The sequence below is a fragment of the Chenopodium album genome, chromosome 7 (assembly GCF_948465745.1).
Source record: "Chenopodium album chromosome 7, dcCheAlbu1.1, whole genome shotgun sequence".
In the NCBI taxonomy this organism is placed as follows: domain Eukaryota; kingdom Viridiplantae; phylum Streptophyta; class Magnoliopsida; order Caryophyllales; family Amaranthaceae; genus Chenopodium; species Chenopodium album.
In genome coordinates, this window is record NC_137840.1 from 15141800 (window position 1) to 15285978 (window position 144179).

Genomic DNA, 144179 nt, shown 5'->3' on the forward strand with positions numbered 1-144179 from the left:
CTACCAATTGATTTAGGAATTTCAATTATCGATTGGTTTGGATTGTGATTCTCCTAGTTTGTTATTCGTAGAGACCACTAGCTTAACGATTAGGAGATAGATCTTTCATTCCAATTGATAGCTCTTATCATTACTCTTCACAACCTTTGATTGGCATGTTCTTCCCAAGTTGTTGCAATTGTCATGATTACTTGTTGACCCTCATTCCGTAGTGCTTTATTTTTTTTGGCTGTTTGTTTTGTTAGTTGTTAGTGTTATCTCTTCACCTGCGACTTCGACCTAGCTTAGGCTCACAATTGAGAGCGCTTGAACATAACCATTCCTTTAGGTTCGACCCTTGACTTACCTCTATACTTGTATTTAGGTTTGCTAAGTGTTTATAAATTTTGTTTGGCTTAGGGAGGATTAGTCAACGACCTAGTTTTTCCCTCGTCAAACAATAAGTCATTGACTTTTATTGACCAGTCATGATTTGATAGAAGAAAATACCCCCAAAAGTTAGGGTTATTCAATAATAATGGAAAGTTGGATTAATGAAAGTAAATGAACCAAAGTTGGGACTAATAATAACAAATTTTCCTAAGATTGTATTCCTTACAAATTACTATACTTATTTGGTAAAGAGGTTTTTGGAATACTTTTAGCTTATTGAGCCCTATTGGATGTTTAACTAACTAGAGATGCTAATTCGGATATTTATGTGCAACGATTAGAAATTTTCCTTTCCTACTTTATGTCAAATCCTTGAACATAACATGTAACGGAGGTAGTAATAAAATCCGTTATATCAACCAACTGTCAACTAAGTATCAAACAGGGTCTATTTTATTTTAATGAAGAAATAAATGAAGGATGATACATTTCATTGATATGATCAAATCAAATATAACTCAAATTCTCAAAAAGAATGTAATACTAGGACCCGTAATAAGTAACTTCCTTATTGCTACGTCCCTTCCTTATCGAATTCTCAAGTTGATAGGGTGAGCTAAAACTTAAAAGGTTTGTACACACCATTTTTAAGTATGTATGTTAGTCCCTTCCTTATTACTACGTCAACAATGATAGTAGTGATGACACCCTTACTTTATTTCTTTCTCTTTCTCTCATTACTTGTAATTTGACCCACAAATCAAATCAAAGTGATAGGTTTTGATAGACTCCCACCATCTACTTCATATGATTAGACCTTAATTGGGTCCCTACAATTTCCTCTCTCTCCTTCTCGAGAAACAGTGTTCATCCGGTCTCCAACACTAGGCTTCTCTTGGCCCCACTTCTCACATGCTTCTATAGGACCTCTTGCCGGTTATACTCTCTCCATTTTTCCATATTTCCACATGAGTTATTGAGTTAATCAATATTTACAACTACTTCGGAGGGTCATTAGGATATTATGAGTATTATTCCGTACGGTTGTAAGTACTCTCTTCCTCAATAAAACTTCGACTTGCTTAATGTAGACATGAAAAAAGTACTTGATATGAAGTATTAAAAAAAAAAGGGTGGGTAGAGATCGCTTTAAGATAAAGAGTTTTAAAAAGTGTACCTAGGATAGGAGGTGTAAAATACTCCCTCCATTTTTAAATACTTACTTTACTTTTCTTTTTCGGCCGTTGATAAATATTTGCTCTATTTTCTTATTTGGAAAGCTTTTATAATATTTAACTCATTTCTCTCATTTAATGAACCCAACAAATATCATATTTTATTTTATATTCTCCCTCCTCTTATTTCTCCATTACTTTTTCTTTTTACAATTTTTTATTCTTCAACCAATCCCACTTATTCCATATTTTATTATTTTCTCTAATTTCTCCTAAAACTCCGTACATGGAGAACTATAGTAAGTATCTAAAAACGGAGGGAGTAGTATATAGTATAAGGTGTTTTTCAAACCAGGAATACACTACAAGTAGACCTCGCAATTTTCGACCCAACCCGCAAACCCGACCCGAACCCAACCCAACCCATTTTCTGGATCTTGAACAAAGTTTTTTACCCATAACCCGATATGACTCAAACCGGTGTAACTCGTAAATTTGTGGGTTAAACCCGACCCGAACCCAACCCCCAGCCGACGATCCGAATGGGTTTTTTTTTAATAAATAAATTTATTTAAAAATTAATATTAGTTATTGATAAAGTTTGATTGTTTGTATAGCATAGGACATTCATTTCATCTCTTTCCCATTTATCTATCTCATATACTACCTCCGGTCCATTTTAATTGCAACTTTGGGGGTCATTGCGGAGGCCGAGGCAAAACTTTTAAGGGGTTGATTAGAAAAAGTAAGAGTAAGTAATTAGGGGAGTAATATAGAGGGAATATTTGTGGTCCCATTATTTGACTTTTTTGGACCACTTAAACTTTTTTATTTTTAGAGGGAATTTCCCACCAAGAGATTCTGGCAGCATACACACATGTGGGAAAATTGTTTCCCACTTTGTTTCCCTCCCAAATTTTCACCCCAAATTCAAAAAATTTCCAACTTCCCCTAAAATTTGAATTTTTCATAGTCATTCAAACAAAATGCTCCTTATAAAAGGAGGGCATCCTTTCCAAAACCCCTTATCAAAAGAACAGTATTAGGGGAATTGGGGAGGGGTTGGGGGTAGGATAGTTAAGTTAGATTACAGCACAAACAATGTTTAGTTCATTCAAAATACAGGCAGCCCTATGAAATTACATTCATCTAAATCTAGATTAGCATTTTCCTAATTCCTAAAGTTGTGTTAGTAGATGCAGCTTCTTTAATTACAGGAATAGGCTCTGTTGAAGACCGACAAAAAAAAAACCAGCCGCCACTTCATCACCAAAAAGCCACCCTGAAAAATAAAAATTGGAGGGACTCATGGCAGAGTTCATAGATGAACTTATGAATGAGTACATTCAACATCAACAAGCATTGGATGATGAATTCATAGAAGATGCACAAATTGAAAAAGAATATGCTTGGTTGTATGATTCAGATGATGAACAAGATCGAAAACAGGAAGCCAATGATGATGGATATGATGCAGATGATGATGCAAACAATGAAGAAGCACGACACCATGTCAGAGCAAGCAGAGAAATGAATGTAGATGAGAAATGAGCACTTGTTGATGAGATTATGTTGCACATGGAGGGGGACTCACTGCCAATAGATTATGTTGATGAGATTATGTTGCATTTACAGTTGGGGGGACTCAATGCATTTTAGGGACTCAAATGCTAAGGAAGGCCATCTAGTACATGCATATATGATCAACCAGGGGACTCAGAAGGGTTGTGTTAAGCATTAAACATTTCACATGGTCCAACTAACACAAGTACAACCAATAGCAACCTAATGCACAACCATAGGACAATCATAGCACCACAAGACAAAGCACAACCTTAGCAGCACATCAGCCAAAGAACTGAGCAGAAGCCTACCACCACACAACACAGACCACAACCAACAAAAAAACAGAGCACAACCATGCCAGCACACAAGACAGAGCAGAAACAAGACAACACAGAGCACAACCATACCGGCACACAAGACAGAGCATAACCAATACAACACACAGCCCAACCCTATCAGCTTTAAAGATACAGCAGAGCCAACACATGCCACCAACAACTCACAACCAACATATTCCATAGAATATTATTGATAAGTGACTTTTATGTCACTTTTAGGGTGTTTATTGAGTCGTATTCCGGCTTACTTTCCAATAATTTCACCCTTTTTATCCTTTATTTCTATTATTTTATTATTCTTGTCTTTTATTCTTTATTTTGAGTATTTTTGTAATTTTCTATAGTTTTTAGTTTATTTTCGTGTTTTATTTTATTTTTCTTTCTTTTAATGTTTGTAGTTTAAGTCGTTAGTTTATATTTTTAATAATTTCTCTTTTTATCTCGTTTTCTTATTTATTTTAGTTTCGTATTTTATTTTATTTTATTTTATTTCATTTAATTTTATTATTTCTTTAGTTTTAGCATCTTATTTTATTTTACTTTATTTTACTTTATTTTATTTATTTTATTTTATTTTCCAATTCACCCTCGTGTTGTTTTTGGTTGTAGGCGTTCCGGGTTTCAAAGTCAAGTTTGTGTTCGGGGTCCAAGGTTCGAGCAAACTTCACAATGCCCCTAACCGACCTAGCTGCTGCCCACCTCTTAACCTACACCACACAATCCCTTAACCTCCACCACACCATCCCTTAACCTCCACCACACCATCTCAACAACACCACCACAGCACTACACCAGCCACCTCCCTCAACCTCCATCTCACACCCATCAGCCCCGCAATTCCCCTGCTTCACCTCGCAATACCACCACACACCTTCAATCACACCAACACATCAGCCGCAACCAATTCACCAATTACTCCAATCCATAGCCACGCAAAACCACCAAAATCACCACCCACAGCGCCCCTGCTCACCTCACACCAAGAACCACCAAAACGCCTCCAATCAGCTTCGCAACTCACCCCACACAACACCAATTTCCAGCCACCGCAACCAATTCACCCAAGCAAACACCAGCCACCACAAAACCGCCTCCAATCGCACCTCCCCTGCTCCCTCAGCTCACAATCAACCACCACGCGATTCTCACCAACAAACCCAATTACAGCAGCCACGATTGGTCCCAACTCATCCCCGCATCACCAAACCGCAATCAATTGGCCCGAATTCGAAATTGCAGCAACCCATACATCGCGGCCGCGCAGCCCTGTCAGAAAGCGCACACAATTGGAGTCCAAATTCAGAGTCGAGGCAGTAAGTTTGTGCGACCTCTTTGCGGGCGCGCATTCGTGGGTCAATCACGAGCTTTTCACGTGATTTTAATGAGAATTGGATGGCCACGATTTGGAGATGCTAAATGATTGTGGTTGATGAGCGGTGGTGATTGTGTGATAATTGATGCGTGGTGATGGTGATGCAAATCAGAGCAGCGAAGATCGAAAGAGAAAAGGAATTGGGAAGCCGATTTGTTTCGTGGGTTTGTATGGAATTTGTTGGGTTTTGGTTTTTGTTTTCTTTTTCCTTTTTTTCTTTTCATTTTCTTTTATTTTATTTTATTTTTAGTTTAGTTTTATTTTTGGTTTTTAAGTTTAGTTATTTTAATTATTTTAGTTTAGTTTTTATTTCTTTTTAGTTTTCTCTTTTACTTTATTTTATTTAGCCTTGTATTATAAATACCCCTTTGGGGGTTATTTTTCCATAACTTTCATTTTTAACATTAGTTTAGCCTAGATTAGATTAGTTTAGCCTTTATTTTCTCTCTCTTAGGGTTAGGAGTAGTTTAGAGAGAGAAAGATTGGATTTTTCATGGAGTTTTTGGGATTTTGAAGAAGCAAATTTGTGGATTTTTCCTCTCATAAATTCAATGAGTTTTCCTAACTTTCTCTCACCTTTATTGCTTTCATTTATTATTGTTTTTGCTTATTTATTTGTTTATTTGAGTAGATTAATTAGTTTAGTTGTTGATTCTTGCTTTTATTATTATTTTACCTTGTTTTCCATATTTTTGTTCATTATGTTAGTTTAGGTTTTGTTCTAGGGAAATGGATGAAGGTTATGTTAATTAATTTGATGATTGATTGTGGTTAGTATGAAATTGTTTCTTGATTATTGTGTATGGATGATGCTTTTATGGATTAGAATCTTTCTAGCTAATTGATTCTATGCTTTTAATTGTGTTTTCAATCAATTGTGCGAAAGTGAGTTGTTTGAGAACCCTAAATTCCTCCATATCTTTGCTAGGCTAGTTGCACGAGAGTGAATTAGTCTAGTAGGATTATTAACATGTTTAATTGCGCGAGAGTGAGTTAAATGTGTAAATCGTCCTAATTGAGGTCATTTTCATCTAATTGTTTGATGTTGTTGAATGCATTGATGTAATTGGATTCCACTTTCCCTAGTTTTAGTTATTTGCTCTTAGTAGTGTTTAATTAAACCTCTCTTACCTCACAAGCTTTCCTAGTAGTCTAATTAGCATAGATTGATACACTTAGTCCTTTTGGGTTCGACCCTTTACTTACCCCTATACTCGTATTAGGGTAGTTTAGGTATTATAAATTGTTAATTTGATTAGGGTTAGTAGACTAACGACACTATCTAACCTCGATCAATTATACAGTGCATAACCCAAGTAACCAAACAGCAAGTTATAAATATAGAAAATACACAACAAAATACAACAATAATTTGTAGAACATGTAGCACACAGAAAAAATGATCCAAGATAAAAGCAAGACAATCACCATCATAACAAACCAAATATAATCGAAATCAAATCCAAAATAAACTAGGGTTGATAGAGTATACGCTGAGCATTCAGTTAGGAGGAGGGTTGAACTGAGGGTAGTAGATCTACAGGTACGCCTCAATCACCTCTTCCCTCGACATCCTTCCAGGTGGACTAGATTTGATCCTCTTAGCTCCGTTAGATGGCCCTTCATCGGCGTCGTGGGACTCAGGGGGCTTAGCCACCTCAGAAACCTCCAGATCTACTGGGTTTGACTCCCCAGTAGCAGATCCAGTAGCGGAGACCTCACCCTCAACATCTACAGCAACGGTAACAGGATGAACCTCAGCAATTGGAACCACCTCAAGTGGTGGTTCAACAGCGGCCATAGCCACAGGGACCAATTCCTGAGGCTTCTCCTCCTCATCGCTCAACTCAGCAAGTTTTGCACCACGGATCTTCCTCCTCGCAATCACTGAAGCACGTCAAACGGGTTTTATGTTTCCCGTTCATCGCTGCGGCTTATAGGTAACACGCCCAGATCGGCGCTTAGATGCATTTGATTCAAGGGTCTCATGGCAAAGAAGATCGAGTTCTTTGTACTTTGAACTAGACATAGTAGGACTCAAGAAGTAGAAGAACAAAACAGAAGAAGGAAGGAGAAAACCCAGATCGCAACAACAGTGACAGAGTTAGAGAGAGAGAGAGAGAGAGAGAGAGAGAGAGAGAGAGAGAGGAGATCCAAAACGGCGAAGAGTGAGGAGTGAGAAAAAAATGAACTAGGGTTTTGGGGGGGTAATATAATCTGGAGAAATCTCCAGAATAAATGCAACCAACCATATTCATCTGATGAATTGAATGTTGTAGCATTCAATTGAGTTGGTTGGGATGATGTAGAATTTAAAGAGTTGGGGTTTTTTTTTTGTGGGAATGATTAATCTAATTGCTGAGTTAGGTAGTGTAATTATATTAGGTTAGTAGTATAATAACATAGGTTTACAAAATAAGTAAGGGTAAGATTGTAATTTTACCTAAAAAAACTTACTAAATAAGGAAAAAAATGGAAAAGTTGCAAGTAATGTGGACCGGCCCAAAAAGGAAATAGTTGCAACAAATTTGGACCGGAGGTAGTCTATAACTCTCGTTTAAATCCACATCAATCACCTCCTACACCAATTATCGATAGAGCTGTCAATTCGGGTAAATAGGTCGGGTTTGAGTCGGGTTAGTGTGGGTCAGGTCATCTCGGGTCGGGTCAGTACGGGTTAATGTCGGGACTTATGCGGGACGGGTTTGGGTTGGGTCATGCTTGAGTCGGGTCACGTCGGGTCATACATCTTATCGGGTTTGGGTCAGGTCAATAAAAGGTCGGGTTACATTCGGGTCAGGTGAAAAACAGGTCGGGTTACATTCGGGTTTTTACGGGTTTAAACGAGTTAGGGTCCTGTTCGGGTTCGAGTCGGGTTCGGTTCAAGTCAATTATTTGCAGGTTATAATCAAGTCGGGTCATTATCGGGTTCGAGTCGGGTTTGGTTCAAGTCAATAATTTGCGGGTTATAATCAAGTTGGGTCATTTTCAAGTCGGGTCATTCTCGGGTTCGGTTCAAGTCAATAAAATTTTTAATTTTTTTTTTTAAAGCTCCAAATCAAATTGCATAATTTAAAACATTTAAAAATATATAAAAATAAACAAGTGAATACTAAAATTTGAAAAAAAAAAATATAAGTAGTTATATGGAAGTTTATTTACGGGTTATAATTTTATTTTTTTTTTTGAAAGAATTACGGGTTATAATCTTATGTATTTGTTAACGTCGAATCTCTATTGTAGATGTCGTATGACTTTTAATTAATGAAATGTTTCCTATTCAAAAAAAAAGTTTATTTATAAAATAAATTTAGAAAAAAAAAAATACATTTGGCTGATTTAATTAGACAAAATCACTATCTTTCAAAAAAAAAAAAAAAAGCCAAAATCACTATCACCGATTCACCTCACTCACCTCATATTGCCTCAAATACGTTTAAAAAACATTGACAGCTCAGAGAGTCACAGCTCTACTCTAATACTCTATCACATCATGTCCTCATATACCTCATTGCTCATATAGGAAGTTGAAGATAATTAGGAAAAACAAAATCAATCACAATAGAGATTTCATGGTGGAAAATTTCGTCAATCTCGCCATTAGACTGCAACATTCCTTAATATACTAAGATTCAGTCAATTTTTTTTTTTTTTTGGCTATTGTCCAGTTCAATTTTTCTTTGACGAGTATTTTGTAAGAGATAAGTCAAGTAAGATAAGAAAGGGCCACTTTTGTTTCATAATTGGAATCCATGTCAATAAATTGAAAAAAAAGCCTGAAACTCAATAGTCAATACGGAGTACTCTTTTTATCCTAAAAACTCCTAAATCCTAAAATTCGGGTTAGTAATAGGTCGAGTTTAAATTTGGGTCAGGTCAATAAGAAGTCGGGTTGAATTTGGGGCGGGTCAATAACAAGTCAGGTTGCTTTCGGGTCGGGTTTAAATTCGAGTCGGATTAGGAACGGGTCGGGTTGGCCTCGGGTCGGGTTAGTAACAGGTCGGGTTGGATTCGGATTTTGACGGGTTAAATCGAGTTTGGGTCATTCTCGGGTTCGAGTCAGGTTCGGTTCAGGTCAATAATTTACGGGTCACATTCGGGTCGGGTCCTCTCTAGGTCGGGTCATGGTCGGGTTCGGGTCTCAAATACTCGGTCAACTCGGGTCTAGGGTTGGTTTCAGGTCGGGTTAGGTCGGGTTCGGGTCACCATTTTTTTCGGGTTCAGACGGGTTAGGGTTAGGGTCGGGTTAGGGTCGATATTTCGGGTCGGGTCAGCTTTTGTCAGCTCTAATTATCGACATACACTAATTGCATCTGTATAATTACGTCATACCACTAAACGACAGGTCTACTGATATTATATATATCAAGAGATATATACTCCCCACATATAGTATGTTGATCTCTTCCTAAATTTTTAGATTTTATTAAAAGTTTTATTTTTAATTTTATTATCATTTTTTATTAGTTAGGAATTGATGAGCTTGGTGAATTTGTGAAGTTTAAATTATGTAGTATGTAATGGTCAAAAATAATATGGTGAAAATGTTTGATTACAAAAATGGGAAAAAAAAATAGCAAAGTGAGATTGAGAAATCAGAAATTTTTAAAAACAAGGCAAAAATAAATAAATAAATAAATAATTGTTTTAAACTCGTTAGATTGACCCGAACCCAAAACTTTGGGTTAGAATTGAGCATTTCTCGTCTCAACCTGTGACCCGACCCGAACCCGACCGACCGGATTTACAGGTCTAACTACAAGTGAGTCATTGAGTAGTAATTGGCAACTTGTTGTAGTTGGTAGATGTTTTTCCTAATGACATCAAGGTTATGGATTTGACTCCTACTAGCTACATTAAGTAAAGGTATGGATTCCCTTATCCTTCACACCCCTCCCCCCTAATTCCTCAGGATTCTAACATGATTAATTTAGGTTGTTTAATTTTGAAAGGTTTTGGCCTAGTAGTTTGTTCTCCTTAACCTTAAAAAAAAATACAAATGAGTAAACCTTTAAAACCACTCAAAATAAAAAAAATAAAAAACAAAATTATTTGAAATTTCGGCAATAGATGGAGTATATCTCTAATTTTATAAGAAAATGAAATTGGCTTGGATTTTTTTTTTATTTTAATATTTGCAACGCTTTCCTTTTGCAAATGTTATGTTTTTATTGCATTAATTTCTTTTTTGGGCATCTTTGATCATTTAGTTTTTATTTTATCTCTCTCCATATATAGTTTCTACTCCTACTTCTTATTAATAATTCTCTTCTCTCACATCCTTTACTATTTAATAAATCATTCAACAACTATCTATATGTGATAGGTTGTCGTACACTTGGCAAAAAAAAATCTAGCAAAAACTCAATGAATACAGGTTGATAAGAAGGATTGAAACCACAAGAAAAAAACAATTTAATCTAGCTTTTAAAGTATGGGGAAACTAAATTATACATGTTACAAAATTGGGATAGAAATGTAGTATAAAATAATATAAATAGAGAAATTAAATAAAAGGTCTAGAGTTGTGGTTCAATATATTTATAGCTAAAAATCAATCAAAACATCATCAACATATATATCAATTAGTCAATTATATCGAGCAATTGCTAATCCTATGATAGGATCTTAACACTCTACATTCAACATATGATGCACACAGTCACTAATTTTAATTCCAACTCTAATTAACAAAATAATAAAAATTAATCAAACAAATGATTAGGTCATTGCAAAAGTATTTGAGAGAGTCCAGATTTATAACGTCGATAAATGACACCGTCATAATTAAGTTGCCTAAATTTCGTGGGCGCTTCATTTAAAATTATATTAGTGTATGACTCGGGCTTCGCTCCGGGTGATACTTTGAATAATTTTATTTTTATATTAGCCGCTTTAAAAGTCTTATTAACTTTGATTTTGTGGGTAAATTAGAATACAATGAACAAAAATAACTTATTTAAGATTTAATAGTTTTTATTCTACATTCTAGTATTTATAATTATATATAAATGTGAGTCAATAGGACATGATTTATTTCTAGCTAATATGGTAATATATGTAGTTTTAATTCAATGAAGTTTTTGCTTCGAATCTCTTAATTATATATAAATGTGGCATGATGTTAAAGGTCGTTGAATGATGATGTGCCGTAGTACTAGTGTAAGAAAGGATACACGTGGCACATACACAAATTTAGAAACTATATAGTATAGATAGATATTCATTGTTTAGCTAGTTGTGTTTGACAAAGTCCCATTAACGTGTGTTTCTTCTACTGCTCATTGTTTTCATCCTCTCACCCACCATCATCTTCTTCATCCTCCTTCTACCCACCCACCTTCATCTTATTTTTCCTCAAATCCCTGATAGGTTGTCGTACACCTGTTAAAAATAAATTCCAAACAAGTAACAATGTATAGTAGTAGGTATGTAGCCAATGTAGGGTTGAATCCATAGAGAGATGGTTATTCAATCTAGCTTTCAAGGTATGGAGAAACTAAACTACTGATCACGAGTTAGGATAGAAAAGTAGTCTAAATTAAAATAGGAATAAAATCATTAATAAAAAAAGACCTAGAGTTATGGTTCACCATGTTTATACTCCCTCTTTCCCTTATTGATAGTCCCTTATGACCAATTTTAAGTCCCAAAATGATAATCCCATTTGCTCCTTTAAGTACCATTAATATTAATTTTTTACAAATAAAAAGTCCCTCCAAATTGCAACACTATTTGTACAAATGTAACTATCCCATGTAAATTTTGCTTTTCCATGTACTTTTATTACTTTATCTATCTACTTTTTTGCATACTCAATGTAAGTTTATCTTTTCAATGTATTTTTACTAATTCTTATTTACCGAGTGTAAGTTTAATTCTCGTGAAAATTGCCCATAAAGGACTATCATTAAGAGACGGAGGGAGTAGTTCTAAATCTATCAAATATCAATAAAAATTCAATTTATGAGAAACTACTAGTGAGTGACCCTGGGTGCTGCCCTAGGTTGCTATTGTTGTAGACGTACACTCGGTAAGTTTTTTAAAACACTTTTTTAAACAGCAATTGTCACTATCAAACCAAAATTGAATTATTCTTTTAATGTAGTTTTTTTATTATTTAATTATACCTTGTGGTTTGTAGGTATATGAATTTTTTTTCCATACAAATAACATAGTTGATATTGGCTTAGTTAAATAGTCATATGTGTTATTAGAGCTTGAGGGTTTGAACCTCCTTATCCTTATTTTTTATATGGACTAATGCTAGTTGCTTGGGTGATGTGGCATTGTTTGAGTGATGATGTGGCATCATGAGATGATGGAAAGATGACGTGGCATAACAAAAATAAACTAAGTGGCACGTCGACGTTTTTAGAAACGTCTTTTAATAGATTAGTATACATTGTCATAGACAGCTTCCATAAATTTTGGTTTCTCATAGACAGCTTCGTCGCAATTTTGGTAAAGGAAAAGTTTGTAACTATTGTCATGTGAAGGGTCATATCAAAGCCGAGTGTTAGAAATTAAAGAAGAAGAATGAGGATAACTCCAATGAGGAAAAATCTGTAAATATTGCTAACACTGGCGATGATTATGTTTATGCACTTTAGGATTACGAATTTTGGGGTTGTAGTTTCTACAATCTCTTCCTGATAAGTGCCCCTTTGAGATCTCTTTGTGAAACAAGAAACCGTGTGGATTTTGGTATGGAGTCTATGATAGATTGCTTTTGATGTTTTGTTTGTAATAAAGTAGCAATTTTGGTTATGCATTAGATTTTTGATCTAGTTATGCTATTTCTTATCTCAATTTTGGTACTTTTATGTTTTGTTAAGTACAATTGCAATTTAGATATTCTTTATGTAATTTTTATTTTCTAGAATTGCTTGAGTTTTTAGTTTGGTTTTGAGATGAAGAAGTGTTTGAAAAGAGTTTGGTCAATTTTTACAAGCATGCTACACGTCGAGACATTATACTCTCAATCTAGACCATGTGATGGTTTAGTGTACGAAATTTTGTGTTTGAAGACGCACCAATTCACAAGTTATGGAAGATGTTTGTTTGTTAATTGCTTAATGTGAGTAGGATTATGGAATTTTGTTTAAGGTGGAGGTTCTATATTTTATTACGAGCATTACTTCTTGGTTTTTTATTCAAGGTGGAGTTACCTTGTTTGGTCGATTTCAAGTCAAGGTGGAGATTTGTTAAATTGTGACTTGAAATCTAGTACGGATGACTTTGAATGCATATATCTCTCAAATTACAAGTGATTTTGAGGTGATTCAAGTTAGAGGTGATATTTTGGTTCAAGAGCTTTCCAACGAAAGGTTATATTCCCAATTCCGATAAGAAATGGAAAAGTTATGGCCGTTTTACAAAAACTTGACGAAGTTGGAAATTGCGATGAGCGGGCGAGCTATAGCTCGGCCCTATGAGGACTTAAGCCCCGCATAGCTAGCTGTCGAGCTATAGCTCGGTAATTCGGTTCATCTAGGATAATTTATGGAATATTCCTAAAATTATATATTTTCTGTGATGGCTATTTGAGTATACTTGGGGAACAATTTATGTTGTTTATTAGGGTTTTCTTATATTATAAAAGGACCCTTTAGTTGATCAATTAGATCATACCTTTTGAGCCATTAGATTTAGGACTCCTTATATTATTCTCGAGCCACACCCCATTGATATCCACTATCAACAAAAATATGTTGATATAATGGCATTGTTGTAATATTTGGGAACTTTTTGCTGAATTCCACATGCTCAATGTTGGGATGATGATGTGGACCCCGTATATCGAATTTTTTAATTAAATCTTGTAACGGGACATTGTTGACGGAGAGATTAACGCCATCACCTCCACTTTTTGTTGAGATCCCAGATGGATGAGGAGAGAGATTAACGCCATCACCTCCACTCGTGCTCACTCTTGCTCTGTATCATCGTCACAGCTCTTACAGAAAGTCCTTAATAAACATCAAACATGTCAAGTATTTGCTGAGTTAGAGTTGGGCAATAACAATTTCCTGTAGTGTATTGATTAATATATTAGAAAACCATTGTAGAATTGTTTACTCATGTAATCAATATTATACCCTCTAGTTGATACGAATGGCCAAATCATCATTTTACCAACACCATAGGAATTACAGTTGATTTTACCCACACCACCAACATAGGAGTATTTACCTGGAACCAAAATGTCTACTTCATCCAATTCGCGCAAATCTTCCGCAATTCGTACCGTAATTAAGCCTTTTTCCAATGTCCAGGATGAGTAACTAATCTGACCAAATGCAAATTAACAGATGAGCTAATTAAATACCATCCATTAAACAGTTTTAGAACCCAATTAACACAAAAAATCATTTTTAGTCCGAAATTGGGTCGCCTTCAATACTTCGATTAATACGTGAACTATATGATTAAAAAAAAGACATTACCTTGATTTTGCAATCGAATTCCATACCCACCAATTGAAATTGTTGCAATTCATATTAAAGCAATCTTGCAATCGAATTCCACAACCACCAACTGATCCAAAATCGGCCCTTGGTTTCGATTTTGTTAATTAGTGAACTGGAGAGCAACTTCAAAGTTATCGCCACTAGAATCGAATTTGAAAATTAGTGAACTGGAGAGCAAGAGAGTAAAACGCAGTGTTTGTCAAAAGGTCAACCACGATATTGACCGAAAGTTAACGTCTGCAATTGGTTTGCAACGGATGGCTTGCAACGGGGTGTTACTCACTTTCCAGTTTTGTCCTCACTTTAATGAGTGATAAGTCAGAAATGCCCTTATATCAACGCTGTTGGTTGATATAGGATATCAATATGTATTTACTCATTATTCTCTCATTCTTTTTCCATTATAGTGAAGAAGCTCTCGACTCCCCCACCCACGTAAATGTTTGTGTTATTTGTTTATCTTCTTTATTGCTTTTCTCATTCTTATTTTTCATTGTGTTGTTCCGCATTAATCAAACACAATCGCTTCCTTATTTCCTAACACCTTTCATATTACATGGAATTTAAGGTTCAATTTTAAATGAACTTAGTATCATTTTACTATTTTGTCGTGATTTTTTGCATGAATTTTAGAATTCCGGATGAATTTTTTTAATTTTTGGGTTTCTCTAGATTCTGATTATATTGATTTTTCTCTAATCAGACTTTTTTTTAAATTTTTTTATATGTTGTGCGGCTAATTTTACTGTGTTTTTTTTTTTTTTTGTAAAGGGTCAAATTTCACTTCTAGTGAACATTGAATATATAATATGGTCATGTATGCATTTTTTGTAGCTTTTTGTTTCCTTGCTACTTACTAAGAGAAGCTCTTTCCCATATTTCTTGTAGGTCGAAAATGTTCCACGATATACTCAGCTATGAATAGACAAATTATGATATAGCGTTTGTATTCAAATAATTTTACAGGTCGTTCTGTTAAAAATAAATGTATGAATTTTTGCATGTTTTTGTATTGATTTATTTGCCAAGCTAGAGTTTTAATAAACAAAATACAGTCCTAGTTAATGATTGACAATCCAGATCAACGAATTGACGATCTTAGTACATTCACAATAACAACACTTGACGATCTTTGACACAGTTTTAAGCTGCAATCGATTTGACATACTATTTGGCATCATTATTCCTTGGCTATTTGTTACTTTAAAAAAGGAAATTTTCACTTTTGGTACCACTCAAACACCCCTAATTCACTTTTGCTGCCCATCTAATAGAAACAGTAACCAATTCTGTTAAGTGATAGCAAAACATATGTTTTTAGCTTTTTAATGGTAGTAAAATAAAACAAAATTTTAGATGGGTAGCAAAAGTGAACTAGGGGTGTTTGAGTGGTAGCTAAAGTGAAAATTTCCTTTCTAATATACTTAATAAGGGAGTGGACTTCCATTATGGACTATTTTATTTGATTTCAATTGTTGGTTACTTTAAAAGGTGATGTAGTTGTTTAAATAATTATAGAATTTTGTTTTGCTTTTTTTAATGCTTAATTCTCATCTCTGGTTGTCATGAAACTAAAGTTATGAACCCAAACGATCATCAATGGTAGAATCAAGACGATTTCACCATTGAAGCTCGGCGAAAAATCAGAGAGAAAATGTAGAGATAGAAAGAAGTTTTGAGGAAGGAAAATTATGTAATTATATTACAGAGAAATAATAATTACAGGTGAGTATGTAACACCCCGAAATCTCCCTCTACGAAAATACTAGTATAATACGTATAACTATACGGTAGATATAGAGTTAGGCGTATTACCGCCACGTGATTATGCAAAGCTACTCAAATTACTAACCAAAACCAATATTTTGCAGCGGAAATTCAAACTCTTTCTTTATTATCGATAAGGAAATTTTGTGAAAAACTACCTATTATAGTCCAGAATTTGCGAGAAACTATCTATTAAAAAAAATATAATTGACTACCTAATTTTTTAAAAATGTTGTAATTTACTACCTTACGCAGGATTATGAAGGAGTTTGACCAAATTTCTCCGGCGTTGACTTGGTCACCTGACCATCATGTGACACTTAATGACCCTTTTCTTTACCAAATTTTCTCACAATTTTCCTACGTGATGGTAACCAAGTGTCACGTGACCAAGTCAATGCCGGAAAATTTTGGTCAAACTTTGTTTTTCAAAAGTTAGGTAGTCAATTACAACATTTTTTTTAATAGGTAGTTTTTCACAAATTCTGGACTATAATAGGTAGTTTTTCACAAAATTTTCTATTGATAACTATGAATAGAAACTATTGTCATGAGTACTCATAAATAAACAAGGACCAACATTCCTAATCTAGGTGAAGAACATCTAGAGACTCTCATATGTTCAATTATTGACTCCGCCTGAAAATAGTCAACACTGCTTACAATTAAGGTACAAATTGAAAATCAAAACAAATAGAAAATACGGATTAACAAAATATGCTAAGTACGATAAGTGTAAGATAAAGAAACTCAATTTATTTGTAAACATGCTTTTAAAAACCTATTTCCAATGATTAATCCAATAATTCCAAAACTCATGATTCATAACCAATTCTCAAATATAATTCCAATAACTCAATAGTTCAATGATAATGATTATTAAAAGCAATTCTTTTCAAAAACTCAATTTCCTCTCTATGTGTGTACACCCCCCAATCTAATGTATTACTATTTCAAGGTTATTCTTGAAGAAAAACTAGGTCATAAAAAGTCTATAGTCTTTAATGAATCTTCATAGTGGGATTAATATAATAATCATGCTTGTAAAGCTTTTGAATAAATAATTAAATAAACCTCTTTAATTCAATAATTCCAATAAATAACTCAAACTCCTTTTTATTTAAATTAACAATGCTTTCAAATCAATCCTTTAAAACATGATAAATAATTTTAATCATTCAAATTACAATATTAAAATCAATCCTCAAATTTAATTTATCAAAACCAATTAAACATGCTTTTATTTCATAAATTATAACTTAATTCAATTAAATTCAATTACCAATAAAATCATATAAAAACATTCTATTCAAACAATCACTTTCAAAAGTATCTAGGCACCTAAACGTACCTTTGATCCTTGATTATCACACACAAAAGAAATTTAAGAACTTTGATCAAACACACCCTACAATTAAACATAACCTTAATTAGTATAAGGTTAACATATAATCACAATAATTAAATTCAAAACCCCCAACTATATGTACATGAACTTTATAAATTATTTTTCATTAACTTGAATAAAAATTTGATTTAATTTAATTAAAACTACTCATAATAATTTTTATAAATCCCCCATAATAATAATAATAATAATAATAATAATAATAATAATAATAATAATAATAATAATAATAATAATAATAGAAGAGAAGAAGAAAAGGTGAAAAACCAAGGAAAAGAGGAAAAAGAAGGTGGCGGCAAGGTAGGGCAGCCTTTCAGAAGGAGGTTGGAGGTGGCAGCTTGTAGCCGGTGGTGGAAATGGTGATTTGTGGTGGTGGTGTCACAAGGAAACAAGAAGAATAGGAGAAGAGAATCAGAGAATTTGGGGTGAGCGTTTCGCTATAAATCAATGGATAATTATAGGCTAGCTCATGCAAGAACTATGGTAGGAGAATGTAGGAAGAATTATGGTATAAATAATTAAGGAAATTACTTAGAGAAGAGAGCTTAAGAAATTTGGAAAGTTTGAAATTAAGGTGACTAAGAATAATTAATTTAAGGAAAGTGTGTTTTCATGAATAATAATATGGCAATAAAGGTTTACTTAGGAAATAATCAAGGATGAAATAAGTTAGGGAAATAAGATGATCAAATATTTAGGAAATGGGACATAAGAATTAAGGGAAAAAATTATGGATTTGAGGAAAATAATTAAAAGGTTTTTTTAGAAAATAACACCACAAAACAACCCAAATTTTGATTATAACACCACAAAAAAAACAAAATAAAAAAAAAAACATTTATTATAACACTACTATAGACACCCAAATGTGTCTCCCCAAAATCAAACCTAGTGTGAAAAGTCTAGTGATGAGGATATTTTTATTAAAATCTCTTCTTTCTGTTTTTGAAAATATTTCTTTTCTTACCCTATTTTTAAAAAAAACATGCATTCCAGTTTAGTTTGGTCCATAATATGGGTCCAATAATATTATAGTTGGATGGGGCTTGAAAAAACTTTTCCAACGATATATTATAAGCCCAATCCCGATGAATAATGAGGAAGTTATGGCCAAAATACTAAATTGGGCTCAAACCGGATTTTACCTACGGCCCAATGATCATGTGGAGGGTCCAAAGAATTAATACTATTCCAAAACTAGTTAGGATTTATTAGAATCTTCTATGAGTTGCTAAAAGATCTTAATTATCCTTTTGAAAAGATAAAATCAAAGAGTTTGAAATTGAATAAAACTTTCCTTTTTTTTAAATCCTAATTCTATTCAAATTTAAAGATGTTCAAAGACAGTCATATATTATTTTTTGAACCTCGAAATATTTATCTAAATCTTATATGGTTGGATAGATCTTGAAATTATCTTTCCAATGATATATTATAATATTAATTCCGAGCAATAACTATGGATTTGAATACGAAACTCTATCCAAAACTGACACCCTTCCACTATTTTAGACATATTTTTTTATCTACAAAATATTTTAATCTGATTCTAATTGGGTTGAAAATAAGATTTCAATAGCTTTCCAACGACATATTATATTACTTATTTGGACTTATGGATCAAAAGATATGATAAAAACAAAATTCGTAAAAAACTGTCTTAGCACCAAGTTCGTCACCTGGCGATGCACCTCGTCGCCTGGCGACGAACTCTGTCGTTGGCGATAGGATGATTTTTATTCCGATTCGAATTCTAACTCTTTTCTATTGGTTTCTGGACTATTTTCTTATAAATAGGGTCCCTGTACCTCCGTTTTTATTCATCAACTCTAATCAAGAATTTTTTTATTCTCTCTCTCTCTTTCTAAACCAACCCTTTTGCAAACACAATTCCGCATACACAAGATCTAGGCACACCTAGCCAAATTCGAAGTTGTCTTCGCCCTAGACGTGAAAGGTTGATAATTTTTTAGGGTTTGGTCCCAAATACAGTTTAAACTTTTTAACTCTTTCTTTCAATTCTTTAGGGTGTGTTTAGCATCATTGCTATTTTTGGTTTTTTTGTTTTTTACCCCCAAAATAAAACAAAACAGTGTTCGGTAAAATAGCTTAAAAAAACAACTTTTCAGCTATTTTGTAAAAATTACAACGATAAACCTAAAACACCTCAAAGCCGTTTTAGAGGTTTTGTTTTTTTTTTTTCCCCTATCAAAGCGTCGTAGTACTCCGTATCTCCTTCACATAGTATCTCATCTTTCTTCCTCAAGCCTTAATTCTCAAGATTTAAGGAGCAAGCAATTACAGGTATAGAGCGTTCTCCTCTCTCTTTTCTTTTAATTTCTGTATAATCACCACGCTTTCCCCTGTTTTTCTTTCTCAATTTACAAATTTATTGATGCTTTTGTTGCTTAAAAATTTGGTTGTATTCAATTTCTCTGATCAAAATTGGTGATCTTTGTTCGTTGTTTTTCTTAATTTTAATCGTTCTTTGTCTAATTTGTATATAATTTATTTTAGGTTTTCATATTTGGGGATTTTTTTTCTGAAAAATACGAGTGCAGTGTTGATTAATTGAAAAATTGTTATAATCAATACTCGTATTGATTGAATTTTCTTAGTTTCCCTTATCATGATGTTAATACTACGTATGTTTTAGTTAATTCAAGGAAGGAAGTCTAAGCTAATTATCTCATAATATGTGTTCAATATATTTAATATTTTGGGAATTTGTTGTTCAGGAAGTAGGAAGTATGAATTATGCTTGTAATGTAATCAATTTTGAAAATTTTGGGAATTCTACCCTTTGGGTGGTCTGGGATGGATAGCATGTTAGATCATTTTTTTATCAAACATTTTTCTACTCTATGCTCTTAATACCTTGTGGCAAGTCTTGGCTCCCAGAAACTTACTTTATACTTGGACAATATGTATGAATTTGAATAAGAATGTGAGCTATGTAACAACTAATAACCTGAGTTTACGTGATATGTCAATTTGCTGTAATATGTAGTGGCAATCTCAGCCTAGTTGAATTGGAAGTATTATGAGTCTATCACCATGTCTTCTATCTGCATGTCTTTTTTTATTGTTCCTTCTTTTTGGCTTAGAAATCAGAAACCTGCAATTTAGAGCATAACTGTTCTAAATCTTAAAATAAACTGGTCGTTGAGTCATTTTTTTTCTAGAATTAACGCTTTGGCAGGGTATTATGTATTTGTGCTTATGAAATTAGGTTAATTGGTATTAGCAAGCTATTACAATTTTGGAGCTTCAGTAATTTGTAGACACGGAAGTTTAGTGTGTTTTTTCTTAGAGTACTAGTGTGGATTGTTGTATTTTACACCCCTTTCTTATTTAGTGGAGGAGTTTCATTTGTGGTATAGTTTATCAGAGTTATATGCCAAGGTAGCTTATATAGAATCAATTATTTATGAAGTTTGTATGTTTAACATAATGGTAATGGGAGACAAATGGATATGTTGTGCTCTTGTTTTTCTAGTTGCTGCACATTGGTTGTTTAGTTGAATTAGACGATGATTATGTCTAATAGTGAATTACTTTATAGATGTCAAATTTGAAAAATGATGAGTGCGAAGATGAAGTTGTTGTTGATATTGAATCTACTGGGGTAGTTGGAGTATGGAATGAAAATATTAAATCTTACCTTATAAGCTTGATAGAGGAGGAGGTAAAAAAAAGGAAATATACCAACAACCACTCTAACCAAGCAAGCTTGGAGGCTTATCAAGCAAAACTAAAGGAGAAGACAAAAAAGAATTATAGTCAAGAGCAACTTCAGAACAAATATAATCAACTAAGACAAAGATGGAAGGAATTTAGTAAACTAGTACAAGAAACTGGGATGGGATACAATGCTATGACTTTTTAACTTTCTGCTGAGGATGCTGTATGGAAAAAGTTGTATGAGGTAATTATCAATAAGTTTATTTTGATTCTATTCTTTTATGGATAAAGTAGGGACATTTTTAAACTAATAAGATTTTATTTTTGTGATATTTGATGTGAATGTATGGTTGTTATAGAAACATAAGTCTGCCAAAACTTTTAGAAAGAAGGGATGTAAGCATTATGATAAATTATGCACAGTTTATGGGGATATAACCGCTACTGGTGCTAGTTCACATCCTTCTACTAAAAGCCCTTCTGAGAGTGAGGATGAAGATGACACAAATGGAGAAGGGGGTGACTCAAGAAAACAATGTGAAGAGGGTCCTAAAAACAAAAAAATCAAGCCTAATGTCAATCGTAAGAAACTTAGGGAAAGTGTTAATGTAGCAATGGCGGATGTCTTGGTTACAATGAGTGAAAATTCCAAGAAAAAACTTGAACTTATCGCGAGAAAATTTAATGGCAATGATGAAGGTGGGCATCAGTCCAAGGAGGATCATGATTTGCTCATGGAATGTGTAGATGCACTAAGTGCACTTGAGGGAATTGATGGAGCTTCATTTGCAAAGGCAACTAAACTAATACATGATTATCCATTGTGGAGGAAAATGTTTCTTAGATTTCCAAATGATAGGAAGATAAATTTTGTGCTCAACCTTTAAGCATTATCTCATTAGTACAAATTATTTTTCCCTTCAATAATGCATGTTTAAGTGTTTAAACTCAATTTAGATCTTGTAGTAAGTATTTTTTTTTTTTTTTTGGATTTTGTATTTGGGTTTGATTTAATAAGAGTAATAATGGTGAACTTATTCTATATGCTTGCTTATAACATTTATATATACTAATAGTATTCTGCTTGCTCATAACATTTATATGTAAAAAATGCATTTCGACATTGAAGAAATTTTATCGGATTCTGATGAGGAATATTTTCAACAAATATTGACAATTTATATTAACTTACAAAATAATGCTTAAAAAGAAACCCCGTTTGCAAAGAATTTTAAAGTTAACAGGTCACCAATATGTCCTTGAACTGCTTAACGGTCATCCAATAACATGTTATGATATGCTTTGAATGACTCCTGAGATCTTTATTAGCTTGTGTGAAGAATTGAAAAAAAGGGAAAAGTTGAAAGATTCCAAATTTATATCAATTCAAGAACAGGTTGCAATGTTTCTTCTTATTATTTCTCATAATTCGAGGCACAGACTTATGGCGGATAGATTTCAACATTCCTTATAATCTACTCACCGCCATTTTCGAAAGGTTTTGTATGTCATTGCATCATTATCAAAGCATTGGATTGTTCTTTCGGCATTTGACGAAACACCTCCAGAAATTAAAAAATAACCCAAGATACTATCCGATTTTCAAGGTAATTTTTTATCACTAATTTTTAATTTTTACATATTATCTATTTATTAATTCATTAAGTATGTAGTTTGAATTTAACGATTTATTATAGAATTGCATAGGAGCTATTGATGGAACTCATGTATTAGCACATGTGCCACAAGATGATCAAATTCCCTATCGTGGAAAAGAAAAAAAGCCTACGATGAATGTAATGTGTGCTTGTTCATTTGACATGAAATTTACATTTGTGATGGCTGGGTGGGAAGGTTCGGCAAATGATTCAAGAATTTTTTGGGAAACAATTACAAATGTAGAAGAGACCAAGTTTCCTATGCCTCCTACTAGAAAGTATTATCTTGTAGACTCAGGCTATACAAATATGCCAGGATTTCTTTCACCGTATCGTGGAGAACGATATCATTTGCGTGATTATAGAGGAGGAACAAGCCCACAAGGTCCTGAGGAAATATTTAATTATACACATTCTTCATTGCAAAATGTTATTGACAGATGTTTTGGGGTATTAAAAGCTAGATTTCCTATTCTCAGAGATATGCCTTCATATGACTTAAAACGACAAAAATATATAATTTTGTCGTGCTGTGTTATCCACAATTTCATAAAAATATGCAAGGACAGAGAACCTTTGTTCATACAGTATGCGGATGAAAATGTCGAACTAGAAGATGATGTAATCAACAACAATGGATCCGAGTACCTAGTGACTCCTTCTGTAAGTCAACAAGAAATTCAAAGAATGGCTCAATTTCGCGATCGTTTGGCAAAAAGATTGTGGGAAAGACAAAATTCATAATGAAAGTCTTCAACGAGAAATAAATATTACATTGCATTTGACTATTTTACTGTTACTTTTTTTTCGTAGTTGCTCCTTTAAATTTTGTTACAATCTTATTCAATCAATAAATTTATTATTGGAATATATATATATATAGTGAAAATAAATAAGCAGCTATATAAAAAAATTAATATTAATAAATAATTATTGGTAGTATAATAGTTGATTAAAGCTATAAATGATTTGGTAGTGTTTTGAAGTTGATTGTAAACTCAAAACTAAAAAATGAAAACAATTTTTTATAAAAAAAAAGAATCAAAAACTGAAATCAGTTTTCAGTTTTGAAAAAACAAAAAACTGAAAACTGAAAACAATGCCAAATGAACCCTTAGTAATTTATTTAATTTTATTATTTTCCTTGAAGTTACTAACGTGTGTATTTTGTTATTAGAAAGAGGTACGAGGCATCAAAGTATGTAATCTTATTGCTCTATTCTTGTAGAAATCATGTTTATTATTTATTGATTCTTAATATCATGTTAAGATGTTTTATTGTTTTCTAGTATCATGTTTAAGGTGCTTCTACCTATTTCTAATATCATATTAGTACCATGTTAGGGTTAAAGCTTTGATATTTTATGTTTAGTGACATGCTAGGGTTTGTTATTAATCTTGTTAGTATCATGCCTAGGATCTTGCTATTATTATTATGCTTTAACATGATTGTTTTAATTATGATTATAATTATGATGATTATAATTATGTTGCTTGATTATTATTATTGTTATTGCTTGATCACACCTTTTATGCATATTTAAAGGGAATTTGTACTTGTAATAACGCTTAATAAGATAATTAATAATCTTGTTTAGGGTTAATTTGATTATAATTCAAATGATCTCCAATAATAGATTTATTTGTGCATTAATATTCAACCAACATAGATTAAACAGGTTTAGAGTAAATCTATTGATTGCATGTTAGTCAGAAAGTGCACATGAATAGGAGAAGAATAAAGTAGAGGCCTATTTTTAGGGCAGGTTTAATCTCTTTTAGGTTGGATTTGTACCTTCATCCCCGAACTTCCAGTCATGGCTCCAGACCTATTGGAGTTAACGATCTCCTGAATCATTAAGGGGTGTAACCTTCACCCTGTGAACGGTTTACAAGTTCCTAAAACTTGTTGGCGACTCTTTTGCTCTAGCTTCCTTCCCTTTGGACGCCATCATGAGTGTATGATCACAGTGGGGTTCAAGTTTGGGATAATGCTTGAAATATTCCCTACAACCACAAAAAAAAAAAAAAAAAAAAAAAAAAAAAAAAAAAAACCAAAAAAAAAAACCAAAAAAAAAAAAACAAAACAAAAAACAAAAACAAAACAAAAAATTGGATTTCACCACCTCCTAATAGATTTTTGGATGAAATCCGTTAGAGGGACCATTATGGAAATGTGTCAATAAGACATTGGCTTATATTAAAAAAAATATAAAAAACCCCAAAACTGTAACCAAACCCCACAACCACCACCGGTAGTCGTACGCCTCACCAGTGGCAACCGTAAACCTTACCTCCGGCAGTTTTGGGTTTTGATGAGTCTAACTCACTGCGGAAATAAAACCCGAGCCCAAGGAAAAACTCACAATTAATATAACCAAAATACATAAATAACAATATTAGAGAAAAGACAAAATTACCCTTGAAGCGTGCTTCGCTCAACCACCGGAGCTCTTACTTGAGAAAGCTAAGCCTCGCAAACGCAACAGCCTCCGATAATATCCACCTACAACACAATCGCGACGGGTCTCTTATTTGGAGGTTAGCCAAGTCGGACCGAAACACTACTCGAGTAATTAATCAGCTTATAGGTTTTCTCTCAAGTGTAGATGCCTAATTGAACTCTTACTCAAGTAAGTTTTCCCAATTCCCAAGTGGGATATTTATAGGGAAACTCAAGTGAGAAATCCACTCTCCCATCAATGTGGGAGTGTTGGTAAAATCAATTTTCTCCTTTTATTTTTAAATAAAAAACAAAAGAAAATAGTCAATAACTAATTAATCAACCAGTGGCATTTTAAGAGGAGGGGTTATGTAGGGATTGTAGGAGTTTATAGGTACGAATTGCGGAAAACATGAATCATATTCATATAGCACCTAATCCCGAGATCATGCATAACACATAAAGATTAGAATTAATACCTTTATAGCATGATTACATTCCACGTATGATCGAGCAAGAACAATAAGGAGAGTAGGAACCCCACGTGTGATTCCTCTACTAAGTCCACGAGCACGGATCAAACCTCCACTAATACTAGTTAGTTGTGATTGAACACTTCAATCAACCTTCAACGGAGATGTGAGTCATAAGCACACCATGAACCACCCAAACAACCACCACACGCGCCACCTGTGAGGGGCGGCCGTACAGACAAGGGAGGAAAGAGAGAGGGCCGAGTGGAAAGAAAGAGAGAGTTAGGATTTTGGAGTTTGTTGCTTGGTTCACAATTAACAGTTAATTGTTATGTCATGCAACCCTAGGCATGGATTATATTTATAGATCACATCTCTAAATAAATCCATGTCAAGCCCAAAACATTATAAGCTCATCAAACTATCCTAGCCCAACAATCAATGTGGCATGTCATAAACTCATGAGGCCCAATAATGGGTCTCTAACTTGTTTGACCCAATACTCTTGTGTGTGACCTTATAGGATCCATTCTATAAGGCTTTGGACTATTTAACTAGCCAGAATATCAATTGTCATGTCTAGCACCAAACATTGACGACTCTATAGAATGAACTAATTATCTCCATGATCATGATCCTTGATATATCTAGTAATTGCACTTATCAAAAACATAACTCCTTTAGGGACCACAAGGGAAAAGGGAGGAGGACCAATACTTGATTCCCAAGGCTCCCAAAACCGGCTCCCCTATTGCCAAATGCACTAATGGACTACTGCCATGTGGCAGGCCAAGCCTTGCCACCCAAGCTGCCTAGCTGACGCTTAGTGTGTGTGAATGGATTACTGCTATGCGTGACTGTACGGCTGGCCGAAGCCCCATGCGCGAGCGCGCTGCTAGCTAGCTAGCACTACTAGCTCATTGCTACGGCTGCCCCCGCACATGCTAGCATGGCTTGCTAGCCATGTGCTGGTAGCCTTGCTAGCTGTGGTGCGCTAGCATGCTGTAGCACTAGCCAGCCATCCTAGGCTCGGCTTGGTGCGCATGATAGCCACCTTGCTATACCAAATGCCCCTATCACTCGGTTTGCTCGGGGCATTTCGATGCTAGGGGTATTTGATTAATTATTGATTTTATGTCTCTTCTTTTATTTATTCTACTCGACTTGCGACGCTCGGTTTTGACGCTCCTAGCTCGATTTTCGACGTCTAAATATTTAATACTCGAGGGACTCATTAATTTCTTCTGAATTAATTCGTCGTGTCGGATCGTTAGTTGCTTTGGTGTGACTCGAAGGGTTCAGTCAAGATTAAGCTATAATATTAATTATGCATCAATATTACTGATCGGAAGTGGCCATTGAAATAATCGACCAATCATGGCTGTTATGGTCAATTTTGGCCGTTTTGAGGGTGAAAGGTAAGGGAGGGTGATTTTCGGAGTTTGGCGACGATGATGTATTGATGTTGTTGTTGCGGTGGGTAAGCGGTGTTTGCGGAGGTTAGGCAGGGTTGGGGTTGTTTTCGGGGAGGAAGAAGAGGGGAATGGAGGGTTGGTGTCGATGCTTAGGCTGGGCTGGGTTGGTTGTTTAGGTATTTTTTTATTTTTTTTTTAATTTTTAAATTTTTTTTAAAACCAATAAGAGTGACACGTGTCTGTTGTGAGCCCCGCTACCGGATTTTGATTCCATTCAAAAATCCGTTAAGTGGTGGTAAAACCAATTTTTTGGTGTTTTTTGTGGTGTTATAATAAAAGTTTCTTTTTATGTGGTGTTATAATCAAATTTTAGGATTTTTTTTGTGGTGTTATTTTCTAAAAAATCCTAATTAAAAATACAATTTACCAAAATAAATCACCCAAAATCCAACCATGGTGGCCGAAATTTTAGAGCCTCCATAGCTTAAAATTTTAGACACCTTATGTAGTATTTAGGGAAATATTTTTCTAGATTTATGGGATTAAATATAATTTTGTAAATAATATATATATATTGTATAAAATGATTAATTAAGAGAATACCAATTATTCACTAAATAAATTAACCAAAGAAATCAGATTTTCCATATTAGGAAAATCCAAAATCCTTAGAATTATAATCAAAATACGTGTTTAATTTGAAGAAAACTTATACTTTTCATATTAAAAAAAAAAAAAAAAAAAAAAAAAAAAAAAAAAAAAAAACACTCTATAATTATAATCACATAAATGACTTTCTAATTTAACGAAGAACTATCATAAGTAATAAGCATGTAAGTGTAGGGAATATTTCAAGCATCCCTCACTTGAGCCCCACTGTGATCATACACTTAAGTATGGTAGCGTCCAAAAGGAAGGAAGCTAGAGTAAAAGAGTCGCCAACAAGTTTTAGGAACTTGTAAACCGTTCACAGGGTGAAGGTTACACCCCTTCACGATCCATGAGATCGCTAACTCCATAGTGGTCCTGAACCATGACTGGACATTCGGGGATGAAGGTACAAATTCAACCTAAAAGAGATTAAACCTGCCCTAAAAATAGGCCTCTATATTATTCTTCTCATATTCATGTGCGATTTCAGACTAACATACAATCAATATATTAATCCTAAATTTGTTTAATCTATGTTGGTTGAATATTAATGCACAAACAAATCTATTATTGGCAATCACTTGAATTATAATCATATTAACCTAAACAAGATTATTAATTATCTTATTAAGCATAATTTCAAGTACAAATTACCTTTAATCCAGCAAGAGAGGGCGTGATCAAGCAATAACGATAACAATACCAAGCAACATATTGAATAACAATCATCATCATAACAATCTCAATCTCATCAAAGCATAATATTATTAGCAAGATCGTAGGCATGATACTAACAAGATTAAAAACAAATCCTATCATTTCACTAAACATTAAAGATCAAACCTTATCCCTAACATGATACTAACATATAGAAGAAATAGGAAAAAAAAACCTAAGCAAGAAAGCGATAAAAGACATCCTAACATGACACTAGGAATTAAAATAATCTAAACATGCTTTCTATATCAAAAGAATAATTAAGTAATTAAATTACTAGCTTCGATGCCTCGTATCTCTTTCTAATAACAAAATACACGCGTTAGTAACTTCAAGGAAACTATTAAATAATTAATTCAATAAATTGAAATATAGATATGGGACCAAACCCTCAGAAATTATCAACCTTTCACGTCTAAGGCGAAGCCAACTTTGAATTTTCCTAGGTGTGTCTAGAACTCGTGAATGCGGTATTTTTATTTCTAAAAGGGAAAGGTTTAGAAAAAGAGAGAAGAATAAGCTATTGTTTAAGAGAATTAATGATGATTGTTGATTGTTGATGAATAAAAACAAGGAAATACGACCCTATTTATAGAGAAAATAGTCCAAAAATGATAGAAAAGAATTAGAATTTCAATCGGAATAAAACTGGCTCATGTGGTGAACGATTGGATCCAGCGCGAAACGACAGGGATCACGCATGGCGACAGGCTCTGTCGTTTGGTGCTGGTCTAAAAGATAAAAAGCGCTTTTGTATAGAATACTTTTCCTAATATAATTAGGCAATTAAACTCCGCGTTTATCAATTTTAAATCAGATTTTATCATAATAAAACACTTGTTTTATTTCAAATCAAATTCATTATTCTCAAAAGATAATTACCAGTCCTAAGTTCATTAAAATTTAAAATAACCTTCTAAACTATTCTAGAAGGTTAGAATCAATCCTAATAATTTTAGGAATAAATAATTAATGGTCCCTCTACTAGACCATTGGGCCGTAAAACCATTTTAGACTCAATTTAGTATTTTGGTCATAACTTTCTCATTATTTATCGGAATTGGGCTTATAATATATCATTGGAAAGCTCTTTGCGAGCCCGACCCAACTACATTGTTACTGGAACCTTGTCATGGACCAAATTAAATTGGACGGACTATTTTCATAAATAAAGTACATTTTTAAAAAAAATTAAAAGAATGACTTTTATTATAACAACCGCATCACAAGACTTTTCACACTTTCACTTCGTTTGATAATCAAGTGACGTGAAAAGTATTCATCACTGGGTTTGGTTTTTGGAGATACACATTTGGGTGCCTACAGTAAGGAACATCATCTCTCATCTTAATTTGCTTAACTCATATAGATTAGTAACTTGATCATAAGGTAAATTCCAAATATTTTACAATTTTCCTAACAATTTCATGATTCTTGGTAATACAACCTTAAAATCGTAATCAATAACTTCACCATTAAAAATTTCAATAACTTCATTATCTTTTCTTATAACTTGATCAAATTCCTCAATTTGATTGTTGTAATCCATAACTTATAATATGATTCAATTGAACAAAATGTAATCATTGGTTCTTGCAACATCATTAGTATAAGTTCTCTACATCAACTGACTTTGTTGTCAATCCCTTGGAGTAAAATCCTTGAAGTAGCACAACCAATTCCTAGCTAACTTCATTAATCCCTTATCAAGATATAACTTCAATTTCAAACAAATTTCTTTATCTCCATTCTAGAATAACTTATTATTATTGTTATTATTATTGTTATTATTATTATTATTATTATTATTATAAAATATCAAAAAACTTACAAAGTCAATCAATTTACAAAAAATTTGTGGTGAGCCAAGATACAATCTGGGCCCCCACCCCTCTAGCTATAGCGAACTCGATCCTGCTGAAGATGTAAGCAGCTGCACGAGCACCAATATCCTGAGTCTTAGCAAACGCCTGAACCCGCATATATTATTATTATTATTATTATTATTATTATTATTATTATTCAAAAACAGATAAAGTTATACAACCTACGTAGTACAAAAATTAGTGGGAAGCCAAGATACAATCTGGGCCCCCACTCCTCTTGAATTAAAGAATCCTATCCTAGTAAATATATGAGCAGTAGCACATGCCCCACTGTCTTGCGTCGTCGAGAACTTATGAACCCGCTTCAGCAATGCAACCACCTTCTTCTCTAATTCCCTAAGCAAAGGAATTGAGAAGTGAATGAAACCATATTCAATCGCCTGACAACTAGATTTGTACTTGACTTGCTTTCGATGAGTCACATCAGTCACAACCCATTCAGGAACAGATAGCCTCGACCGTGTCAAAGGAAAAGGTCCTAACAAGTCAACATATATATTGTGACCTCAATCCCACGAATATAGTAACACATGTGTAGGTCTGAGGGCCCTGTCATTCCCTCCAAACAACCCAATGTCAACCTACAAAAACCTACAAAGTCAACTATATTATTATTATTATTATTATTATCTAAAAAATTACAAAAACCTACAAAGTCAACTAAACTTCAAGAAATTAGTGGGAAGTCGAGACATAATTTGGCCCCCCACCCCTCTAGTTATTGCAAATTTGATTCTGCTGAAGATTTGAGCAGCTGCACAAGCACCAATATCATGTGTCCTAGCAAATGTCTCTCAGCAACACAACAATATCCTTCTAATTCCCTCAATGAAGAAAAGGAGAAAGAAAGAAAACCATAGATAATAAATTTACAACGCGCTCCATACTTGTCCCGCTTCCGCTGAGAGCAACCGACACAACTCGAGCGATAACGAAGTCAGACGACCCATATTGTTGTTGTTGTTGTTGTTGTTGTTATTAGTAATTATTCATAATTTTATTATGTATTAATTTTACTTATTTATGAATTTTAATTTATATTAAATTATATTAAATTTTAAATTACATTAAATAATTTTACAAAGTAGAGAAGATTTCAACTAGGCTCAACAGAGCAAAACAGATTTCACAAGCTCTAAAGAACATGGCATTAATTATTTAATAAGTTAATGTTGGTCAAATAAGTTAATTTTGCTCAAATAAGCTATTTACCAAACCTAACCAATATATTACTCATTTCGTCTCTAAAAGTTCGACCCTTTTAACCTAATTTTAGTCACAAAATGATCGACCCATTTGTATCAAAATACCCACTAATTTACAATATGTGCAAAATTAGCTTTTTCATAAATTTTTGTTTTTCATGTACTTTTATTACCTTATCTCTCTTTTGTTTTTTTACAAAACTCGTGTAAAGTTATCTTTTCGATATACTTTTACTTCTTTTTATTTAACTTTCTTAATACTCGCGAAATCAGCCCAAAAGGGTCATTCTTTCGAAGACAAAGGGGTAATATATAGTTATAAAAAAAAAGTTTAATATATAGTTATTTTTCAAACGAATGGATTATCTTTTATTATTTTTATGACAGTCTTACATCCAATTTATAATATTTAATTTACTCTTTGACTACCATATTTAATACTTCCTCTATTTCTTTATTCACGTTTGTCAACGCATAACTTCAATAATTCATATCTTTAATTACCCGATAAGAAAAAAAATATGAAATTTTGATATTTTGAAAATATATATCATGACGAATCTATAAAGATTTCATATAACTATATTTTTCATTATATATAAATCACAAAACACGATTAAAGGAGAGTATATGAATAGTGCTATAAGCAAAACGTATCAACTAAAAAAACACGTAGTACTCCGTAGTTTGCAAAAACAATCGACACTCAAATAATTGAGAAAATCTTTTTAATTATTTAAATTTTAAAAATACGAATGGTTTAACTTCCATTGTTACAATTCTTCTCCATCCTTTCTAATCTATAATCATTCTTTGGAAATAATTTCGTGAGGGAGAGAGAGATGGATGTCAACATCAAAAGAGTTAACATTTGAAATGATATGAAGTGGGACCAAATATCCTTTTCTTTCTAAAAAGGAATTTTTGATTTTTCAGGATGTGAGTATCTGACAAACCAAAGAAAAAAATTAATTTTATTTTCCAATCAATTAAATTATTTACATACATTAATAATAACAATAATAATAATACTCGTAAGAAAACATAGGGGGCATGATGGTAGGACACTGCATTTACAGAAGAGGTGCATTGGGAAACAGCTCCCGCGCTGTTTTCGCGCGCTATTTCTGAAAGATGTCTCAGGACTTAAAAGTAGCTACGACAAAACCCTTATTGCTTAAAAGGGCCCCACTTTTCTATCAGACCATCTTGTAATTACTTGTGTCACGTTTACTGTTTTTATGTGAATCTTTCTTTTTTTTTTTTTTTTTTAGTATAAAGTTTTTGTGCATTATTTGATTTATTGCTCATCTGCAGTCTTTTGCTGCACATCGTTATTTCTTCTCAATTCATGTCAGTTGGACTTTGTATTATATTGTTCCATAGTTTACTGTTACTAATAATACTACTTTATGTACATGTATAGCTCGTTGGATGGCTGTATGTGGGTCGAAATACAAGGAAATTACAATTGAATAGCTATGGAACTATGGATTTGAGATTTTGTGGATCAATTAACTAAATAATTAGGGACGTGGATTCTTTTATCCTTTTTTCTACTCGTTAAGGAGTCTTGATCATATTATTCCGATTAGGTTGATGCATGAAAGATTTCATTATGAGAAGGTGCTTTTTCTGTTACTTCGAATAATAAAATATACTATACATGTATATATTTACGATTGTTTTAATTTTGAAGTTTTTGAAAAAAAAAAAAAAAAAAAAAAAAAAAAAAAAAAAAAAACCTTGATTTTTTTACTCTTTGGTAAATCAATCTTAGTGCTAAATTTAAGGATTTTATATGTAGTAATATCTAACTTCCATTCTCTATCAAGATAATTTGCTTCATCATCTCAAGTACTCCTTGAATCCTTGTTTAGTTAGCAAAGCTAGATTAGATTAGTGATAAAGGTTTGGTCTTATTAATGAAGTTTTTTTGTTCCCGTGTTTATGGCTAAACAAATGCAGGGACATCTAGCATGATGTTTCCCAAACCGCCAATTACCTCCAATACATAACAATGCATGGTAGTTTATTATGGTTCCAAAAGGAGAATGCTGAATCCCACTAAGGGTTTGTTCTCTTCAGCCTATTTTCAATGCAATTCAATTCAGTTCAACTCAACTCTAATCATTTCATTTCAGTTCCTAATTTCCTTCTCTCATAAATATTCACTTCAATTCAGCTCAATTCAATATATCAGTACAAGCCCTAAATTAAATTTAACTTTTGTTGCAATATAAGGTGAATGTGGTGTGTAGATTTACAGGTTGGAAATAGGATTATATATTTCATATATTTTATAAACCAATGTCTGTTTGGTAGAAATTAGTTAGAGGGTGGGAATGATTTACAAAATACTCCTTCTATTTTAAAATACTTGTTAGAAAAAAAAAATATATAAAGGTAGTGGGGTAGGTGGAGGAATAAAAAATTATAAAAAGTAAAAATAGTGGAAATGATTGGAAGAGAGAGAATATGAAATTAATAAAATATGATCATGATGAGTCACAAAGTGAGAGAAATTAATTAAATATTGTAAAAGTTTTATATATAAAAAAATAAAGCAAGTATTTAAAAACACCGAAAAGAAAAGTGAAATAAGTATTTAAAAACAGCCGAAAAAGAAAAGTGAAACAAGTATTTAAAAACAGAGGAAATATGGATTACAGAGTATTACCTAGGGGGAAAAACGATAGGTAATAACACTAATAAGAATATAAGATAGTGGGAATTCTCGGATCTAATAAAAATGTAATATTTCCCTCAATGAGTAATAAGTGATATACTTGTATAGTTGTATATGTTGTGATAAAAAGGTAAACTAGTAAAGTTCTAATTTAATTTTAAGTTATTCCCACATGACAAACATGAAATTTAAAATTCTTCAATCTTGTATCCATTAAATGAGGAATTAAGAATCATTAATGAAATTTTCACCCACAAAATCTCATTTTCACTCCACGCCCTTTATTCTTTAAATTCTACTTCTTAATTCCCACATGCTAAACTGATAAATTAGAGATAATTAGAAAATATTAGAATGGAATTGCTTGCCTTTCATTCATTTTCCTTGGGAAATATATAGAAATATAATACCAAACCTAGTCCTAGTATCATAAGATATCTTAGGATCTTTGGAAAACAACTAAATTAAAAAAGATAAATATATGGTAAATATTCTACCAAATCACACAAAGATATGATATGATCTCAATACCCCCCTCAAGATGGAGCGCTTGGATCGTAAGTGCCCAACTTGGAAAGAAGATAAACAAACTGTGCTTTCCCAAGAGCTTTTGTAAAAATATCCGCAAGCTGTGAAGATGTCGGAACATGAGATGTAGAAATCCACCCCTCTGTAATCGCATCACGAACAAAGTGACAATCAATCTCAATGTGCTTTGTCCGTTCATGAAAAATCGGATTCTTTGCAATGTGCAGAGCTGCTTCATTATCATAAAATAACTTAATTGCCTTTGCATGTTGTACTCCAAGACTCAACAACAAAGCCTTCACCCATTTTAGCTCTTTAGAACACGAAGACATGGACCTATACTCGGCCTCTGAAGAAGAGAAAAAACAGTAGGTTGCTTCTTAGTTTTCCAAGAAATAGGAGATTTTCCAAGAAAAACAAGCAAACCAGATAAAGAACGACGAGTCAGAGGGCAAGCAGCCCAATCTGAATCACACCAACCCTGCAGATTTAAATCACAATCAGAGCTCAATAAAATACCTTGTCCGGGAGTCCCTTTCAAATATCGAACCACCCTCATTGCAGCATCCCAATGTTCACTACGAGGTTGCTGCATAAACTGAGACAAAATATGAACCGAATACGCCAAGTCAGGGCGTGTGACAGTAAGATAAATCAGATGACCAACAAGCCGTCTATAAGGCTCTGGATAAGAAAGAAAATCGCCTGATGCTAATCCCAATTTGTGATTTTGCTTCATGGGAAAACCACTAGGCTTCGCTCCTAATAAACCTGTCTCAGAAATAATATCCAGAGTATATTTTTGCTGACATAAGAATAAACTTGCAGAGCTACAAGCCACTTCAATCCCCAAATAATATTTCAAAGGACCTAGATCCTTCATCTTAAAACAGTCACACAAATAGGCCTTAAAAACAGCCAATGCAGCGGAATTGTTCCCAGAAATAATCAAATCATCAACATACACTAAAACTGTTATCTGAGCATCACGAGTAGTATGAGTGAATAAAGAATAATCAGAGTAAGATTGTTTGAAACCATACTGTTTTAAGGCTGTGGTAAGTTTAGCAAACCAACATCTAGGAGCTTGCTTCAAACCATAGAGTGACTTCCTTAATCTGCAAACCAATGAAGGATCCGAACTCTGAAAACCAGGCGGAAGTTTCATATAGACTTCTTCATCTAAGTCACCGTGAACAAAAGCATTGTGAACATCCATTTGGTGAATTTCTCAATTCTTTGCGGCCGCAATAGCAAGAACTGTGCGAGCCGTTGTCATCTTAGCAACCGGAGCAAATGTCTCATCATAATCTACACCTGCTTTCTGATGGTTCCCATATACCACTAAACGAGATTTGAGACGCTCAACTTCACCATTAGAAAGAAACTTGCTCTTATAGACCCATTGACTTCCTAGAGCCTTTTTACCCGGGGGAAGAGGCTCCAAAGTCCAAGTACCATTGTTCTCTAAAGCTCGAATTTCTTCATTCATGGACTTACGCCAACCTTCATATTTCATAGCTTCTTTGAAAGTTGTCGGATCTTTAGTGTGAACAACAGCTGAAATAAACTTCCGATAATTCACAGAAAATTTATCACAATGTATATAATGTGCTAAAGGATACGGGGTACCTGAAGACTGATGGGAAGACGGAGATGGACTTTTAGCAAAAACCAAGTGAGTAACGTAATCACAGAGCTTGGCAGAAGGGAATTTTTCCCTAAATCCGCGGCCCATATCTGAAGGTTGAGCGTCGAAATCTGTGGTGTCAAGGTGCTGTGGTGTCGAAGGCTGCTGCGTCGGGGAGGCAGCAGGGCTGCTGTGAGTGCCTGGCTGCTGCGTTAGGGAGGCAGCAATGCTGTTGGGCGTGAATGTCGAGCCAGACCCATCCCCCGAAGCATATCCAGCGGGCAGAACAGGGCTGGAATGCTGGGGAGTAGGGTTAGTACCTGCGGCAGCAAGTTGGGAGGAATCTAAAAACCCCCCTACCGTGGGTATTACCTCACCCTCAACAATATTATCAGAATTTTCATCACCCAATGCATAACCCGCAAAATCATCATGTGTTTCAGTCGATAAATCATGCACACCCAAATCAATGTTAACATCATCCGAACACCCAAACGGAAAAATATCTTCCACAAATTTGACATCACGCGACACAAAAAATTCCTTAATCTCAAGATCATATAACCGCCAACCCTTCTTCCCAAAAGGATACCCCAAGAAAACACACTTGCGACTTTGACTAGCAAATTTATCCCCCCGACTCTTTTGGTTATGGGCAAAACACAAGCAACCAAAAGTACGAATAGCATCAAAATTAGGGGATTTATTGAAAAGAATTTCGAAAGGGGTTTTATTTTGTAGAAGAGGTGTTGGAGTTCTATTAATTAAGTGAGCAGCAGCTAAAATACACTCACCCAAAAAAAAAAAAGGCAATTTGGCTTGGAATCTCAAGGCCCTGCCAACATTAAGAATATGTTTATGTTTTTGTTCTACTCTTCCATTTTGTTGAGGGGTTCCCACACATGATGTCTGAAATATAATGCCAGTAGCAAGGAAAAAATCTTTCAAACAATTAAATTCGGTTCCATTATCACTTTGAACAATTTTAATTATTTGATTAAATTGCCTTTCAACCATAGCGACAAAAGCCATAAACATCTGAAAAACTTCGGTTTTATCAATCAACAAATAAATCCACACAGCTCTTGAATAATCATCAACAATTGTTAAAAAATAACGAGCCCCACACGATGAAACATGTCGATATGGACCCCATAAATTACAATGTATTTTCTCAAAAATTCTAGATGTTTTATTTTCACTCAATGGAAATTTATCTCTAGGATGCTTAGCACGAAAACATACTTCACAACCTTTATTTAAACTACTTTTATTGCTAATGTGCGGAAGTAACTTAACTATTTTCTCCGAAGGATGCCCCATTCTTCTATGCCAAAGCTCCAAATCTGACGTTGCTTCAACCACAGACACCCGTTGCACCATATCCGACTTGCCAAAGAAATAATATAGTCCATCTCGCCTAATGTCCGTTCCAATCAGCTGCTTCATTCGGTCCTGTATAGCACACATATATGAGTTAAATTGGACAACAACATTTAATTGATCACTGAGTTGTGTAACTGAAAGTAAATTGCAATTAATATGTGGAACAAAAAGAACTCTGGAGATAGTTATTTGATCGGATAATTTGACCGATCCTTCCAAAGTAGCAAAAACACTGTCACCATTCGGCAATCCAACGGGGCATTCAATATATCGAGTGTCAAATAACCAAGATTTATTGTCGGTAACATGATGAGTAGCTCCGGTATTTATAATCCAACAAGTATCATCAAATTGACGATATAGATTATTTTCATGAATTTTTGCATTACCCACAATTATAGGTAAAAGGGACGAAGATGGTGTCTCACCACCGGCCATGTTTGTGAATTTTGAAGGAAAAAAAATTTTAACCTATTGATGAATAATAATTAAGCAACAAACCAACTAAACAAGGCTTTCAAACCCTCCTTTAATCCTCGCCATCCAATTTTTACTCTTTCTTTTTTTTTTTTTTTTTTTTTTTTTTTTTTAATTTTGAAATAATCGTCATCCAAGTTACGAGAGTCCAAAACTTCATTATTACATTAAATTTCGTATTAAATTATGTAGTTTATCGTCAAAAAAAAAATGTAGTTGATGAAAACAAATGCACGTACAAATGGTTTATGGTTTTGCCGTTATCAGGTAACTTTATCATGAGAAGCAAAGTAATTCTCTAAATTATGTCTCTCAACAAGTAATAAATAATATTGTGAATTTATAGATCGAGAAGTTATAACAAGATTCTATACGGAGTACGATTATTTTTGCCTGACATGTAATTCAATAAAGGTGATCAATGCAAGAATATGATTATATATAAATTGTAGAACAAATTTTCAAACGTTGCAACTAAACGTAAATGGAGAGAAGGATATTTTATTTTTTAAAGATTAGTGTACGAATTAGGTCAAAATTTTATCAAATCTAAAAGTCAAACTAGGCTAGGGGAAATTCATAATAGGCTAGTGTCATTAGGAGTAGCATATATCTATAGTTTTGAACTTGTTATTTATTTTATTTTTTATTTTTTTCTTACGTATGGTAATTCTTCTTGTCATAGTTCTTTCTTTTGACGTATGGTAATTCTTCTTGTCAAAATAACAACAACGAATAATTAATTGTCACATTTGGCAACAAATCAAAGGACAAAATTATCCTAGTTAAGTACATGACAATTTGAATCAACCTCCTAATCCATGAAAGGGATACGTGAATCTGTTCTAATCTTAAGAACACTGCTACATGCATAAATTTGTGAGTAATCTTCCAATAATCTTTTTATTAAAGGTCCCGCTTGATTGACAAAGGTACTTAATTATGATATGAAATAGTTCTAATTTGGTCATTAAGAGACATAAATGTAAAAAGGCTACATACAACTCACCTAACAAAGCATTTTGACAGTTGTTTTACTGTTGAAATATGATTAAAACGCTAAAGCATTTTGGATAAACTAGTTGATAAATTAGTTAATTGTGTGAATGAAATTGTTCCACGATATTTTCTATTTCATCAAAGAGTAATTTATACTCCATTAATCTGGAATCTACCAAAGCAAGCGGGGCATCACTCAACTAAATGAAATTATTTGATCCAATGCCCACAACGAATTTAAACAGAATATTATCGCCGTTAGGGTTGTTCATTGGACCGAAAGCCAAATTTAAAATTCAAGAGCCAAAGACTAACCCGATTTTGCTTAGACTAGACTTGGCCTGGACCGATTAAACTAGATTAAAACCTAAACCGGACAAGTACATATCTATTTAAAAAAAAGTATATTTTAATATCACAATGGAAAAAGTGAGAATATATGGATGGAAATTTTGCGCTATATTATACCGATTATGGTCTCTGTGTGCAAAATAATTCGATTTATGGTTTTGCTTTTAATTTAGCATTACCACCTATTCAAGTATTTGCACAAAATAGTACGCCACCGAATAAATTGAGAATCTTAGGAAATTTGTATTATGTTCAAATCTATTGAAAATCTATTAATTTGGGTGCAAGGACATGCTGTGTTTTGAGTGTTTAAATCCAAGCTGCTAAAATTGATTTTTTTTTTTTTTTTTTGGGATCGAAATTGGCAAAAAAGACCTAAAATCTCTTGAATTGTGTAGGTGTTTTAAAGTTGCAATATTGCTCAATTTAGGTTTTAGGGGTCATTTCAGCCTTTAAAAACCAAATTTAATTAAGGCTGAAGCCAAATTAGTTTGTATAGAAGTAATAGGGTTAAGGTGGTATCGGATTGGAACTTGATACTTAATACCATGTATTTGGTTTAATTCTGGAACGAAATATCATCCTCTTAATTTCATATATTTGATACATAAGGAAATGAAATGAGCTAAACCCACATTTCCCCCAAGATTTCTAAACCCCATACCTCATGGGTTTGAGTATGGGTTTAAAAATCATATTTTTGGCAACCAAACATATGGTATGGGTTTTGGTCATTCTAAACCTATACCTAATACCTATAATCCGCGACCCAAACGCCCCCTAAATGGTTTGGTTTATGTGCATCATTTTCAAATTTAAAATTGTCGATTAAGATTTTAAGGATTATTTTGGTCCTAAAGAAATAGATTTTAGGCCCGAAATTGGCTATAACGGCCAAAAACACATTGGTTTGTAAGATACAACAACAAATTTGACCCTTAATAACCAAAATGATCCTCAAAACCTTAGAGCTTGTTTGGCATCGTTTTTTGTTTTTAGTTTTCTGTTTTTACAAAAAACCAAAAACAAGAAACAATAAAAAGGTGTTCCACTATTTTGCTGTCAGTTTTCAAAATTATCATGAGTTTAATAAATTTGACTAATTTTTTATTTATAATATGACATACTCCGCATATCACATGACTTTGAAAAATAAAAATTAAAAAGATAGAAAATTACAATGATGTCAAACGAATTCTTAGTTGAAACACTCAAACTAAGGAAATTCCTTGCACGCAAATTCAGTTTTTTTTTTTTATCAATTCTGACAACAAACTTTGCTCTAGACCGCCAATCAAATCTTAATCAACCAAGCAATTTTGCAACTTGAAAATGAAGCACATAAACGAGGTATGAATTGTATTTTATTTTGAATTTTTTTTAATACAGATCATAAAATTTTTAAAAGATAGATTATTTGAACTAATTAATAAAAATTTCCTAAGGTTTCATTTCTTGTGACTAGTGTATGTACTACTATATTTGCACAAAAACTTGAATAGATGCTATTGTTGAGAGCAAATATCTTATGTCTGTATTATTATTTTGCGCAAGCGATAAAAGTTGAGATTATTTAATTTAATTTAACAATTTTTTTAAATATAAAAAAATGTTATTTAATTTCTATTTTGTTCATATATTATAAAATTGATCAATCATGATGTAAAAATATTTCTATCACGTTAAAGGTAGATATAGAAGTTTCATTCGATTTTTAAATAAATAAAAATAAAATCAATTTAATTCTAGACTGATATTTAAATGGATATGAACAGAACTATACAAAAAGACCAAAAATCAAATTTTGCTCAACCTAGAGACCGAATTGATGACGGTCATGTTCTCTAGTTCATTTTTTAGGCCCGGACCTGTTTTTAAAAATATCCTAATTATTATAACAGTCTCAACAAAATTTTGTTTTGCTCCTTTACATGTAACAACCTTAGATTATTCTACACATATTTTTAGTATCGTTTCAATGTATGATCAACCTACACGATTTTAAAAGTTTTATCCATGCGCTGAGTTATTATCCAAGTCTTTTTGACACTGGATATTGCAATCTACTCTTGCCCATCATTCAAAGGGTAACCTATGAGGAGAGAGAGAGCGAGAGAGCTGAGCGATCAATTAGAGTATTCGTGTTATTGTGTATTAAGGGTCTGTTCTTATTAACTGAACTCAGATGAACTGAACTGAACTGACTGAAATGAAATGAACTGAACTGAACTGAATAATTTATAAGAGAAGGAAATTAAGAGCTGAACTGAACTGAACTGAGCTGAAATGAACTGAAAATAAACGTATGAGAACAGACCCTTAGTAAACTTATTATGATTTGAGAAAGGGGCATCTTTGCCTACTAGAGTTAAGAGAGAGAGAAAACGATCAATTAAGATATTTGTGTTATTGTATATATACAACAATCACAAGCGAGCGAGGTCGATGAGGAGAAAATAACATTTATTTAGACTTTGTGGTTGTGATGCTTTAAACAAGTGGCAAAACTATATCTATATTGGTATAACAAGAAAACACAAGTATTAAAGTAAGACAACATTATGTAGGAAACTAAGATTTGATTCTCTCACCTCTTAAAAAAGTTTTATCTAAAAAAAAAAAAGGAAAAAACAAATGTATCTAAGATCGAGACTTAATTGTTAATATTTTTGTTCAAGCTGATCATTTGCCTTCTTAGTGAATGAGCTATTGACAAGTTTTTACCAAGCTTTTTCAGGAGTATTGTATAGACTCTTTCACAGTTTCACGTATCTATAAATATATTTCTTGAACCCAATCATGTTTAATGAAATACTTTTAAAGGGGAGTACTGTATGTCTGTATGTCAAGGGCAACATGCCAATTTATTTTTATTTTACTAAAATTTATTTTTGGCATCGATTACATACCTAATAGTCTAATGATGGTCAATGGACGATGTTCATGCCGTAATGTTGTACAGTTTAATTTTGATTAATTTTATTGTCCATTGCAAAAATCATTTGAATGATGACTAAATAGTAAATAGTTTATAGTACAAGTGTACAATTATGAGTAGTGTGTACATAGTGAATTAACAATAAATTGTACTCGTATTGAAAATGATTAACTACTCTTCAATATTCTATGTGCTGTACATTATAATACGTTATACGTATCATTTGTTTAGCCAACCTCAACAATTGTACGAACATGTCTATAATCAATTCTATCTATAAAATTAGTGAATAACTTATTTTATGATTTTGAGATCACGAGTTCTTTGTTTGGGAGTAGGGGGATTCCCTTATCTCCCCCTCTAATCTCAAGCGTTGGGGTCCTTCATCTTACTTTCCAAAAAAAACCTATCTAGACGTACTTTCTAGCAGATTTTGCCATATGATGCTCTTACAATAATTGGCTATATTAGGGTCCGTTTTCTTTTCTTGATTGCCATTTGCTTTATGAAAATCATAAGATTATTACTAGAGTTTAACTCTGAGTATCCTTGATCAATAGTCATTGATCAATACAATGTCTCAGCTAATTCTATGTGAAATTAAATGAGATTAAGTTCTTACTTAGCATGATTGTTAAATATATCTAGAAACAAAATGGCCGGTATGATGGAAAGTAAAAGTATAATTGATGTTAGGTTGTAAAGGTAATTAAATAGGTAATGGTGAAAATAATTACTATGTATGTTCATGCTAATCAATTTTTTTTTTTTTTTTTTTTTTTTTGAGAGTAAAAAAGTTCACTTATCTTGTAAATATGATATTATAGGTAGTATGTGATGAAACCAACTACTAACTTCGGAGTACATAATTATATACTTCGTATCTTGGTTGGTAAATACATTTTTAATACACATATGCCATATAATTATAAGTCTTGGGTAAGTCAGGTGTACATTAATTTTATTATAAAACGGTTCGTTTGAGGATAACTTTAACTATTTTACTGGTAACTTTAACCACTTAAAAGGTAAATTTTAATTTGTCGTTGGTTTGAATTTTATTTTAATTTGTAATTTCGTATAGATTCATGATTACATAATATAAAGGTTAATATGATTAATTTAATACATAATAAATTTTTTGTAAGATAATATTAAAAAGGAAAACGATAAATTTTTTGTAAGATAATATCAGTGCGTTTCTTGTGCGGCTGGCCGCACCATGCGACAGAGTGCCAAATCAACAAATGACAAAGTAACCTCACCAACCTAGTAACTCCTCCAACCAAGACCTAGTAACTCCTCCAACCAAGACCTAGTAACCCCTGACCAGACCAAGTAACCCCTAACCAGACCTAGTAATTAACCCCTAATCTGAGCGGACCAAATAACCCCTGATCGGACCTAGTAATCCCTCAAGTAACTCATCTAGTAACCCCTCTATTAACCCCTTAAGTAACCCTTCCGGCTTAGTAACCCCTAATCGGACCAAGTAACCCCTCCAATTTAGTAACCCCTCCGACTTAGTGACCCCTTAAATAACCCCTCCAGTAACCCCTCAAGTAACCCCTCAAGTAACCTCACTTAAATAACCTCCCAAGTAACCCCTAGTAACCCCTTTAAGTAACCCCACTTAAGTAACCTATCTAGTAACCCCTTAAGTAATTTCCGACCTACCCATCTAGTAACCCCTTAAGTAACTCCCGACCTAGTAACCCTTGACCCATCACCACCCCCAAAACGCCACTAGCCCCACCCCTAATACGCCATGCCACCACCACCACCACCACCATACACCAAACCCACAAGCAAACATAGATCCAATCGAACCCACAACCAAATGTTAAAAAGAAAATCAAATCGAATAAATACCTTTAAAATTGACAATGGTAGCAGCGTGGAACTTGGAGGAGTGTTGGCAGTCTGACATTGCAGAGGCTATGGCTGTGTTGCTGGGTTTGTAGACTATGATTGAGCTCGGTTACAGGAAGGTGATAGTTGAGAGCGATTGTCTTAAGTTGGTTAACGCAATTAAGTCACAAGAGAGGGGGTCTAGCTCGGTGTGTATTATCCTTGATGATATTTATCATGTAAGCAATTCTCTTGAGTGTGTGTCGTGGTCGTTTGTTCATAGGGAGGGTAATAAAGTAGCCCATGAGTTTGCTCATCTTGCTTCTTGGGTTCTAGGTAGGCGCATTTGGATGTCGGAGTTCCCGACTTGTCTTGTTCCTGGTGAATGTTGATTCCCCTATGAATGAATGAGTTCTTCGTTGGGGTTTTTTATCAAAAAAAAAAAAAAAATTGACAATCATTACAAGAAAAATCACTTTTCGTAGCGATTATTTTGTAGCGATTGTTCATTCGCTACAATATGCAAGTATGTTAAAATGTCGTATCATTTTTACAATTGCCATGATTTTCCCATATAAAATCGATACGGAAAGCATAATAATACATATCCACACTATTTTTACACATTTATATAATTTTGAGAAATCGTATCATTTACAATCGCCACTAAATCCTAAAAATCGATACGAAAAGCCTTTTCAACACTAGATATATAAATATTGTTTGACAAAGAATACATAAAATATGTCATAGCTTATTGGTGAAACATTTAATATAAGAGTTTGAGGTTGCATGTTCGAATCTTGTAAAGATCATACGCATGTTTTTTTTTTTTTTTTTTTTTTTTTTTTTTTTTTGTGAAGAAAATGAGTTAAACATTTATAGCGATTGTAATCGCTACAATAATCACCACGATTGGATGTAGTTTTTTGCATCGATTATTGAGGCCAACCCCAACGATATTGAAAACCACTACTAAAGGCTAAGGCAACGGGGGATATTGTATCGAATGACCATTCGTTGGGAAAGTTTTTTGTTGCAATTACAATCGATACTAAAGGTTAAAATAATCGCTACGAAAAGGTTATTTTTTTGTAGCGATATGGCTTCGAATTTCACTTCAAATATGGCTAAAAAGGCCAAATTCGACCATAAAAACTCTAGATCTAGAGTATTTATGGCCAAATTTGGCATTAAAAACCTTTAAGTTGTTTTCCGACGACGGAGTATGAGGAGCTCACAGAGTATGACGACAGGTTGGTGGAGGACATGCGTTCTTACTTTGTAATTGCAGGTGGTTTATTTTGCAAGTATGCTGCCCTTTTTTGGAGAAAGAAGGAGATAGAAAGAGGAGAGAAATAGAAGATAGTTTGGTGAAGGGGTTAATAAGGGTGGCTAACTAGAGGAGAGAGAAAAGAGGAGATAAAGAAGAGAGAGAAGAAGAATTAAAAAATAATAATAAAAAAAGAGAAATTCTCATTGGTAGCAACAAACTATTGCACATTCTCATTGGTAGCAAATTTTTTTTAAAAGTCTCTTAAATAGCATTAGTAATCTAATTATTCTCTAATGTAGCATTATTTTACTAAAACTAACATAATTAAGTTAATTAGACTAACCATGGTTACATAATTTCCCTCCAACACAATTAAAACAATTCTATACCTGTGGACAATAGAACGATTCTATACTCTCCATTTAAGTTGTAGAGGAGAAAAATTAAATTCAATCAAACATATAAACAGGCACAAACAGCTTCATCGGGATATTTAGTTTACAAGATTTTTGATGTGCAATTATATCGCATTCTAGCCTCATTAATAAGATACAAGCAAAGGAAAACTGGACTTTTAGCAATGTAAAAGGCAGCTTAAGTATCACAATTGAATGAATTGGAGTAATTTTAGGCACTGTCAATTCACCCTACAACCTGGAAAGCCATGCAAAAGCTCCATTGTCACCATCTCATATTCTCATCAATCGATTTCCCAACAGTAATTGAAAAATATGGCTGTGTTGTGTTATAAAGTACATTACTGGGTTATTAGGCCTACAAATAAGCATAAGCCCCAGGTCAGTAATATGTAGCATCAGAAAATTATTATCTGCAGTAATATTGCTACACCTTCTAGGAGTTTAAGCTACACAATAAACTACTTTTCTTATGCATCATTTTTATTTTATTTTTTTGAAAGTTTCTTATGCATCATTTTAACACCAAGAGGTTCATATAAAAACAGGTTGAGTTAGTTTCATTCCATTTTCTGCAAAATGATTTCTGACCTTATCAATAAGACATAACTTACACTTCAGTGTTAAAAGACAATCTATGGAGTAAAATAGGCTTATTTTTGTTTCTACAAATCACCCTCACCAATAAAATAAATGCTCCCCCCCTGCACAAGGGAAAGCAACTATCAGAACTCAATTTAGAGTAACAATTGACTGAATATGAGTAGCATATCCAATCTCAGGATTTTATACTCTATTCTGAACTTATCAGAAATTGCTCTGAGATTGGACCGAATAAACCAATCACTGGAAGTGTTTATTCACTGCTTGCTTTTGTTTTTCGGTGATATACCCGTATTTAGTAGGTCTATAGGATTGGCTTTCAGATGCATACACTTGATGTCAAAGAGAATCTGGTGACTACCCTGCCACATATGAACTGTTAATGCCAATGCATGCCTTCCATGAGCCAGGACAACTACTTTACGAAGCAAATAACCTAGTATCCACAAATGTCCATGATCTGTTAACATCATGGCTATTACAACCACCTCTTGAATTAGTCATCGACTCGTTGGCCATCAATCTGCAAATACATTCAGATGCTTTATGCTGCAAAATAATAAAGAAGTGACCCAAAACAAGGGTAGTGTGGACATGGTGAGATGACATCAAAAATTGACAAGAATTGACATTCATATATAATCAACAAACTGCCATTTTCAATCCCAAAAATGATAGAATATACAAATGATCCCAAAAACAGGTGTTGACATTCATCCATAACAAAGTTCAAATTGAAATAAACCACTTGTTCAAGCAAAAAACATATTGCTCAAAAAACAGAATATCCACCATGTTTACTCATCTAATAAGTTATTGCACTTTTCTTGGTTGTGATGCAAAGTTACAAATAGCTCCTGATCTAGCGACTATAGATGGTTGTGGTTGAGATGCAGCCAACCTTGCACTTTGTCTGGTGTTTCTAGGTGGAGAAGGATTAAGCTGAACATTAGTAGCCAGAGAAGATGCATCCTTTTTTGTGTTCTTTTTCTTTCCACCCCATTTTTGCTTTGCAGTAGCTCCTCCCTTACAAGTCTGAACATTATGGCCATAATCTTGACACTTGCTGCACCTAACAGTCTTAGCTCTCTTTCCCTTCCTTTCCTCTGTATCATCCCTCTTTTTGTTTCTACAAGGTCTCCCAATTCCTCTTTTTAACTCAGGTGGCATTATCTTTGGCACATTGAACTCAGGCCACTGTTGAGCATCAGGTATGGACTTAATCCCATTTGCATAGGCTGCCTTGTACCTTTTGACAGAAAACCACTCATCCACAAATGCATGAGGGTCAAGCTTTGAATCTAATATAGCCCTCATTCCATGTCTGCATGGAATTCCAGAAATTTGCCATTGACCACAAGCACATGTTTGCTTATTCAAGCTTACAACAAGATATGACTTACCCTCAAAGACCTCAAACTCACCGGCAGAAGACAAGTAAGAGTGGCAAGTTTTTGAGTTCTGACATAGCTTATGAACCCTTTGCACTATGTTTGGACAGATGTAAGTCCTGCTCCACTCCTCACACTTTTGCCTTCTTGTTGCCAATCTAACCATGGTATTTCTTCTAATACCTACCAAAAGTAAGTAAATTATGAAACAAAAGTAGCCATATTAATGCAACTAAGGACAGGTCTAACAAGTAATGCAAGTAATACCCAGAACTAAATTGTACCTTCTAAAAGTGTAAGGACTGGTCTACATCTGTCAATGCCAAGAGTGGCATTAAAACTCTCAACAAAGTTTGACTTATTAGAGTCACACTTTGTTATAGTGTTGAACTTATGCTTTGTCCACCTAGATTGTTCTCCAAGCTTTGCAAGCCACAATCTACCTCCTTTTCCAACCTTGTCCATTTGCTCCATTGCTTTCTTAAAGGTAAATTCTGAATAGGCACCACATGCTTTCCAAAACAGAGAGAGCATTAGTGGACCTGGAAATGCTTTCTTCCAATTGGCAGCCAAATGTTTGGTGCAGTATCTCCTATCAACATCTGGCCAGACCTTGTCAAGTGCAGCTTCAATACCCTGTTAATTTGGCAATCAATATCAGTCTAGATAATGCAAAAAAAAAAAAAAAATGCAATTTAACATAGATTTATAGCTACAGAAGTATACCTTTTTCCTATCTGAGATGATGCACCAGTTATCTCCTCTTCCAGTTGCTCTTAGTAGATCTCTCAAATGATGAACAAAAAAGCTCCATGTATCTGAATCTTCAGTAGACACAATTCCCCATGCAAATGGAAACAACTCATTGTTCCCATCTAATGCAATAGCAGACAGTAGAACCCCCCCATAATTCCCTTTCAAGTGAGTTCCATCAACTCCCACAAAACCCCTAACTCCATCCCTTAGCCCATCCAAACAAGGCTTAAAAGAAATGAAGATTGTGACAAAAGCCAATGGTCTGTCAACATGAGTTGCTGGATTCCATACACAAGTAGCATCTGAACCAGGGTTAGTTCTCCTAATCATCTCACAATAACCAGGCAAAAATGCATAAGATTCATCAAAGCCACCATGTATCTCTATTAAAGCCCTTGCTCTGACGCGATACAATGTACTAGTAGCCATTTGCACATTGTATCTATTCCATAACAAAGCATTCAAAACCTTACCAGATATATCATTATTAGCTCTAATGTCTTCTAAAAGAACTCTGCTTGCCCACTTTGCAGTTACCATAGGGTTTTTTTTATCTCCAAACCCAAGCATGTGTGATCGGGATTTTTAATAGACTTGATAGCCCAAGTGAACCCATATGTCAGTTTGGAAGCATGGAGCCTCCACTCACAACCTTCTGCAGAACAATACACTGTGTAGATGGAATTATTTGCCCTATCAACAACAACAGAAAACCCACATTGTATGCAGTAATCTCTAACAACATCTCTTAAATGTTGTTTGTCACAAAAAAGTTGCCATGGTCTTAGTTCTATTCTCCCATCTTCTTCTCTATCAAACATTTCTCCATTTTTATAAAGATTTGCAAAGTAATTCCCATCCCCATCATCTTCTATATCATCATCTACCCAAACATCATCTTCATAGGGGTTATAGTTATCACATACCACCATATCATCAACATCACTTAGTTGCATATCCTCTTCATCATCTAAAGTTTCAGCATCACTAGAAGAGTTATTGACTTGTCAAAAATGGGTGAATGGTGGATCTTCTTCTTGGTCAGAGTCCATATCCAAATCTTCAAGTAAAACTATGTCATGTGTTCCACCATTAGATTTAGACATTGAACTACTAGCAGCTAACAACCCTTTTCTCCTAGCTGTTGTATTTGACACTTTCTTTCTTAACACTAGTGTTTTAGAGGATAAGGATGAAACAGGTTCAAGTTGCAATGGTAGTGGAGGGTAATCAGATTGTTTATGTTTCCTTGGACTTCTTCTAACCACTCTAACACCTATGTCTGCTTCAATCTCAGGCCCATTTTCAAGTTCACTAGCACCTATGTCAGTTGCAACCCCTGATTCAACTCCTTCTGTGTCCCCGGTTTCAAGCCCCAACCAGTACTCAAATTCCCTTCCCCTCCCTCCAGTACCCCTTCATCTCCCACCCCCTCTCCCTCTACCCCTTCCCCTCCCTATATCTTGGCCCCTTCCTCTCCCTGTACCTCTCCCAACCCCTCTCCCTCTATTACCAACTAACTGAACATCTGCATTCAAATTATCCTCATCCTCAATTGGTTGATCCCCTAACTCCACCACACCTCTATATTCACCCCTACCCTTACACCTCCCACCTCTAGTTTTGACAGTATCTCTTTTTTGAGTCAAATTACCCATTTCATCCAAGTTAACAGAGAGTGAAATACCAGCAGATTCTACAACACCTTTCATTTGTTCCTTAATCCGTCTTGCATTTCTAGTTGTCCTTAAAGCCTTAGCATCTTTAAAAATTTGGCTTGGACTATTAGCATCATACACCCATATGTGTATCTCATTCTTTCCAGCAAAGTCATAGAACATTTTCATTAAGTCCTGATCACTATTAAGATAGTGGTAATTTTTGTTATGCACATATCTAAATGTAGGGAATTTGGGCATTTCAATACGTCGTTCAACGGCATAATCCCAATAATTTATGATCACATCGATAAGGTTTGTCTTATCGATGTCCTGGACAACAACATCTACATCAACACTTTTAAACTTGAATTTCAACACAATAGCATCACCCATTCTGCATTTATTAAACCAAATACACATCTCAATTCAACATGCAACATTAACGCAATAAATTCGTAACATTCAACTTATTTTGGACATAACTAACAACCCTAAAAATACACAAGAATTTCTCCATTACAACCACACGAATTGACATATAAAAACCCAAAACAAACCACACACCAATTAACAATAAAACATACCCTAAATTACCAGAAAGATTCAAAATTTCAGCACATAAAAACCCAGATTTCTCAAATAATCATCCGTGAAAAAAACAGAGCAATTATAACAACAATACATTTCAATTCGAAAAAACAGAAAATTTAGGGTTCAGATAGGATGACATACCTTCCCAAAGTCGAAATTCAGCACCTTGGAGAGATTAGGATTGAAATTGGTAGATTGATGATTGTTGTTTAGCGCTCGAAAATCATCAACGCAGCAGCAAGTAATACGTTCGAAAGTGTTCAACGGCAAAGTCTTCAATGAATGGGCCTTTATTAATTGATCAGTGGGATGCATTTACAAAATTAAAAGGGGGTATTTTAGTCCATTCCATATTATGTAACCATGGTTAGTCTAATTAACTTAATTATGTTAGTTTTAGTAAAATAATGCTACATTAGAGAATAATTAGATTACTAATGCTATTTAAGAGACTTTTAAAAAAAATTTGCTACCAATGAGAATGTGCAATAGTTTGTTGCTACCAATGAGAATTTCCCATAAAAAATTATATTGAGGCTGGCCGTACGGTGTGACCAGTCACATATGAAACTTTGTGAAATAATATTATATAAACGATAAATAAGATATTATATGTATAATTTAATACATTATAAAACGATAGTATTAGGGTTGCATATAAGAAGCTAAAAAATGAAAGAAAAGACAATAAATTACACCGATTTGCTCGTGAATTGTCAATAAATTTCCAACTTAATACTAAAAAAAAAAGTATATTAAATGATTATATGCAGGGCTGCATATAACATTACCCTATTAAATAACTTTTGTAATATAAAAGATAACATTAAATACTTTTATGGTAGCTTTAACCTGTCTTACGATAAATTAAAGTGCACCCACATATTTTTTTTTTTTTTTTTTTGGAGAATTTGTGTTCATATAAATTAAGGAAATCATTTAATTGAACGAAAGTTCCATTGGTAATGAAGTTGTCATTTGGTTGATATGAAAAGTTGTACAGTCTTGTTTTTCCCATTTAGTTTTTATATCGTATTGAAATTGCAAAAATTATTAATTGAGTATAAAAAGATTCAATTTCCACGGGAAATAGTTTAGGCAAGTAATTTCATTGCTCAATTTTGTTGGATGAAGGATTCTTAATATATACAGGAGATACAACAACTTTGTGTTTGTTAACGAAACAACTCAACATACTTCTGATTATACCAATTTTCACTTCTCATAATATTTTCAAGTAAAGCAAACCTTTTGTTGCAAAAAAAAAAAAAAAAAAAAAAAAAAAAATGTAAAGCAAACCTTAACCTTTATATACACAACAACAAAAAAAAAAGAAATAAATGAGCGTGTTCATATCTACTTGAGAAATATTAAAATCATTGACAGACTCTTTATGATATTTGATATAGGGTTTGTCATTGGACAGTATCGTACAATTTTATAAATTGCTCCACAAGTGCTTTGATCACTGGACGCTTAAAAAAGAATTATGATCAAAGAAGTTAGAAAGCACTGCTAAAATGCTAACTGCACAATCTCCGTATAGAAAAATAGTTTAAGCCCTAACTTTAAGAGACAAGGTACTATTTTATTTCATTAATTTACTACCAATAAACTTTAAAACAAAACGTAGTAAACGTGACCAAAATATACTATGTTCTACACTAGCTTTTGGAAAAATGATCAAGGTAAAAATCAAGTGTGGAATATATTTCCAGTTATTTTCTATTTTATAATAAGTAGAATATAAAACATTTTACTAAAGTGTCTAAGTAGATTTGGTTCGAGTTTTTTATTCACATTTAAATGTTTTTATGCATAGTACAAAAAATTAATTTTTGAACCGTGTTGATTATGATCGGTAATGTTTTAAACAAGACTAGACAAATAACAATCTATATTGAGAATTTTAGAAACCTAGCCTTAGTAATTCAAAATGGTGTAATTATAAAAAAAACAGATGAAATATTAGATAGACTATATGAATACTTATTATGGTTTACATTTTTTACATTGAATATATTGACATGAGTATAAAATGTTGGAATTTACAAGTTTATTTTAAAGGTCAAATCAGTTTTGTGAGGCTAATCCCTTCTACCATACAACAGGTACTAACACTGTCTAACACTTCATAATGGTGAATACCCCACAAAAAGATTAACCAAATTCCACAAAATTAATCAATATTTAATGTGTCATTATCTCTTTTAATAACCAATGGGGCCTAATCTACCTGACTAATTATCAACCATACTTCTTTTTTTGGTTAAAATAACAAAAGAATCATCTTTTTATCAATTATCAATCTCCTCTTCTCTCCAAACTCCAGAAAATAAAGCCATCACTATTATATTTTGTGTAAACTAATCAACACACCTTCTTATCATATCTTCTTCCTTCATTATATTATTTCTTCCTTCTATTCTATTATCCGTACACTTCGTTAGCATTTCTCTTCTTTCTCTAGTGCAACTCCTTATCTTTGTTTATTTTAACCCTATCTTCGTATTTCTCTTCCATCTAATTTGTATAGTTCTACGATCCCGATTCCTTGTTCGAAGTTTCGAGTATCCATCGCTTGTTACCTGCTACGAATGGCGGGATCTTCTCAAAGGATCATACGAAATATTTAGGGTTTTATTAGAAAAAAAATAATTTAAGCCTAATTTTTTATTTTTTAAAATGGAAGATTATAGTCGTGAATTGAGTGAGAATAGTGGAGCTCGGAATTTTACATATGTAACATCATCAATTTTGGGACCGAACAATTCTTCTTCAACTTCACCCTCGTCGTCATACGTTGGGAGAACAACCACGACATCATTATTTCATCCTCAATCTTGTTTTCAGCAACAACAGCCTCCGGTTGTGAAGACGGAGGCTGGTACAAATAATCATCATCAACAACACCACCATCACCCTCAGCAACATTTTTCTAGATTTCATTACCCTTTACTTACGAGTTGTGGCCGAGGTGTCGAGGATTCGACACCGCCTTCGCTTCATCCTCATATGCAGCAGCACCACCACCAAGATCAAGACGATGTAGGTGGTGGTGAGCAAAATAATCATTTGAATACCACAAGTAGTTGTGGTAGTCATGAAGTTGATGCTATTAAAGCTAAGATCATTTCTCATCCTCAATATTCGAGCCTCTTGGAAGCTTACCTTGCTTGCCAAAAGGTATCCTCTCACCCTCTTATACTTTGCTAAATTAATTTTTTTTGGCATGAATCTTATGTGAGATCTCATTGGTTTGACAACACATATAGAACACCATTTTTTTTTTTTCCTTTTTGTTATTTTTTTCTTTTATAATTTTAGGTAAACCAACCAATGACCACTATCTGAATCCTCTTCTGACTAATTCTTGATTTGAGCCAAATTAAGACCAAAATGATTGGACAACTCTCTTATCAATTGATCCGAATATGTATTGGACAGAGTAAAATAAAAACTCTTTGTGGACTTATATAGTGTTTTAATGTATGGTAGGTGGGAGCGCCGCCGGAGGTGGCTGCACGGCTAGCAGCGGCGCAGCAAGAGTTTGAAGCAAGGCAAAGGGCTTCCTTCTCAACTTGTAGAGACCCCTCTAAGGATCCGGAATTGGACCAATTTATGGTGAATCACCTTAATCTAATCTCTAATTTATTTTTGTACAAACTTTATCTTACTCTTCTTAATAAAATATGTGAAATTGATTTTGGCACTCCTATTAATACCGAAACCCATGTTTAAGTTACAACAGTACTTATAAACTTGTAAGATTTTACTGTATTAATTAATTATTTAATTGTTGACAATAATAATTATTTTTGGGCAGGAAGCATATTATGATATGCTAGTAAAGTATAGGGAGGAATTAACAAGGCCAGTCCAAGAAGCTATGGATTTTATGAGGAGGATCGAAGCTCAGCTCAATGTCCTTGGCAATGGTCGTGTCAGTGTCTTTTCTACAGGTACAGTTTGAACAGTTACGCAGCCTACTTTCATTGATTAATGCATTATTAATAATTAGACCTGTTAAACGAGTCGGTTTAGTCTAGTTCAAGTTCGAGAATGTCGGGTTTGGATCCTACTTAAACGAAATAAAGGTAAAACAACAAAAATCATCAGATAATACAAAGATTAGTTTCCAGTTAAACCTGGCAACCATCTAGATTTTGAGTGTACGGCTTTCTCACCTCACATTCTATGGCTGCAGCTTTCTCGTCGTGATGATATATACATACGACGTATGAGCATTAAATATATTTTCTAAAATAATACAGAGTATTTCGTACACAAATTTGAAAATTTATGACAAAATTAAGAGTTCATCAATGTTATTAATGCGTAATGCTTAATACTTTATATTTTGTAGCTTTCTTTAATCTTTTTAAATGCGGCCTATATAATTATTGGGTAAGGTTAACCCTAAACTATAATCACTCAATTCACGAGTTGAATAGAGGAAGCATCCATTCTAAGTTATAACGGTTTGTGAATAATTAAATTATTCTTTGCTTGTTTTATCTTCTTCTTGCCTTTCTGTATACTTCTTCTTTTTGTTTTGGCATGGATTGTTCTAGATATTCAAGCCAATCCTTAAGACTGTTTCCGTGGTAAGTGTCGAGTTGAAATAAGTAACCAAGTCATTATGAATGTCATTTAGCTTAGTTGATATGAGTAAGATTCTATCGGGAGATGATAGGTACTATTGTATGATAGTATCAAAATTTTGCCTAAGTTAATGCATTTTGTGGCTTTATTATACAAATCATAAACATCTTTTATATTAATCTATAAAAAATGTTATACTAGCATGCATATAAAGTGTGTTTAACTTGTGAAAATTTCCTTTTGTTTTCTTTGTTTTTTTCACTTTACAAGATGACCCCGTAGGCCTTTAGTGATAGGTTGCCTAAACCACGAATAGAGATCAAGCGCCTTGTATAATCTTCACATATTTATGATATGCTATGTTGGACGTTTACTTTTTTAAAAAATTTGGTAACATATAGTCATATCAGAGTGAATTAAAATAAGTTTCAAATTATTTTGAGTAAACAAGTTAAGATCAATTTCAATCCACAATTTTATTAAGCAATAAATTAAAATAAGTTTCAAACTATGTATAAATTAAAAAAAAATTCAATTAAGTTTGAATAACACACTCTACATTAAATAGATATGTGAAGGGTTGGTCCATATTGATATATACGAAGTATATATATATATATATATATATATATATATATATATATATATATATATATATATATGTGATCCAGACGAGTTTCTCATAATAATAGGTTGTGTTCTTGTTCAATTTGGTTTGAATTACGAAAACTAATTTGAAATTCTCTAATATTATCTGAACTTGTATAAACAAAACAATAAGACATAGTATTATTAGATATATTCTAATGCTTTGCACTATTCCTATCTAATATTGGCCATAAAATTCTTACGATTGATTATCTCTCCTGCATTCTAAAATATTCCTAATAAAAGTCCACAATAGTTTGGTAATTGGAAAATTTTCGACTTAATGAAATACTTGTGGCTTTTAGACATTTTGAGGCCAAATCTTTTCAAAAAGGTCGGAGAAATGAACACGTACATTTGGTGGCACAAATTTTCTTCCCTATCTCTCCTTTATTTTCGATTAGATGTTTATGGTTTTTTGATGTTTTACTTGAGAAGATTATTCTCACTCCAATTGTATTGGCTAAACATTTGATGATTTAATTCAGATAGATATCCATTTTGCTTTAGTTTCACACATCTCATGCAAACTCCAAAAGTTTTGTTTTCTACTTTATTTCCTTTATTAAATTACCAACAACATTTTCCTCTTTGTATTTTATCTTTGCCAATAATGTCCTCCACATAAACTGTTTTAGAGATACGGAGTAAAAGTTAACCTATTTGATCAATAAAAGTACTCCTGTTTACAAGATACTCTTATCTGTTTTCATACTCATTTGTTTTCTATTGTTCCTCAATTCCTATTTTGATTGTGTATATTTGTCACTATCCATTTTTTTTTACTATTTATTATGTATCTATATGTATGATTAAAATTTATATATATTTTCCATAATGTTTGTTTGGTTTAATATATAGAGTAGATGTTTTGTCATAGTTTTATTTCCTCTTTCTAAATAAGCGTTACATATGCATAACAGACATGTTAACATACTACTTTAAGCATAATTATTATTTAAATACGTATTGAAAATTATAAAAATTAAAGTTGGTATTTAAAAAATTCACATTGACATGATAAATCACTCAATTATATATATATATACTACATCCGGTCCAAATTACTCGCAACTTTGAGGTATTATTTGTGAGATATAAAATATTCCAAAGTTGCGAGTAATTTGGACCGGAGGTAGTATTTTTTTTAAACTAATTATATATCGTATGTATTGATGGTCAACATCATAAATTTTGATCTTGAAAATGATAAAATGATTTATGGCTTCATTTTTAGTACGGGGTAATTTATTTATACGTTCTTATTTTAAAACCAAAACATAGCTCTTTGTTTAACACAAATACAGATATTACGGAGTATGTGGGAGTCAAACTGATTATTTTTATTTTGTGATCAAAATTTTCTACAGCCTTTTCGAGTATATTTGTAGATTATTAATCTAATTTGATTTGTAAGCTATGAAGTACGGAGGTAACGGAGTTATCTTTTGTATAGGGAAAGAGAATTTTTGTTGGTCATATGTGGACGTAGCTAAGGGTCTGTTCTCATTGACTATACTGAAATGAACTGAACTAAACTGAATATTTTATAAGAGAAGGAAATTAGGAGCGGAGCTGAGCTGAACTGAACTGATCTGAAAATAAACGTATGAGAACAGACCTAACTCAACGTTGATAACTCTGCCAAATATAAACTGGTATTTATGTGTTTTTTGCAATCTATCAGACTCCAAATTGCCTTAAGCCCCTAACTTGACATATTATTCTAAAGTCAATCAGTTAGTAAAATTATTACTATGAGGTAAAATGAAAATTAGAAACAAACACTTTTTTTAATACTGTAGTTTATCTGTACTCCGTAATTCTTTACTTTTTCTTTGATAATGAATTACGGAGTACGGAGTAATAATTTGCCCCCCCCCCCCCCCAAAAAAATGTTTTTGCAGTTTATAAGACTATCTAATACGAGTATTCAATACGCGGGGATAAAGCTTCTGCGTTTTGTTGTATGGGCGTCAAAACTTAATTATTAAAGTACATCATGATAACCATCTTTCTCATATTTTTTACGAGTAGTTTAATAAAGATGAATAAATAACAGCAAGTGTATAATTTAAAGCAGTAATAATTAAGAAGAAATTCACAGGTTATCATTTTCTTTTATACTCTATAATAATTTAAATTTAATTGTTAGAAAAAATAATTTCATTAGGATAATACTCAAATCCAATAGAAGACTTATACTCCCTTTGTCTCATAATACAAGACACAATCAACATTGCACATATTTTAATAGACTAGTTTGATTTTATTTTTATATAATTAAATATAAACAAAATTTATTTTATAAATTATATTATACAACTTTAACTACATATTTAACATGTTTTATGATAAAATATGTGTTTACTTTGTTAATTAAAAATTATGATTTAAACTAATACATAAATAGTGAAAAAAGTTCAACTTCTTATGTATTATGGGATGGAGGAAGTATTTTTTACGGAATAACCAAATTTCATTTAAGGTCCTTTTGCTACTTTTTTTTCTATGCACTTTTACTATGTATAACAAATCACAAATTATTAAAGACGTGAGTAGCATAGGAAATACTTTTAAAACAAAGGGAGCACTCAGTAAAAAAAAATAATAATCCTAACTAGGCATGGAAATTGTCGGCATAATAGAAAAATAATTAAAGAATCTTGGGGAAAATAAAATAAAAATGACAAGAATAGTAATTAGAAAAAAAAAATTAATGAAATGAACTTAGGATGCTTATGCTATAATGGTCGAAACAATGAGTGGGATAGAGTTCCTGTAGGTATAGCCTGTACGCTTTGTCAGAACATCTTTTCATATTAATGGCACTACTACTCTTCTACCACTCTAACTTCCTGTCAATCCATCTTTCATTTTTATTTTTTTTTTCATTAATTTAGACTACTCCCTCTCTAATTTTTATTGTGCATGTGTGGTGTGTCTATAACTCTATATATATGAGCCTTGTTTGTACTACTTCTCTGTGGTAAAAATTGTCTGTTTCCTAATGGAGAAATTTGAGACCACTGTCACTTCAACACTTTTTTTAAACAAGTGTATCACAGTTAGTACTATCTCTTTATTTATTTATTTATTTATATATTTATTTGTTCATTAATTTGATTTAATATGGAGCGAAGAAAGTACTCCGTATTAGTTTAAAAGAAAGAAAAAATACTGAGTATAATACTTACAAAAATTTGAGAGAGGGTTATATACTCCGTACACCCAGATACGTGTACGGTACACCCAAGCGTATTTGTTTTCTCATTGGACGATAAAATAAGCAATAATCTTCGAAATGAGCAAACGATAGCCTTGGGTGCACCGTGCACCTAGTGTACATAACAATTTCTAAAAAAATTGATTGCATTTAAAAATTTTAACACTTAAAAAAAAGGGATGTAGGTATTATATGATTAGAGTAAAAGTCAAAACGATACATTTAGTAAAACAACAATGTAATTTTTAATCATTTTAAATATTTGCTAAAATACATTTACCATCTCTATTCCACTAATATTGCAGCATGTTGACCTATGCACTTGTCAACACAATTTTAATTGTTAATTAGTTATTGGCCCGAGCAGGTAATTATAAATTTGTTACTTTGATAAAAATTATTAAAAGTATACTTTAGCCATGTTTGTCAATGTGAGCTTAAGTAAACTATTTGTATAAGCTGGTTTGGTTATAAGAATAATTTTTGCAATATTATATATTGGATAAGTGATAAATCAAATCCTTATAATTTTAATGTCAATGTCTACCAGTAAATATTACACTATAACTACAATTTTATGAATTAATGCACAAGAATAAAAGAGTAATGATTAATTTCTTACAAATTATATTATTGTGCAATTACTAAGGAGTTATATTCCAAGATAAATTTAAATAACTATTCAAAAAAAAAAAAAATTTAAATAAGATGGTTATATATATATATATATATATGAAGAGTTTTTCAATCAAACTAAACAATTACTATATGAAGTTTAAACCAATGACGAGGTTTTTTTAAGGAGACTAAGAGTCTGTTCTCTTTAGATTATTTTTGGTTCAGTTTTTAATTTCCTTCTCTCATAAAATATTCAATTCACTTTAGTTAAGTTTAGCTCCGATAAATTCAGTTCAGCTCAGTTCAGTCAATCAGAATGGACCTTAAACATTATTAAAATGTAATGATGGAAGAGTGATGACACATAGGAAGACAAATAACACTCATGTAACACCAAAACATATTAAGGGAAGAATGACATGTGACGATATCATATTATCTCTTTGAGTTTTAATATATATATATATATATATATATATATATATATATATATATATATATATATATATATATATATATATATATATATATGTTTAACTCTTATTATATATACTTCCTCCGTTTTAGTAACATTGCAACTAAAATTTTACACAATTCATTACGCTTGTTTTACCATATATCTATAATCAATCAATAATAATATTATTAAAACTCAAAGGGATAATATGTTAACGACATGTGTCACTCGTATGTCATCATCACGAGATTTTTAACATAGCGCCACATGGATAATAACATGTCAAAAGCATATAATTATTTGGACCACATTAAAACCACACACCCCTTAAAATTTCCATCTTTTATTACCATTATTGTCCATTTAGTGAACAATTATTTCACATTAATTCACCATGAATAAAATTTCCATTTTATCTATTGTATTTGTTGTTTATTCCACAACAGTGTCATTGTATTACTAAAAAAAACATTCATTCAAAAAAATTATACAAACTTAAGGTCATTTTTAAAAATTTGTAGTTAAATGAAATCCGAGACAATGCTCGAGCCACAAACTAATCAAGATTTATACATTAAGTAAAGCATATTCATGTTGAGTCTTGTTAGGTTTGTTTCATATAATATTTTCACTGTATTAACTTGTAGAAAATAAAAGTATAGCTGACCTTAATCTGCTTCAATATACATGCATCAATTTTACATTTAGCAACCATCTACAATTTTAAGTTCTCTCTCTACTTTACCATGATCCCCACTCATTACATTTTATTGGTTTCGTTCTCCCTCTTTTATCATAAACCTCCCTTTAAAATAATTAATAATAATGGTTTTCTTAAACCACATTTATAATATAGATTATTATTCAAAAGTTGCACTAAAATGAATAAAACACTCTTATTGTTATAGTGTCTTTTGCAATTTTAATTAAATTAAATTACCACTTGTTACTAATTACTTTACCCCTTACACCACACTTTTTCTTACCTTTTTTCCTTTACAATTTTCTTACATTCGGGTTGTATTAGTTACTTATTATTAATTATTATTATCCATTTTTTTATTATTGATTATTATTATTATCTGATAGAGTATTTAGTTATTTAATTTATGATTTGATCATAATTTCCAATCTAGGATCTATTGCCTCTATACATCATAATTAGTACTCTCTTCACATCTTTTGTTTCTCCCATATAAAGCTATCTATTTAAAGAGAGAAAATTAAGTTTTATGAATAGCCATTTATGAATGTATGGAAAGGCAAATTCACGTGAGATCTTGATTGATGCATCTTGTATGTTTTTAGGATATCAACTTCTTCTTCTTCTTTTTATTTTTTTTTAATTATTTTATTTTTTATTTAAATAAAGTGTAATTAAAGACATTTTTTAAAAAATTTATGCATTATAAAATCGTGCGAAAAGAAAATGTGAGAAATAAAATGAAATGAAGAAAAGAGTCAATGATTAATCATATAAGTATCAATATTAAGGGTTTGTTCTCATTTCAGCTGAGCTGAACTGAACTGAACTGAATTGAATATTTTATAAGAGAAGGAAATTAGGAGCTGAATTGAACTGAGTTGAGTTGAGCTGAACTGAACTGAACTTCAATGTAAGAGAACAGGCCTTAAGTAGATAATAATTATCAATTTTACATTTATGGTAATGAATTATTGTTAAATAATATATAAATAATTATATGTAATCATTACGGAGTACTAAATTAATTAAACAGTAATACTGTCATTTTATCCGAGTTTTATTTTTCTAGTAATGGAAACTAAGGTAAACTCAAAAGGGGGCTATATTATTAAATATAATTAGATCGTAAAAAGTGGGGTTGAAGATGATAAATAATACTCCTCGTATGAGTAAAAGATTGACATAAATGGAATGAAGTAAAATTTAATAGAAATTAGGAAAACGAATATAATAAATGAAAAGTGAGTAGAAATTAAGAAAAAAAAGAGAGTAAAAAATAAGCGATTGTATGTCCATAGAGAATAGATTATGTTGCATAGTTATAGCCGAAGACTACCTGTTGATTTCACCAATCGAACATTAATATATTACATATCAAAATGATAACATGATGTTTACAAGCATAACGTGTATCATGCTCCTAAATAAAAGAACATTCTTGTAATATCAATGTACTTTGACAACTTTGTTAAATAATACTTCATATACGTGATATACCATATTCATTAGTAAATGAAGATGCTTCCTTTGCTCTTCTGTATATGACATTTTAGACATTTATATTATTCATAATCAATGTCAATCTTTGATCATAATTTGTGATTTTTAAATTGGGACAAATGTAGTAAAATGAGACATTATAACTAAAATGTTATAATTCTTACACATTGACAATTAAAGATATTATGATTTCCAAATAATATAATTAATATTGCATTATAACAATAACATGGATGTCATGTACTATATACTAAGCACTTATATCCTTTTTCTTTTCTACCTCCCTACATGGACAATACAAAATCTTCCATCATTCGTCTCTTTCTCACACACACTCACTCATTGTGGTAAATCATTTTATCTCCCTTTCCCTCTATTATGCATCATCCCCAGCTTCTTGGTACATTTCGTAACCTTTAAGCTTCTAACTAAAAACTTAACCTTGCTTCATTTAGTAATTGCATTACAATGTAATAGGGTGAATTGAACATGCCTCAAGTGAAATTAAGCAAAATATGTGGAGAATATGTAGTAAATTGTAATTCTATACTCCTACATTGTAATCCTATGTACCCTTAAAAAAAAAAAAAAAAAAAAAAAAAAAAAAAAAAAAAAAAAACACAAATTGATTACTGTCACATGATTTAAAACCCTAATTCCAAAAATTACGGTTCATTTGGTTTAAAAAGGTATTTTCAAGGTTTCCGTTTTTTGTTTTTCGAAATCACAATATATATGTCGTAAAATGATTTAAAAACTAGTTTAGCTTATAAAAATTATGATATTTTTGACAACTAACAACCTTGAAAATACATTTTTCTTATTTTTGGTTTTTGGTTAATTCAAGAAAATAAAACTAAAAACGATACCAAACAAGCCTTAAATATTCTGATATTGAATATTGTGTACAAATTCAACTTATATAAACCCAACATTATATCGGATAAATTAATTTAAAATTAAAGAATTATATAAAGCTCTTGTTATGATCACCAAATCTAATATATATATATAAAGGGGAGTTTTTCCCCGAGTTTTTAGAGAGCCACGTAGGATTTAATTTTCTTATCGCGCCATGTAAGATTATAAATTTAAGTTGTAGCCAATTAAATAAGAGATTATTAATTTCTATTACAATTAAATAATTAAAATGCCACATAAGCAAAATTGACGAATAAGATACTGAAGTTTAAATTTATTAAATACAAAATATTATCTTTTGAGATTAGGAATTTTATCTAATATTTTAAAGCTAATATAATAACAAAAATCACATAATATGAAAAATATTTTTTTATAAAAATACTAACAAACCGTGCATCGCACGGGTTTCATCTAGTCTTTTCTAATTGCGTGCTTAGATGAAGAATTCTTATGATCACTGACTACCTTCTCATTAGCGCTGCGGAAAACTATATACGAAGTAAGTTATAATACTCCAAACCCTAGAACCCACAATATACTAGGAAGATACAAATTGACTACAATATACAAGATAAAATATCCTGAAAGATAATCCCTAAACTTAGATATGATATTATATTATTACCCCCTTCAAATTGGAGCATGTGGTGAAAAAATGCCCAACTTCAAAAGCAAGTAGTCGGACTATGACTTTCCGAGAGCCTTTTTAAAAATATCCGCAAGCTAAGACGAAGTCGAAACATGAAAAGGAGAAATTAAGCCTTCATTAATTGTATCACGGAAAAAGTGACAATCAACCTCAACTTACTTTGGTCGTTCATGAAAATCTGTATTTCTTGCAATGTGCAGTGCACACTCAGTATCACAAAATAACTTGATCGCTTTCTGATGTTGCACACTCAAACTTAATAATAAAGCCTTAAGCCACTTCAATTCACAATTTCTGAAGCCATAGACCTGTATTCAGCCTTTGCTAAAGACCTTGACACTAAATGTTGCTTCTTCGTTTTCCACGAGACATAGGTGACTTATCAAAAAATATGAGCCAATCGGACAAAATCTACGAGTGAGAGGACAAGCCGCCTAATCTGAGTCACACCAACCCTGCAAAGTGTCAGGTCTTGCACTCAACTGAATTTTCGGACTCGTAGTACCTTTCAAATAACGTACCACTCGCAAAGCTATATCCAAATTCTCCAATGTTGATTGAATGGTAGTAATTTTATGTTTTGGGTACATAAGCAAGGGTAAATGTATTTTTTAACAAAAAGAAAAATGAAATTTTTTAATTTGGGCCTGAGATGAAAAAGTGGATGTAAATTAAGGGCGTGTTCACATCTACTCAATTTCAGTTCAATTCAACTCCAATCAGTTCAGTTCAGCTCCTAATTTTCCTCTCTCATAAAATATTCATTTCAACTCAGCTCCAATCAGTTCATCTCAGTTCAGTAAATGTGACAGACCCTAAGTGACAGTGTTACTTAATTCCCTTCCTTGTAGCTCTCTAAACATCAAAAAGAAAAAAGTGCCACTTAATTTATTAATTTAATTTTTTAAAAATTTTGTGTCATAATTTTTTTTTAGAAAAATTTACTTATTGTGCATCACTAAATCTATGAAATTTCTTATTGTTACTGACTAAATCTATCAATAAGATTATTTGAAGATTGATTGAATTATATATATATATATATATATATATATATATATATATATATATATATATATATATATATATATATATATATATATATATATATATATACTTTCTCCGTTTTTTTTAATATTGCACCACTTACCTTTTAAGGAAGTTTCACATTTATTGCACCATATCCATTTTAGGAAAAGAAATTTATGTGTTCACACTATAAATACCTAATATACCCTTGCTTTTCAACCCTTACTTTTATTTTGAGCATACAATTACATGGGGAACTTGGTATTTCTACCTTTCTCTCTCATCCTTTTTTCCACTACCAAAAAACTTGTGTCAAACTCTTATGGTGCAATAATAAAAGAACGGAGGAAGTATATATATATGGGAAAGTAAAATGGGATGACTACTTTGATTTAAAAATGAGAGATAGAAATAAGAGATTTATTTCACATAATTGGTTTCCATAATGTAGGATTGTAGTAAAAGGTAGTCAAAGAGGAGCGAAGTTGAGTGGAATTGAGAAAAACGATCTTGCTAACTAGTCTTCCGCGGCATTAGATAAGTAATTTATAGTCTAAAATAGTATTAATTTTAAAATGTATGTCAAAGTCTCATGTTGATCAGTGTGACTATATTTATTATATCTTTATATTTTTACTTTTAGTTCTCTTATTTGACATCCCGTGGACGCTTATTAGGTTTTGCCTAGAAATTTAGATAAAAACGAAAAGTGTGAATATTTAGAAAAATTGGAGGAAATTGACAGTTTAAGACAATAAATCGTACTCTTTGTCCACAAATAAACATCTAGCATTCTTTAATAGGATGTACATAAAAAATACAAGAAGAAACTAGAAAATTAACTTATCCTATGTGAAGTGGATTTCTTCATTTAGGGCATGTTCTATTTAACATAATTTCAATTAAATTTAATTCAGCTCCAATTAGTTCTGTTTAATTTAGTTCTGTTTAATTCAGTTTTTAATTTTCTTCTCACATAAACAATTTATTTCAGCTCCATTTAGTTCAGTTTATCTTCAATCAATTCAACTAAGCTCAATTCAGCAAATCAGAAGAAGCCCTTAGGGCATGTTCTTATACGTTGAAATTCAATTCAGTTCAGCTCATTTCAGTTCAGCTCCTAATTTCCTTCTCTTATAAAATATTCATTTCAGTTCAGTTCAGCTGAGTTCAGTCAATGAGAACAGACCTTTACTCTTTTTCTTTAGGAAATATACACTTTATTAATCCTAACTATTGCCGATTTACTTCTAACAATCCCAACTAAGGTTTATTTTTTAACAATCCTAACTATGCCCTTAGTTTTCCTCTAACAGTCCCAACCGGTCAACAAAAAGTCAACAACCTATTGTAACAGGTACCATGACACGTGTCAACATGTGATTGGTCCAAATTTTTAAAAAATTAAAAAAATAAAAATTAAAACAAAAAAATTAAAAAAAAAAACAAAAAAACCCCAAAAATTCCCAACCACCTTCTCCACCGCAAAACCCTAGCTGACTGCCTAACATCGCCGGCGGAAAATCAACGGCCACCACCCTTACTCACCGGACATCGCCGACCTAATCTCAACAATCCTAGATGGCCCAATCCCGACCCCCGAGACCACCTACCCAGCCTGTTGGACTATCGTTGGACCTGTTGGTGGTTTTGGGAATCGGGGTGACTGGGAAGGTGGTTTCGAGGGTCGAGGATAGGTCACCTAGGGTCGTAAAAAGGTGAAATCGATTGGTTTCGGTGGTTAGTGGGGACGCGTGGCTATTTTCCGGCGAGTTTATGTGGGTTTCGCGGTGTGGGGTTAGGGTGTTGCGGTGGTTAGTAGAGAAGGTGGCTGGGTGGTTTTGGGGGTTGGGAGAACCTGTCGGCCATTTTCGGGGTGGGGGAAGGTGGCTGGGTGGTTTTGGGGGTTGGCCGGCCGGTTTCCCGGTTGGCTGGCGTTTGGTTGGCGGTTTCCGTTGGGCTGGGGGTGGCTGGAATGAGTTTTGTTTATTTATTTATTTATTTTTAACATTAGGCCAATCATGTGCTAACATGTGGCATTTTAAAAAAAAAAATTATTTTTTTTACCTTTTTAGCAGGTAACCGGTTTTTGGGACTGTTGTAGGAAAACTAAGGACATAGTTAGGATTGTTAAAAAATAAACCTTAGTTGGGATTGTTAGAAGTAAATCGGCAATAGTTGGGATTAATAAAGTGTATTTTTCCTTTTCTTTATACTCTCGCGGTCTCGCCTCATCTAATGTGTTGTGGATTGTGAAAATTTGTACAGGGGAATTGAAGTATGTCTAATATGATACACTAGATGAGATTTAATCAAAATGTTGAGTACCACACCAACTTTAGAGAATTCTAGGTTTCATGCAGAAGTCTTTAAGTTTCTGCATTTCGGAATTAAAAACGGAAACGTTTACCCCAAACAGAGTTTTCATGCATTATAGGGAGGATTTACAATAGCTAGCATTGACAAACAATATATAAGGGCTGTTTGTAGTTAGAAATTAACAAGAATCATTCATCCTTATCATTAAACAAACCTGCACATCTGATGGTCATGTTCTAGGAAATTGTAGCCGCAGAGTTACTGGCAAGCTAGCTAAGCTTAGACCACCAGACATGACATTTGATTGACGAGTTCTTTTGGTTTTACTTATTTTATTATTCAATGAAATATTTTTTTATTTTGATTAAAGATATTTATTTATTCTGAAATTTGGTTTGTTTTCATGTTTGAAAGTTTTGGAATTAATTGGTCAATTCTGAGACGAAGTAACTGAGTGCAAGTGGTGTCATTTCCTGACCGGCGAAGTGGGCAAATGCATGTTTTCCTCTGACATATGGGCCTTTGAACTGAGAGTTTTATACCACTTTTCTCTTAATTTTGTTGGACAACTTATTTTTTTGATTATGTGTTATTCTTGGTAAAATTCTATTTTTCAAATAAAATTAAGACAAATTTGTCAAAAAAAAAAAAAAAAAAAAAAACCTTTTAAATGCATCATTTTACAAAAAAAAAAAAACCTTTTAAAAGTTTTTTTGTAAAAAAAAACCACAAGTTAAGAAATTTTTGTTCAAAGAAACCTAGGGCCTGTTCTGTTCCGTTGAAATTCAATTCAATTCAATTCAATTCAGTTCAGCTCAACTCAGTTCAGTTCAGTTCAGCTCAGTTCAGCTCAGCTCCTAATTTCCTTCTCTTATAAAATATTCATTTCAGTTCAGTTCAGTTCAGTTCAGTTCAGCTGAGTTCAGTTCAGTTCAGTTGAGTTGAGTTGAGTTCAGTTCAGCTGAGTTCAGTCAATCGGAACAGGCCCCTAGTACTACTAATTCACTTGATTAACTTTTCATCTCTTCTAATTACACTCTAACTCTCACTTAACAATTTAATAATTAAATTAATTTTATAAATTAAAAAAAAAAAAGACACCACCCCCACCAACCCAGCCATCCTCCTCCCTTTCCCCCTCTCCTGGCAGCAGCTCCCACCACAGGCGACCCAACTCCACCGCCACCCTCACCGCCCTTCCCTAAATCCTGACAACTCACCTACCCTACTCCTCCTCCGTTCCGCCATTGATAGATCTCGAATCTCCATCAATGTCGTCATCTTCATTAACATCACAACTCCATTATTCCCCTTGTCAATTATCCCCTTTCTCCTCCAATTTCCATTCTTCTCCCAATTCCTTTTCTTACCCTCTCAATCAATCCCCTTATCTTCGATTATCCCTCTTCCTCTGATAATCTCCCTCACCTCTGCGTCGCCTCCAATGGCGGAGACGACAGCGTGCGTGCGATTCGTCGGCGATAATGGCAAAGGAAGAGGAGTAAATTGGAACTCTAGTGAAAGCGAAACGAAGGAAGAGGTGAATAGGGAGTTGTAGGGGTTTATGAAAGAGGGGGGGGGGGGAGGTTTGTGGTGGTGGGAGTTGCGGGAGGGGAGAGAGAGGAGGGTGGCTGGGTTGGTGGTTAGAGTGGTGGTGGTGGTTTTTTTTTTTTTTTTTAAATTTATAAATTAATTTAATTATTGAATAGTTAAGTGAGAGTTAGAAGTAATTAGAAGATATTAGAGGTTAATCAAGTGAATTAGTGACTCTAGGTTTCTCTGAACAAAAAAAATCTTAACTTCGGTTTTTTTTTTTTTTTTTTTTTTTTTTTTTTTTTTAGACAAATTTGCCTAAATTTTACTGAAGATTATATTAGTAATAGTCTACAAGATGAGTTGGTTAAAAGCATTTTAGGTTTTTAGCATTTAATTTTTTTAAGAATACTAGTTAAATTGGGGTAATTATTTGAAATGATGTTGATGATTATAAAATTATATACTCAGGACATAATAAAGTGTGTATATGAACAAGAAAAGGTCACAAGAGATCTACATCAAACACTCATTTCATAGTAATTTTAAATTTAGTTTATGACGTAGTAAATGTAACGATTTTATTTTTGTTTTTGCAAAGAAAGTCTCTTGTCAATGTCCATAGCAATGTTAGTTTTTATATGACATTGTGTAGGTCTGACACGAATAAGGGCTCGTTCATATTTACTTATTTTCAGTTCAGTTCAGCTCCAATCAGTTCATTTCAGTTCAATTCAGCTCTAATCAGTTCAGCTCAGGGCTTGTTTGGCATTGTTTTTTGTTTTGAGTTTTCAGTTTTTTTAAAAACAAAAAACCAAAAACAGGAAACAAGAAAAAGGTGTTTTCACTTTTCTGTTGCCAGTTTTCAAAATTAGCATGATTTTAATAAGTTTGACTAATTTTTTTATTCATTTCATTACATTTATCATACACTTTTAAAATACAAAAAACCAAAAAACTGAAAACCGCAACAACGCCAAACGAACCTTCAGTTATTTTTTTTGTTTTAGATGTTTTAGCATATTACAACAACGACAATAATAATAATAATAATAACAATAATAATAATAATAACAATAATAATAATAATAATAATAATAATAATAATAAAAAAAATAATAATAATAATAAAAATAAAAATAATAATAATAATAATAATTATTATTTTAAATTATATTCGTCGTTCAAAATGGTCACATGTTTTTTTATAGTTGAACTCATTGACAAAATGAGAGTACTACACAACAGTTACTAGCTTTCATAATCGGTTAGTTGTTCGTCTTCTTCTTCTTCTACATTAAGTTACTCCATTACCTCGGCATTCCTCTGAATTGACTCCCATATCTGATCAGTTATTTGGTTTCGTACAATATCCATAGCTGCTTTTCTGTTATCATCGTACATAATATGATGTTCTGTTGGTCCCATGACTTCAACTTGGTGTGTGAATGGAATCCCTAGTTCATGTAAACGAACAAAATTGTGTAGAGTACAACAAGCAACGATTATTTGCAACTGATAGCAAAAGTCCATTTGCGGCATCGAAATAGGTTGTAGAACCTTCCACCTATTTTTCAGAATCGCAAAATATTGAAGAATACTTTTTATTTATATATATATATTTAAAATATAATACACAAAAATTTAATAATTTAAAATATAATAATTTAAAATACAGAGTTATTTTTAAAACACTTATATATTTTTCACAATCCACTATATTTATTATCATTAATTTTCATAAACATTTTCATATATTTTTATGCATTTTAATTTTTCAATTCAGTTCAGTTCAGTTTAGCTCAGCTCCAATCAGTTCAGCTCAGTTCAGTAAATATGAACAGGCCCTAACTCATTTGATAGAAAGAGAACAATAACAGTTTAATATCGTTTACTAAACCATAAATTATAGACCCAAACATAATTAAATTGTGTTAGTTAATTATGGGGATGAAATGCTAATTGTTTGCCCCAAACTATAAATGTACTTTATTAAGGCTTTGGGCAAAAATTGGTGCACATGGGTTGACACAAATATCAATGAGGAGAGAGATAGAGAGAGTGCAAGTGGGAAAACATGCCAAAAGTAATATGGGGCAATCTTTTGGGGACACCTTAAAAAGGAAAGTGGAGCAAACAATTAGGGACACAGGGAGTAACTAAGTTCCTAAATTTTGTGATAAATGAAACTTGGGCCTGTTCTGTTCATATTAAGTTCAGTTCAATTCAGCTCTAATAAATTCACTTCAGTTTCTAATTTTCTTTTGTTATAAACAATTCATTTCAATATTATTCAGATCCAGTTAAATTCTTTTCAGTTCTTAGAAATTTTTATTTTCCATTAATTTGTCAACCAAATACCATAGGAAATAAATTTTATATCCTAGAAGTTTCAACTTTCTATACTTTTTTTTTTGGTCTATCAAATGACACTGTAGTGTTTTGTGGGCTATGATTTCTTGTGTATGGGCCTATTTTGTAATTTTATTACCTCCAAAGTAAATAGAAATCCCCTTTCTTCTATCCACAAACGTAGTTAACTTATCATGAGTGAACCACATAAAATAAATAAATTTGTTTGTTGATTTTGTTAATATTTTTCAAGTTTGCTAAATTATAACACCATGGATTGGAACCCTGATATTCATTTGCAAAAAAAATACTCCCTCCGTCCCTAAATTACATTCCTCTTTCTCTCTATTATGTGAGAAATAAATGCTAGAAAGAGGAATGTAATTTAGGGACGGAGGGAGTACTAATTTGGATGTTAAAATTGTGTATATTGTTTTTTGGAGCAAACACGAGAAAAGTAAATTTATTCATAAAGGTAACATAAATCTGGGAAAAGTGGTGTATTGAGTGTTTTAGTGTGTCAAGCGTCTAAAGCATGTAAAAATAGGCTCGACATATACTTTTGAATAGCTGATTCCAAAGTAGTACATTAAACATTTTTGATGGTATATAAAAAATAATCCATGCTGGTAAAATTCGAATGGCGCTAAGAAGGATATGAACTATATAGATTTGCTTGAGAATGAGACATTTGATTGTTAGGGATGAAGGTGGAAGATTTTTATGGATGATTATACAGAATAATTAGTTTTAGTTCATGTGGCCGACCCCAATTATGACATTAAGGCTTTGATTGATTGGTAAACTTGATAATAATATGGATTTATTTAGTTGTTTCTAGGCATTCTTGAAACTTTAGAAGGTAATTATTAAGCACATTATGTTACATTATCATTAATCAAAAAACTTGTGTGCTGATTAAGCATGAGACCTATATTACATACCGATACTATATTTGGCTGTTTTACATACTGGTTTTTCCTAAACACAATCCTTCAGAATATGGTAAAATGGTGCTCAGTATCATGTAATATTTGTGTCAATTTTTTACATACTGGTTTTCCTTAACACAATCCATGTAATATTTGTGTGAATTTTCTTACATACTGGTGTTCCGACTTCTTACAATCTTACTTGCATGTATGGAGCAGATGATAAATCTGAAGGGGTTGGTTCATCAGAAGAGGATCAAGAAAACAGCGGAGGTGAAACAGAACTTCCAGAGATAGATCCTCGTGCTGAAGACCGAGAATTGAAAAATCATCTTCTGAAGAAATACAGCGGCTACTTAAGTAGTCTCAAGCAGGAGCTCTCTAAGAAAAAGAAGAAAGGGAAGCTCCCCAAAGAGGCCCGTCAAAAGCTGCTAAGTTGGTGGGAATTGCACTACAAATGGCCTTATCCTTCTGTAAGTTTTCGATTTCCTTAATTTCTTTTAGGTTGTTTTTTCCATATGCATTGTATAATTAAAGATATTATTAGTCAAAGTTTCGTGTTGACATATGTGTCTACTCAGACCATAATAATTAGGTGTCTGAGGGGCCGTCTACATATTACGCAAAGAGTACAACCTTTCTCTAGTCTCAAGTCCATCAAACATACTTGAGAAGTATGCATGATAGCAAAATACGGTAGATTATACCTACTCCAACCCCTTGATGCCGATTTACCATCACTTGATTTCAAGCATGCCATTCATTACAAGGGTCCATATAGTATATGCCATTGTTGTTTGATGATCTTGCTATTGATTATTAAACTACCTTTTTCCCTTCCATCAATTTCTTGATGCTACTTAATTCTATTCCAGCTGTTAGTTACATCCTGTAAGAAGTAACATGATTTATGGGATTGTAACACCATATATGCACCAATCATTATTTTGGATAACGGACCCATTTCAGCCATAAATTATCAGCTTGGCAATTCACTTGCTAGGCATACTTTTCGATGACAGCTTTGTTCCAGAGCTCACAATCTTAATTGCCATTACAAACTAGGTCCCAGGCCACTGCCCACACGTAAATCTAGTTCACAAGCCGTAAGCAAGTTTGAGCCAAATAGGTCTAGTAATGGCCACCCAAAACAATATCAACCAAGAATTGTACCTTTAGAAACCAATGTTTATTTCATTCAAGTCGAGTGAATCAGTCAAAAATATCACAAATCATGTTATGTTGCATTATAATCCTTCTAGTAGCAAAGGAACCTTTAATGTAAAAAATATCGTATTTTGTACGTGTGACTAAACTTTGTACTAAACAATTGATTTATGGTATGCTATAATGTTACGAATGACCATCTTAATCGGTACATGTGGTAATAATCATTTTCAACCCAAATACAGTTATTTTAAAATTACATCTAGCATTGAATTAAAATATCTAGACAAGAAGAAAGAAAGGAGGTCAAGCTTGCAAAGCATGTCTGTAACGTACTAACCATTTTGTAGGGTTTGATTATATTCGTGCGTACTAGTGTCTATGGTAATGAAACTTTATCCCCAAGCATATGTTGCAAATATTGATTGTTGTTAATGTAATAAAACCAGGAATCGGAGAAGGTGGCGTTGGCTGAAGCCACAGGATTAGACCAAAAACAGATCAACAACTGGTTCATAAACCAGAGGAAACGACACTGGAAACCATCTGAAGACATGCAGTTCATGGTCATGGACGGCATTCATCCTCACAATCCTGCCCTTTACATGGATGGTCACTACATGGGAGATGGCCCTTATCGATTTGGAACATGACAAGTCTCACACCCTTGGCCTTATCTTGCCTTGTCACTCGAAAGCTCCTACGTCCTATGTAAAGGTTTCGTTCATGCTAGTATAAGTTTGTACGGATGGAATGAACATGATTCGATTACCCTAGCAACTGTTGGCATAATTTTGTTTTACTTTGCGCTTGCTATGAACTGCTTCTGTTAGCTCATAGCATGTATGTATGGTTATGGAATGTGTAGTAATTAAATTGGTGTATTATCATATTGTGTGTATTCAAGTGTATAAGAAATTAGTTATGTGGCAATTGTAAGCACTTGACGTGTTATTTTTGCTAATAATTAGCCTTCATATGACATTATGTAATGATGTAATTCAAATTAAACACCTCAAAGATTCATACGTTTGATAATCTGCGTTTTAATTTTCTTGCAAGTGTGATGCTAAGGTCGTAAATATATACAAAGTTCTCAATGTTATTTGGTTCTTATTCTTTGAATAACATACTGTTATACTTGAGTACTTGTGACCCATCACTTGGTTTTTTTTTTTCTTGAAAATCTAAGTTTTTTCTGCAACAATAGACTAATAATTGGAATAACTAAAGAAATCAATTGTGAATTATAAAAATAATATAGATGTGCAACCATCTTTTTGCGTTGGTTAAAGTATAATGTGAATTATTATTTTTTTTGACAAATACGGGGAATCAATTTATAAAATCAAGGTCCGCCAAAGTTTGAACGCTTTGGGGGTATAGAATCCGTACAAATGCATTCAATACTAGCACCAGTATCCCTTCTAGCAACTAAGTGAGCTACGGTATTCCTCGCCCGTCTAACATGAACACAACTAAATTCAACAAACTCAGCACTCATTCTATAGATACTCATAGAAATGAAAAATCGAAGCTGCACCCTCTTGCTTATCTCTAACAGCACGCACCACATTCATGGAATCACCTTCAAGTATCACATTTGTAAAGCCGAACCTACGCGCGAGCTGGGTACCATAGCAGGAAGCCGCGGCTTTTGCCATTTCAGAGGGCCATCTGCAAGATGTTCTCTTCGTTGCTAACAACAGAATTTTCCCCCATTCATCCCTTATAACCGCACCTAGGCACACACCACCATTGCTAGGAACATATGCATCAATATTAACCTTGACAAAATGGGATTGTGGCGGAACCCAGCTAGCTCGTGAGAAGGAAATAGGAGCAAGCACACATGCTCCAACTCTGGCATTGTACACACAATAATCCTCGCACATTATGACGAAACTTGCAGCAATCGTCACACCATTGATCTCGTTAGTGTTGCCAAAAATAGCCTTATTTCTGCAGCACCACCCCGCCCACGCAAGGCACAAGAAAGTCCGTAGCTGTGCTTTATCAAGCTTGCTCAATGCCAGCAGAACAAGTCTTGAAAAGAAGACATTGGGGCGTCATTTAATAAATCCAGAAATTCGCTCTGCTACCATATACTCACAGTGTGCTTGCAGTAAAATAAGGCATGGATTATAGACTCACTAGCCGCATCACAGATCGAGCATCTACTTGAAGGTTGTATGTGGAGAAAATGTAGTAATTCCATTACTCCAAGAGACCCTTTACAAGCCCTCCAAACGAAGTGACGTAGCTTTGGAGGGGCATTCAAATTCCATACCTCACGCCAGAGTTGATGTTCATTGTCACCATGAAGCAATTCCCATGAGTGTATCTTGCCTAATCTGCCAAGCCAATAAGCAGATTTAATAGAGAATAGGCCAGACTTGGTGGGCCACCAGAACCTCATGTCCTCCACCCAAACAGACGACAGAGGGGTGTCAAGGACTCTCAAGCATTCCTCTTCGCAAAAGGTGGCAGCCACCCTCTCTGAATCCCAGCACATATTATCAAAATCAATTAATTCACTCACCCGCAAATCAATGTCACAATGCAATTGAAGAGTCGGGGTAGAAATTGAACCATCAACACCCATCCAATCCTCTTCCTAGGCCTAAATCAAAGAGCCGTTTCCCACTCTCCATTTCAATCCCTCAATGAGCAAGGATTTTGCCCCCCAAATACTTCTCCACAAATAGCTCGGATCGAAGCCTTTAGAAGCACCACAAAAATCAGAATATTTATAGTACTTAGCTTTGAGAATTTTTTGCAACATTGAATTATTATCAACACATAACCTCCATCCTTGCTTAGCGAGAAGTGACAGATTAAAAATTTAAGGTCTCTAAACCCCATTCCACCCTTTGCTTTGGGAAGACAAAGATCTTCCCATATATGCCAATGAATCCTCCTGTTCGAATTATCAGAACCCCATCAGAAACGGGCTAAAGTTGAGTAAATTTCATCAATAAGACAATCCGGAATTTTGAAGATACTCATCATATAAGTTGGAATTGCTTGTGCTACCGCCTTAATTAAAATCTCTTTGCCCGGACAGATAATAATTTCTCCTTCCATCCTTGAAGTTTCTTCCAAATACGCTCCTTTATGCACGTGAACACTGCTTTCTTTGATCTACCAATTAGAGTTGGCAACCCCAAATACTTCTCATGTCTATCCACTTCTCTAACACCAAGAGTTTCAATAATTTCCTTCCTTATATCCACTGTCACACATTTACTAAAAGTGTAGACACCCATTTGTGTCTCCCCAAAACCAAACCCGGTGATGAGTACCTTTCACGTCGAATCATAATCGAATGAAGCGAAAGTGTGGAAAGTTTAGTGTTGCGGATAGTTTTAATTTCTTTTCTTTTCTCTCTATTTTTGAAAACTTATTTTAAGAAAACAGCCAATCCAGTTTGGTTGGTCCATGATATGGGTCCAATAGTAGTGTAGTTGGATGGGGCTTGACAAAAGCTTTCCAACGATATATTATAAGCCCAATTCCGATGAATATTGAGGAAGTTATGGCCAATTTACTAAACTGGGCCCGTTTTGAGCCTTATATGCGACCCAATGATCTAGGGGAGGGCGTAATATAGATTTATCATTCCTAATGCAATTAGGAGTGGTTTTAGTCTTCTAGATTATTCTAGAAGGTTCTTTTCATTCCTAATTCAATTAGCATTGATAAATTGAATTTTTGTTGACTTTTCAGAGTTTTAATTAAAATCAAAGAGCATTTTTGAGGAAAATACGATTTCATCCTCCTGTACGGCAATTTTTATCTGATTTAAAGAAAACGCGTGAATTTCCAGGTCAGCGCCAAACGCCAGCCGTAGCGCCTGGCGCCAGGGTCAGCGTCTGGCGCCAATAGCCAGCGTTGGCGCTAACCTTGTTTCATGTGCGCCAGACTCTGTTTTGATATTTTATCTTTTTGGCTGATTTTCTTTATAAATAACGTCGTAAAAACTCTGTTTTCATTCACCTACAACCAGTTTTAACGAATTCACAATCATCAATTATCTCTCATTCTCTTCTATTTTTATCAATTCTCATCAAGATTCTCTTGATTACTCTCTCCCTTTCTTTCTCTTTTTAAACTAGCTTCTCTCAAATATAAAAATTTCGCATTCATTAGATCTAGATACACCTAGCCATATTCGAACTTGCCTTCGCCCTAGACGTGAAAGGTTTTAATTTCTGAGGGTTTGGTCCCAAATCTCTATTTCCATTATTTAATTTAATTGTTTTAATTATTATTTTCCTTGAAGTTACTAACGTGTGTATTTTGTTATTAGAAAGAGGTACGAGGCATCAAAGTAAGTATTTTAATGGTTTTTATTGATGTTATGATGTAGAAATCATGTTTAGATTGTTATTATGATTCCTAGTATCATGTCTAGGGTAACTTTAATATCAAGTATGATTAAAAATATGACGCTTCCTATGTTATTCCTAATATTTATGATTGTTAGTGTCATGTTAGGGTTAAAGCTTTGATCTTGATGTTTAGTGACATGCTAGGGTTTGTTATTAATCTTATTAGTATCATGCCTAGGATCTTGCTATTATTATGCTTTTACATGAATATTATAATTTTATAATTATGATTATTATTATGTTGCTTGATACATTATTTATTGTTATTGCTTGATCATGCCTTTATGCATGTTTAAAGGGAATTGGTACTTGTAATCACGCTTAATAAGATATTAATAATCTTGTTAGGGTTAATATGATTATAATTCAAGTGATCGCCAATAATAGTTTTATTTGTGCATTATATTTAACCAACATAGATAAACAGGTTTAGGGTAATCCTATTGATTGCATGTTAGTCAGAAAGCGCACATGAATACGATCAGAATAAAGTAGAGGCCTATTATTAGGCCAGGTTCAATCTCTTTTAGGTTGGATTTGTATCTTCATCCCCGAACCCTTATTTGGTTCAAGACCTTATGGAGTTGACGATCTCTTGGATTGTTAAGGGGTGTAACATTCACCCTGTGAACGGTTTACAAGTTCCTAAAACTTGTTGGCGACTCTTTTGCTCTATCTTCTTTCTCTTTGGACGCCACCGTACTTTAGTGTATGACTATAGTGGTGTTCAAGCTAGTGGTTAACGCTTGAAATTATTCCCTACAAAAAGCTACTTCAGTTTTGCATAAATTGACTTTTTGACCGGAAGCTCTTTCATATGTACTGATTATATCAGCAATTTTAGAGCATTCTTGCAAATTGGCTCTCACAAATAATATGCTGTCATCCGCAAAGAAAAGATGAGACACCCTAGGTGCCCCCATATAAACACTTACTCCATGAATTAACTTATCTGATGTCGCTTTAGAAATCAGAGAAGAGAATGCCCTCGCACATATCAGAAATAAATACAGTGAAATTGGATCCCCCTGTCGGAGACCTCGAGATGGAGTTAGAGCACAAAAAATAGCTCCATTGTATTTGAAGGAGAACGAAACACTCGATAGACATTGCATAATTCTGTTAATCCAAGCTACTCTGAAGCCCATCTGCAACATTACCTTCTCGATGAAAACCCATTCTACTCTATCGTAAGCTTTACTCATGTCAAGCTTTAGGGCAACATTACCATCTCTACCTTCCCCCTTTCTTTTCATGGAATGAAAAATTTCGAAGGCAATCAGTGCATTATCTGTGATAAGACTTTTAGGAACAAAAGCACTCTGATTTTCCGAAATAAGAGAACCTAGCATAGGTTTCAATTTATTTGCAAGTGTTTTCGAGATGATTTTATACAACACATTGCATAAACTAATAGGCCTAAACTCAGTCATTTGCTTAGGCTCGTCACAATTCGGAATTAAAACAATGCAAGTACGGTTTACCTCCGATAAATCAATTTCACCCCTCCACCAAGATTGCACGAAACTGACCACATCACTGCCAATAATGGGGCATGCATTCCATCTGGGCCCGAAGCTTTGTTTGGGTGCATCTGAAACAAGGCTGCCTTAATTTCCTCTGCCGTCGGCTCTGTATCAAGAATGTCATTCATCACTGCAGTTACATTTTTATCAATTCCAGACAATGCCTCATCAAAATCCTCCGGCCTACTCGATGCAAATAAATCGCCAAAATAGCTAGTAATAATACGATCCATCTCATTCTTCGACGACTTCCATACCCCATTCTCATCATAAAGGCCAACAATTGTATTTTTCTTTTTTCTTTGACTTGCTTTATGGTGAAAATATTTTGTGTTTTTGTCACCATCCTGCAACTCATTCGCCCTTGAACGTGCATGCCAATATGACTCTACAAGTCTTCAAAGTTTCCCAAGCTCTTGAGCGATCTCAATACACAAGCCCAATCGACGAGCATCTAATTGTTGCCCCTGCACCTCTTGAAGCCGAGTCTCACCCTTACTTATCTTCTTTTTAATAACCCCCAAGGTAGTAGCAGCCCAAGAAGACAAACCTTTCGCAACTCGAGCAATCCTCTCATGAATCGAATCATTCACCCCTACAAGCCACGCATCAGATACCACCTTCCTACACTCCTCTTTAGACAGCCAAAGTGATTCAAATCTGAATATTTTTTTCTTTTTTTGTTCCACCTCCCCTTCACCAAATTTCAACAAAATCAGAGCATGATCAGAGTGACAAATTGGGATATGAATTACCTCAAAAGATGGAAATAAAGAACACCAACCACTACTAGCCACATAACGATCAAGTCGTTCGCGAACAAAAGTGTCCATCGAATTCCCTCTCTGCCACGTGTAAACATTCCCTTTATATCTCAAATAACGACAGTCACAATCATCAATAGCCTCCCTGAATGCGTCAATTTTTCTCTCTCCATGGATAGCACCACCATCTTTTTCATGCATGCCAAAAATCTCGTTAAAATCTCCAAACATCACAATCGGGAGAGGTGAAGAAGTATAAATGGATCTCATCAAGTCCCATGTCAAGCACTTATTAGCAGCTTCCGGCCACCCATAAATACCCATTAACCTCCAAATCAGCACATTGTCATTATTGCAAACCTCACCATAAATATGGTGATCAGAAAAGCTACAAATATTCACTTTAAATTATTCCACCATAAACCAATACCTCCCGATCGACCAACACTACTAATACACAAACCATTAGTAAACCCGCATCTGTTTCTTATTAACTCTAACCTTTGTGAATCAATTTTAGTTTTCGAGACGAAAACTACATTTGGCCTCCTCTCCAACACCAATCCTGGAGAGCCTTAATTGTTGATGGGTTGCCAAGCCCATAACAGTTCCATGCTAATATTTTCATTGTTGTTCGCGGAGTTGGTCATCGCCAACATTCGCTACTTTAAAAACAAGGTTAGCATTAGATAAGTCACCCACACACTTCAGTCTCTTCACATCTTCCACCCTATCCTCCTGTCCCCCCTCCATACTCACTCCCAACCTTTTCTTTTCTGTCCCCCACTATCATCAATGAGCATTGCATTCCCTTTGGCAGAAGCATTAGAAGAAACTCTCAATTTCGTTTTTGTTTTTTTCAATGAATAAGAGGAGTTATGTCCCACACCAATGTTAAATGTAGGCACAAAGCTATTATTAATTAACTTCATAGCTCCCAATCTCCACACTCCCCTTATCCCCCCGCATAACTAAATCACCTTCGGTCCCCACATCAGTCCCACTTTGCCTACCATCAGTAGTAATAGACAAAGTCCCCTTAACATCCCTCACCACCAATTGATTTGAGACAACCCCTTGTCTCAAAACCCCAGCTTCCTGCTCCTCCCCTATAATATTCGTACCACTCCCCTTATTTCCCTCAATCAGCACACTCACACCATCAACCTCCCCCTTATTCTTCCCAGCAAGTACTTTCCCCACCACCAAACCTTTCTCACCATTCACATCCTCCTTACTCCCCATATTATGCTCTTCATCAGCTTGCTTTGTTACAAATAAGAGCTTCTTTGCAGACTGCAATTCCCGAACCTCATCAACACTCTGCTTTTTACCCTTCATTGGGGATGCCTTAAGCCACATTCCCCAACCCAATCCCTGGTTACGATCGTCATCCGGAGTGTTAACGCAATCTCGTTCACTATGCCCCATAATCCCACACGAAAAGCAAAAAAACGGGAGTCGTTCATATTTCAGCAGAATTTTGACAACAATTCCTTCCCTGTTTTTAACGTTCTGGTGTCTCCGAAGAGGTTTATTAACATCCAACAACAATTTAACTCTGCGGTTTTTTCCAATACCTAGAATATCATCTTCAATCTCAACTAGTTCCCCCAAATTCGAAGCAATAGCCTTAACATGAGCATTAGAGCGGCAATTAAACGACAAATTTTCAAGACGAATCCAAAAGGGGGCATGTGTAAGACTAACCTCATTTGGCTGTTCATCTCCTTTGATCGAGTTAAGGATTAATAAGTTTTGTTCAAAACACCATGGGCACCCCGCAAGGACCTTCTCTTTGTCACGCTAATGGAAGAATTGGAAAACAAACAAATTTGTTCCAATACTCCTAATCAGAATCTTCCCCTTCATCGACCATGATTGGGTAATTGTCCTCTTAAAAGCCTCAACGTTCACACCACGGTCTGTCAAGAGTCTCCCAACAAGCATAAGAGAAACCCTAGTATCCTGTTCTGTCGAATCAACATCACCAAAGTCAACAATTTCGTTCTCCTCCTCATGAAGTTTTAGGTTAGAGCACTTTTCACTCAATTCGTCGGCCATGCTGCCGGAGAAAAACCACGATTAAATTTGTAGAACACCCTCTCTCGCAAGGAAGTTTGCCCTCTCTCTCAAGGGAGTTTTTTTTTCTTGTATGAACATGTGAATTATTATTATTATTTATTATTTTTTTTATTATTTTTTTTTAATTTTTTTTTCAATACCTCAAAGATTCATGATTGTAAGCACTTGGCATGTTATTTTTGCTAATTGGCCTTCATATGACATTATGTAATGATGCAATTTAGATTAAACACCTCAAAGATTCATAAGTTTGATAATCTGAATAATCTGCGTTGTAAACTTTTTATTTTCTTGCAAGTGTGATGCTAAAAAGGGGGACTTATCACCGGGGTCATTTGGGGCCCGATCCTTTGTAAATTATCATAATTAATCAATTACATACTATTAAAAGTGAATCTAAGGGGACACTTGACAATATATATTAAAAAATTCCTGCTAAATTACTTTCTAAAAAAACATTATTGTATAAATATGTTAGTTGAAACGAACACTACAAGAGGGGGGTGAATTGTAGGTGAGTTCCTAGTGACTACTTTTGCAAATTATAAACAGAATATAAAAGGAACTCAACAAAGCAAACAGGATTTTACGAGGAAACCTTCCAGGGCCCAACTAGAAGTAAAACCTCGACCCTTCTAAGGGGTTTCAACACAAAAACCAATCCACTATAATAGGGCAAACACCAAGTTACAAACCTATTATAATACTGACCTTTGCTCACAAGTTCCAACTAGAACTTGCGACACAGTAGGACTCTATCCTACCCAATTCAAGTCCCCTGACTTAAATTCACTCGTACTCTCACAGTACAATCTCAGCCTCTGTACACAAAGCTGTCTCATTTGTATGCAATATAGATTTCATACACTCACACCCAATAACCCAACTAATTACAGAAAATATAACACCTAGAATATGTTAGGCAAGCAATGCACAAAATCCGAAACTAATATGACAAGATAAAGCTTGGCAAACTTACATGAATTAAGCTCAAAGATTTCTTCACTCAAAAACTCATGAAAACCTAATGAGATCATTTCTCTACTATTTATACAAGTGTAACTCGTATAGAAAGTAGGGTTTTCAAAACGATAAAAATTAACTTTCCTTATCTCAAGAACACGGTTTAAGTAAAACATATTTTGTGAAAATCGTTTTTCGAAAAATGAAGAAAGATATAATAAAAAAGAATAATATCTTTTTAACAAAACTGATTTTAAGAAACAAATTTAAATAAAATATTTTTCTAAAATCTATCTTTTTATCTTTTCCAATTTTATCATATTTGCCAATTTATCTTATCACGCTTCTAATAGATTTCGTGCATATCTACTCAACATATTTAACAAAAAATCTAGAAGATAAAATCTTAACTAAATTACTATTGCTGTGTCGCGTTTCTGTAAACCTGAATTACTTGGGCTTCACGCAGACCAGGAACAAGTTCTGGCTGTCACTCAATCTTCAGTCCTTAACTGGAACTTCGCAGACTAAGTTCCTTCTGGAACTTACTGTCTTCGGCTTACATCTTCCAAGTTCCTGTTAGGAACATTCCTGTTAAGGAACTCAGATCTTGTTAGAGAACTCTTCTTCTGTATTGTTTGTCTTTTCATTAAAGGTCTCTTCATGTCTTCATAGTCCAACTTACTCTTCCACCTCCAAGTTCAACTTTACCTGTACTAGTTAAACACTGAAAAACCTTTATTAGTTGAGTTTGCTTTAGTTTAAGTTTATCATCATCAAAACCTTTAAGCTTCAACAAAATATAAGGCTTACATCTAGATTAATTGACTTTTATTTTATATAATTATATAAGATCTCCCCTCAAAAAAAAAATAAATTATATAAGATCTTAAGTAAAATTCCTAAATTATCAACTTGTACTCTATAACTATTACATATTTAAATATTTTTTATCACATGTTTGGAGAGTTTTAATACGAAATATATATTGGACCTGTTCACTTCAGCTTATTTCAGTTCAGTTCATCTTCAATTTGTTCAGTTCAGTTTTAGTTTAGCTCCAATAAGTTTAGCTCTGTTGAGTTCAGCTCCTAATTTCCTTCTCTCATAAAAGATTCATTTCAGCTCAATTCATTTCAGTTCAGTTAAGTTTAGCTCCAATCAGTTTATTTCAGTTCAGTTCTGCTCCAATCAGTTCAATTCAGTTCAGTTCAGCTTAGTAAATGAGAACAAACCCTTAATGTGTTTTAATACCTGGTCAATTGATTCGCTATTTTTTATATAATTATTACTCAATATATTATAATTTTTATTAGAATTATTTAACATCCGTGTATTTGCACGAGGTTTCACCTTGTTAGTTAATAAACTTAAATAACCTATATTTACTTATAAAATATTGGGACATATTAACTAATTTTGAGCAAGAGGGTAAATATTTAAATCCCGACCCCTCTAAATTTTAGGCCAAGATCCGCCACTAGCTTAAGTTCGTAAATATATACAAAGTTCAACATCCTGTTATACTTGACCCATCACTTGGTTTTTTACTTAATTAAGTGTTTTTGCAGACTATAATAATTGGAATAAGGAAATCAAATGTGAATTATAAAATAAAATAGATGTGTAACCCTTTTTATGCGTTGGTTAAAGTTTAATGCGAAGTATAAAAATAAAATAGATGTGCAAAATTTTGAAAATGGTATCATATATGATGCTCAATATACTCTAAAAAATTTCCCTTTACATATTTTTCGCTCAATTTATAAAAGCTTGACTCACATCAGATGAGGATGAAGGAGCTTCAAGAACTACTGAAAGTGGAAGGATTTATCTTGACACAATTTATGATCAAGTTCCAAGTTATGAATCAGTTGTGATCTTTTTGACACATTGGGCTAAGAATTGGGGTCTCTTCAAAAACAAGCTTTTATTTTATGTATTTCATGGATCAAGGCTTAGAGAGGAAACATGGGCTACTGCTTACATGTTCACACGTATATGTAGACTTTCATTAATTTGTAATTGTTATGGGTAAATTTTGATGAGACAAAGTCAACGAAAGTCTGCTACTGTCAACGACGAAGAGTAAGCCTTGACGAAGAGAAGCTAGCTTCGATGGATGAAATACAAAGAAACGACTTCCCTATTTTCTAGGACACGATAAGCATGGAGGACATAGTCTTTTGCCAGCCAAATACAGTCGTTAGTGGGCTGAGTTGAGGGCGAGCATTTGAAAAGATAGCTCCAAATATTGGGGGAGGTAGCTTATCACTTCATAACGGCTACACTTTGCCCTAATCATCATCTATAAAATAAACGAGCTCCACCGAAGAAGGACACATTGAAACCTAGCTACAAAAAATACATCGAGCTTACATTGTAATCCTCTTGATTAATATTTTCATAGTGAAATTTTGGTAGATCCTCATTCTACCGACACTCTTTACCTTTTATGGGTTTTCTGCGTCACCAATTCCTCGTGTCATCCTTTTATTTTCGTATTTGTTTTCTATTTAGATTTTATTTAGTTGATTTGTAACCTAGATCTTGTTATTCAATCCCACTCGACGAAATTTAGCATAAACAGTATTAATGGAGTATATAGCTGTAAACATTGAAATTTAGCATAAACAGTATTAATGGAGTATATAGCTGTAAACATCTACTTTTGGCATCCTGTCCCGACAGGAAGTGTAATGACGATAAATCACTACTAGAAAAAACGTAATGGCAAGCTGTTAAACCCCCTAATGGCAAGCGGTTTAAAAGCGCATGGGCTTAGGGGGCTTGCCAATAGCCATTTAAATGGAAAGTGGTTAAGAACCGCTAGCCATTTGCACTTGACATAATATTATTATGTCAAGTGCAAATGTCAAGCAATTTTGGCGCCAAACCGCTTGCCATTTGAATATTTTTTTTTTATTTTCTTTTCCAAAATTAGTATTAATTAATAATAATAGTATTAGTGACCTGTTTTAATATATATATCAATATGTCATTATGAAAATTATTATTAATATTAATATTATTATTAATAATATTAATTAATATTAATAATAATTAAAATATTATAAATTTAAGAATAATAATACAATAACAACATGAAATAAATATACATATGAAAAGTAACATTAATAATATTTTTAATTAACTATAATATGTAAGTACACCAAAATACGTAATAATAACACTCACAATTAATATATACTCACAAATAATAATATATACTACATACGTATTAATTATATATAATTAATGTACATATAAAAAAAAAGATAACTAAATATTGTTCATAATAACAAAACTCAAGCTCACTAATTAACTCGGTGTGTGTGCACCCACTCCGAAAATACTAGATGCCATCAAATGTCACAAAAAAAGCCCACATGTTGCGAATTTCATCAATTTCTTTGCTTGTTGACGGACCTTCCCTTTAAATCTTGCAAACCTTTGGAAAAGAAAAAGAAAAAAAAAACATTATACATCATTCATAATACATAAAATTCAAACCAAATGTACGTAAAATATTTCAAAGGCAACATATATAGGTTTGTTTCTTTCACAAAATGGCCCAAATAAGGCTGACATGACTTCTACTTTGCCCAATTTCTACATTGTCTATCAAATGAACAATTTTTTTCTCATATCATGCCCATATTACCTACTCTTAGGTGTCTAAGGTTTGAAATCACATCAAAAGAGGGTTTTACTGAGTTTTAGGACGGTTTTTATCCAAATTCGCCCAAATAAGGCCGACATGACTTCTACTTTGCCCAGTTTCTACATTGTCTATCAAATGAATAATTTCTTTCTCATATCATGCCCATATTACCTATTCTTAGGTGTCTAAGGTTTGAAATCACATCAAAAGAGGGTTTTACTAAGTTTTAGGACGGTTTTTGTCCAAAATCGGCTATTTGACTTTTACTTTGCCCATTTTCTACATTTCTTATATAATAAACTATTTCTTTATCATAACATGTCAATATTACCTAGTCTTACGTGTTTAATGTTTGAAATCACATCAAAATAGCATTTTACTAAGTTTTAGGACGACTTTTATCCAAATTTGGCTATTCCACTTATACTTTGCCCATTTTCTACATTTCTTTTCTAATGAACTATTTCTTTATCATAACATGTCAATTTTACCTAGTCTTAGGTATCTAATATTTGAAATCATATCAAAAGAGTATTTTACTAAGTTTTAGGACGGTTTTTATCCAAAATTGGACAAATAAGGGCTATTCCACTTCTACTTTGCCCATTTTATACATTTCTTATATAATGAACTATTTCTATATCATAAATGTCAATATTACCTAATATTAGGTATTTAATGTTTGAAATCATATCAAAATAGCATTTTACTAAATTTTAGGACGACTTTTATTCAAAATCGGCTATTTGACTTCTACTTTGCCCATTTTCTACATTTCTTATGTAATGAACTATTTCTTTATCATAACATGTCAATATTACCTAGTCTTACGTGTTTAATGTTTGAAATCATATCAAAATAGCATTTTACTAAGTTTTAGGACGATTTTTATCCAAATTCGGCTATTCCATTTCTACTTTGCCCATTTTTTACATTTCTTATGTAATGAACTATTTCTTTATCATAACATGTCAATATTACCTAGTCTTAAGTGTCTAATTTTTGAAATCACATCAATAGAGCATTTTACTAAGTTTTAGAACGGTTTTTATCCAAAATCGGACAAATGAGGGCTATTCCACGTCTACTTTGCCCATTTTCTACATTTGTTATCTAATAAACTATTTTTATATCATAACATGTGAATGTTACCTAGTCTTAGGTATTTAATGTTTTGAAATCATATTAAACTAGCATTTTACTAAGTTTTAGGACGGCTTTTATCCAAAATCGGCTATTCCACTTCTACTTTGCTCATTTTTTACATTTTTTTCATATGAACTTTTTGTTTCTCATACCATGCCCATATTACCTAGTCTTAGGCGTGTAAGTTTTGATATCACATCAAAAGAGTACCCAACTAAATTTTAGTACGCTTTTTTTTATCCAAATCGGCGTAAATGACTTATTTACCAAATTCACTAACAATTACGCACCAAGTTCACAAAATTGCATGAGGTACGACTAAAAATCACTTAAAATACATCCACGGGCTACTGTCATGGTTGTTGAATTTGCTCGGGATGCTTCTATGGCTGCTGCTGTAGCTTCTTGGGCAGTAACCTGGTGGCTGCTGCAACTGCCTAGGCATGCCTGGGCTGCTGCTGCAGCTGCTTGGCAGATTCCGAGGCAGCTGCCTCGGGTGCTGCAGTTGCCTTGGGTTCTCACTTTCCCATTTATAAGTACGGTGCAATAAATTATATGTACCAGTGACATAATGTTAATGGTACTTGGTGCTTAACCAACCGGTCATTCTAAATGAATCATCATTAAACTATGTGGCTTTTCACCAAATTCCATTTTTCCAAGTTGAAAAATCTAAAACATTCAAAATTTTCAACTTGGAATAAGGAATCTGGCAACAAACAACATATATGTAGGAAATAAAAACTATATCCTACATAATGAATCATCATCAAACAGCATAGATGTAGTCTATTCACCTCGGGTTCTCACTTTCCCATTTGTATGTTCGTTGCAGTAATGGAAGCAAGTATTGATCGAACGAAAACAAAAAAACCATACCTCCTCAATGTGTTGAGCTTCCGTGCACCTATTGACTATGTCAAACATAAACCTCATCACGTATAGGGCAAAATCAACGCAGTTGTCTTGTTGCGCACACTGAAATGACACAAATCTAATCTAGTCATGCATAGCCATAGAAGGCAAGTTTATTAAACAAATCACTATATCAATGCATTACCTTCGAATATTTCCACGTAGGACCCACAACCGAACGACTTAGCTTCTTCATAACACTTCAAGACAATAAGTTCAAAATTAGAAACATAACTGCTGAATGACTTAGGCGAGGATATAAAACAATAGGAAGCGGTATGTACCTATTCAATAGGTTATTCACTAGCAACTTCCTTGGTGGCTAGATACGAGCCGATTCAAAGTAGTAGATTGTGTTATTGGAAACACAAATCACCATAAGGCTCCAATGAAGACTACATATATATATTCAGCAAATAACAATCCATCAGTTGTTAGACGTTAAAATCTATACTTAACAAACAACTTAGGAGTGACATATTTAAACTTACTCCTTAAAGCAGGGGGCTAATATGAACTTGTTTCCCACACGCATTGATTCTCTAATACCCCGCTCAAGGTAATCTACCACATCACGAGGGTTATGTAAGCATTTGGTTACGGAGGTCTGCTTGGGGCATAACCACCCAACTACTGCCTCACCATCGGGTTTATTACTTGGGTGCTCCTGTAGTGACCTTCAAGAAAGTAATGTGGGAAAATAATTACTATTTGCATTGTTTATGTACAAAAATATCAAATATACAATATGATAAGGAATAGTTGCATTGAATTACCTCATGAAAGTCTGAATGATGGACATGTTATGCATGGAACTAGTTAGAAATTCCGTCACACCCTCTCTGGAAATGTATGCAATCGCATTCTCATCGTAGTGGAACAATGCCTTAGGCAAATTGACTTGTATATGTCTATCCGTAGGCAACTCACTAACACGGTTGTGAAGAAAAGTACATGCTTTCGAAAGCGACTTAAGGACATCGGCTTCTACCAGTGGAGTACAAGAAGCTCTCGAACTTTTCTTCGACACTTGTCCTTGTTCCATGTTTGGAGGAATTTATTCCTTGGATTTTGACTTCTCCACCTTCTTCCTTTTAGCGGACTGCTATTCTACTCTCACCTGAACCTTTATTAGTCCAAGAGTCAAAACAATTTTCCTTTGTAATCTAGTTACATAAAAGAACATGGTCATTGCACAAAGCACATGGTAATCTAGTTACATACAAGTAGTTACATACAAATAGTGTATACTTACCCCTCCTACCAACCTCAGCCGATCACGTGGCCATTGCACAAAGCTACCTGTCGCATCACGCAGCTTAAATAAATCATATTTCTCTCTAGGAACCGGTAGTGGTAAGTCCTCAAACCCAGCAACTATAGAATCGATCCTGACCGAGATATAGTGGGTGCTACTATTAGACTTGAAATGGACCTTGTCAAAAGGTTATGCACTACAATACCCCACCAACTGCAACTGTCCAACCTTTTTTTCCCCGGGGTGAAGAAGCTCACAAGGCGTCTTTTCCTACATATTTGATTAGGACATAAGTTATGAAATAACAAATGAAAGCCTAACAGAAGCAAATTTGATTAGGTACTGAAGTTTACCTTAACATATGGGAAAGGTTCAGGTGTCGGATTTGCAATCTTCATTGACTCTATATCCATGAGACTAGGAACCTGCAAAAGTAAAATTAATCATGCAAAAGATCTCGTTTGACCAACTTCATATGACGTAATTTGAATGTATTGAAATTACCTCTCTCTTAACTACTGGATCGTCCTCGGCCCCCCATGGGTGACTACATGAGTCCACTGGGGAAATCGAGGGTAATTGCAAAATCGGCAAGTTCATGTGCTTCAGAATGGCATTGAATGGACCTTGCATCTGTTCTTGCAGCTCTGCGCGTATCTCCGCCTTGATTGATTCCTTTTCCTTCTCATCCATATGATGTGGCGAATTAACACTTGATCTACTTTTTCGTGATCTAGTGCATTATGAACCCATCACCTTCTCCCACCCTAGTTGTTTCCCGCCAGAACCAATAACTCGCCTAGGGTGGTATGGTTTATCCAAAGCTAAGTTGAAAGGATCGTTTTCAATGCTCGGAGTGAGCTTGACTTCAATCACTTCCGATGTATGCTCGATGATATGTTCAATTTATATAATGTTTTACCCCTGTCCCTTGGTCATAACTAGTAGTGTTTTTGGCTCTTTAGAGCCACTTTTATTACTAATTAGTGTTTTCTAGTGTTTTTGTAGTTTTGCTTGAGTTTTGTAGGAAATTGCACATTTGGAGCATTTTCCGGGTTTTTCATGGAGCAACTACGAGCATTAGGAGGACACGACCATCTTTGAAGCCCAGGACCGGTTAGAGCCGGTGATTAAGGGCTCGGTGTGTGATACCGGGGCATTTGGATCGAGTATTCAAGACCCAAAGAGGAAATCCGGATGGAGCCAAAGAATCGAGCCCAATCAAAGTCCAAGCCTCGAAGAAGAGACCGGGCCCGATCGGGCAAGCTTGCGCTCGATCGGGCGGGCGCGCACAAGAATGCACCAGCAAGAAGGCACGCCCGATCGGGTGAGCATAAGCTTGATCGGGCGCGGCTGCCCAAGAAAGCTTTGAAGAAAAAGTCGGGCTCGATCGGGCGACCCTTTGCAAATTTAGAGTTTAGTTTCCTTTAATTATAATAAATTGGTTACTTGATAATTTAGATTACTTTAATTAATTAGGAATAAAAAGACTTGTTTCCCTGTGGATTCGACCTTACTTCCCTTTCTATTATTAGTTAGTGGGTTTAGGAATTACTTTTGATTAGGTGATACGACTTTAGCCAGCCAAAATTTGGCGCCGTTACCGGGGAGGGGGGGGGGGAGGGTTTGGTGACCCATATAGCTATGAAACACCTAGGATGGAACCCGAACGGGCATAGGAAAGTGGAGGGTTATACCCTCATGAACCTAGCATACTTAGGGGGCCTTAGCTGGGTACAACTTATGGGCGGTGAGACATGGTGGATAGTCCACCGAGAATCGGGTAGGAGAGACCAAGCATTTACACTACCCAACCCCGCCTTGACCAAACTTGAGAAGGGGAAGCCTTCCTACACTTTTGAGATAAACGGTCAAGGCGAGGTTCAAGAGCCTCACCTTTCACCAGAACCCCAACATTCACCCCAATACCAATCACCACCCCAACCCTACACCTATGGCATACCCACCTCCTCCGTCGATTATAACATCGACCCCCATGCCCTTATGACTTTTCGGCTTTTAGGAGCCAACTTGACCGTATAGAGAGAGGGCAAGGGAGAGTGGAGGGCATGGTGCAAAACCTAGACTCTAGGTTAGGCACTCTAGATAGGAGGGTAGGCCATGTTGAGAGGAACCTCGGGAGGGGTTTATACCCTATGTACGACGACTGTGCACGCCGAGGGGCTATTCCCCCCAAGGCATTAGTTCCCAATTGGTTCCAATACCCCCAAGGAGGGTATTCTACCCCCGGAGCTTTTGGTACTTATGTGGACTACTCTTCGGTCCATGGTTATGGGGGGGATGCTCCTTTCAGGGGAATGAGGGGAAATGTAAACTCTAGCTACTTTGCAGGTGGTTCGGGCTTTGGTGGTGTTGGTACGAGCCAGGGTGGTGCCGGTTCGAGCTATGGAGGAGGCTAACAGAGGATGGACGAGGTTGATGACGAGGAGTAGCTTCTCCTAGCTACACTCCCAAGTCAATGAGGGCATTGCTTGATTTGGCTTGGGGGGAGATTTCTTGTACATATGGTAACTCTTTCTCTCTTTTCTTTATTTATTGCTTTTCTAGTATAGATTTTAGTGCTTTCTAGTGTAGTTTTTATTGCTTTCCTTTATGAAAAAAAAATACAAAAAATTGAAAAATAAAAAAAATTTCAAAAAAAATACGTTCCAATGAATTGTAAATCATGCTTCCCTGTGTCCCATACTTGAAAAATATTGTTTTGATTCTTGGTATATGATAATGAGCTTTTTTGAATTTGTTGATCATGATTTGAAGTTTAATTGTTTGGATGCCTAAACATGCGTCAATTTTGCCAACTATTTGTGAATATAGTGCTTGACTAGTTGATTTGGTTAAGAATTGTGTGATAGTTCCTGGTATGTCAAGAAATTTTAGTATTGTTTTGCAACTATTAGTAATGTTTGTATGGCCCAATATTATGCACATTGAGGAGGACGAAGGCATTTGTTCTCTTAGGTATCCTTCAGATGATATTAGATACATTTGTTCCCTTCTTGCTACCCATGTTGTTGCTTGTACCCTTTTTATTGTTTAGTTAGCCATATTACAAGCTTATATGAGCCCCATTGGTTACTAGTCCCAAGCTTGGCTTGGGGGAGCTATTAGTTGGTGAGGTGAGGGAGTTGTGGTGTGCACTCTATTTGCACAATGTGGGAATAAAAGAAGAGTGATTGTTCTTTTGATATTATGGTTGGAAAATATTGATGTTTTGTGTTTCAAAGTTGAAAATTTCCAATGTGAGATAAAAAGAAAAAAAGAGCAAATAAAAAAAATTGTTTCAAATGTTCAAATGTTCTATTTGAAGGTTGCTCAAGAAAAAGAAAAAAATTCAAAAAAAAAATTCAAGTTTGAAAAAAAACAGAAAGAAAAGAAAAAAATAAGTAGTTCAAATTTTGTTTTAGTTCACTCTATTTCCTACTATCATACTTTGCGAGTGAATATGTAAGTGTTGGGATTGTTGTTATGTATGGGATTGCTTGGTGAATTTTTGTGGAGTTAAGTTGTGATTGAAGATGTTTTGGTGATCACTTGTTTTTGACCTTGGGTTTTATTAGGATATGACTCCCTTAAGCATGGCTTTTCTCTCACATTTTCCTAAATTTATCCTACCCTTTACCCTAGCCTTACATTATAAGCTTTAAAGACCTTCCGACCTTTGTGCATAGAGTGGTATGAATGTGAAAGTAGTTGTTTATCAATGCAATGAATGATTTGACATATTCCGAGTCGACTACTAGGTTGAGTGTATGTCTTTTTAAACACACGGGAGTGTGAATTGGGGGTTGCAATGGAGATCGACTGAGTACATCTTTTACTCGCCACATAAATGAGAGTTGAGTGTGTGAGCACTAGTCTTGAATTCTATATGCTCATGTGGTTTGCTCTACTTGAGAATTGTTGGGGAGGAAGAATGATTAGATTAATGAGATTGATTGAGATTGAAGCATGTTCATTAGATTTGCCTTAAATCATTTGTGCTTGATTTTATTTACTTGGGATAAAGCATGTTTTATATGTTCATGGATGAGCTCTTTGCTTAGGGACAAGCAAAGGTTTGGCTTGGGGGAGTTTGATATGTCCAATTTATATAGTGTTTTACCCCTGTCCCTTGGTCATAATTAGTAGTGTTTTTAGCTCTTTAGAGCCACTTTTATTACTAATTAGTGTTTTCTAGTGTTTTTGTAGTTTTGCTTGAGTTTTGTAGGAAATTGCACATTTGGAGCGTTTTCCGGGTTTTTCATTGAGCAACTACGAGCATTAGGAGGACACGACCATCTTTGAAGCCCAGGACCGGGTTATAGCCGGTGATTAAGGGCTCAGTGTGTGATACCGGGGCATTTGGACCGAGTATTCAAAACCTGAAGAGGAAATCCGAATTGGGCCGAAGAATTGAGCCCAATCGAAGTCCAAGCCTCGAAGAAGAGACCAGGCCCGATCGAGCAAGCTTGCGCCCGATCGGGCGGGCGCGCACAAGAATGCACCAGGAAGAAGGCGCCCGATCGGATGAGCATAAGATCGATCGGGCACGGCTGCCTAGGAAAACTTTAAAGAAAAAGGCGGGTCCGATCAGGCAGCCCTTCGCCCGATCGGGCGCGTGTTTTTGGAGCTGAAGTTTTAGTTTTCAATTAGGATTTGTTTTAGGGATGTTTAAGTACGATTTTAGTACGTAATTTTGATTACCTTCTCTTTTAGACTTTCTCTCTCTACTTAGAATATTTTCTCTCTCTTAAATTCTCTCAACTTTGTTCTTAACTCTATTCTTAATTCCAGATTTCTTTGGTAACGATTTCTCTTGTCTTAATCTTAGTTATTTATTTTATTCCTTTGATAATGTCTTGTTTATTACTTTTATTAGTTTAGATTTAATTATGTGTGAGTAGTTCTATTTCTTGGGTTTGTGGGGATCCATAAATAATATGAAGGGGTAATTTATTGTTGTTAATTGTCAATGCTAGATTAAATTCCTATTGATTGATTTAATGCTCTATGACTAGATTTGCGCAGATCTTTTATGCATGAGTTTGACAATATTGATTCGAGATTTGAGAGATGAGAATTGATGTTTAGGTCTAGTTTCAATAGGCAGGTTAATTTATAAATGGTTAAGTCGAGATTCGAGAGATGAGATTTAATACCGGTAAATTAATTGTGTGATTGTAATACGTAGGGAAAGCCCTTTATGATCTGATTAATGTATGCATTGATGATTGATTATTATATTTTACCCTGGAATATTATTTATTGGTGAACCTATGCCCTAGATCTTTTATTTATTGTTTTCTCTTTACTCTTAATCTTCGTAGTTTAGTTTCCTTTAATTATAATAAATTGGTTACTTGATAATTTAGATTACTTTAATTAATTAGGAATAAAAATACTTGTTTCTCTGTGTATTCGACCCTATTTCCCTATATATTATTAGTTAGTGGTTTTAGGAATTACTTTTGATTAGGTGATACGACTTTAGCCTGTCACTCGAGCTGTAACAACACAAAAAGTTATCAGTTCTAAGTAAGATGTACTTTACATGAAAATATAATTAATAAGTAGCATAGTTTGCTTACAAGTGCATCTACTACTATTTTTGTATTCGGCTGCATGACATACTTGCTGGTTTTCTTGTCGATCCCATGCATAGCACACCACTAGTCAATTGCACGATTTACCAAAGTTGTGACCGTGGAAGAAAGCGATTTCTCAGATGATGACATTATGGATTTGGGGTATAGACCCTCTTTGATCCACTTTGGTCTTCATTTCGCAAATGTCTTACAACCTATATGATGGATATATAACTTCTTCCCAACATTGATTCTAGCTTGTTTAGTTTTTTCCTACACATTTAGAAATGTTAGCATCATTCTTTGTAGTAAACCAAAATTCAATAGCCTACTCCAGTGAAAAATAAAAACATACAAGTGCGGTTATAGTTACTAATTTTTGCACAAACTTCTCCCAGTCTTTCACCGATATTTATGGATATATATCCCACGGTTTCTTATCAGGTTCCTCCTCTCCTTCAGCAGCACATTTTTCTTTGGTCTTATCCTTCTTTTCTTATGGATCCATCTCGTTCTTAAGTAACTTTTGAAGTTTTTGAATCTCTCTTGTCCAAAAGCTTCAAAGCACTTTCTCTTGGCTGGCTCATCAGGAATACGGAACACACACTGTATTTATGGCAAACGTCCACGTTAGGCAAGGCAAAAATAACACAGAGTAAGGCATCTGCAGCACCCAGGCTTCTGCCCAGGCAGCTGCACCAACCCAGGCAGTTGCACCACCCATGCTGCTTCCTAGGAAGCTGGACCAACCTAGGCAGCTGCAGCAGCCTAGGGTGAAAGGCATGGTGTCCTTCGAACAAGTGTATTATTCCAATAGGGGGTTCGAAATTATTAGAAAGCTAATTTTTCAGTGAGGTCAAGTGATCGAAATGCCTGGGTGGAGGCCGCTTCTAATTAGTAATATTAATGCATAATTAATATTACAACTTGTAGGGAATAATTTCAAGCGTTAACCCCTATCCTGAACCCCACTGTGATCATACACTAAAGTACGGTGGCGTCTAAAAGGGAAGAAGATAGAGCAAAAGAGTCGCCAATAAGTTTTATGAACTTGTAAACCGTTCACAGTGTGAAGGTTACTCCCCTAAACGATCCAAGAGATCGTCAACTCCATAAGGTCTTGAACCAAATAAGGGTTCGGGGATGAAGGTACAAATCCAACCTAAAAGAGATTGAACCTGCCCTAATAATTGGCCTCTACTTTATTCTGATCGTATTCATGTGCGCTTTCTTACTAACATGCAATCAATAGGATTGTCCCTAAACCTGTTTATCTATGTTGGTTGAACTTAATGCACAAATAAATCTATTATTGGCGATCACTTGAATTATAATCATATTAACCCTAAAAAAGATTATTAATTATCTTATTAAGCGTGATTACAAGTACAAATTCCCTTTAACCATGCATAAAAGGCGTGATCAAGCAATAACAATAAATATAATATCAAGCAACATAATAATCAAAATAATAATAACAATAACAATCATAATTAAAAATAATCATCATCATAATAATTATAACAATTATAATCATAAATCATAAAGAATAATCATAATAATAATCATCATAATAAAAATCATAATTAATAATAATAATAATCATGTTAAGGCATAGCAAGATCCTAGGCATGATACTAACAAGATTAATAACAAACCCTAGCATCACTAAACAATAAAAATCAAATCTTTAACCCTAACATGATACTAACAATCATAAATATTAAGAAGAACATAGGAAGCATCGTAACAATCATATTTGATATTAAATTTACCCTAGACATGATACTAGGAATCATAATATCAACCTAAACATGATTTCTACATCATAACATCAATAAAATCCAATTAAACACTTACTTTGATGCCTCGTACCTCTTTCTAATAACAAAATACACAGGTTAGTAACTTCAAGGAAAATAATAAACAAAACAATTAAATCAAATAATTGAAAGAGAGATTTGGAACCAAATCCTCAGAAATTAAACCTTTCACGTTTAGGGCGAAGGCAACTTCGAATATGGCTAGGTGTTTCTAGATCTAATGATGCGGAATTTTGTATGTAAAAAGCTAGTTTAGAAAAAGAGAGAGAAATGGTGAATGATAAGAGAATGAGAGAGAATTGATGAATGAAAACTTGTTGTAGGTGAATGAAAACGGAGTTTTTACGACGTTATTTATAGAGAAAATCAGACAAAAAGATAAAAATATCAAAACAGAGTCTGGCGCACGTGAAACAAGGTTGGCGCCAACGCTGGCCATTGGCGCCAGACGCTAACCCTGGGGCCAGGCGCCAAGGCTAGCGCCAGGCGCTACTGCTAGCGTTTGGCGCTGACCTGGAAATTCACACGTTTTCTTAAAATCAGATAAAAATTGCTGTATAGGAGGATAAAATCGTATTTCCCTAAAAAATGCTCTTTGATTTTAATTAAAACTCTGAAAAGTCAATTTATCAATGCTAGTTGAATTAGGAATGAAAAGAACCTTCTAGAAGAATCTAGAAGACTAAAACCATTCCTAATTGCATTAGGAATAATAAATATATATTTGGCCCTCCTCTAGATCATTGGGCCGCATATAAGGCTCAAACCGGGCCCAGTTTAGTAAATTGGCCATAACTTCCTCAATTATCATCGGAATTGGGCTTATAATATATCGTTGGAAAGCTCTTTTCAAGCCCCATCCAACTACATTATTATTGGACCCATATAATGGACCAACCAAAATGTATTAGCTGTTTTCCTAAAATAGGTTTTTAAAAAACACAGAGAAGAGAAAAGAAATTAAAACTATCCGCAACACTAAACTTTCCACACTTTCACTTCATTCAATTATGGTTCGACGTGAAAGGTACTCATCACTGGGTTTGGTTTTTGGGGAGACACAAATGGGTGTCTACAGAAGCCCCCACTTTGACTGAGTTTGGAGAAACGCAAGTTTCGAAAACAAAAGTCAAAGTATCGATAGGGATGGAGAATGATTCAGAACGTTCTATAATCCTAAATCATCCTTGTAACGCCGATACCTGTAAACTAGCGTTAGTTAAACAAATAAAAGAGTTAAGAAACGCGTATCTTGCACCGTCGAGCACACGTCTTTGAAAGTAACCGATTTGCTGCTGCTTTACTGTTGTTTTGATGAACTCCTGCCAAGAGAATGCTATCCCGCTTGAAAACTGCTACGCTTGTAACTGCTTCCAATATAGAAGACTGCTTCACCTGAAACGATCCTCTTCCGCTTTGATAATACTCCACGTCCAAGGGAATACTATCGAAGACAACTTCGCCTGAGATCACCTTCAGTTGCTTTTTGACAATTTTTCACAATCTATGGAACGCCATCTCGTTGCTTGTTTTGACGATCTTCCGCAATCTAGGGAACGCCGTCGATCAATGTTGCTACATCTCGAGCCTTTTCTTGAATCATAGTGACAACCTTTCCAATCATAGCAAAAGTAATCGAAGACCGCCCATCATGAATCGCTCTTCTCATATCTTGGTGACAACCTCCACAATCTTAGCGACCGCCGTCGAAGACCGCCTATCTCGTGCTATCTTCTTAAATCTTAGGTGACAACCTCCACAATCTTAGCAAATGCCGTCGAAGACCGCCCATCTTGTGCCATCTTCTCAAATCTTAGTGACAACCTCCACAATCTTAGCGAACGCTTTCAAAGACCGCCCATCTCGTGCTATCTTCTCAAATCTTTTCTCAAATCTTAGTGACAACCTCCACAATCTTAGCGAACGCTGTCGAAGACCGCCTATCTCGTGCTATCTTCTTAAATCTTTGGTGACAACTTCCACAATATTAGCGAACGCTGTCGATCATAACTTTACTTGAAGTCATCCTCAGTTGTTGCGGTAATATTCCGAAGAAAACTACCGAAGACCAACGCTTGTCGATCTCTAAAGCTCGCTTGAACTTTGCTTCCGTTAAAACCAGTACATTGGCTATTTGTTGCTTGTGAACCATTATGTCCGTGATAAGCCAACGTTTAGGCACTTTAAGTTACGTGAGACGATCTTTCGTCAGGTCGAGTACTTATTTGCGGTTGTAATCAAATCGACTACTCAATCATGTCAAATTGCTTATAGGGGCTAATTGGCATACCAAGGAACCCAAAATTGTTGTTCTGAGAGGCTTCAAGCTCTGTCGCCATTGAAATATCTTTGGCGCCAAGACTTGACTTTGTCGCCAGACGCTGTGCTCTAGCGCCAAGCGCTGAAATCTATTGCCAGACGCTAGATGTTTCCGTCTGGCGCTGGAGTAGGGTCTTCCCTGTTCTGCTGCACCTGTATTTATTTTTTACTATAGAACTTTGTTAATCTCTTTAATCATCTTAGGGTTGACCTAAGGTTTAACGTCGCTTGACTCATTAATTTGACACGACTCAAGGTATAAACTTGACTCGCTGTGATTGACTCAAGGCTAACTCGACTCGAAGTGAAATGACACGTGTGACTCATGACCCGTGTGTGCATTGTATTATGATCGTGCAACTCAAAAATGCTTAAAAGCAAAAAAATTTCCATCATTTTTGTGGAGGGTACCGACTTTCTCCCGAAAAAGAAAGACGCGAAAAAAAGAATCGAAGTTTTGAAGGTGCATGTTGAATGAGCTTAGTCAAATGCTGTTTTATACTATCTCTAAAGGTGCAAGGATTAACCCATCCTAGGCTATCTTAATTGTTGACTCAATGATGAAAGTATTTGGGTAACTTAGGCACGGAGGCTAAGCACTTCATACTTCGTAATGCAATGACAATTATGATTAATGATTATGAGTGATGTTGATATGGCAAGGCATACTTCAGCGTTGTGTTAAGATTTCATGACAAAGGGTTCCTAAAGGGAAAGTATATTTGGTCATGTATCTGTGCAGTGTGTGAAAGTGACACTAAAGCTAGGCCGCAAGAGCTAAGTGTGTGGAAAGATATTATTTGTTAAAAGAGTCAAATGGTGGTGACTCTTAGGCTAGGTAAGCTAATGATGTAGGGATCAAGCCCCCCAAGTCTAGCTCTACATGAATAGGGATGAGCATTGGAGATTCCTTGATATGATCATGGTGTGAGAATGCAAATATGAATGCATGTTTATTACGGCCGCACCTCGATGTGAGGTTGCCTACGTATCCACTAGGAATCAGGCCGAACGTAGCTCTAGCCGAACCTCGCACAAGTATGTATACCTCAAAAAGGTCTTTTTAAGGATTGTAACGTGGTTAGGCTAAAGGTTTGAAGAAGAAGGGGATAAAGGCTCAAGACCCTAGATAAGTCCCCAAGGTGTGCAACCTCGCTTTTGAATCTTTATATTTTTATGCTTGAGTTCCTACTCTTTTTTAGCTCCTTCTTTTGCTTTATTTATTTTGTTTTAATAAGTGTGTGCAATCTCGATCATTCAGTCTATCACTCACTTGGCATTCATGTTTCTCAGGCACGGTACCGAGCACTCGACAGAGACGCATTCTGAGACGTGTTCATATCGAAGACATTTTCATATCAAAGACATTGGAACATTTGTCCTTTTGTACACTTTTATTTTTTTCTTTTGCTTATTTTTTCTATTTTAATTTTTTTGAATTCACTCAAGCCCTTTTGAAATTTCAAAAGTTACACACCATCCCATCCCAAGGTTAGGTAGATGTAGGTTGAAGAAAGAAAGATCTATCTTTAGACGAGGCTCAAAGTGGTTTATGAAGAAAGGATTGTAAATTTGAAAGGTGAAAGGAGATATGATGTGGTTACAAGGGGTGCCTCAAATCATTGGTATACCTTGTGCTTAGTTCAACATGGATATTTTTTTTTAATGCAATATAATGAAATGATCATATATAAGGTAATAAATGCTCATTTTATTTAAAGGGGAAAAAATAAAGAATCTACAAAAGTAATCTAAGGGAAAACAAAGGTGCCTATGCTAGACTGATTGGGGAAAGGAAAAAATGAAAAAGAAATAGAAAAAGAGGTCACGAAATCTTGTCGTTGAAGCTCGCCCCTTGTCTTGTGTTGTTTCCTTTATCATCACTCGCTCTTCTTGTTAACTGGAGGCATGGGAGGCTTGTTATTATCAATCAAATGTTGGATAGCCTCCTTTAGCTTCCAACAGCTCTCAGTAGCATGACCCCTACCTTTATGGTACTTGCAGTGTTCGTCTGGATTCCAACTAGGCAATCTCTTTTCAGGTGCGGGATCTTGAATAGGTCCAATGGGAGTAATGAGTCCTTTGGCATGGAGTCGATCGAAGGCAGTATCGTAGCTCATCCCAATGGGGGTGAAGTGTTTCCTTAGTTGCTTCTTAGATCCTTGGTTATCCATGGCTAAAACTTCACTGAGATCGAAGGTACTAACATTGTTACTAGAGTTGGCGTTTCAGAAGAAGAAGGATTGTCGTTCTTCTTTCCTTTCCAGCCACCGTGGTTACTATTGTTAGTAGCTTTTTTCTTTGCGAGGTCATCTTCGGTTTAAATTCCGATGTCATAAACGGCCTTGAAAGTATTCAGATTGTGTTGATATTTTAAATGCTTCGAATACTTCTCTTGGAGATTCTTGATAAACATCCTCACAGATTCTTTTTCAGTGGGCGCCTCAATCATCTTAGCGGAAGTTTCCCTCCCTTTATTAAAGAAAGAAGTAAAGCCTTCATTCTCTTTTTGTCTTAGCATATCAAGTTGTCTATATTCGGTTTCAACTTGAATATTGCACTTGTACCTATCAACGAAAGAGTTTACTATCGATTCCCAGGTAGAGGTTTTCTCTTTGTCAAGGGAGAAGAACCATTGTTGGCAAACGGTTTCAAGAGATAGTGAGAACTGAGAGGGGAAAACCTTCTTATCAATAGCCTTAATGTTCATTATAGTTTAAAAAGATCTTAGATGGAAGTAAGGGTTATCTGTTGCCTTGAATTTAGGGATGTCAGTGGCGTTGAACTTATGCGGAAGAAGTTCCTTGTCCAGCGAGACCCCTTGTGAACTCATGCCCTGAAATTTATAGTCACTAGATAGCTTCCTCAAACTTTCTTGCATGAGGGTCATTTGTTGTTGCTTCACAGGGTCATCAATTTTGAGGGTTAAAGCCTTTAACACTTCAGTCACATTATTCAATTGATTCCTAAGTTCATTGACCTCTTCTTGACTTGCCATTATCTTTTTAGCCTTCCTCTTTTGACGAATTAGTTTATCAAAAAGTGAGACTTGAATAAAGAGGTTGTCCTTGATTAATCACCCTTCTCTCCTCGACCAAGTACTGTGGAAAAGGAATTTAGGGATATTCATTGTTAATTATTTGACTCAAGCTTTATTCAACATGCAATGGATGGAGGAAGTGAAGAAAGATGGTATAGAATGTGAAGAAAGAAAAAATGATGGAGGTGGAGGGATATGAAGAATTAGGAACAGAATGTACCCCCAACTCAAATGACGGAAAACACCGACTCATGCATGATCCTAAGACATGGTCATGGTGACATATACTCAAAGTGTGTGCTAAGACTAGTGAGTGTAGGTGGTACGTTAAGACTCATGTCATGACCATGTGGCTAGACTATGTGACTAGACTCAATTAATGACTTAACCAAGTACTATTGACAGCGAAAATTAACCGAATTAATTAGGAAACTGGTTAATTAGACACTAGGTGATGACTCAACCAATAATCCAAATTGTCGGCAAAACGACAAGACTGGCGTCGCACTGTGTAGTGTAGCGCCAAACGACATAGCTGTCGCCAGGCGCCACCTTCCACAGAGTGGTGCTACAGCTCATATTTTGGCGCCAATGCTGGAACTTCAATCTGAGACTGTTTTCGGTGTTATTGATCAACAGGGGAATGCCCTCGTACTAGGTAAATTCTGATTAAAATATTAGACTTTATTTATTCAAATTAATTAATTAATTAATTAATTAGGCAAAGTTCTTTAAGTCATTAATTTAATTAATCTCAACACAAGTAAAACAAACGGTTAAGAAAACATAAAATATATGCACAACAAATAATGCACAATTAGTCAAGTAGGCACAATATGATGCAATGAGTTTGCAACCTAACCAGGGCTCTAGTTCTCTACAGTTCGGGATATGGTTTAGTCAATAGAGGGTCCATGGTTAATTGTCCGGATGCACCGCGCGGAAGCCTTTCCGTGAAGGGTTGGTGCGAGTGGATGGGACACCGCGAGTTTTAGAAAAACTCGTTTCCATGGTTTGGTGAATTCAACATTCTCGGATGTACCCTTTGTTGCTTAGAGAGTTCAATAAGGTAGATGGAGCATGAATTCCCAGAGGGTTATGTCTTTATGTAGAACACATATGAGTTTCAGAAAAGTGAGAAAAAATTCAATCAGGAAGTAGGATCGAGCAAACAATACGAAAAACAGGTCGAAATTAGAACGCATATTTCTGGCTCGGTATTGGAGGAATTTGGTGCCAGCAAACAGAGACTGGCGCCAGGTTTTAGCTGTAGCGCCTGGCGCCAATGCTGGCGTATGACGTTACAGTTAAAATTCTAGCGCCAATGCTCTGGCCCCTGGCGCTAATTTCTACATGCCTTAGCAGCTTTCTGTGCTCGATAAAATTTTCCAGTTTCGCGTAGTGTTATTTCGGTCCTAGTTGTGAAAGATATTTCCCAAATTTCCTACGTGTAAAATTCTATGTTTTTAACTCATTACGGATGGTCTTTCCAATGAGATCTTTTTTATGCATATGACAATAATGTTAATCAAAATTACGCACATGAAATACTTAGAACGTTTCGATTCTCATCCATTCATTCTAAATCATTGCCGAAACAAATTCAGGAATTAAAATAGAAATCCTCCGTAAGTCCCCAGTGGAGTCGCCAAAAAACTGTAGGGAATAATTTCAAGCGTTAACCCCTAGCTTGAACCCCACTGTGATCTTACACTAAAGTACGGTGGCGTTCAAAAGGGAAGAAGATAGAGCAAAAGAGTCGCCAACAAGTTTTAGGAACTTGTAAACCGTTCACAGTGTAAAGGTTACACCCCTAAACGATCCAAGAGATCGTCAACTCCATAAGGTCTTGAACCAAATAAGGGTTCGGGGATGAAGGTACAAATATAACCTAAAAGAGATTGAACCTGCCCTAATAATAGACCTCTACTTTATTCTGATCGTATTCTGGTGCGCTTTCTGACTAACATGCAAGCAATAGGATTGTCCCTAAACCTGTTTATCTATGTTGGTTGAACTTAATGCACAAATAAATCTATTATTGGCGATCACTTGAATTTTAATCATATTAATCCTAAACAAGATTATTAATTATCTTATTAAGCGTGATTACAAGTACAAATTCCCTTTAAACATGCATAAAAGGCGTGATCAAGCAATAACAATAAATATAATATCAAGCAACATAATAATAAAAATAATAATAACAATAACAATCATAATTAAAAATAATCATCATCACAATAATTATAACAATTATAATCATAAATCATAAAGAATAATCATAATAATAATCATCATAATAACAATAATAATTAATAATAATAATAATCATGTTAAGGCATAGCAAGATCCTAGGCATGATACTAACAAGATTAATAACAAACCCTAGCATGTCACTAAACAATAAAAATCAAATCTTTAAGTCTAACATGATACTAACAATCATAAATATTAGGAAGAACATAGGAAGCATCGTAACAATCATATTTGATATTAAATTTACCCTAGACATGATACAAGGAATCATAATATCAACCTAAACATGATTTCTATATCATAACATCAATAAAAACCAATTAAACAGTTACTTTGATGCCTCGTACCTCTTTCTAATAACAAAGTACACAGGTTAGTAACTTCAAGGAAAATAATAAACAAAACAATTAAATCGAATAATTGAAAGATAGATTTGGGACCAAACCCTCATAAATTAAACCTTTCACGTCTAGGGTGAAGGCAACTTCGAATATGGCTAGGTGTTTCTAGATCTAATGAATGCGGAATTTTGTATGTAAAAAGCTAGTTTAGAAAAAGAGAGAGAAATGGTGAATGATAAAAGAATGGGAGAGAATTGATGAATGAAAACTCGTTGCAGGTGAATGAAAACGGAGTTATTACGACGTTATTTATAGAGAAAATTAGCCAAAAAGATAAAAATATCAAAACAGAGTCTGGCGCACGTGAAACAAAGTTGGCGCCAAACACTAACCCTGGCGCCAGGCGCTGCAGCTAGCGTTTGGCGCTGACCTGGAAATTCACGCGTTTTTTTAAAATCAGATAAAAATTGCCGTACAGGAGGATAAAATCGCATTTCCCTCAAAAATGCTCTTTGATTTTAATTAAAACTCTGAAAAGTCAACAAAAGTCAATTTATCAATGTTAATTGAATTAGTAATGAAAAGAATCTTCTAGAAGAATCTAGAAGACTAAAACCATTCCTAATTGCATTAGGAATGATAAATCTATATTAGGCCCTCCTCTAGATCATTGGGCCGCATATAAGGCTCAAACCGGGCCTAGTTTAGTAAATTGGCCATAACTTCCTCAATATTTATTGGAATTGAGCTTATAATATATCGTTGGAAAGCTCTTGTCAAGCCCCATCCAAATACACTATTATTGGACCCATATAATGGACCAACCAAACTGGATTGGCAGTTTTCCTAAAATAGGTTTTCAAAAACAAAGAGAAGAGAAAAGAAATTAAAACTATCCGCAATACTAAACTTTCCACACTTTCACTTCATTCGATTATGGTTTGACGTGAAAGGTACTCATCATAGGTTTTGGTTATTGGGGAGACACAAATGGGTGTCTACACAACTGAATCTTGACTGAACCCTTCGGGTCACACCCAAGCAACTAACGAGCCGAAGCGACAAATTAATTAGGAATTAATTAATAAGTCGACCGAGTAATTAATATTTAGAGGTCAAAAATTTGAGCTTGGAGCATAGAAACCGAGCGTTGGAAGTCGAGTTGAAAATAGTAAAAGACGAGACGTGAAAAATAATAATAAATCAACAATGACCGAAATACCCTTAGCATCATTAAAATAGAGTGCTAGGGGCGCGGCAAAAAAATATCAACCCGCACCAAATGTGCGTGTCTACGCTAGCATACGACATCTAGCAGCCCGTACACTTGGTGCGTGGCTTGCTAGGCTGTGGCAGCTAGCATCCCACGGTTTTGGGTGCAAGTGAGATGGGCCGAGGCCTCACAACTGCACCATGGCAGCCCACAAGGCAACCATGGGTGACCAAGTGAGATGCCATGCGGCCGAACTCAATTGGAGGAGAAGAAAGGGAGGTGGCCGATTATGGGAGCAAGAGTGGGGGGCAAGTTTGGTCCCCCCCTCCTCCAAATGGTCCTCACCTACTCCTCCTTGTATGCTTGCCACTTGTTGATTTATTACTAGTTTGATTATTAATTTTATTTTAGGTTTTAAAATAAAGTGGGAAAATCAAATTCTCCCACATTGATGGGAGAGCTTTTCACACTCATGCATTTCCCTATAAATACCCAGGTTGGGTTATTGGGAAAAGCACTTGAGTAAGAGTTGGAAAAGGCATCACTAGTAGTGAAAACCTTTGAACTCAAGAGTTGAAAAAGGCATCACCTTTGTGAAAACCTTTGAACTCAATTACTCAGGTTTCGGTCGAGCCTTGATAACTCCAAGGCATTGGACCTAGTTGGTGTTCGAGTTGTGGGTGGACTTCCGTTGGAGGTCGTTGTAATTTCGAGGCTAGCTTTCGAAGTAAGAGCTTCTCAAGGTCGAGCGAAACACGTGTCAAAGGTTTATTTATTATCTTAATCTTGTCATTAAGTTAATTATGTTTATGGTTTTATTTATTGCGAGTGCGGTCTTGTTTTTGGGTTTGTTTCTGCGGTGATTCGGACTCACCAAACCCCAACAGCGGTATCGAAGCCTCGCTCATTTATTTTTAAAATCATATTATTTTTCAAGGTGTTTTTATGGCTAAATTTTTCTAGTTTTAATTTGCTAATTAGATTAGTAGCTCGATTTATTTATTCTAACCTCGTAATAGAGTTGACTTCAACTCCCGAACCCAGATTTCGACCCAAAAATAATGAATTTTGGGTGGAAAAGGCGTTCTGGAAATGGTTTTATTCTTTTAGGGATCGGTTTTTAACCAAAAAACGACCAAAAATGCGCTTTTCTAGGGATTTTTCGTTTTGACGAAAAATTTTAAGTCTTTCTAACCTTGAAAATTAATTGCATATTTATGGTGGTTATGTAATTGGTTCAATCCTTATTTTATATGCAATTTTAAACCAATTTAGGCATGATTACTTGGTAGTAATTTGTGTTTGAAAGCTTGGTTTTATTTTTAACATAAATGCAAATTAATTGCATTAAGTGTGAAATTGTTGTTCTTCACTAGTAGAAAAATACAAAAAGGCAACCCCCAAATGCCACCGGTTCAGGCCAAATCGGTGGAAAAACCCTGCCTAAAAATGGGCGGGTTTTTAGACAAAGAGAAATGGCACCGGTTCATCTCAAATCGGTCCCAAAAATAAAAAGGGCACCGGTTTGAACCAGTGCCACTGAACCGGTGCTTAAAAAAAAACGCGCTCTTGACTTTCTTCTTCCTTCTCTCTTTCATTTTCACTGTTGCATTCGACTTATGAAACCCTCACTGCACTCTCTCCATTTTCCCACCATTAGAGCCGCCACCGTCGCCGGCCACCAGCCCCGCCCTTCTCTTTCTCCCCTGCCCTGCTCTTTATCCCCTGTCCTTCTCTTTCTTTGTTCAATTTCAAGTGGGTTTCCCTCTTAATTAGAGAATTGTGAAGGTCTTGAAGCCACGCCACCACCTTAAGCTCGCCGCGCCACAGCCCTAAGGTTGCCGCGCCACCATGCTTCTATTGCCTTAAGGTCGCTGCGCCACCTGCTGCTACTACCCTCCTCCACCACCGAGCTGCTGCTGCCCTCCATCTTCCCTTCAAGGTTTTTCCTTTTTTTTTTATTTCACAATTATTTTCTAATTATGTACTTATATTAATGTGTTTTGCATGTTAAATCATTGTTTGCAAATTATAATTTAGGTTTGAATATAATTATACTCCAATTTTTCTCAATTTTAGGTTGTTTTATTGGGAATTTGTGAAAATATTAGTGATTTTTCTCAATTAGTTGGATTTTATTATGTTTTAATGGTTAATTTAATTTGTTTTGGTGGATAAATTTGAATTAATTATAAAATATATATTAACCTTGGTACTTAAATAGTTGAAATTTGGTATGTTACTTTTAATGGTTAATTTGAAGTTGTTTTGATGGGTTATTTTGAATAAGTTAGAGATTAGAAACCTTGTTATTAAATTAGTTTAATTTTGGAATGTTTAAATGGTTAATATTAAGTTGTTTTGATGGGTATATTTGAATAAATTAGAGATTAGTAACCTTGTTACTAAAGTAGATGAATTTTGGAATGTTTTAATGGTTACTTTTAAGTTGTTTTGATGGGTAATTTTGATTAAATTAGAGATTAGTAACCTTGTTAGTTTAGCAATTTTGAATAAATTAGATGAATTAAAGTATTGAATACATAGTTTAGCAATTGTTAGTTCGATGAATGATGTGTTTTAGCTTATAAATAAATTAGTGAATTGACATGTTATGAGAAATAAATAGTACATACATAAAATTTAACCTAATTTTTGTTTATTGTTTTTTTAATAGATTTGTGAATTGAAGCACGAGTTTAGCTTGAGGACTACATATTGAGCTCAAGTGGGTAGTTGCTATATTTGTATGACTTGTAAACTTTACTAAGCTATATTTCTTTCTATTTATCCATTTAATAAAAGTTTATTCATGAAATTGCAACTTGTGTATTGTTTAATTGCAAATAAATACAACAATATATAGAATACTTGCATCATCATATGCCTAGATACCCGTTCAAGGCTTTCTCATTAGGAGAAAGTCTTGAATAGTCCCCGGTTGGGACTCTTCTTGAATGTGTACTCTCACTTAGATGGTGAATGTATGTTTTCTTTTTGATTTTAAGGAACATCTTGGCTTACCATTTCCTCACTATGTTCTCTGGGTACATATGTGAGTAATTAATTATCTACATCGTTTACTTGGAGAACTAGGGGGAAATGCTGCCGAATTTTCCTTAAAATTGGAAAGTTGACATACATTCACTAGTGAGAGTAGACATTCAAGGATGGGTTAGGTTTGAATGATAAGGACCCTTTGGAAACATGCATTTTTTTCACTATATGAATGGTATATTCACGTTTTGTACTTGAATTTGATTTACATAAAATATGTAGCAATTACACATTATACATTATATGTTGCAAACAAATGTTTAGAGACAATTTACTAAATGGAGAAGGATTGTGGTTGGATGTATGGTAGACGTGATACATTGGAATTTTGGAATGGGGTTCAAGAGTTTTGCGAGAGGGCTTTAGCTTATCAACGCAAACTGGGTGGCAAAGGCCTTTTTTGTCCTTGTGTTGATTGTAATAATGTGAATGTGGTCGATAGTGTTGAAATCATTAGAGATCATGTATTATGTTTTGGGTTTAGGCATTTATACCATGTGTAGATTTGGTACGGAGAAAGTGGAGAGTACAGTGGGGATCTTGATCGAAATGATGTGCCTGTTAGAAGCAATGAGATTCATGTGGACGAGGAATACGAGAATGATGACTATATTGTTGATAATGATGAGGATGGAGCCGATGATGATCAGGCAGATAAGGTCGAGGATGAAAAAGTGGATGAGATGTTGCATGGTGTTGAAGGTGGAGTGTTTGAGTTATTATCGGAGGCTTCCAAAAAGCCTTTGTATCCTGGGTGTAAAAATTACTCCAAACTATCGGTCGTGCTAACACTTCTCAACATTAAGTCGAAGCATGGGTGGACGGACATTAGTTTTACTTCTTTGTTGACAGCATTAAGTGATATGTTGCCTGATGGGAATGAAATTCCTAAGTCTTACTATTACGCAAAGAAGCTCATGTGTCCCTTTGGTTTGGAGTATAAGAAGATACATGCATGTCCTAATGACTGTATTATGTATTGAAATGAGTATGAACAATTGTAGGAGTGTCCACGATGCAAGCGGTCGCGCTACAAGCCCATGAGTTGCAATCCAGGTACGGAGGGACCTCCTGCTCAGGTGTTGTGGTATATTCCCACTATTCCAAGGTTTAAGCGTCTGTTCTCAAAACCAAAAGACGCTAAAAACTTGCGGTGGCATGCAGAGGGAAGAAAGAAAAACAGAATGATGAAGCATCCAGCTGACTGTCCACAGTGAAGAGCATTGATTTGAAGTTTGATAAATTTGGTGATGAAGTCAGAAATTTAAGGCTTGGGTTGTGCACGGACGGGATGAATCCATTTGGCACTCTTAGTACCCAACACAGCACATGACCAATACTATTAGTGATTTATAATTTGCCTCCTTGGCTGTGCATGAAACGTAAGTATGTAATGCTTTCATTGTGTATAACGGGGCCTAGGCAACCTGGAAACGACATAGATGTTTACCTTGCGCAGCTTATTGATGACTTGAAAAAGATGTGGGACGAAGGGGTTTCCGTTTCGATGCTCATCAGAACGAGATGTTCACATTCCGTGCAGCCCTTATGTGGACCATGAATGAATTCCCTGCATATGGCAACTTGTGTGGGTACAAGGTCAAAGGGAAAAAAAGCATGCCCCATATGTATTGATGACACATCAAGCGTATACCTTACTCATTATCGCAAAGATGTCTACTTGCGGACTCGAAGGTTCCTTAGGCATGATCACCCGTACCGTAGGCAGAAAAAGGCTTTTGATGGAAAAGTGGAAGAGGATACTGCGCCTAGACAATTGACTGGTGCTAAGATTTTCACTCGGGTGAAAGGGATACGAACGGTGTTTGGAAAATCAGAAAAATATGTGGTGTCAGCTGCTCTGTTTACGAAAGAATCAATTTTTTGGAAGTTTCCGTACTGGAGAGAACATGACGTTAGGCATTGTCTTGATGTGATGCATAAAGAGAAGAATGTGTGATGCTCTTTTGGGAACGCTTATGAATATCCAAGGCAAAAAAAAGGACGGAAATGGTGCACGGTTAGATTTGAAAGAGATGGGGATTCGTCCAGAATTGTGGCCTCAAGAAAAGGTTAGAAAGGGAAAGAACCAAGAAAATAAAATGAAAATGTTTCGAAAAAAGGGAAGTAGAAGAGCAAGGGAAAGGGAAAGGCCAAAGATGTGTCAAAGAAGAAAGTTGAGGGTAAAGGGAAGGATGAAAAGAATTATTTACCCCCGGCTTGCTATACATTGTCAAGGGTAGAGAAACGTATGTTTTGTGCATGTCTGTACGACATTAAAGTTCCATCAGGGTACTCATCTAACATGAAAAGATTTGTAACCTTGAATTGAGAATTGAAGCTGACAAGTATGAAATCCCATGATTGTCACATTATGATGCAAGTATTCCTACCGATTGCAATCCGTGGTATTCTACCGAAGCACGTGAGGGAAGCGATTATAAGCCTTTGTTCGTTTTTCAATACAATTTGTAGCAAAGTGCTTGATCCTTGTACACTAGATGCTTTGCAAGCAGATGTGGTTGTGACTTTGTGCAAATTTGAGATGTATTTCCCACCCTCATTTTTTGACATAATGGTTCATCTGGTTCTTCATTTGGTGCGTGAGATTAAGGTTGTGCGGTCCAGTGTTCATGAGGTGGTGCTACCCTTTTGAAAGACACATGGGTACATTACAAGATAAAGTACGGAACCGGGCTCACCCTGAAGGAATTATGATGCAAGGGACCGTGGGTGAGGAGATAGGTAACTTTGTGGCGGACTACATAGCCCTTTCTCAACCTATAGGTCTTCCTACTTCTCGACATGAAGGTAGACTTGATGGTCATGGCACAATTGGGTCGAAACGAATGTCACCTGACCGAGATCAGTTCTTACAAGCACACCTTTATGTGTTGCACCATGTTTCAAATGTGCACCCATATTTAGACGAGCACATGGCTAGTTTGCGTGACAAATTTCCATCGAAAGGTGAAAGGGCACTTATGCAGTTGCATAATAAGAGGTTTGTTAATTGGTTTCGTGATCGAGTAATGAGTCGATTGGATGATACTAATGTGACCGATACAGTACGGTGGCTTGCGTACGGTCCTAGGGATGATGTTCGATCATTTGAGGGATATGACATCAATGGGTACACTTTTTGGACCGAGGGTCGTGATTTGAAATCTTCCTTCACCCAAAACAGTGGTGTAACGCTTGTGTCATCGTTAAGGGAGTTTGCAAGTGCTAAGGATAAATCACCTGTCGATGTAGAGTTGTCATATTATGGTCGAATTCAAGAAATATGGGAGCTTGATTATTATAACTTGACGGTTGCTTTTTTCAAGTGTAAGTGGGTTAATAATATCAGGCGTAACGTCAAATATGAGGACTTTACTCTTGTAGATCTTGGCCACTTGAATGATAGTGCAGAACCATTTATCCTTGCATCTCAAGCTAAGTAAGTGTTTTACGTAACTGACCTAGCCGATTCAAAATAGTCTATAGTGCTAGCTGGCAAAAGAAGAATCCTAGGCATTGGAGATGTTGAGGATGAGGAAGAATATGATGCGTTTGATGATTCGACACCTTTCACTGTTCCTAGACATATTGTACTAAATGACATAGACAACGAAGCAGGTTATATGTAATTAGACCACAACGAAGGAATTTCAGATTGAGGTAGTATGATTAAAAGTTAGTAATGGTTTCATTGCAAATATAGTTTAGTTATCATGTATATAGGAGCATAAGTAGGCGAAAATGACCATAAATGACATAAATGAGATTGTATTTGACCCAAATCCTTTGTTTTGTATATAAACTAACATGTTTGTAGTTTGAAATTGCCTAAGTGTACTCATTATCATGCATATACAAGGTAATAGGACCATAAGTAGGTGAAAATGGTTTAAATGACCTTCTACTTAACCCAATTCCTTTGTTTTGTGTATGAACTAACATTTAATCATTATATCAACACATATTCATTATATTTAACATGTTTTTAGTTTGAAATTGCCTAAGTGTACTCATTATCATGCATATACAAGGTTATAGGACCATAAGTAGGTGAAAATGGCTTAAATGAGCTTCTGTTTAACCCAATTCCTTTGTTTTGTGTATGAACTAAAATTTAATCATTCTAACAACCCATAATCATTATGTTTAACATGTTTGTAGTTTGAAATTGCCTAAGTGTACTCATTATCATGCATATACCAGGTTATAGGACCATAAGTAGGTGAAAATGGCTTGAATGAGCTTCTACTTAACCCTAGTCCTTTGTTTTGTGTATGAACTAATATTTAATAATTTTAATAACTCATATTCATTATATTTAACATGTTTGTAGTTTAAAATTGCCTAAGTGTACTCATTTTCCCTCATAATTTACTATACACTAATATTGTTTTATGATTGCTTTGACAGGTGCTTATATCTCATGGAGGACGATCATGACCCTCATTGTGTAGAGGACATTGACGATGATGAGTATGAGGAAGAGTACGAGGATGAGGATGAGGATGAGCCTTATGATGTGAACAAGGAGGATGACTTGGCTGAGCCAGAGGATCAGGCTCAAGATGAGTTTAAGCGTAGGCTTGAAGAATTTGAAATTTCAGCTGAACGTGCACTTCCTATTGAAAATACAGTATGTGAGATTGTTGGTGAGAACCCGACTCCTGAAACTTATGGCCAAGGACAAGATCAAAACAATACAAGTGGTGGAGGAGGGGTAAAGGCACTGGCTCAAAGAAAGTGAAGGGGTCCGACGAGAAGTTTTAAGAAACCGCACGGTCCCATGGTCATGGAGTATGACAACAACGGCCAACCCGAGGGCAAATGGCGTCGAAAATATGCAAAGCAGGTTGGCATGTGTGCGCGGAAAATCCCCATTACACTTGTAATGCAACAAGTACCTCCGGGATTGATTAAAACCTTTTGGGATGATACAAGGGTAAGTGTGTTTTTGGCACATTTAGACAATTTAAGAAACCTTAACCTTATGGTTGTTAGTAAACATAAGCTAATAATCGTTTTTTTTTGTGCTTGAAGAGGCTGTTTTCTATTCTTAATGATGCCGAGAAGAGAAGGGTGTTTGAATCTTTATTAGCGGAAAGATTCAGAGGCTTTAAGACCAACTTGACTAATGGATGGATCTACAAGAAGAAGAAGAAAGCTAATGAGGATAACCTTCTCCCTTGGAAAAAATGGCCGACCGTGTTAAAAGAAGACTAGGAAGAGTTCGTTAGAATGAAGACTCAAAAGAAAGCCATTGTAAGTTTGTGTAAATCTGATCTCAATTGAATAATAGCCTGACTCTATTTGTAGCAATGATACTAACATTTGTTTTTATGTAGGAACTTCGAGAGCAAAATTAAAAAAATGCAGAGAAGAAGGAGTACATCCATCGTATGGGGGCTAAGACATTTGCTGAAAAGAAACATGAGTGGATCGAAAAGGGTTTATAGCTTAAATCGCTTCTAGTGGCATCGAAAAAACCCTCTAGTTCCACGATCACTACTTTGGTGAGTCGTGCTGGTGATTTCTTTTGTTCTCTCCATACGTTTGATAAGGAAACCGGAAAATGGGTCATCAAGGGTCCGGAAACCAAAAAAATGGTTGATAAACTAGTAAGTTACCTATGAACTGTTGAATTTTAAGTCGCTTTTGCATCAAAATCACTATACAAACCATTAATTGTATTACTGACATCCTTTTTCCTTTTGCTACAACTTGAGCACACTCAAGAGCTGGTGGAGGGCAAGTTGGTCCCAAGTGTGGAGAATGACCCTTTCACCATGGCTTTGGGAAGACCATACCATCTAGGACGAGTAGTAGGTTCGGGAGGATCATTGCTTGGATGGCAAAAGGTGATGGGTCCAGAATACACGAAATCGGGTAGATATCGAGCTAGTGTTAACTCACCGGGGAAGTTGGATGCCAAGGTGGCTTCAATTAAGGAACAAGTACGCAACAAGTTAGTAGGTGAATTCAAAATTTGGGCGAAGCAGATGAACTTACCGACTTTGCCGTTCCTCGCGAGTACACTAGTCGACTCATGTTCTCAACCAAAAGGACAAGGAGAAGGTGATAGACATGGAGGACATGAGATACATGGTGAAGATGTGCCACATGAGGTAATTTCAATTGGGTTATTAAAAGTTTTAAAATACTGAGTTAATTAAGATTTGAGGTGGCATGATTGATGAACTGTTGTAGGTTCCTACTTATAGGGAATAATTTCAAGCTTTAATCCCACTACCTTGAACCCCACTGTGATCATACACTTAAGTATGGTGGCGTCCAAAAGGGAAGAAGATAGTGCAAAAGAGTCGCCAACAAGTTTTAGGAACTTGTAAACCGTTCATAGGATGAAGGTTACACCCCTTAACGATCAAAGAGATCGTAAACTCCATAAGGTCTAGAACCAAATAAGGGTTTGGGAATGATGGTACAAATCCAACTTAAAAGAGATTGAACCTACCCTAATAATAGGCCTCTACTTTATTCCGATCGTATTCATGTGCGCTTTTTAATTAACATGCAATCAATAGGTTTAACCCTAAACCTGTTTATCTATGTTGGTTGAATATTAATGCACAAATAAACTATTATTGGCGATCACTTGAATTATAATCAAAATTAACCCTAAACAAGATTATTAAATATCTTATTAAGCGTGATTACAAGTACCAATTCCCTTTAACATGCATAAAAGGCGTGATCAAGCAATAATAATAAATAAGCATCAAGCAACATAATAATAATCAATATCATGAATAATAAAATTATAATCATAACAATAATAATCATAAATAAAATAATCATCATCTAAATAATAATAATATTCATAATCATCATAACATTTATAATCATAATCATGTTCATGTTAATATTAAAGCATAATAAAAATAGCAAGATCCTAGGCATGATACTAACAAGATTAATAACAAACCCTAGCATGTCACTAAGCAATAAAAATCAAATCTTTAACCCTAACATGATACTAACAATCATAAATATTAGGAAGAACATAGGAAACATCGTAACAACCATAATAAGCATATTTGATATTAAAGTTACCCTAGACATGATACTAGGAATATTATAATAACAATATAAGCATGATTTCTACATCATAACATCAATAAAACAATAAAGTACTTACTTCGATGCCTCGTACCTCTTTCTAATTACAAAATACACGCGTTAGTAACTTCAAGGAAAATAATCAATCAAAATAATTAAATTAAGTAATTGAAATAGAGTATTGGGACCAAACCCTTAGAAATTAAACCATTCACGTCTAGGGCGAAGGCAACTTCGAATATGGCTAGGTGTTTCTAGATCTTGTGAATGCAGAATTTTGTATGTGAAATCAAGGCTTAGAAAAAAAGAAAAAGATGAATGAATTAATGAACGCTAAAGAATTAATGATTGCGAATGAAAACTTGTGAATCAGGAGAATTGGTGAGAATTGGTGAATGAAAACGGAGTTTTTAATACGTTATTTATAGAGAAAATCAGCGAAAAAGATAAAATAAACAAAACAGAGTCTGACGTAAAGAAAACGAGTTGGCGCAAGGCACCAACACTATCGCCAGGCGCCAGGCTTGGTTCCAGGCGCCAAGGCCCGGGGTCAGACGCCAAGCTTAAATTTAACGCGTTTTCGAAAATCAGATAAGTTTGTCGTACTGGAGGATAAAATCATATAATTTCCTCGAAAATGCTATTTGATTTTGATTAAAACTCTGAAAAGTCAAAAGTCAATTTATCAATGCTAATTGAATTAGGAATGAAAAGAACCTTCTAGAAGATTCTAGAAGACTAAAACCATTCCTAATTGCATTAGGAATGATAAATCACATTAGGCCCTCCCCTAGATCATTGGGTCGTATATAAGGCTCAAACCGGGCCTAGTTTAGTAAATTGGCCATAACTTCCTCAATAATCATCGGAATTGGGCTTATAATATATCGTTGGATAGATCTTTGCAAGCCCCATCCAACTATACCACTATTGGACCCATATCATGGACCAACCAAAATGGATTGGTTGTTTTCTTAAAATAAATTTTCAAAAACAGAGAGAAGAGAAAAGAATTAAAACTATCCGCAACACTAGACTTTCCACACTTTCGCTTCATTCGATTAAGATTCGACGTGAAAGGTACTCATCACTGGGTTTGGTTTTGGGGAGACACAAGTGGGTGTCTACAGAAGCCCCCACTTTGACTAACTTTGGAGAAATGCAAGTTTCAAAAACGAAAGTCAAAGTAGCAATAGGGACGGAGAATGATTCAGAACGTTCTGCGATCCTAACCCAATCTTGTAACTCCGATACCTGCAAAACTAGCGTTAGTTAAACAGATAAAAGAGTGAAGAAACGCGTATCTTGCACCATCGAGCACACGTCTCTGAAAGTAACCAATTGTTGCTGCTTTTGTTGTTTTGATGACCTCCTGCAAGCTAGAGAATGCCATCCAGCTTGAAAACCGCTACGCCCGTAACTGCTTCCAATTTGGAAGATTGCTTCGCCTGAAACGATCCTCCTCCGCTTTGATAATATTCCACGTCCAAGGGAATACCATCGAAGATTGCTTCTCTTGAAACAAATCCTCATCCGCATTGATAATATTCCACGTCCAAGGGAATACTATCGAAGATTACTTCTCTCGAAACAATCTCCATCCGCATTGATAATATTCCACGTCCAAGGGAATACTGTCGAAGATTGCTTCTCTTGAAACAATCCTCAGTTGTTTGTGACAACTCTCCACAATCTAGGGAACGCCACCTTGCTGTTTGTTTTGATGATCTTCCGCAATCTAGGGAACGCCGTTGATCAATGTTGCTACATCTCGAGCCTTTTCTTGAATCATAGTGACAACCTTTCCTATCATAGCAAAAGTCATCGAAGACCGCCTCATCATGAACCGCTCATATCTTGGTGACAACCTCCACAATCTTAGCGAATGCCGTCGAAGACCGCCCATCTCGTGCTATCTTCTCAAATCTTGGGTGACAACTTCCACAATCTTAGCAAATGCCGTCGAAGACCGCCCATCTCGTGCTATCTCCTCAAATCTTTAGTGACAACTTCCACAATCTTAGCGAACGCTGTCGAAGACCGCCTATCTCGTGCTATCTTCTCAAATCTTCAGTGACAACTTCCACAATCTTAGCGAACGCTGTCAAAGACCGCCCATGTCGTGCTATCTTTTTAAATCTTTAGTGACAACTTCCACAATCTTAGCGAACGCTGTCGAAAATAACTTTACTTGAATTCATCCTCATTTGTTGCGATAATATTCCGAAGAAAATTACCGAAGTCCAATACTTGTAAATCTTTAAAGCTCGCTCGAACTTTGCTTCCGCTATGCCTGTACGTCGGCGCTTTCGTTGATTTGAACCTATATGTCAGTGCCCTTTGCGAATGAACCATTATGTCGGTGCCCTTTGCTTTTGAACCTATATGCCGGTGCTTTTTATTAATGAGCCAATGCTTAGGCGCTTTAAGCTAAGTGAGACAATCTTTCATCAGGTCGATCACTTAATTGCTGTTGTAATCAAACCGACTACTTAATCAGATCATGTCAAATTTCTTATAGGGGCTAACTGGCGTACCAAGGAACCTAAAATTGTTGTTCTGTCGCTGCTGAAATATCTCCGGCGCCAGTAATTGGAGTAGGGTCCTCCCTATTCTGCTGCACCTGTATTTATTTTGACTATATAACTCTGCCAATCTTTTTAATTATCTTAGGGTTGACCTAAGGCTTAACATTGCTTGACTCATCGACTTGACACGACTCAAGGTATAAACTTGACTCTCTGTGATTGACTGACTCGAGGTTGACTCGACTCAAACTGTTTGACACATGTGTTAGACTCAAATCAAGGTGATGTGACACGACATGACTCAATGTGTACATGACTTGTGTGTGCATCGTAATGTGATCGTGCGACTCAAAAATGCGAAAAGAGCAAAAATTTTCCGTCAATTTTTGTGGAGGGTACCGACTTTCTCCCGAAAAAGAAATACGCGAAAAAAGAATCGAAGTGTTAAGATGCATGTTGAAAGAGCTTAGTCAAATGTTGTTTAATACTATCTCTTAAGGTGCAAGAATTAATCCATCTTAGTCTATCTCAACTGTTGACTCAATGATGAAAGCATTTAGGTAACATAGGCACAGAGGCTAAGCACTTCGTACTTCGTGATGCAATGATGAGTGATGTGGATATGACAAGGCATGCTTCAACGTTGTGTTAAGATTCCATGACAAAGGGTTCCTAAGGGAAGGTATATTTGGTCATGTATATGTGCAGTGTGTGAAAGTGACACTAAAGCTAGGCCTCAAGAGCTAAGTGTGTGGAAAGATATTATTGAAAAGAGTCCAATGGTGGTGACTCTTAGGCTAGGTAAGCTAATGATGTAGGGATCAAGCCCCCAAGTCTAGCTCTAAGTGAATAGGGATGAGCATTGGAGATCCCTTGATATGATCATGGTGTAAGTGTGTGAATGTGAATGTGAATGCATGTTTATTACGGACGCACCTCGATCTGAGGTTGCCTACGTATCCGTTAGGAATCAGGCCGAACGTAGCTCTAGCCAAACCTCGCACAAGTGTGTGTATACCTAAAAAAGGTCTTTTAAGGGTTGTAACGTGGTTAGGCTAAAGGTTATAGAAAAAAGGGATAAAGGCTAAAGACCCTAGATAAGCCCCCAAGGTGTGCAACCTTGCTTTTGAATATTTGTATTTTTATGCTTGAGTTTCTACTCTCTCTTTTTTTTAGCTCTTTTTGCTTTAGCATTTATTTTATTTTTGTAACTGTGGGCAATCCCGATCATGCGGTCTATCACTCACTTGGCATTCATGTTTCTCAGGCACGGTACCGAGCTCTCGATAAGAGACGCAATCTGAGACGTGTTCTTATCGAAGACATTTTCATATGAAAGACATTGGAACACTTGCCCTTTTGTACACTTTTATTTATTTTTTGCTATTTTTGCTATGTTTTGAATTACTCAAGCCTTTTTAGAAATTACATAAGTTACACACCATCCCATCCCAAGGTTAGGTAGATATGGGTTGAAAAACAGTGAAGGGTCTATTGTTAGATGAGGCTCAAAGTGGTTTACCAAAAAAGGATGTATAATTGAAGGGTGAAAGGTAATATAATGTGGCTAAAAAGGGTCCCTCAAATCATTGGTATACCTTGTGCTTAATTCGACATGTTTTTTTTTTTGATGCAATGCAATGCGATGATCATATGCAAGGAAATAAATGCTCATTTTTATTAAAAGAAAAATAAAAAAAAAGGAAAAGAAAGAATCTAAAAAATTAATCTAAGGGAAAAGAAAAGGTGCCTATGCTAGACTTATTGGGAAAAGAGTAAATAAAAAAGAAATAGAAAAAAGAGGTCACTAAATCTTGTCGTTGAAGCTCGCCTCTTGTCTTGTGTTGTTTCCTTTATCATCACTCGCTCTTCTTGTTAACCGGAGGCATGGGAAGCTTGTTATTATCAATCAAATGTTGGATAGCCTCCTTTAGTTTCCAACAGCTCTCAATAGTATGACCCCTACCTTGATGGTACTTAAAGTGTTCATCTGGATTCCAACTAGGCAATCTCTTTTCAGGTGCGGGATCTTGAATAGGTCCAATGGGAGTAATGAGTCCTTTGGCATGAAGTCGATAGAAGGCAGTATCGTAGCTCATCCGAATGGGGGTGAAGTCTTTCCTTAGTTGCTTCTTAGATCCTTGGTTATCTATGGCTAAAACTTCACTGAGATCAAAGGTACTAACATTGTTACTAGAGTGGGCATTTTCGAAAGATGAAGGATTGTCGTTCTTCTTTCCTTTCCAGCCACCGTGGTTACTATTGTTGATAGCTTTTTGCTTTACGAGGTCATCTTCGATTTCAATTCCGATGTCATAAACGTCCTTGAAAGTTTTCAAGTTGTGTTGATATTTTAAGTGCTTTGAATACTTCTCTTGGAGATTCTTGATAAACATCCTCACAGACTCCTTTTCGGTGGGGACCTCAATCATCTTAGCAGAAGTTTCCCTCCACTTATTAAAGAAAGAAGTAAAGCCTTCATTCTCTTTTTGTCTTAGCATCTCAAGTTGTCTATGGTCGGTTTCAACTTGGATATTACACTTGTATCTATCAACGAAAGCGTTCACTATCGATTCCCAAGTAGAGGTTTTCTCCTTGTCAAGGGAGAAGAACCATTGTTGGCAAACGGTTTCAAGGGATAGTGGGAACAGAGAGGGGAAAACCTTCTTATCGATACCCTTAATGTTCATTATGGTTTCGAAAGCTCTTAGATGGAAGTAAGGGTTATCTGTTGCCTTGAATTTAGGGATGTCAGTGGCGTTAAATTTATGTGGAAGAAGTTCCTTGTCCAGCGAGACCCCTTGTGAACTCATGCCCTGAAATTTATAGTCACTAGATAGCTTCCTCAAACTTTCTTGCATGAGGTTCATTTGTTGTTGCTTCACGAGATCATCGATCTTGAGTGTGAGTAGCTTTAGTGTCTCAGTCACGTTAGTCAATTGACTCCTAAGTTCATTAACTTCTTCTTGAGTTGCCATTATCTTTTTAGCCTTCCTCTTTTGACGAATCAGTTTATCAAAAAGCGAGACTTGAATAAAGAGGTTGTCCTTGATTAATCGCCCTTCTCTCCTCGACCAAATACTGTGGAAAAGGAATTTGGGGATATTCATTGTTAATTATTTGACTCAAACTTTATTCAACATGCAATGGATGGAGGAAGTGTAGAAAGATGGAATGGAATGTGAAAAAAAATGATGTAGATGGAGGGATATGAAGAATTAGGAATAGAATGTACCCCCCAACTCAAATGGCGGAAAAGACCAACTCATGCATGAACCTAAGACAGGGTCATGGGTTGAAAAGAGTATGTACAAAGTGTGTGCTAAGACTACTGAGTGTAGGTGACATGTTAAGACTCGTGTCATGACCATGTGGCTAAACTATGTGACTAGACTCAAGCAAAGACTAAGTTAAGACCTCACGTATATGCATTAAACTGGAAAGACTGTGTTATTTTAGTCATAGATTTTTATCTGTCACTCTGATTTGAATGAAACCAACGCCAAATTAAAGATAAAACTTGGGGCTACAGATCCATAGGATGTATGACTCGTAGTTCTTCCTATAACTCCGGCTATGACCAAAACAAGTTGACGTTTGTGCAGTATATGGGAATAAAAATCCGGGTTGACTTAAAGGGACTATGACTCGATTTTAATTTTATTTTTTAAGCTCAAATTAATTAATTAATTAATTAAACAAAGTCCTTTAGTCATTAATCAGTTCATTAAGCCTTAAAACAAGTCAAACAAACGGTTAGGAAAAATCACATAGAGTATGCACAACAAATAATGCACAATTAGTCAAGTAGGCACAATATGATGCAATGCGTTTGCAACCTAACCATGGTTCTAGTTCTCTAAAGTTTGGGATATGGTTTAGTCAATAGAGGGTCCATGGTTAATTGTCAGGATGCACCGCGCGGAAGCCTAACCGTGAAGGGTTGGCGCGAGTGGATGGGACACCGCGAGCTTTAGAAAAAAACTCGTTTCCGTGGTTTGGTGAATTCAACATCTCGGATGTACCCTTTGTTGCACGGAGCGCTCAATCGGGTAGATGGATCATGAATTCCCAGAGGGTTATGTCCATATGTAGAACACATATGGGTTTCAGAAAAGTGAGAAAAAATTCAATCAGGATGTAGGATCGAGCAAACAATACGAAAAACCGGTCGAAATTAGAACGCATATTTCTGGCTCGGTATTGGGGGAAATTGGCGCCAGCAAACAGAGACTGGAGCCAGCTTTTAACTGTAGCGCCTGGCGCCAATACTAGAGTCTGGCGCTACGACTAAAATGCTGGCGCCAATGCTCTGGCCCCTGGCGTTACTTCCCACATGCCTCAGCAGCTTTCTATGCTCGATAAAATTTTCCAGTTTTGCGCGGTGTTATTTCGGTCCTAGTTGTGAAAGATATTTCTCAAATTTTCTACGTGTAAAATCCTATGTTTTTAACTCATTACGGATGGTCTTTCCAATGAGTTCTTTTTTATGCATATGACAATAATGTTAATCAAAATTACGCACATGAAATACTTAGAACTTTTCGAGTCTCATCCACTTATTCTAAATCATTGCCGAAACAAATCCAGGAATTAAAATAGAAATCATCCCCAGTGGAGTCGTCAAAAACTGTAGGGAATAATTTTAAGCTTTAATCCCACTAGCTTGAACCCCACTGTGATCATACACTTAAGTACGGTGGCGTCCAAAAGGGAAGAAGATAGTGCAAAAGAGTCGCCAACAAGTTTTAGGAACTTGTAAACCGTTCATAGGATGAAAGTTACACCCCTTAACGATCCAAGAGATCGTCAACTCCATAAGGTCTAGAACCAAATAAGGGTTCGGGGATGATGGTACAAATACAACCTAAAAGAGATTGAACCTGCCCTAATAATAGGCCTCTACTTTATTCTGATCGTATTCATGTGCGCTTTTTAATTAACATGCAATCAATAGGTTTAACCCTAAACCTGTTTATCTATGTTGATTGAATATTAATGCACAAATAAACTATTATTGGCGATCACTTGAATTATAATCAAAATTAACCCTAAACAAGATTATTAAATATCTTATTAAGCGTGATTACAAGTACCAATTCCCTTTAACATGCATAAAAGGCGTGATCAAGCAATAACAATAAATAAGCATCAAGCAACATAATAATAATCAATATCATGAATAATAAAATTATAATCATAACAATAATAATCATAAATAAAATAATCATCATCTAAATAATAATAATATTCATAATCATCATAACAATTATAATCATAATCATGTTCATGTTAATATTAAAGCATAATAAAAATAGCAAGATCCTAGGCATGATACTAACAAGATTAATAACAAACCCTAGCATGTCACTAAGCAATAAAAATCAAATCTTTAACCCTAACATGATACTAACAATCATAATTATTAGAAAGAACATAGGAAGCATCGTAACAACCATAATAAGCATATTTGATATTAAAGTTACCCTATACATGATACTAGGAATATCATAATAACAAAATAAGCATGATTTCTACATCATAACATCAATAAAACAATAAAGTACTTACTTCGATGCCTCGTACCTCTTTCTAATTACAAAATACACGCGTTAGTAAATTCAAGGAAAATAATAAATCAAAATAATTAAATTAAATAATTGAAATAGAGATTTGGGATCAAATCCTCAGAAATTAAACCTTTCACGTCTAGGGCGAAGGCAACTTCGAATATGGTTAGGTGTTTCTAGATCTTGTGAATAGGAATTTTGTATGTGAAAGCAAGGTTTAGAAAAAGAGAAAAAGATGAATGAATTGATGAACGCTAAAGAATTAATGATTGCGAATGAAAACTTATGAATCGGGAGAATTGGTGAATGAAAATGGAGTTTTTAATATGTTATTTATAGAGAAAATCAGCCAAAAAGATAAAATAAACAAAACAGAGTCTGACGCAAAGAAAACAGAGCTGGCGCCAACCCTGGCTAGCTGGCGCCAGGCACCAACACTAGCGCCAGGCGCCAATGGCTAGCGTCAGGCGCCAGGCGTGGTTCCAGGCGCCAAGGCTCGGGGTCAGACGCCAAGCTTAAATTTAACGCGTTTTCGAAAATCAGATAAGTTTGCCGTACTGGAGGATAAAATCATATAATTTCCTCAAAAATGCTATTTGATTTTGATTAAAACTCTGAAAAGTCAAAAGTCAATTTATCAATGCTAATTGAATTAGGAATGAAAAGAACCTTCTAGAAGATTCTAGAAGACTAAAACCATTCCTAATTGCATTAGGAATGATAAATCACATTAGGCCCTCCCCTTAATCATTGGGCCGTATATAAGGCTCAAACCGGGCCCAGTTTAGTAAATTAGCCATAACTTCCTCAATATTCATCGGAATTGGGCTTATAACATATCGTTGGAAAGGTCTTTGAAAGCCCCATCCAACTATACCACTATTGGACCCATATCATGGACCAACCAAACTGGATTGGCTGTTTTCTTAAAATAAGTTTTCAAAAACAGAGAGAAGAGAAAAGAATTAAAACTATCCGCAACACTAGACTTTCCACACTTTCGCTTCATTCGATTATGATTCGACGTGAAAGGTACTCATCACTGGGTTTGGTTTTGGGGAGACACAAATGGGTGTCTACACTACTCCTATACATGCGGACTCGAGGGAGCTTGATAATCCAACGCCGCATGAATATCCAGAGTTACATGTGACTTGTAACCCTTTACCTTAATGAATTTCGTTATATTATCTATGGTGTAGTAAAAGACCTATTTAACTTTTTTTTTTTTGCACTTGTGTAGGAAGACACCAGTGTGCACTTCTAGCCCCGGGGTATGCAAATAGTATGGAGTTGAGTTTCGTGGTGTATGGTAGTGCACAAGCGGCGACCGGTGTTACGGCGTGGCCACATCATTACTCGGTTGGGATCGCTTCGGTGGTTGAGGGGTTCGAAGACATCCCACTACCCGTACCGATAGAGAAGGTTGAGATAAAAAAGCTTTGGCAAGCTATAGGTAGCTTCATTGATTGGCCACGTGTGTGGGTCAGGTTGATTAACGAGGTAATTTATTTATTTCTCAATTTTTTTAGTGTTAAATAACCGTTGGTCACTCTCTAACTGCACCGCTGAAAATAAAACCGCCGAAATAACACGACTCCCCGGCCTTCATCTCCGATGCCGAGGCAGCAGCGGCCTCGGCTGGTGCTCCCTGCGCTGCTCCGACCTCTAGAGCGGCTTCCCGGGCAGCTCCAGCCTCGGTAGCCGCTGCCGAGGCTGCTCTGCACTCGGCAGCCGATGCCGGAGCTGCTCCGGCCTTGGCACCCGCTGCCGGGGCTGCTCCGGCCTCGGAATCAGCTAGCTTCCTTGGATGTTCGGGCTGCTGTAGCCAAGGCAGCAGGCTGCCAGGGCTGCAACAGGCCAGGCAGCAGGCTGGCAGGGCTGCTTCAGCCTCGGCAGGCGGCTGGCAGGGATGCTGCAGCCTCGGCAGCAGCCTGGCTGGGCTGCTGAAGCTTCGGCAGGCGGCTGCTGTGGCCTCGGCGGGGGCTGGCTTTGCTGTTTTGGCAGCGAGGGCGGCTCCCTCGGCTGTTCCGGCCTCGGCAGAAGTTGCAATTTTTTTTTTTAATATTTTGAGCCTTTTTTTTCTCAACTCACTTGGCGTAATGGCTTCTCACATGCCTATTTTCTTCATTTCTCAACTTATGAACTTAATTTTTTCTCAAACCATATCATAATTACATATTTATAAGTGAATGTGACGTGAAATGACATAAAAAAGCTAATTTCTAAGTTTTTTGCTCCATTTCATCAAAATAAATCAATTTCTTTCCAAAATGGCTTCTCACTTGCCTATTTTCTTCAATTCTAAACTTATGAACTTATTATTTATTAAACCATCTCATAATTACATATTTATAAGTGATCGTGACTTAAAATGACATAAAACAAGCAAAGTTCTAAGTTTTTGGGTCCATTTCATCAAAATAAACCCATTTAGAGCCGAAATGGCTTCTCACATGCCTATTTTCTTCATTTCTTAACTTATGAACTTATTCTTTGTCAAAACATATAATAAATACATATTTATAAGTTAATGTGAGTATAAATGACATAAAAGAAGCTAATTTCTATGTTTTTGGCTCCATTTCATCAAAATAAAGCCAAATTAGGCAAAATAGCTTCTTACTTGCCTATTTTCTTCATATCTCAACATATAAACTTATTCTTTCTCAAAACATCTCATAATTACTTATTTATAAGTGATTGTGACTTGAAATGACATAAAAGAAGCGATGTTCTAAGTTTTTGGGTCCATCTCATTAAAATAAAGCCATTTTGAGCCGAAATGGCTTCTCACTTGCCTATTTTCTTCATTTCTCATTTTATAAACTCATTCTTTCTCAAACCATCTCATAATTACATAATTATAAGTGATTGTGAGTTGAAATTACATAAAAGAAGCTAATTTCTAAGTTTATGGGTCCATTTCATCATAATAAAACCATTTTTAGCCAAAATAACTTATAATATGCCTATTTTCTTCATTTCTCAACTTATAAACTTATTCGTTCTCAAACTATTTCAGATTTTGCATGGAAGAAAAATTCAAAGAGAAAGAGGGTGAAGAAGCCTAAAAGCATTGATCAACCTAAGAAGAAGCTAAGTGAACAACGGTCCAAGAGTGAACAAGCGTCGAAGTTGCACTCTTCGAAAGGTTCACCCATGCCACCTAATCCACTTGTTGAAGACATTGTTCTTCAATCGCTCTCTGCTGACATGACCTTTCTTCACAACCGTGCTTGTCATTTGGTCGATCCCATGGAAGTTGCACTTCCTAAGGCAATGTTCCACTATGATGAGGATGCAGTTGCATGGATCAACAAAGAAGATGTGAAGGAATTTCTACGTGGTGCAAAGCTTAACATTTCCCTCATTCAAACATTCATGAGGTACTTCAATGCCTACATAATCTAGATTTTTTTTCAAGTTATTCAAATTTATAGTGATTATCCTACATGTGATTAATTATTAAATGTTCATGCACGCAGAGCACTACAGGAGCACTTATTTGAAACTGATTCTCCTTGTAAAGTTGGGTGGTTATGCTCCGAGCAGTTATTCACTACTAAAATCATAGGCAACCCCCATGACGTGTTGTACTATGTTGAACAGAGTATCAGGGAATCAGCGCGTGCGGGAGACAAGTTCATATTCGCCCCATGTTATAAAGAGTAAGTCTAACCATGTCAAATTCAATCGATTTGGCCTCATTATATGTTGACTCCTAAATATTAATTTGCTTGTCTATTTTGAACTTATGTAGGGAGCATTGGAGCCTCATGGTGATTTGTAATTCCAATAACACAATTTATCACCTTGATTCAGCTCGATCATCAGAGAAGTGGCTCGTGAAGTCTATATTGCAAAAGTAAATATATATAGCTACATAGTGATGATTATTGTTAATAATAACTAATTTAGTAGTCAAACAAATAATCAAATAATCAAATTTGAATGTACTTTATTTACTACAGAGTTATGAAGAAGCTACATTGTTGTGCTCCACAGGGTCCAACATGGAAGTTACTGTTGGTAATTTGCATGATATTGTGATTATCTTCAAAATCTATGTTATTAGTATATATTTGCTAATTTCCTTTGCATGTTTCACTGATGTGATTTGTTCGTCATATGTTAGTACGCACAACAAGAAAATGGACTTGATAGTGCTTTGTATGTGATGATCTTCATGCTTGACATAGTGACTCATTGTACGGACAGTCAATAGCTTGATGAGGTAAGTCCTAAAACTTAATGAAATGCTATTTTGATGTGATTTCTAGCATTAGACACCTAATATTACCCAACATTGACATTTTGTGAGAAATAAATAGGTCATTTGACAAGAAAGGTAGAAAATGGGTTGAAGAGAAGTCATATAGGCCATATTTGGGCCATTTTGTGTTAATATGCTCTTTTGATGTGATTTATTTTCTTATACACCTATAACTAGATAATATTGACACTTTATGAGATAAATAAAGTTCATTTGATAAGAAATGTAGGAAATGGGCAAAGTAAAGTCATATAGGCCATATTCGGGCCATTTTGAGTAAAAAGCGTCTTAAACCTTAATAAAATGCTCTTTTGAGGCCATGTTAGGGCTTAGACACATAAAACTAGGTGACATTGACATGTTATGAGAAAGAAATAGTTCATTTGATAAGAAATGTAGGAAATGGGCTGAATAGAAGTCAAATAGGCCATATTTGATAAATTTTGAGTAAAATGCGTCCTAAAACTTAATGAAATGCTATTTTGATGTGATTTCTAGCCTTAGACACGTAATATTATCCAATATTGACATGTTATGAGAAATAAATGGGTCATTTGATAAGAAAGGTAGAAAATGGGCTGAATAGAAGTTATATGGGCTATATTTGGTCATTTTGTGTTATTATGCTCTTTTGATGTGATTTCTTTCCTTATAAACCTATAACTAGATAATATTGACATGTGATGAGATAAATAAATTTTATTTGATAAGAAATGTAGGAAATGGGCAAAGTAAAGTCATATAGGCCATATTTAGGCTATTTTTAGGAAAAAGCGTCTTTAACCTTAATAAAATGCTCTTTTAATTCAATTTTAGGGGTTAGACACATAAAACTAGGTGACATTGACATGTTATGAAGAAGAAAAAGTTTATTTGATAAGAAATGTAGGAAATGGGCTAAATAGAAGTCATATAAGTCATATTTGGGCCGTTTTGAGTAAAACGCATCCTAAAACTTAATGCAATTCTATTTTGATGTGATTTCTAGCCTAAGACACCTAATATTACCCAACATTGACATGTTATGAGAAATAAATAAGTCATTTGACAAGGAAGGTAGAAAATGGGCTGAATAGAAGTCATATGGGCTATATTTGGGCCATTTTGTGTTGATATGCTCTTTTGATGTGATTTCTTTCCTTATACACCTATAATTAGATGATATTGACATGTTATACGATCAGTAAATTTCATTTAATAAGAAATGTAGGAAATGAGCAAAGTAAAGTCATATAGGCCATATTTGGGCCATTTTGAGTAAAAAGCTTCTTTAACCTTAATAAAATGCTATTTTGATTCAATTTTAGGGCTTAGACACATAAAACTGTGTGACATTGACATGTTATGAAGAAGAAATAGTTCATTTGATAAGAAATGTAGGAAATGGGCTAAAGAAAAGTCATACAGGTCATATTTGGGCCATTTTGAGTAAAATGCGTCCTAAAACTTAATGAAATTCTATTATGATGTGATTTCTAGCATAAGACACCTAATATTACCCAAAATTGACATGTTATCAGAAATAAATAGTTCATTTGACAAGAAAGGTAGAAAATGGGCTAAATAAAGTCATATGGGCTATATTTGGGCCATTTTGTGTTAATATGCTTTTTTAATGTGATTTCTTTCCTTATACACCTATAACTAGATAATATTGACATGTTATGAGATCAATAAAGTTCATTTGATAAAAAATGTAGGAAATGGGCAAAGTAAAGTCATATAGGCCATATTTGGGCCATTTTAAGTAAAAAGCTTCTTAAACCTTAATAAAATGCTCTGTTGATTCAATTTTAGGGCTTAGACACATAAAACTAGGTGACATTGACATGTTATGAGAAAGAAATAGTTTATTTGATAAGAAATGAAGGAAATGGGATAAATAGAAGTCATATAGGTCATATTTGATAAGGATAAATAGAAGTCATGTAGGTCATATTTGATAAAATACATATTGTTTTGCCTAATTAATTAATTCTAATATAATTTTTTTTGTATTTCAAGTTTTGCAAGGTACAAAAGGATGGTCCGTTGACAACCAAGGAACTTAATGAAGTTCGTGACATGTTGGCATCTTTTATCACCTTCAACATGTAAATGTCATTTTAATTGTAAATTTATGTTAACTTTTTAACTATATTATTATTCATTATTTACTTACAATCATTTGTATATATATGTATGTATATATATATATATATATATATATATATATATATATATATATATATATATATATATATATATATATAATACTTTTTTTTATTGTATTGCGTTTGAGAATACTTTTATCTATACATATATGATTCTTGTTTTAAATATTATTTGTATCTTATTATAATATTGAATAATATTATTATTATTAGTAATTATAATAATAATATTATTAATTATTTTCTTTAATATTATTGCTAAAATTACTGGTTATTATTGCTGGAAACAGGGAGTTTTTTTTTTAATTTTATTGCACGAAAAATGGAAAAAAAAATATTTACTGAAAGGGCACCGGTTAACCAGTGCCAAAACTAGTTGCCACAAAAAAACGCGGGAGATTATTTAAGGCATTGGTTAATCGGTTGCCAAAATAATTAAAGGCACCGGTTAACCGGTGCCAAAACTGGTTTAAGGCACCAGTTTTGAACTGGTGCCAAAAAGGGGGGTAATTGGCACCCCCACATTAAAACCGGTTCAAACCGGTGCCTTAGATCGGGTTTGAACCGGTGCCCTTTGCCTTTTTTCTACTAGTGCTTTGAGGTTTCTAAGTACTAAAGATTCAATCTTTAATTATGTTAAGTGATTGAAACTTTGAGTTACTAAATTCCATGAATTTTTGTTGAACTTTGTTGATTTAATCATTTTTAACTTGATTGGAATCATAAAGTTTGAACCTTGTGATAGAAGTTTGTTTATCTTCATATTGGAAGATATAATTTTTCAAGGATTCACATGTATTAAAGTTGGAATCTTTATTGAACTTATGTTTATTTTTTCCCAACTCCCTTTTATTTTGTCAAAATCTCAAGATTAATTTAAATTAAATAAATTAATAGTGAGTAATTGCACTCTAATTTTTGTTGCACTAAGTTAAACCAATTTTTATTAAAGAATGGTTCTTGGAATAATTTTTGGTTTTATGCACTTGGATGAATTTATTTAAGTTGGTATATTTTCATTTTCCCTCAAAATTAATTGATTATAAAATTAATTTAGAATTTATTAAATATGTCACACAAAATCGAGATTTTTCCCGAGGTATGAGCACCACAAATCGAGGCCAAAGAAGCCCTGAGCTAGCTCTCGGCCAGCCGGACTGCTCACGCAGCCATGGGCTACCGCGGCTGCTAAGGAACCTCGATCTATGGTACTGCTGTGTGCCTTGTATGGGGCTGCTATGTGTACTTTCCTTAGCGCACCATGGAAGCCTTGTGGCTTGCCATGGGTAAGTCGTTTAGGGTGCTTGAATTGAGCGTGTTTGAGTGCATGTGTGTACTTGGTGTTTTTGTGCAAAGGGGCAAGCAGCCGTGGCCTTGTGCCTAATACCTTGTAACCCGTAGCAAACGCTACTAGGCTCTACCTAGCTAGTGCTATGTGGGGTGGTGAAGGCACGTGCGCCAAGCCGTATAGTGCAGGGTTGTTAGACAACCTTGACATTCATATAGCACATATGTAGTGCGTGAACCACTTGAGTACGGTTGGCTTCGTGTTTGCTTATTTTTCCGTTTTAATTATTTTATTAATTTAATTTGGTTTTAATTATTTTACTCCCTCCGTCCCTTTTGATAGTCTCTTATGGGCAAATTTTAGTCCCAAAATGTTCACCCCATTTGTTTTTTCTAACAGCCATTAATATTAATTTTTTACCAAAATTCCCTCAATTTGCAACAATGTTTGTGCAAATTTAACTTTCCCATGTGAATTTTGTTTTCCCATGTACTTTTATTACTTTCTCTCTCTACTTTTTTGCATACCCAATGTCAATTTACCTTTTCAATGTACTTTAACTATTCTTATTTGTGTTTATTAATTCCCGTGAAAAATGCCCATAAGGGATTATCAAAGGGGACGAAGGGAGTAATAAATTTTGGAGTAACAATGCAAAATTTATTTTGGCAAGTAATTGGGTTTTACCGGCTTAATTAATTGGATTAATTAAGATGGATGCAGAATTTAGTGGGAGCTTCAAATATTAATTGCGCTTATTTACATAATCGGTTAAAACAACTTTGACTAGTTTTAATTAGGGTGTTAATTGGATTAACCACCTAGATTAGTTACTAGTTATCGCGTGTTTATGCATTGTTACTTGTTTTATCTTTGTAAAATGCATGGGCCATTCATAAATAATGAATGGAATGTATATTCTCTCACAGGTTTTATAAAAATGGCAACTAATGGGACCCGATTAGGATAGAAAAATACAAACTGCGATCCGTGATGTATTTTTGTAAATCTAAATACGCTCTGCGTACCGTTGAGTATTTTTGTACCTTAATATTTAGATTAGTTCTAATCGCAGATACTAGTAGTTGCATAATGTTGGTTAAGTCTTGAAGACGGAGGTTCTTGGAAGACAAAGTCATGAAGTTGCAAAAGAAGACTTTTTGAAGACTTGAAGAATTCAAGGGGTCATGCTAGTTGCCAATATGCATCAAAATGCTTATGCTTTACATATTTATGATCATTTATATATGAGTTATATGTTAGATGGATGTTTAGGATTTCGAATGTTGTGATGATTAATTAAGTTCACTTAAATTAACCAACATAAAAACCCTAGGCCATTCCAAAACAAAACTTATCGACCTATTGAGAGTAGTGATGAGCTATGCCAAAGCAAGGCATCACTACTACTCCCTAGACTCATAAGGCATACCGGGTATGCAAGTTGGTTTTGGTTGTACTCAACGATATGAGTGATGGAGTCCTAACATGTCGTGGCAAAGTGAATAAATTTTTAAGAGAGCATTAGATGCGACGATTTATTCAACCAAGAGTGGCTTAGAGCCATTAGCAAAGCGTTTCTTACCTCAGGAGATTGAGTGTTAAGACAAGCCAAAGCATGCTTAACCACTCTTTGTTTCTTTGGATCTTGGAATCGACTTATTCTCTCGAAATGGGGACGAATTTAATGCGTGGATAAGACGTTTAATAAGATTAAAAATTTGCATGAATACCTTTTAATTTTCAAACTTATTATGTTATTTTTTTGATAAATGGTTATAATTTGAACTTATATTTGTAGAATTCCAAATCAAAACTATATTGTTTTCCATGATTGGTAAAGGAAATCTTTGAGAATGGTTCTCAAAGAAAGGTAAAGCATTTCTAATATACAATTCTCATAAATGACTTTTATAGCAAAGTCCGAAAGTGCTGTTGGACATCATGTATTTAAAATACTAGGTAGTTTTGATAAAACATGAAGTATTGAGTTGCAAACTCAAATTGTCAATATTGACAACCAACATATATTTTTGCTTAATACATAGATGAGTAGGACTCATTGATGTAGTAATTCAAGCATGAATTAAAGGAAAAGATGGAACCTTGATTTTCGGCGCATTAGATGCTTAGTTATGCCTAACAGAGTATAAAAGTCAAAGACACTTAAAGAAATGGTTCTTAAAGATTATGAGATAAAGTATGATAAGAAATATAAGAAACGAGGAAGAAAGAAAAGGAATAAGATTCCATTTTACTAAAGAGTTCATGTTATTCTAATTAACTTAGCAATTTATTATCATCACAAGTATCAGATACTGCTTGACTGTTCCACTTTGAAAGTGACCTCAAACTATTGAAAATAAGCTAAGTTATCGACTTACAAGCTTAGAATGAAGCAAGTGGTGTTACATCAGTTGTAAGGTCGTATGCTTTGTTTAAAGACCTTTAAGCTAAGGCTGGAACGAATTAACATTATTATTGTGTTCCATAATCAGCAAATGATCCGTTTACTCATGGAAAGACTCACATTCAAAGTAAAGAGCAATAGTTGCAAAATTATTTTAATGACATGGTTGTCTAAACCATGAGTCAAGAATGCTTGATTATAAACAATTATTTTCTTAACATGATAATCTGGAAAAAGCTCAAAGTCAGGGGAATGATTTGCGTTTCAAACATCTTTATCAATGTCACATCGACAAGAAAGTAATCAAGGCTCTATTAGATAGGCTCTTTATAGTTGATCGATTCGAAATCGTTCTAAGACAAGCAAGTCTTACTTGTTGAAACCGACAAAGTAAAGAGATATTGTTCTTAGTATAGACAATTGACTTCGAAAGCTAAAGAGGATTCATTTACTTCAACGTTTCACAAAGAATTTGAAAGAATATGGATATATTCATCAAATGTGAACAAACTTGACCAAGGAAGCTTAAGAGTTTAGTGAAGTACATAATCGACTTGGCAAGATATCAAAACGTCTAGATTAGATCGAGCAATGTTTGCTTGAGCCAAGCGTGACCATCACAAAGTTATGAAATTGAAATTTTCATAAATAACTCCACAAAGAACACAGTGTGTCTTCACGAAGACCTCGATGCCATTTAAAAATGACTCGAACAATGACGGATCACATCCCTTCCTATAAAGTTCTTAAGATTTTCACAAAGGACTAATGTTACACTAAACAAAATGTTGGAGTTAAGAAAGGACACCATATTCAATTATGGATAGAATTACTTCTAAAAGTCTTTTTAAGTATATGTCACAGTAGGAGCTAAGTGACTTAGTGGGAGCTCACCGGCTTAGCAAGAGCTAGGTGGTTGAGTGGGAGCTTAATGGGTCATTAAAGATAAGATAGCTCAAGTGGGAGCTAACTGTTTGTTTCACAACAAACTTTTACCCAAAGATAATATACATGTCTCTTTGTAAGAATTCAAGTGATACTACGGGCATTGCCTCCACAACCTAATTGAGAACATAAAGTTTATTGCTCTAAGTGGTATCTTTCTGGAAAGTAACACATTTCAAAAACGACAAGTGGGAGGAAAATGAACTCGATGACAATCGAGCTTAGCAATAAACTAGAGCTGAGAATATCGGAAGAACATAAAAGGTCTTCGTAAGAATACTTGATCAAGAATACTCAAAAGGACGTTACAAGTGCCTTAAAAGAGAATTTTATTACTAAAAAAAAAAAAAATTGAAAAGTTGGAGTAAGATAAAGATAATCAAAGGGCTTTGGATGCGCCTTGAAACTCAGTGTTTGAAGCAATAAACCCATATAGGTATAGAATTCACCAAAGGCTTGGATCGAATCCTATAAATTTTCTATTAAGTTAGAAATAAATCTAAGACTTACAAGCATACTATTTACTATTAGATAGTAAGGGAATAATGTCTTGTAAAATAGCTACGATAAATCCAAATTCCGAATAATGGTTAGAGGCCATAAAAATGCGAAACAGACTCCATGTTTGAAAATCATGTTTAAAACTTGATTAATTTGCATGAGGGGTGAAAGATCCGTCGATCGTAAATAAGTTTTTAAGGAGAAAACTAACAAATGTGGAAATGTATATGCACACATAGCTAGATTGGTTGAAAAGGATACAATTAAATTCACGGAGTTGATTTTAATAAAAAAACCTACTCACCAATCAGAACGCTCAAGTCTTTTCGTGATTGTTCTAGCAAAATTGCACATATGAAATATGGCAAAATAGATACTAAAATCACCTTCCTAAAATTGGATTTTGGAAGTAACTATAAAATAGTCTAATGGTTTTGAAAATCTAAATAAATGCTAGATTTGAAAGCAAGCTCAAGGAATCCATTATGGGATTAAAGGAAGCATTGCATATAGGAATTGGAACGTGTTTTCTCATGAAGTTAATAAGAGGTTGACTTATGGAGAAACATTGAAATTCTTATGAATTAGAAGTTTGCTGGGAGCAAAAGTAAATTATATAAAGGTCCAGTAAGAAGTCTACGAACTCTGTTGTAAATTAACTATTAAATGCTAAACTCTTAGATTTGAAAGTATTTTCGATAATGGACCAAGAAAAAGACAATACTTAGTACATATTGGGTATTAAGATATATTGTATAGACTTAATAAAATGTTTGAACGTGTAAAGGAATTTACTGTGTTAAACATGAATTGAAGGACTTTGAAAGAGTTTTGACCCGTATGTATAAAACTAAGTAAATGTTTGAACTAAGTATAAGCTAGGCTAAATACTATGTCAAACATGAAAGACTCTAATAGAGACTTTAAACTGTATCACATATCAATCTATTTAGCAAGACTTAGTGAAACTGAAGGATCTAAAATGTCACATGGATGGAATAAGATTGAGAATTACTCACAACTTAATCCATCATGTACGCTATGATATGGAATCGTCACACGACTTACTTGCTTAGAGCATGTGAAACATGTATATAGCACCAATCAACCTGAATCTATCTAATAGATCGTTAGATTATGGCCAAGAACATCAAAAGTAATTGGATAAGTAACAAAATGAGTTCTTTACTTGTGGAAACAAATACAGTTTGAGAATTGATGTTGTAAGAACAAGCCTTAACAAGGATTAGATCCTTAACAAGGAAGCCGTTTATAAGCACGAGCTAACAATGAGTCGTGGCTTGAGAATGGTAACATGGATGTGCATCCATGTGTAATGTGCGGGAATTTAAAGTAAATTTCCATGATCACAAGTGATTAGGGTATTCCAAATCATTTTGAGTCGTTTGGTGTGAAACCAAAGCAAAGCATCATCAGGAAGTCTACTAAAATATAGGTTGAGAGTATTGGTGCCTTAAAGGTGATAATGAAGAAGATGTTCTATGGAAAGTTCGTTGTTGAATGTTAATGATTGTAGGTTGTCAAGTTGAAGATCTCAATCATGAAAATGAGTGGAAGCCATCACTTGGACAATAAATCCTAAATCACATATAATCCATGACACTCTCAAATATTATCATCTTATTATGAAAGTGATCAGTAATGAAGATGCTAAAATTATCAAAGTAATTATAACTAAACCTATGCAATAAGTGAACGACAACATGTCCTTCGTTTCTTTTATGGATAGAAACGGGATAGAAATTCCTTGGTAACCTCGTCCCATGTCCTTAGAGAATTCGGCTTGACCTCCTTGTCTAGCCATTCCAAAGCACGCCCCATGAAGGAAAAGGGAAAGAGCTTGAGGCGGATGAATTCTTGGGAAATTCCATTCACCTTGATAGTATTGCAATATTTTTCGAACTCCTTGAGATGGTTTAGTGGGCTTTCATGATTGGCCCCACTAAATTGTCGCCTCTCTATCAAAGTGATCATTACCGGCCTTATTTCAAAATCATTTGCCGGTGTTGTAGGTGGAGCAATCCCAATCTCAAATCTATATGCAACGGGAATCCCCAATTCTTTCCACGCCACCCTTGGATTTTCTCCCATTCTTGCTTGTTCTTCTTGTTATGGTTTTTCTTCACTTGAGGTGCTAGAACTCAAAGATCATCTAGCAACCCTTAATCTTGCAATAGTCCTCTCAATCTCCGTATCAAATGGCACTAGTGAATGACCACGAGCTCTATGCATACAATCTCAAAAGAAATGATTAGTAGCACGGCTACAAGTGTAGCCTAAAAGAGAAAAATCTTTTTGTTTTTTTTTTCAATTAAGAATGAAATAAACTCAATAACTATAACAAAGCACCAATATCATTCCCCGGCAACGGCGCCATTTTGACAAGAGGAAAATGTAGGTTCCCTTTCCTAGAGACAAACTAATTTGTAAACACTCGACCAACCTAATACGAGTATATGGTAAGTCAAGGGCCGAACCCAAAGGAATGAGTAGGTGCAAGCTATAGCCTATGTCAAGCTAGTTTGAAGAAGATATATGGTTATGTTTGGTAACTAAAGTATCAAGAAACTAGACAAATCGAGAAATTAAATATGCTAAACACTAGGGATATAGGTTCCACATGCAAGCTCAATGATTATGCTAATTGATAGATCACTAAATCAGTTCAAACATCACAAAGGACAAACAATAGTTGCAACCAAAGGAATCCAAAAGTTGTCTCCTATAAGCCAAGCTAGGGTTCACTATGAAGGGTTAATAAGGAAAAATCACAATCAAATTCAATCAATTAAAGCAATTCTCAAATCAAGGGTTCATGTCATTGAAATTTGCAATGCAATCTAGATTAATCTTGTAGGTTGATCACTCCTAGTTTAATTAATCACATGCACAACTATGTCAACAAATTTAATTGCAACAATTCAATCAATTTAGGAACATCATCTAGCCAAAATCATCAATCAAGCATGCTTCCCCTTCTCCCTAGCAACTAATCTACTCAACAATCATGGTGAAATTTAAAAGCAAAACAAATTCTATCACAATCATATTCATTTCAAGCTTAGTAAAAAAGAAAATCAATTAATCAACAAATTCTAGCTAGAGCAAAGAATGTAATCCAAATCAAAATTCAAGAAACTAGAAGGAATTGCAATGAAAGTAAAACAAAGGAAAGATTCTTACAAATTTTCATTGAATTGAAGAATTAGTTCCAAGATCTAATTGAAATTTAAGATCAAATTCTAGTACAAATCAAGTAAATCTTAAGCTTCTCTCTCTACTTTCTCTCTTTACTATTTCTGGAAAATTATCTCCCAAGTACAAAAATTAAGTCGTCCCAAAAAAGAAAGTCAAAAGCTATAAATAGAAAAAAATGAGTGAAGATGTCTGATCAAGGTTGTGCGTGCGCACCACCCAAGACGTGTGTGCGCATAGCTAGGTTTGCGCGCACGCACTCCCTATGTCGCGCGCGCGCACCCATGCTTGGTGCACGAGGCCTTGGCTCCTTCGCTTGCTCGATTAAACTCTGCACTCCCGAGCATCCCTATCATTGGTGCACTCGAGATGATGCTCGTGAGAAGGGAAGCTCCTTTATCTTCCAAACACTTGAACATCCCAAGCTAAAGCGTTGCTTCCAAGGTCCTTGTGCTTGCGGAGCTAGCTTGAATTGCATGTTTGGATTCTCGAACTTTGCTCCATCAATCTCCTTAAATGCACTCGAGCTTCCTCCTTGGTAATTAAATCTCGAAAAACTCGACAAACCTACAAAACAAGTCAAAGAAACTAAGAAGCGAGAGAAATAGCCGAGAAATGAATAAAATAGAAAGAAATCCATTAAAAGAACGCATTTCTTTAAACTAACACACAAACACACAAATCAACCATTATTCCCTAAAAGCACGACATAAAAGACTAAAAACGAGAATAAAACTATAGAGAAAACGTAACTTAAGAGTGTCATAAATGACACTCATCACGATGTCGCTAGGCGATACACCGCCCACATCAATGAACTTTCACACACCAAGTCGTAGCCCATTATGGCCATGTTGCACGAGCTCATTGCACCACAATTCTTCACAAGCAATGTCTACGCATATTACCCTTAATTATGTACCAAGCTACACAAATAAACACGCTCAAACCAAGCGTAATTCAAGCACCATATGCGGCTCACCCATGGCAAGCCACAAGGCCGCACACACAGTGCACACACAACAGCTAGCTGCTACCGCACCTTGTGGCTTTCTTGGCTGCCATGGTGCGCCAAGGTGCCGCACACAACAACTCCTCCCCGCACACAGCAACACCAAGTTAAGGCACCTCAGTAGCCTCGGCAACCCCATGGCTATATGAGCAGCCCGATTGGCCGAGAGCATGCTCGGGGCTTCTTCGGCCTCGATTTTGGTGCTCATGCCTCGGGAAAAATCCTGATTTTGTGTGACATATTTAATCAATTCTAAATTAATTTTAGAATCAATTAATTTTGAGGAAAAATGAAAATATAACAAGTCCAACTTAAATAAATTCATCCAAGTGCATAAAACCAAAAATTATTCCAAGAACCATTCTTTAATAAAATTGGTTTAACTTGGTGCAACAAAAATAAGAGGGCAATTACTCCCTATTAATTTAATTAATTTAAATTAATCTTGAGATTTTGAAAAAATAAAAGGGAGTTGGAAAAATGATCATAAGTTAATAAAGATTCCAACTTTAATACTTTTGAGTCCTTGAAAAATTATATCTTCCAATATGAAGATAAACAAATTTCTATCACAAGTTTCAAACTTTATGATTCCAATCAACTTAAAAAAGATTAAATGAACAATGTTAAACAAAAATTCATGGAATTTAGTAACTCAAGTTTCAATCACATAACATAATTAAAGATTGAATCTTTAGTAATTAGAAGCCTCAAAGAACAAAGATATCACACTTAATGCAATTATTTTGCAATTATGTGAAAAATAAAACCAAGCTTTCAAACATAATTTACTACCAAGTAATCATGTCTAAAGTGGGTTAAAATTGAATATAAAATAAGGATTGAACCAATTACATAACCACCATAAATATGGAATTAATTTTCATAGTGAGAAAGACTTAAAATTTTTCGTAAAAACGAAATCCCTCAAAAAGTGCATTTCTGGTCGTTTTTTTTGGCTTAAAGCAGAGTCCTGAAAGGGTAAAACCATTCCCAAAACGCCTTTTCCAACCAAAATTCACTATTTCTGGGTCAAAACCCGAGTTCAATAGCTGAAGTCAGCTCTAATACGGGGTTAGAATAAATAAACAGAGCTACTAATCTAATTAGCAACTTAAAACTAGAAAAATTAAGCCATAAAACACCTTGAAAATAATATGATTTTAAAAATAAACGAGCGAGGCTCTGACACTGTTGTTGGGGTTTGGTGAGTCCGACTCACCGCGGAAACAAACCCAAAAACAAGACCGCACTCTTAATAAATAAAACCATAAACATAATTAACTTAATGACAAGATTAAGATAATAGTTATACCTTCGACGCGTGCTTTGCTTGACCTCGACGGGCTCTTACTTCAAAAGCTAGCCTCGAAATTACAACGACCTCCGACGGAAGTCCACCCACAACTCGAACACCGACAAGGGTCCAATGTCTTGGAGTTAGCAAGGCTTGACCTAAACCCGAGTAATTAATGAGTTCAAAGGTTTTCACAATGGTGATGCCTTTTTCAACTCTTATTCAAGTGCTTTTCCCAATACCCCAGTTGGGTATTTATAGGGAAATGCAAGAGTGTGAAAAGTTCTCCCATCAACGTGGGAGAATTTGATTTTTCCCATTTTATTTTAAATCTAAAATAAAATTAATAATCAAACTAATAATAAATCAACAAGTGGCAAACTCATAAGGTAGAGTAGGTGAGGACCATTTGGAGGAGAGGGAGGGGGACCAAATTTGCCCCCCACTCTTACTCCCATGACTGCCCACCTCTAGCCTTAGCCCTCTAATTAGTTTTGGCCACATGGCAGCTCACTTGGGCACCCATGGCATCCTTGTGGGCTGCCAAAGTGCTGTTGTGAGGCCTCCACCTAGCTCACCATGCACCTAAATGTGCGGGCTGCTGGCTACCTCGGCCTAGCAAGCCACGAAACAAGTGTGTGGACTGCTAGCTACCGTATGCTAGCATAGCCATGTACACTAGTGCGGGCTGCTAGCTGCGGTATGGTAGCCTAGCCCTACACTTGGTGCGGTCTGCTAGCATTTTTCGCGCCCCTAGCACTCGGTTTTCCGATACTAGGGGTATTTTGATCATTGTTGATTTATAATTATTTTCACATCTTGTCTTTTTTACTATTTTTTACTCGACTTTCCGACGCTCAGTTTCAACACTCCAAGCTCGAATTTCAGACGTCTAAATATTAATTACTCGGTCTACTTATTAATTATAATTCATAATTAATTTGTTGCTTCGGCTCGTTAGTTGCTTGGGTGTGACCTGAAGGGTTCAGTCAAGATTAAGCTGTAATATTAATTATGCATTAATACTACTGATCAGAAGCGGCCTCCACCCAGGCATTCCGATCACTTGACCTCACTGAAAATTAGCTTTCTAATAATTTTGAACCCCCTATCGAAATAATACACTTGTTCGAAGGACACCATTCCTTTCAGAATAAACTACACTTTGCTCTATGGGGTTATAGAATGTCCATAAGAAAATCAATAGGAATAACTCCAAACTCCTTAGTTTTCGGAATGGACGTAGTTCAACTAGTTAAACTAGAAGTACCATCCCTACGCATCGTACTAGAAAGTAAGCTACCGGAAGCTAAATGGGTAAGAGCGAGTATGAAGAGCAGTTATTTCTCAATGACTGACGATTAAGAGCTTTGCATCATGTACAAGTATAACAACGACGCATTGCACGACATTTTAACAAAAGGGTACGACTTCGAAATATTAAAGAAGGTGACTTTGTACTAAAATAGGTTAGGGGTCCACCAACCGATCCAAGAGGGAAATTCAAACATAATTGGATTGGACCTTATCGTGTAATTGAAATTCTATCACGAGGAGCTGTCAGATTAATGGATATTGGGGGTGATGAAATTCGCCAATTAATAAACATTGATAGACTTAAAAAATATTACATATGAAATCCTAATAAACTCGTTCATTCAACAAACTTCTTTTAGCATTCAAATAAAGATTATAAGTATTATGCACTTTACCGAACACCACGGTAAAGTTCACAACACTTGG

The 144179-nt window shown here is 34.7% G+C and overlaps 4 protein-coding genes and 1 long non-coding RNA gene across 5 annotated transcripts; 1 reads left to right on the forward strand and 4 right to left on the reverse strand.

Moving 5' to 3' along the window:
- Positions 1–13512: 13512 nt before the first annotated feature.
- LOC145640944 (uncharacterized) lies at positions 13513–14483 on the reverse strand. The gene is made up of 3 exons (XR_014115025.1): positions 14273–14483; positions 14019–14115; positions 13513–13795 (listed from the first exon to the last, which is right to left on the reverse strand). It is a non-coding gene; the product is annotated as an uncharacterized LOC145640944 (long non-coding RNA).
- A 33077-nt stretch (positions 14484–47560) lies between these two features.
- LOC145640037 (uncharacterized) lies at positions 47561–49850 on the reverse strand. Its single transcript, XM_081691349.1, has 4 exons — positions 49489–49850; positions 48865–49336; positions 48423–48774; positions 47561–48321 (listed from the first exon to the last, which is right to left on the reverse strand). The coding sequence occupies exons 1-4, from the start codon at positions 49848–49850 to the stop codon at positions 47561–47563; spliced, it is 1947 nt and encodes a 648-aa protein (XP_081547475.1).
- Positions 49851–53577: 3727 nt separating this feature from the next.
- On the forward strand, positions 53578–74753 carry LOC145638940 (homeotic protein knotted-1-like). Its single transcript, XM_081690017.1, has 5 exons — positions 53578–54332; positions 54645–54770; positions 54973–55108; positions 72864–73117; positions 74261–74753. The coding sequence occupies exons 1-5, from the start codon at positions 53832–53834 to the stop codon at positions 74462–74464; spliced, it is 1221 nt and encodes a 406-aa protein (XP_081546143.1). The 5' UTR covers positions 53578–53831; the 3' UTR covers positions 74465–74753.
- A 563-nt stretch (positions 74754–75316) lies between these two features.
- Positions 75317–77080, reverse strand: LOC145640038 (uncharacterized). The gene is made up of 4 exons (XM_081691350.1): positions 76921–77080; positions 76226–76310; positions 76102–76165; positions 75317–75832 (listed from the first exon to the last, which is right to left on the reverse strand). The coding sequence occupies exons 1-4, from the start codon at positions 77078–77080 to the stop codon at positions 75317–75319; spliced, it is 825 nt and encodes a 274-aa protein (XP_081547476.1).
- Positions 77081–80129: 3049 nt separating this feature from the next.
- Positions 80130–80819, reverse strand: LOC145640039 (uncharacterized). The gene has a single exon (XM_081691351.1). The coding sequence runs from the start codon at positions 80817–80819 to the stop codon at positions 80130–80132; it is 690 nt and encodes a 229-aa protein (XP_081547477.1).
- Between the last annotated feature and the right edge of the window lie 63360 nt (positions 80820–144179).

Coding starts and splice junctions, on each gene's coding strand:
- LOC145640038 (XM_081691350.1), bottom strand. CDS start 77,080: ATGGGTGTCTACACTTTTAGTAAATGTGTGACAGTGGATATAAGGAAG. Junction 76,166..76,225: donor GTTTGGGTGGAGGACATGAG/GTTCTGGTGGCC, acceptor TTGGCTTGGCAG/ATTAGGCAAGATACACTCAT. Junction 75,833..76,101: donor AACATCAACTCTGGCGTGAG/GTATGGAATTTG, acceptor GCATTGAGCAAG/CTTGATAAAGCACAGCTACG.
- LOC145638940 (XM_081690017.1), top strand. CDS start 53,832: ATGGAAGATTATAGTCGTGAATTGAGTGAGAATAGTGGAGCTCGGAAT. Junction 54,771..54,972: donor CGGAATTGGACCAATTTATG/GTGAATCACCTT, acceptor ATTTTTGGGCAG/GAAGCATATTATGATATGCT. Junction 55,109..72,863: donor TGTCAGTGTCTTTTCTACAG/GTACAGTTTGAA, acceptor TGTATGGAGCAG/ATGATAAATCTGAAGGGGTT.
- LOC145640039 (XM_081691351.1), bottom strand. CDS start 80,819: ATGGGTATTTATGGGTGGCCGGAAGCTGCTAATAAGTGCTTGACATGG.
- LOC145640037 (XM_081691349.1), bottom strand. CDS start 49,850: ATGCAACTAAGTGATGTTGATGATATGGTGGTATGTGATAACTATAAC. Junction 48,775..48,864: donor TCATCTCAGATAGGAAAAAG/GTATACTTCTGT, acceptor CCAAATTAACAG/GGTATTGAAGCTGCACTTGA. Junction 48,322..48,422: donor AGTCCTTACACTTTTAGAAG/GTACAATTTAGT, acceptor TACTTTTGGTAG/GTATTAGAAGAAATACCATG.